This window comes from Eschscholzia californica, unplaced genomic scaffold (genome assembly GCF_041429995.1).
Source record: "Eschscholzia californica isolate CP2 unplaced genomic scaffold, dmEscCali1.0.p SCAF_2, whole genome shotgun sequence".
NCBI lineage: Eukaryota > Viridiplantae > Streptophyta > Magnoliopsida > Ranunculales > Papaveraceae > Eschscholzia > Eschscholzia californica.
The window spans coordinates 49,145,739-49,289,575 of NW_028238309.1; the positions used below are offsets into that span (position 1 = coordinate 49,145,739).

Below are 143,837 nucleotides of genomic sequence, written 5' to 3' on the forward strand. Positions count from 1 at the left end.
TTCACCCGAGTTTTTGAGCCAGATCTGATGGCCAAAAATTCACCCGAAAATCCCAGTTATATAACCAACTTTTTTCAAAGAGTTGTGTCCCTAAAAACCAAGAGTTTTGTCCCCAAAACACTAGAGATGTGTCCCAAAATAATATACCTATTCAATTCCTATATAAACCCACCAAACCCACTTCATTTTTAATCAATTCATTATCTTCTCTTCTTCTCTTCTCTCCTAACAATTAGAAGTTCTGGTTTGCCTAGAATATCTAATTAAGGGAGTAATTCTAGAAGTTCTGGTTAGACTAGAATATCTAGAAAAGGAAGAAAGAAGTTTTTCATAGGTCGTCTAGAATATCAATTCAATTCATTCTCTTCTTCTCTTCCCTTCTAACAATTAGAGGTTCTGGTTAGCCTAGAATATCTAATTAAAGAAGTATTTTCTAGAGGTTCTGGTTAGACTAGAATATCTGGAAAAAGGAAGAAAGAAGTCTCGAGTGAAATCTGAATTTCCGAATCATCTAGCAGATCATCCGCATTAGTCAAAGAGCTCATAATACTGACAAAGGTTCGTCCGCTTTCAGAATATAGAAGTACCATCTTAAAATTCTGAAAGGTTAGTCGTTGTATCCCGAAGGCATTCACCCTAACGTTTGGTACTGTTACGGGGGTGTAAAATGTCTTAAGGAAAGAGAATTTATTCTTGCCTCGACTACACTAAACACCAATCTCGGTTAGTCCGAAAGAAGGAATATTGATAAATCATTATTTCTTAATAGTTTATCTCTCTATGAGTTAGAGAAAGGAAACTCTGTCTAAATCAAGTCAAGACAGAGAGAAATCGACTTATCGATTAATAACCAGAGAACAACAATCTTAAGACATTTTATAGCGATTATTTCTCTGGTTATAAGATTTTGATCTGGTTATTTTCTGTGTGTTTCAGAAAAAATGGCAAGAACAAGAACAACCCTACGGGTTCTTCAGCCTAACACCACATGCGTGGAAAACCCAGAGATGTTCAAAGGAACTGACTTCGCTCTGAAGCAGAAGCATCCATCTCAAAACAGAGGCAAGTCGAGGAAAAGGCAAAGGCCTATCGAATGCTACAAATGTAGAAAGCGAGGCCACCTAGCCAAAGATTGTCGCTCCACATATGACAGTCAAGGGGAAAAAGCCGATAACCAAGCTTCATTAGCAAAAGACACCGAAAATCGGAATCACCGTCTAATGATTACTGAATTCGAAAAGGCGTTTGATATACTTCATAAGATGAAGTTCTGTGCAGAGGCACATGAAGATAACCTGGTTAACAACCAGAGATGGTGGGTCGATTCTAAGGCAAATCATCACGTTTGTAGTGACAAAAGCCTATTCTCTTCCTATACAGAGATAGCCGAAGGAGAGACCTTATTCAAGGAAAACGGCTCGACCTCCCAAGTCAAAAGAAGGGGAAAGATCGTGTTAAAATTCACTTCCGAAATAGAGGTGACTTTGACCGATGTACTCCATGCTCCAGACAATCAAAAGAACTTGATTTCTGGTTCCCTTTTAAGTGAGAACGGGTTCAGACTAATCTTTCTGTCAGATATCGTTATCATATTTAAGAAAATGATGTATATTGGAAAGGGCCACTTATGTGGGGGGTTATTTCAATTAAATGTTTCCCATGTAATGCTGAGGGCTCCTATTATTAATAAAATTAATAATTATGCGTATATTATTGAGTCCTCCAATATTTGTCACGAAAGATTGGGACATGTGAATAATAAGTCATTAAAAGAATTAATGAGCTTGGAGTTAAATTCCGAAACTCGAAATTTACTCAAGACGTACATGTCAAACATGTGTATAGTCAAAAATGACTAAAACGTTGTTCAAGTCTTTAGACTTAATTCACAATGAACTCTGTAACCTAAAAACGGTTCAAACATGAGGTGGAAAAAGGTAATTCATTACTTTTATCGACGACTCCACTTATTTCTGTTATATTACTTACTAAAGCGTAAGGATGAAGCAATCGAAAAGTTCGAGCTTTATAAAATCAAAGTAGAAACCCAACTTTGTAAAAAGATTGAGGCTTTGAGAAACAACTGAGATGGAGAGTATGAATCTCCTTTCGCCGAGATATACGCCAAGAATGGCATAGTTCATCAAACGGCGACTCTTCTGGTAGAATGAAAGCACAGAACATTAGAAGGGATAAAACTCGATCAGTGGAGATTAAAGTCGATGATCAATCTAATCTCGATGGATTTTGTGAAGTATTTCACTAAAATCTATTACTAGCCATGAACAGAGATAAGGTTCAACCCATGGTGACCACAAATGTTGACTTAGTTGATGACTCTTAAAATATCTTCTCGATAACAGAGACATCGAAAAACTAAGCGACACCTTGACCACCAAGTATCGACATAAATACTGGGTGTGAATTCGTATATCGAGAATACAGAGAGCGATCAATGATGAATACATGATCCTAAAGATTCAATTCGATGACAAATCGAAGATGACAACCGCATAAGTTAGCGGAGAAGTATGTCAAGACAAATGTCAAAACCTAAACGGTTAGACAAGGTCGATGACAGAATGTTCTCGTTATACAAAATAGCTACGAGACGATGAACTGTTCGAAAGAAATCATCGGTCTGAGATAATGAAAAATTCCGTGAAACACTCTCGAATACAAAGTTGACGAAGAATGCAAAATTCTGAAATTAAACTTGTTTTCGAGAAAGTAAGTTATTTCGTATAACATATTCAGGCGGTAAATAATTCTCTAGAAGGTCCTTAGGCCTGTCTAAGAATTACAAGGAATCTTCAGATATGTTAAATGGAAGGACCTTGGCTGAAAGATCTCAAAATCAGGAGTTATTATAAATAAATCCTTAAGTCTTTGTAAGGAGGTCCCTAGTTCTGTATCATTACAGAATAGTCCTTATAAATCCTCATGGCAACCTAATCTTCTTGGATAGACAAGAGAATTAAGGTTGATAAGACGTAAAGTTGAATATTACATCATTCGGTCTAGACGTGACTCGAATAATAAATTCAAGGGTCTTGGTAAGATTTTCGATTCAAGAGTATGAACGAAATCTAGAGACGATAAAAGACAAAATAGGGAATGATAACTTTGATGATCTATCAAGGGAGTATATATGATTAAGACAAATAACTTAAGAAAGAGTTAAAAGAGAAACTCACCTTGTATTATATCTCAAGGTTCTAATGATCATAAATCATCATAGAACAAAACTAAACACACTACACTAAAGAAATTGTGTACGAAAATAGTTTTGTCAAAAAGGAGAATCCAATGGTTACCCTAGAACTGTGGGGGCAGATATTATTGCATATCTGAACGGTACCCTATATGGAATAGTATAAGATTCCACCCAAGTTGACGAATAAGAGAAAATACTCTTAAAATATGGGGGGACCCGAGAAGGAACCGAAAAGCCAAGTATAAAAAAAAATAAAATGGCATATAGAACTCCAAATTCTCCTGAAAATATAACGTCATAATGACGTAAAAAGAGGGAAATTATAGAGTACCTCGGAAACCAGATTTAACCAATAAGAGTGTTTGGTCAATAAGGTTTCATTGAGTTAAGAACTATGGTTATATTCACTAAGTTGTGACAAGAGTCGGAAATCAAGTGTGTGAATATAAGTAATGACGTGAATGTCCAATTCACTCAATAAATCTGGAAAAACACAAATGGAAAGAACTTCTCCTCCTAATCCTAAACTAAGTAACGAGATTCAACCGTGAATCATCTGTTCAAAAGAACAGACAATACTAGTTAGGAATAAGAAAGTGTTTAAGAAGATATGATTCGATGCTTTTCCAGATTGAATCGTTACTCATGATTGATAATCTAAAGTGCATGGTTAGACAGAGAATGGTAGAATAACCACTCAAAAACCACGATAAGCATAAATACTTGAATTTGAACAAATTCAAGAAAGAGTTATCATAGTAACAAATAGTTCTTAGGTATCTGAGCAGACTCGTATTAATTGGTTGTACATATCATAAAAACGAAGATATGTGGACAACACTCGAATCTCAGATACAAAACAGTGGATATGACAAACCACTAAGGGCTACGATATCACAAAATCCTCAGAGGCAGACGTGCATAGCTGGATCAACAATGTAATCCTAAAGGCCTTGATGGATACATTGCTTTGGAGAAAGCAAAGGAAGTAGGTGAACTTCCTGGAGGATATTTGTTTGTGATTGAAGCCAGTGCACGCAATAAACCTGAGTAGTTGTTGCGTAGGCACTAATACGGTAAGTCTAGAGAATTCAAAATAAAATAGACTAGCATCGTAAAGCAATTGCTCTCAAGGAATGCATAAATTAAAATTATGCTCAATCCTAAGTTACCTGGCGGATCCGTAAAGAACAAGGGTGAACAAGAGAGTTGAAATTGCATCATCAAGGGGAATGTGGAAAAAACGCCTAAAGTAAATGAGTAAAGGCATGGTGAAACCCTACCTAGATGACTGGAGATCCCACGATCTAGGTTCAAAGGGCAACTGAAGCTATATCCTGACTCGACAGTAACACTGTAAGAGATTTCTATCTCTTACCCATTCCTAGGATGATAACAGTGTTGCCTGCATTGAGAGGCTAAGCATTAAGCTTTTAATGAATCCGAAAACTTAGAACTTGATTCTAACGTGAGGTATAGCAGGATACCTTATTACGGATAACCTATATGTGTGTGAATTGATGCCGGTTCCGTGGGAAGGTCGTCTAGGCCGACTTCTCTAAAGCACACATGAATTCGGGATTGTTCAGGGCCGAAATGAACACAACCGAGAACCTAAGTAGGTAAGGGATTAGCTGTGTGATAGCTATTCAGGTTTACAATTCCCAGGACTCAGTTCAAGACGATAAGTTCACTGCCGTCCTTGTAGACCTTGTAGTTATTCACTAGGAAAGGTTCAAAGTCGAAAGACTACCTTCTTCCGATGCAGCGAAGTTCCGCATATGAGCTCTTTTAGTGTCAGTATGTCAGTATAGTATGTTTGTATATAGTAAACCTCGAATTTTCATTCATGTGGGGGATTGTTGGAATCGGAGCCTATTTTGGCTCGAGCCGACTCGTCAAACTCAGAAACGGAACGCGCCATTGCGTTCGTCTCGTCGAGCTCTACAATTTAGAGCCAAGAATCACTCAAATCCGATTCCGGATGAATGAGAAATTCAAGGTTAAAGTTTGAACGAAGAACGGTTGAAATAGGTACTAAATCGTCAAAGAGGACAAGTTAAAATAGGGACCATTCAAGCAACGCACGCGCGTCCGCATCTGGACGGCTGGCGTTCTGTCCGCGGGAATCCGCGAAGATCTAACGATCCGCGTTCTCCCCGCGTCGGGACACTTGCGGGAATTCGCCAGATTCCATCAAACGGACATGTGTCGGCCATCTGGTTAGCGCGGTGGGTAAGTTTCGGTACAGATCTCGCCCATCTAGCGGCTGCTGTTTCACCCGAGTTTTTGAGCCAGATCTGATGGCCAAAAATTCACCCGAAAATCCCAGTTATATAACCAACTTTTCTCAAAGAGTTGTGTCCCTAAAAACCAAGAGTTTTGTCCCCAAAACACTAGAGATGTGTCCCAAAATAATATACCTATTCAATTCCTATATAAACCCACCAAACCCACTTCATTTTTAATCAATTCATTATCTTCTCTTCTTCTCTTCTCTCCTAACAATTAGAAGTTCTGGTTTGCCTAGAATATCTAATTAAGGGAGTAATTCTAGAAGTTCTGGTTAGACTAGAATATCTAGAAAAGGAAGAAAGAAGTTTTTCATAGGTCGTCTAGAATATCAATTCAATTCATTCTCTTCTTCTCTTCCCTTCTAACAATTAGAGGTTCTGGTTAGCCTAGAATATCTAATTAAAGAAGTATTTTCTAGAGGTTCTGGTTAGACTAGAATATCTGGAAAAAGGAAGAAAGAAGTCTCGAGTGAAATCTGAATTTCCGAATCATCTAGCAGATCATCCGCATTAGTCAAAGAGCTCATAATACTGACAAAGGTTCGTCCGCTTTCAGAATATAGAAGTACCATCTTAAAATTCTGAAAGGTTAGTCGTTGTATCCCGAAGGCATTCACCCTAACGTTTGGTACTGTTACGGGGGTGTAAAATGTCTTAAGGAAAGAGAATTTATTCTTGCCTCGACTACACTAAACACCAATCTCGGTTAGTCCGAAAGAAGGAATATTGATAAATCATTATTTCTTAATAGTTTATCTCTCTATGAGTTAGAGAAAGGAAACTCTGTCTAAATCAAGCCAAGACAGAGAGAAATCGACTTATCGATTAATAACCAGAGAACAACAACCTTCCACATCCACCTACGAGCTTTGTCAAGGACATACTTTGCCCGCTTCTCCACAACCCTTGCAGTTGTGGAGAAGCAAAATATAACATATACCATCCACTGAGTTTGCAATAAGTTCAAGAGGCCAATGAAAGATGGATTCGATCTTCTTCTCCTAAAAATCAAAGTATCACAAAGATTTAACAATGGAAAGTGATATAAACTCATCGAAAAAAGCTCCAACGAATAAAGAAGTTTACATTACAAATAACTAAGTATACTGACAAAGGACAAAATAGAAACTAGTACAAGGTTGTGTCTGCTAGGTTTCTAGCCGAATGGGTTAAGGAGCGCGAAAAGGTGTTTGAATCATATTTGTATAGGATAGAGGGTAAGGCCTCCTCATAATATTCCATGGCCCTGAATGAAAAAATCAAAACCATAGAAAAGCTTTTAAGGGTAGCCCAATCACCACTCCATTGTTTGCTTGTGGGAGCTCAGTTCCCACTCCCCCTGCACTCATGGTTAATAGCCCAACCATTCCATTGTTTACAGTAGGTCATATTTGTACTCTTACTTCACTCTGAAAACACCTTAAGAGTGGATCTTGTGTAAAGAAAAGATCCACTAGTTGTAGGAAAGATAAAGAAAAGATAGAGAAAGTAGGAAAGATCAGAAGGCAAAGGGATTATTAGGACAAATAGAAAACTTGTATAAACAACAATAGGACTTCTCACACTGTGAGTCCCATCTGACCAGATTAGTATTGCCGACGCGATTTCTGCTTTCTGTAATCCATCTCCTTCAGCATTCAATACAAAAGACTTCTTCTCACTTACAGACTCAAAAGACAGAACATTAGGCTCAACAGTCACCTTAATCCTATCATCCGAAGTGATGGTCGCCTTGTATGTCGATTTTGCATCGCCAACATTTGTTACCGTTCTTGGGAATTTGATCTTAATGGACTCTCCCTCTTTAACTTTTGCACCAAATGAAGGATAATTTAGATCTCTTGCAGTTCCGTTGGCAGTTTGATTGTCAGGACAAGTATGGTTAGTTATGAGCTTAACTTTGCTTCCACTGTAACCAATATCACAAAGCATATTGATATAATCATCACTAACCAAGTCATACACCAAACCAGGATTTATCGCTTTTACCGGGTTTATGTTACCCGCTCCAAAATCAAACACACTTGCGTTACCCTTGGTACCATTCATAGGAAAAGCTATAGATAACAGGAACAAATTAGTAAATGAACTAAGTGACGGGAGGGTACAAAAAGAAGTAAAAGCATGATAGACTTAGTTGAAATTACCAGTAGTCATAAGAGCAGATTTAATAGCAGAAGGAGACCAGTAAGGATGGAAAGATTTAACATAAGCTGCTGCTCCTGTTGCATGGGGGCATGACATCGACGTCCCTGACAATACGCTATACTTTACAGACCTTTTATCGCCGGGTACATTTGATGGGTTACCTTTAGGTGAGAATGCAGCAAGTATTTCAATTCCTGGGGCACTAATATCTGGCTGTTATATAATACATGACAAATAAGTAAGTATTAGAGAAGCTAATAAAGCTAACTCGGGTGTTATTTGTATGGTTCTCATCGTCTTATTCTTCCTATTCTGAATCTGAATCATCTGAGTCAATTAAGTAAACCTAAAATCGACCCGAATCAGACATTAGAAGTTAGACAAAAATAAACATTTTGAAATCTAGGAGTCAATTCAAACTCTTGAACCGCATATTAGATCCCGATGGAAAACAAAAACTACTTCACATAAATAAGTGATACCTTTACAATATCTGGTAAGATGCTGTTCGGTCCACGAGAAGAGAATGAAGCAACTAAGGGAGCTTTGGAATTTTTTATAGACTCCGATTTGAAAATAGTTCCCACAGGTTTTCTGTTAGTTGAAATGCATAAGTTAGAGAACTAATAGTTTGAAGCACAAACAATCATTATCTTTGGATACTTTTGTAAGCTTACTTGGTTGAGTTGAAGTACGAGAAGACACTTTTGCCGACCGTAGTATTTAAAAGAGTCGCCGGTAAGGGGTAAATGAATGAAAGATCGGAAAATCGACTTTCAGCAATCAGGATAGTTCCTAATGCATTCGCTCTTAAAGCTTCCTCCCCTCGGTCATATGATTCACATATCACAATCTTGTCCTTAACTAAATTTTCATCGAGGCAAGAGTAGTAACAAAACCTGAAATTTGAAACAAGACGAATAAATAAAACTCGAATTTCTTATCTTTATACTCTTGTAATTGTAAAAGCTAAAGTATCAAAATTTACCGAGCTTGTTTAAAGGAACAATTAGTCGAGACATTTTTCCCATACAAAATAGGAAATCTAGTTCCATTTAATAGGAAGCCATTAATAACATTACCCTGAACAAGAGCAACAAGGTCAATGAATAAGTGAATACACTAGCCAGGGGTGGCCCTGAGGCAAAGCGAACAAAGCGTCGCTTCGGGCCACCAACTTTTAGGGGCCACCAAAGACATTTATTTCTTTAAGAAATATATAAGAAGCCTAACTCTCTAAGAAAATTATAAGGGCCCCATTTAACAAATGTTAAGTAAAAAGGGCCACCAAATTTGATGACTTTTAAATGAATGGTGGGCCCAACAGTTTGTTTGACATGAAAAAAACGTTTTTTAAAATTTGAATATCTAAATCATGAAATCCTAATATCCTTTTCTTTGTTCAAGCTAAAGTGTCAAACCGGACCCGAGAACACCCTCTTCTTCTCCACTACGGGATGAGAGATCCATTGTCATCTACTCATCTCACCTAGTCACCTTCCCTTCTTAGATTCTTCAACGTCATCGAGTTATTGCGTTATTTAGGATAAAACAAATCCTATTTTCTACTCTTTATTTACTTTTTCTCTCTCCTTATTATATATGAATATATGATCTTTAGATGTTGCAGAGTTTATTAAATTCATCTAAATCTAAATTTCTATTTATTTACTCCCTCTCTTTCCTGTTATATATAATAACAAGATTGACAATATCTAGATGGTGTAGAGTTTATTAAGTTAACGAACCACTATTGATGAAAGCCTAATTTTTAATCCTAATTACTAGAAGCTTTAGAAGAATTGGTGGAGACAAGTAATGATTCAAAAACAGTTCATAATGCCAAAAATATATCAGAACAAGACTTTGAAAATTTTGAATTCCTTTTGAGCATGGCTATTTGGCATAATATATTGTTTGCGGTAAACTCTGTCAGCAAAACACTTCAAACTGAAGATATAAATACTGATGTTGCATTAGAGAAATTGAACGGACTCATTCGTTATCTTGAAGATTATAGAGAAGTGCGGTTTGAAGAAGGCATGATTGAAGCTAAAGAGATTGCCATTAAGATGGGAGTTGAAGCAACATTTCAGAAAAACGTATTATTCGAAGAAACAAACAGTTTGATGAGAATGTGTGTGAAGATCCATCAATGTCGTCTGCAGAAGCATTTAGAGTTAATTATTTCATATACATATTAGATTATGCTCTTTGTTCATTTAAGAGCAGATTCGAGCAATTTCAGAAGTACAAAGAAATATTTGGTTTTCTGTTTGAGTTAAAAAAGTTAAACTCCCAAGATGATGGTGATTTGAGAGATTCATGTGTTTGCCTTGAAACCTTTTTCAAGCATAATGAGGCATATGACATAGACGGACTAGATCTATTTTCTAAACTGAAAGTGTTGAAACGTCTTTTACCAAATGAGATCAAAAGACCAATTGAAGTGCTAGATTTTTTGAAAGATAAGAAAGGTTGTTACCCGAACACATGAGTTTCTTATAAAAATATGTTGACTATACCAGTTACCGTTGCCTCTGCAGGAAGAAGTTTTTATAAGTTGAAGTTGATTAAGTCTTATATTCGATCTACTATGTCGCAAGAAAGGTCAAACGGGTTAACTATATTATTTATTGAGAAGGATATGTCTGACATTTTTGATTATTCGACGATTATTAGTGACTTTGCATCGAAAAATTTCAGAAGAAAAAAATTTCAGTGATTGTAATCATCAAAAAAACTAATTTGTTTATAAATATGATGAAAATATTTTGCAGTACTTACGGTTTTCATGTAATACATTTTACAATTTGATAGAAAGGGCCACATTTTCAGACCTCGCTTCGGGCCACCGAAAAGTCAGGGCCGGCCCTGACACTAGCATTCCATTCAAAATTGAAACACAACGTAAAACTACAGGAATCGAGAAAGTATACCTCGAATGTCTTCCCATTTCCAAGAACAACCTTGTCGATGATCTTACGATCTGTTCCCGTCGCTCCCACAGTTAACATCCAAGGTGCATTGCTAGTCACAGATTTCTGCCAGGGACCGCTGTTACCTGCTGAATTCGATGTGAGAATTCCTTTTTGAATTGCATGAAAAGCACCGATGGCAATAGGATCTTTATCAAATTCCTGGGGATCACGTGAACCTAATGAGACTGAAAGCATGTCGACCCCATCGGCAACTGCGTCATCAAAGCCAGCCAAGATGCTGGCGCTGCTGCAACCTATGTCTGAACAGACCTTATAAACAGCAATTCTTGCCGATGGCACAGCACCTCTAGCATTTCCTTTGGCTATTTCATAGAAACTCACATCCTTCACTATGTTGCCTGCTGCAGTTGATGCAGTATGAGTACCATGTCCTTCGAAATCCCTCGCACTGTCATCATCTTGATAATACCGAGCCCCAATGATCTTGCTGAATGTACAACACAAATAGACATAAATTGTTATGTATATATCTACGTTCGGATAGAATACAAAACACATTTCTTATAATTTCCTGACAACGAAAGAAATGAGTAGGAAAATTACTTGTTGCAAGTGAAATTTTCGCCACCTTTACAAATACCCTTCCATTTTTCTGGTGGAGGCCCGAATCCAGCATCATTGAAACTTTCTGACTCTGGCCAAATTCCTGTATCTAATACTCCAACAATGATATCACTCTCAGTAGTAGAAGCCCGTTCTACAGTTTCTACGAATCCTAGAAAGTCCCACGATCTTGTTGTATGAAGTTGTAGTTTTTGATTAGGAAATATAGACACTATGTCTTTCCTTCCTGTGCACATATTGAATACATAAGTTACTTTGTATTTCACCAAAAAAAATTATTTGACTCAATAAACATATCAAATCGGGTTATTCGCTAATTACCATAAAGCTTGTGAACTTCTTGGACGGTAAGCTTCGCTGCAAATCCATTGAAACTTCTTTTGTAGCTATATACCATGACATCTTCCAACAAGCTGTACAATAACCATGAATATAATTTTAAGTAATGTAAATTAAGCTATTAAAAGAACTCATGTTCTGCATAATGTGAGACAAGCAATTTTTCTGCCTGTCTAATTTTTTAGTAAAATTATTGTTTAATCAATACTACCTTTCGCCGATAACTTCGTCTAGAATACTCTCGTGATGAGATGTTGGAGAATATTCCGTCTCAGCTGGAAGTCCACCCATGTACACGATATATATCTGCATGGGTCATCCACACCATCGTGAAGATCAAAGTTAAAGAAATATAAGGCACAAGCTTTCAACATGTGGACTAGAAATTTGAAGTTAAAAAAATTAAATTTTTAAAATTTGGTAGTGCTTGGTTGTGTTTTTTTTGTGGATACAAAAGAAATAGATGGGAATTTATGTATTAATGGTGGGAGTAGTACCATATAAGAAAATAACAATCTAATAGTCAATAATATAATTTTTCAGGTCATTTTACTCATTGTAATCGGTTTTGAGTCGTAAGACAACAAATTGAACAAAAGTATGTTATAAATGATTCGAATTCTACAAAAAAGACAGGGGAGGGAGAACCCAAATAAGAGATTTGGTAGATTTCACATCGCTAATTTGTAAATAACAATGCAATTTTGACTTGTATAAATTCTTTAAAAACGAAAAACTATAAAAATGCAAAGAAAAATCATTTGGAAATTGTAGTTGAGTAACACTTTTTATGGTAATTGAATAATTATTGTAAATGAGAGAAAATGCAACTCTAATCAAACATTAACTAGATATGAGAACATACATTTCTATCCTCGTTAACACCAGCATCGTAAGCAGCAAAAGTTAAAATCGCTAGAAAGAAAATGGAGAAAATGCTAACAAGGAAAGGAGATGAACTCAAATTGTAAAAGGCCATTTCTCGACTCTAATGAAAAACTATGATTCCCCACAGGTGTTTAAATAGGAGACTGGAGAATTAATTTAGGATGATGTTTTTAGTATATGTGGTGATTTTAAGACTCCGTTCGTATAATTTTTTGTTGATGGCTAAATATGAAAAGTTAATTGTTTTTTTTATTAATACGCGTTTTCCTAATATGTACACCACAAGCACATGTAAACTCTGTAAATTGATTGTTTCGTTTTGAAGAAGTTAAAAGCAACTCTTAGAGTAATCCAAGATTTCCTTAATGGAAAAAGATAAAAAGACAATTATGATTTATGACGCAGGACAATTGTTAGAAAAATCGTTTTTATACACCTATCCCACTATAATAATAATCTTAACAATAATACTGACCATGCTATGACTAGACTATTACATATTTTTGCAACTATTCAATTCTTAACATCAAAACAGATGATATATATGGTGCAAAAGTAAATGCAACAAGTAGTGGAGGTTTTACATCCCTATAGTTCGATCGTAACGTCCAATATTTCAAAAAATAATGCCTAACGTCATTTTCTAGTTCTTGACATCTTTTATCTTGTTTTTTTTTTTTGTTAAGAATCTTTTATCTTGTTATGTCACTCAAGGAGATAATAAGATAATTTTATGTGGTATAAATAGTTATACCTAGTTGTCTAGAAAACTTTATACTCCATTATATATTGTTAATAAAAACTCAATGGAGACACGTCGAAATTTAAATTTTGTAAGTAGATGTTGATGAAATACTCTTTAGGTGATTAGATGGGATCAACAAATGACAAGTAACTGGTTAGACAAGCCAAAAAAGGTAAACATGGTTATTATAGTAAGACTGAGGAACGAGAGACACCGCCATATTTTGGGTCTCTCAACTTATTGTATTGAGTTGGGTATGTGGTATCCGTTTCTTTTTTCCAAGTCAAATCTAAGTAGATTCAAATCAAAGAACAACATAATTTTATTCTTTGACTTGTCTAAGTGGTTGATTTGGGACGATTCTTAGTCCATCGGAATCGTACGAATCAAATTCACAGAATGAGAAGATTAAAAAAAAATCACCTAGAATGTTTCTAGGACCATAGGTGATTACGTCAAGTATCTATTTGAAAATAGAACTATGGTAGTTCTAAGTTCGAAAGACTGATCCATGCTATCAGTGTTAGAGTAGTCAAAATAGAATACGAGTACTCGGTTAACTCTAATGATCAAGAATATTACATCTCGGGCCTATCAACTTAGCTTTCATTAGTTTAGTTTTGGGTTGGGTCTTCATAAACATAGATAGTGTGTTTGTTTTTTTCCCAAGTCAAATCTGAATAGACCTAAGTCAAAGTTCAACACTTGTTTTGTGACTTTTTTTTTTGTTTTTTTTTTTTTTTGTTGAAATAAATTCATATATTAAACCACACAGTTATTACAATATTTCGAGACTAACATATAAGGAACATTTTTCCAGGTTCTATTGGTATTCTTCTTTCTTGACCATTTTGCCAGCAAGTCTGCACTTGAGTTTCCCTCTCTCTGGATGTAGTAGAATTTCACCTCATCGAATTCTTTCAGTGTGTCTTGAATTTTCTGCACATGAATAAGAGATTGCCAGTGTATAGAATGTTTTCGATTTTGGAGATGTTTTATGAGGTTGACATTATCATTTTCCACTATTATATTTTTATGATTGTTTTCTACGGCCCATTCAAGGCCAAATAGAATTGCTTGAGCTTCTCCTTCTTCGCTATTTCTAGCTCTAGTAGTTTTCACCTGTGCTTCGATAAATTTAGAATCTGTATTATGCGCAATCAGACTAATTCCCACCACAGTATTAAGATTAGTATAAGATGCATCAACATTCAACTTGATGAAGTTTTGAGTAGGCGGTTGCCAAGTCGCCCGAGGACGTTGTTTACAACTTTTGGGGTTAGTTTTGCATTTAGGGAAGTTGTCGATCATTCTGACTATAGCATTCACGTCTGTTATCTCATGTTGGAAGCAGTGGTCACATCTTACCTTCCATATTACCCACAGAATGATAGAGAAGTGGGTATTGTTGTAAGTATAACTAAGATTAATATTGTCTTCCCAGGAGCATATCCATTCAGCGACAGAAGAAATATTTTCCGAGATAATATTATAATAGAACCATATATTTTTAGCTAAAGTGCAATGAAGTAAAGCATGTTCAATGGATTCGGGGAGATTGCAATTAGTACAATAAAAATTATTACCTATATATTTTCCTATTCTATTTCTCACCGGGAGCGCATTGGAGCAAATCTTCCATATGAATAACTTGATACGAGGAATAGCCGGTAAAGACCAGATGAAGTTCCAGTTAATGGTGCTGTTATTAGGATTACTGATGTTGACACTGAGATGCTGATACATAGATGCTACCGTGAATCTGCCCGACTCTGTAAGTTTCCATATAGGTCGGTCCTTACCTCTACTATTTATCGGAATAGCTCTGATCATATTCTGGGTGTACTCGTCGAAGTTGTCTCTTAACACCTCATTATTCCACTGATCATTGGTGATGAGTTGAGCAACTTTTACCAGATTGGACCGATTATCGTTCTGGATTGGTCCGTTGATGCCGGGGATCCAGTTGTCCTTCCAGATATTAATATCAGTCCCTGATTGGACTTCCCATGTGGTTAGGTCTACGATCCGATCCATGCTTTTACGGATCGTTTTCCACATCCAAGAATGGTGAGCTTTAGCTGGGCCTGGGTAGTTAGAAAGCGGATAGTATTTTGATTTCAGCATCTTGACCCATATAGCCTCTGGATGTGAGCGAAGTCGCCAAGCCATCTTAGAGAGAAGAGCCGTGTTGTCTAAATCCGGTACGTGAAGACCTAGCCCTCCCAATTTCCTCGGGGTGCATATGGAGTCCCATGCTTTAGTACATATTCCATTAGATTTACCCCACCAGAACTTCCGCTGGACGGCCTTGATGCTTTTACAGATACCTTTAGGTATAGCAAAGCACTGCATCTGATATCGGGGTACGGCCGCTGCTATGGAAGAAATAACCACAGTACGACCTGCTTGTGACAAAAATGAGTGATTCCATTTATTAAGCTTCTTCTGAATCTGGTCTAGGAGATCTTTGAAAACTTTTGTTTTGTTGGCCCCTATGAATAATTGGGCCCCCAGATATTTCTCGGAAGACACTTAGTTTTGTAACTTGTCTAACTGGTTGATTTGTGATAATTTTTAGGTCATCTGAATAAGACGAGTCGGATTTTTTTTTCCTGTTGAAAGGACGAGTCAGATTCACATAGTGAGAAGAAGAAAGAGACATGACCTAATAAGTTTACCAGGCTCATAAGTGATTAGGCTAAGCAGCAATGTATAAAACCATGGTAGAAGTTCATCTGTTTAATGTCGTCTTTCACTTTAATTACTTCCACTAACTTAATTTTTCCCATCAATTTCTTAAACCTAAAGTTTTCCTCTTTCCCTACATGTTAATGGACAATCGTGGTGGGTTCCCCAAGGAAAACTCCAACGTGTAACCTTTAATGGTAATATGTAATTGTACATAGCAATTAAGATGAGTTGTATAATTACATAATAGGCTAAGGAAAGCAACTCCTCACATATATTGAGCTTACCTTTCATGTGAGTTGGTTTTTTAAAGATTATGATAGTTTGGAGCCTTGGACACATATATGACATATATTAATTGGAAAAGACAAATATCGGTTTATCACGAATCAAACTGTCCTTTTTCATCATTTTCATTGTCGATAATTACCCGAGTTATAATTTTGAGGTATTCAGGCAATAGGCATCAATCCATATTTGTATATATCTGAGGTATTCAGGGCATTAGTCTATATCAATCCGTCTATAATACAATGTTTATACAGATAGAATTGTTTCCTGTAGAAAAGAGAACATTATTGTCAAAGAAACATTCTTATTCAGAAATAAATCGACAAACGTTTTAGTTAGCTATATGAAATACAAGAAAGCTCAATACATATGACTAACAAAAATGATTCTCTGCCCAGTAGGTTTCCCGGCCTGTGAGATGCTCTGCCCGGGTGGCCACGCCATGTCAGCCGCCGGATTGGCCCGGGAAACCCACCGGCCAGAGCATCATTTTCTTTCAAATAGTATAGTACCGACAACGCAGTGACGGATTTTTCCAGTTTTGGGAACTTGGTTAAGATTTTCGTAAGACTATCTTGAGTTGTACTATGAGTTGGAACTTGTAGCATTGCTTCGTTCAAGTTGGTAGGATCTCGAGGTCTTGCGAAAAACATAACTTGTATCTCTAAATTTGGATTGCGGTTCTTATCATCTTCGTAATCCATGGTTGAAAGCTCTTGTCTACAAGATTAAACATTAAAGCTCAATCTGGAAAAACATTCACAAGAATCAAAGATGGATTTGATTTTCTTCTCCTCAAAATCGAAGTGTCACAAAGATTTAACAATGGAAAGTGATATAAACTCATCGACGAAAGCTCCAGCGGAAATTTACATTACAAATGGTTGAAAGCTCTTGTCTACAAGATTAAACATTAAAGCTCAAGAGCTCTGGAAAAACATTCACAAGAATCAAAGATGGATTCGATTTTCTTCTCCTCAAAATCGAAGTGTCACAAAGATTTAACAATGGAAAGTGATATAAACTCATCGACGAAAGCTCCAGCGGAAATTTACATTACAAATATGAAATACCTAAGTAAATTTACGAAGGACAACATAGAAACTAGCATAAGGTTGCATCAACTAGGTTTCCAGCCGAATGCGTCAAGTAGTGCGAAAACGTGTTTGAATCATATTTGTGTAGGGAGGGGAAGGCCTACGCATCAACTGGAGCTCAGTTCCCACTTCCCCTACACTCATGGTTAATAGCCCAACCAGGATTAGTAGAAGACAAAACACAAATCATCTTATAAATTTAAAGATCGATACCTTTGGCAATTTTAACTTTGTGGGTTTTAACATTACTGAAGGACAAGTTCTAGGTTAAATACCTATAATCACTCAATGTTACGACGAAGACCATATGACACAAGAAATTTATAACGAAAGTAAAAAACCACAAAAAGCGCAAGAGATTTGTGTGGTCTTGCCGTCTTGTTGATGAGATCTACTCTACAAAGGCACGATAATTTTCACTACGAGTGAAGAACAAGATTTCTTAAGGATTTTAATATTTGTAATTCACTAAAACCTAGGACTCAGTCGACTCTATCTCTCCCCTCAAAAACTGAAAAATGAGATTGCACACTTTACATTGATAACCCTAATTTGAAAGTGTGAGAGTTTAACAAAAGACACTACTCTGACTGTGTAGTTTGTTCTTCTCACACTCTTTGTTCCACGCGCATGATTTCTAGGGGTTTTTTGCTCGATGCATTCACTCAATACTTATATTTGTCCTTACCAAATGCGACAATATCAAAGAAATAAGAAATTTCATTGCCACACCTTGAGTATATGATTCCAATGCGTCTTGAGATCTTTTTCATTAAAAAAAATTCAGGCTAACAAACAACTAAATACGCCTCACCGAACAGGGGTAGGCCCTACACAAAATACACAACATCCGTTGTATGATCGGGTGGATAACCGAACCACGGCATATATGTTAAGACTCCCTTGCGGCACCATGGGTGACCTTTACACGAAACTAGGATAAGTGGAGTCGATTTCCATCAACCATGTTAACCATACTCATCCTGGCGAAAAGTTACTGACTGCCTCTGGGTAACACCCACAAAGTAGCGACATATTAGTCAAAATCTGAGCCATAGAATGTGAGGAACTTGCTCTAGTGATCCCGGATTGCTTCATTTCCTGCTAGAGAAAGGATTTCAATAGCTTGTAGCAGAACCTGATTCTTCGCATTAGCTTGTTTTGATAGGAAAGCCCTTCCCTAGCTTTGAGCCAGTGGTTTCAGATCCAGGGACTGTAAGCAAGTTCCCATTATCGGACATGTAGAAATAGTTGTAGTTAATTCTAGTGATCAAATCAGCCAAATGAGGAAAGTGCCCCACATTGAGCTTGAAGGATAGTACCTAAACACAGTTAAGAGAAACTGTAAGTTAGGTATGAAACTAAAGCTGCAAGGTTATATGTATCTAAGTAAAAGAATGTCTAATATCTGCATGATGAGGTTGCTTCTGTCGATGCATTTAGTTAAGTTTGCACTTTTTGTAACAAGAAAGTATATGCACAGGTCAAGATTAGACTGCACAAATATGCCCCCGTAAAAGTGCCTTAGAATTGGAACCCTCTTTTCTTCTATCTGGTTTTCCCACCTCTCCTCTCCAAAGTCCAAACCAGGTAGAGATATGGATGATATGATAAAGGTGTTAGCCTATCATATCATGTGTGCGTCCGAAAGAATGGAGTACAATTTATGTAAATAAGTCGAATGAAACACAAGGAAGTAGAAGAATACTCTGAGAAGAAAGGCAATGCAATCATCAAACTGTTTCTCAATCCGATCCACTTCCATCTCACATCTAGCTTTGATAGCGAGAGCTGCTCCACCACTACTAAGTGTCTGCTGAATGGAATAGAATTCGAGAGCCAATCTAAGGATACTTTTGACCCGACTTGCAATCAAAGCCCACTGCATTTTGTGAACACCAATAACATGTCTCAGTAAGTTACCAGTATCAAGATTGTCCTTTTTTTTTTACTTTTTAGAATACTGGAGCCAATAAACAGATCTTTTTTGAAAAATTAAAACCTTAAAATAGACTTAAGCTCTGAAAGAAAAGAAAAGAACTTCAACTTACAAACTTATCTGGAACCACAAAGCACTGACGCTGAATAGACGATAGATAGGCCTCATGAACTTCTATAACTTCATCAAGGGAACCAGCAGACGCCATACCTTCACAGAGTTCAATCCATGCACTGTGAAAAACCTGTATATTCAGTCCAAGAACGATTAGATTGAAAACTTTCCTCCTTAAGTAGAGTATTGAGACAAAATTTTTATTTTTACCCTGTCCATGACATACTGATGGAAGGCATCAACAAAATGGAGGAGCTTTTGCTCCACCAGCCAGTGGCGTTTGCGGTTGACTGCTGATCTCAAAAGGTAGCTCTTATCCCAGAACTCAGCCTGACTTATATGATTGATAGCAATTCCATTGTTGGCATAAAAGAACAGCTGCAAAGAAAATATTCAGACAATCACGAGTAGTCAACATTTCCCAATCATAAATAAATGAGTCAAACTACAGATACAGATCATGTAACGCAATTACCTCCTCAAATGGATCGTCAAGATTTCCATCATAGAGCCAAGAATCAAGTGCTTCAATATAGGGCAATATACTTCCTACAAGTAAGTATAATAGCATATGGTAGGCTTCCTCCTGAAATTAGCAAGATAACTAATTTAAAATCATATAGATGCACAATACAAAGCTTAAACTATGGAGCACAAGATGTTTCGCAACCTCGCCACCTTCCACGAGACTAACTTCATTTAACTTCATGTAGAGATGATCAAGTATATGAACAGCTATTTCGGCAGCTGGAATAGATGGTTCAAGGTTCAAATCTGAACCAGGTATTGCATCATGCACTACTTGCAGCAGAAATTCGGCTCCAGAGCACAAACTGTGAAACCATGTATACCAGTGAGGCAGTGAGAGACCACACAAATAGTGTAATTCAAAGACCAACAGTGACCCGCAAAAGGAGCCTAGATAACTGATGTGGATCAGCCGAGCTCAAGAGGGATACTTCACCCTGATCCCAGCTGAGAACAAGAGGGCAGCAACCCACTTTCTATTTTCTGTTTTGATTGCTCTTAGTTAATAATCCCTAACTGTAGGATTTCTTTTCTTGTCTACTTTTAATTCCTGGACTATTGACAAATTATGTCTACTGGTAACAGAGACTTGTTCAGCAAGTAGAAAATTAGTATTAGACCCTCATTGGACATTCTGCTGTAATATTTAAATTGATAATGCATTACGTAAAGCGCGTGAATATTTAAATTGATAATGCTGTAAAATTAGCCATGCAGAGACTGAATTTCCAAAGGCCTTCAGAGTAGGAACTGATCTCAAAGAAGACTTGTCCACCTTGTTTATGAAAGCTTCTACCAACAGTAAGCATGTTGCACTATATACAAACTGGCTGAGAATGCCATTGAGACTTGCTTGAGTAAGATGACTTAAATATATCCCACTTTTGGAACAAAATTTTTGGGTCTTTTCATCCCAGTAAAATAGAGAACTGGAAAACCCTTGTAGCATTTGTAAGATACCCCGTACCTAAAATACAACGAAGCATGATAAGGCATCACAAATTTGAAGTTCAAATTCCATTATAAAGGCTCACATATACCAGTTCAATTTCATTTGTCCTCAATGTGGAGGATGGCGCTGCAAATGTAACACCCTCTGAGAATATGCAACAAAGCCGGTTGACTAAACTTTGAGGAGCTTCATAGTTGAACTCATTCTCATTAAAACTAAATGAAAGAATTACATGAGTTTAAATAGAGAGAAAAGATGAGTAACAAACTCATAACAAATTCTCTAACAGAAAGTAACTACCAATAACAACCAAATAGTGTGTTAAATTCACGATCATATTAATAATCGGAGATATGATAAACATGAAGTAAAGACACGATATTTAACGTGGTTCGGTCGTATACTCAAGACCTACATCCACGGAGAACAACTTCTTTATTATAATTCACCACATACAATTGTATGTGGGGTTGATCGGTTACATAACTCGATGAGTTTGAATCCTAGAACCCTCTCCTATTTATAGATGACTTAGGGTTTAGGGTTTCCTAGTTTCTGATTACTAAACTAGGAAATAATACAAAATCTATCTAATATTACCATTAGATAGTTACAAGAGATATTATGAATATATTATACTAATATTACATATCTTTACATATCTTCTAATATCTTCACGTATCTTCAAATATATTCCGAATTCTTCTTGATCGTCGGATCTCGTCTTCTCGATCCGTCACGTACATACACGTGTTACACACGTATATTATTTCTGCAACTTATCTTGACCGCCGGATCTCCTATTTTCGATCCTCCTTATGTAACGTATCCTATTACCCCCCCGCAAGTTGGAGCACGTAAATTTTGAAGTGTCCGACTTGGAGAGAAAAAAGGAAATACTTCTTGATTCGTCGTATTTGTCTTCTTGCAACTCTTGGATTGTGGATGCGTTAGAAGATGATTGAACGATGATTAAGTCACAACCAAAAGGTTGGTAGTTGCGGTCAAAAAATTGAGCGAAAATCAATGACAACGAAACTACATGTGTTTTTTTCTCATGTATGTAAAGTTGGTCATTGTATGAAGAAAATGTCAACAACTAAAAGGTTGTGATGATCAATATCTTGTCGTATAAAAACGTCAAGTATGAACTTTAGGAGTGACAACAAAATAATGTTGTTTTGTTTAAAATCGACAAGAAATCATTGTCGTAATTGCCAAAAAATATTGAAGAAGAAACAACCAAAAAGATGGTCGACATTAAATTCATTGCCAAAAATATGCAAGATCGATATAATTCTGAAAAAATAGAGATATTCTATTCATTGAAGAGATATTCTATTCGGTGGAGAAATATTCCAAAATGTTATTTGGTAGAAAAGACCAAAATAGAATTGGAAATAAAGAAAATAATCATAAGAAATATATGATCATGAAAAGTTCGCGGTTGAATTCCGGAATTAAAATCCAAAATATGAATTCTTTCTCCGTTGAAAGAAAAGTCCAAAATTTTGGTAGAGAAATAAAATCGTCATAAAAAAATGACTTTGGAAATGTCACGGATATATCCGGAAAGAAAAGTCAAAATAGATAAAATTAATTTATTTTAGTGTCACAAATAGAAGAGAAATGTGACAAAAAGGTGCGTCACAACTAGAAATAGTTGGATATAGGTGACAGTAGAAATCTGTCGCAAAAGAAGTTTTCTGACAGTTATTAACTGTAGCAATTGACCGTCACAAAAAGATTTTCCAACAGTAACACAAACTGTGGCAAAACTAGTCACACAAACTGTGGCAAAAAAAGTTATGTCACAAATATATAATTTGGGGGAAATTAGAAACTTATAAATTAGGGTTTTCCAAAATTTGGAAATTTCTCAAAATTTGGATTTCCCAAATCAAAAGTTAATTGAAAATGAAACGATAGAAATCACATCTAATGTGTATGAGGCCACTAATCCATCTATGGTATAATCCATATCAACCAAACTCGGCCAAGAATCAACCGGTGGTGATCGGAAGCTAGAGAGAGAAAGAGTCGTTCGTTGGCCGAAGAACCTAGAAAAATAAGGTTGGTTCATCACCAAACCGGAAGGAAACCGGTGGTGGATAGTAGATTGATGTATAAATCGATGGGAACAGTCGATTGGGAAAGAAAATTGCGCCGGAAAATTCAAAGATCAAACCCTAGGGTTTCTTCACGGGAAAGAAGGAGAAGTGAAGGAAGTGGTAGGGTTGGTTGTCCGGGTTAGTTGCAGGTTGAAAATAACCAAGTTATAAGTTGGCCTCAAGTAAGTTCTAAAGGCACCAATTATAAGTCAAAAATAATTGACTGATCTCTTAAGTCCTAATGACTTAGGTCAAGGTGGTCATGGGTCCACGTCGTTGACTCCGTCAACAAAGTCGAGAGAAACAGAAAGTTTTTTGATCTCCTATTGGTGGTAAGCTAGGGTTCCGGTGAGATAAGATTTTCCGGTCACTCTAGGGTTTCCAAGAAACCGTGAACAAGATGTCGCACCATGAGGAGATGAGAGACCTAATAGGTGTAGGTTTCGTCGATAAGTGGTTGCGAAGAGATGAAACAGTCGATCTAAGCATACTCGTTGAAGCCGACAGAAAGATTCTAGAGAGAGAGTGATTTGAACCAAAGAAGATCGCTGGATTTGTCACAAAATGGAAAGGTAAAACAGTTTTTGAAGGTTGAGGATGGTCCAAGACGTGGGAAGTATTCGTCTGGTGAAGGAATGAAGCCGGAAAAGTAATCGGCTTAAAGCCCTAGATGCAGTCGTCGGAGAAGAAGACTCAAGTTCGGGGTAAAAGGAAGTTGCGAAAGATGACGTCAGCATGACGTCATGCTGACGTCATCGTGCGTAAAAAACACGGGTCAGAGACAGTGGACTGGTCAACATGTTTTAAGGGGTTGTTTGGTCGCGGGTTTAAAAAAAAAAAAAAAAAAAAAAACGGGTTTTTAATTTGTTCTAGAACAGGATAAATACGGGATCGGTTCTCTGAAAACAAACCAGATCTGAGATTTTGGTTCTGAAAATTCTATTCTTAATTTCAGACCTATTTTAGGTCTTAAAAAATTCGAAAAAATCAGAAAAAATTGGAAATTTTGAAATAAATATAGAACATACCTTTTTTTTTTCACATAACCAACCATGAAGACTGCACTTTCCTTTTCTTTGTAGCACCGATGAGAAATAATCACAAGATTAACTTGGGAAAAGAAATCGACGAAATAACTTATCGATTATTGAATCACAATGATATATAAAAAAAATCATTGGAATATGATATTCACAAGAAAAACTTGGGAAAAAAAATCGTCAAAGTAATTGATCGATTAATTATGTCACAACGAATAAAAGTGTTGGAAATTTTGCGGAAGCATAAAACACGAACAAATAACCTGCTCATGATACCATGTTAAATTCACGATCATATTAATAATCGGAGATATGATAAACATGAAGTAAAGACACGATATTTAACGTGGTTCGGTCGTATACTCAAGACCTACATCCACGGAGAACAACTTCTTTATTATAATTCACCACATACAATTGTATGTGGGGTTGATCGGTTACATAACTCGATGAGTTTGAATCCTAGAACCCTCTCCTATTTATAGATGACTTAGGGTTTAGGGTTTCCTAGTTTCTGATTACTAAACTAGGAAATAATACAAAATCTATCTAATATTACCATTAGATAGTTACAAGAGATATTATGAATATATTATACTAATATTACATATCTTTACATATCTTCTAATATCTTCACGTATCTTCAAATATATTCCGAATTCTTCTTGATCGTCGGATCTCGTCTTCTCGATCCGTCACGTACATACACGTGTTACACACGTATATTATTTCTGCAACTTATCTTGACCGCCGGATCTCCTATTTTCGATCCTCCTTATGTAACGTATCCTATTATAGTGATTGTTATCTAATACATCAAAGACAAACAAGTTTGGTCCGACCTCAACTAACTAAACAACCTATACTTGTGTCTGATCCAGTGTGATGATGTTGAATGAGACTTGGTGCAGCTGTCTTCTTCATGAGAACTCTAATACCCTCCCTCAAGCTAAGCCAAGACTCCATTGGATCGAAGGCCAAGCTTGGATCTGTGAAGGTTAAATTGTGGTCCAGGTAATGCTTTTGTAAAAATGTCAGCTGGTTGATCCTTGGTTGAGATATAGGACACTTTGATTCTCTTATTACCAATGAGTTCTCGAATAAAATGAAAATCCAAGGCTAAATGCTTAATTTTTGAGTGAAAGACAGGATTTGATGCTAATGCCAAAGCTGAGACATTATCACACCATAGTGAGGGTGGGGAAGGAAGAAAGACATGAAGGTCTTGTAGTAAGGAGCAAATCCAGAGAGTCTCAGCAGCAGAATGAGCAAGAGACCTATATTCAGCCTCAGTAGATGATCTTGATATAGTTGGTTGCTTCTTAGCTGACCATGAAATAGGATTATTGCCTAGATATATCACAAAACCAGAAGTAGACCTGCTGTCAGAGGAACTTCATATTCCATGAGTGATTGTGCCCTTGAGGTATCTTAATATTCTCTTAGAGAACTTGGAGATAAGTATGAGTAGGTTTACTCATGAATTGACAAACTAAATTGACTGAGAGAACTTAATTCCATGAGTAATTGTGCCCTTGAGGTATCTTAATATTCTCTTAACAGCTTGGAGATAAGTATGAGTAGGTTTACTCATGAATTGACAAACTAAATTGACTGAGTAACTCAAATCCGGCCTGGTCCATGTTAAATATTGTAGAGCTCCCACCAAACTTCTATAATAAGTAGGGTCTTCAAGTAAGTCTCCTTCATGAGGAGTTAATTTGATACCATGAGGTAATGGAGTAGCACAAGGCTTAACATCAATCATTTGAGCTTTAGTTAGGAGATCTAAAGCATATTTGGTTTGGGAGAGAAACAGACCAGTGCTATCTCGAACAGCCTCCATACCTAAGAAATAATGAAGGGAACCTAAGTCTTTCATTGCAAATTGAGAACTGAACTCAGAAATAAGAGAAGCACAAGCTGATTGAGAGTTCCCAGTTACCAAAATATCATCCACATATACCAAAACATAGAGCAAAGTACTGCCTTTTGAGTAAACAAATAATGAAGTGTCTGAGAGAGATTTTCGAAAACCAAAAGCCAAGAGGGCATCCACCAATTCCTCATACCAAGCTCTGGGAGCTTGTTTCAACCCATATAAAGATTTGTGAAGTTTGCACACAAAATTAGGTTTGGATTTGTCTTGAAATCCAGGAGGTTGCATCATATAAACCTCTTCCTTTAGCTTACCATGAAGGAAAACATTACTCACATCAAGTTGCTTAATTAACCAATCATTTTGAACTGCAAGAGTGAGAAGTACTCTAATTGTAGCAGGTTTTGCTACTGGACTAAAAGTTTCAGAATAATCAAGACCTTCTCTTTGATGAAAACCTTTAGCAACTAGTCGAGCTTTGTACCTTTCAATGCTACCATCTGACTTTTGTTTAAGCTTAAATACCCACTTGCACCCTACTAGGTTTTGAGAAGGATGTGGAGGAACTAAAAACCAGGTTTGTAGGTCCTTTAAAGCTTTAAACTCAGTTAACATAGCATCCCTCCAATTTGGGTCTTTGTTAGCTTGTGTGAAACAAGTAGGAGTATTGGGCAAGGGAATAGAAGCTATATTGGGTGAGATGGGATGTTTAGTTGCGGCTAAGAAAGTTTTTGGCTTATGAATACCAGATTTTGCTCTTGTCTGCATTGGATGAGTAGAAACTATAGAAGAGGGTGCAGTCTGAGCATATGAAATAGGTGCAGCTGGCTCAGGTAAGGTGGATGTTGAGGGCTCAGGTAAGGTGGATGTTGAGAGCTCAGGTAGGTTAGAAATGACAGGTGAGTTAGGTGGTATTGTAGGTAAAGAAGGAACTAAAGGTGCAGGTAAATTTGAGAGTGTTGGTTCAAGTGGAGATAACATTGGAGTTGTACTGATATATGGGATGGGAGGAGAGGGAATAATTGGAATGTTAGAGATGAAAGAATGAGGAGAAGTTATAGTTTTAGGAACTGAGGAAGATGATGTGGGTTGATGAGCTAGCAAAGGAAAATGAGATTCATTGAAGGTCACATGCCTAGAGACATAAACTTTGCCTGTGAGAACATCAAGACACCTATATCCCTTTTGATTCTGTGCATACCCAATGAAGATGCATTCTTTGCTCCTAGGATCAAGCTTGTTCTTGACATAAGGTCGCAACCATGGGTAGCAAGCACATCCAAAGACTTTCAAGAAGGCATAATCAGGTGGTGAATAAAAGAGTTTCTCTAATGGAGATACAGAATGTAACACTTGTAATGGTAGCCTATTAACAAGATAATTAGCAGTATGCAAAGCTTCTAGCCAGAAGGACTGAGAGAGACCTGATTGAACTAAAAGTGTTCTAGTAAGGTCCAAAAGGTGTCTATGTTTGGACTCAACAACACCATTCTGTTCAGGTGTGTGAGCACAAGTCATCTGATGGGAAATCCCCTTTTCCTGTAGAAACAACTTAAGAGAATTGGATATAAACTCTCCACCACCATCTGTCCTAATAACTTTAACTTTATTCCCTAATTGATTCTCAATACCAGTAAGAAAAGAGATAAAAGAAGAAGTAAAATTTGATTTATTATTCAATGGAAGAATCCAACAGTACTTGGTAAATTCATCTATCACATTGGCATAATAATGAAACCCACTTCTAGAAGAAACAGGAGCTGGTCCCCATAGGTCAATATGAAGTAGTTCTAAAGGAAAACTAGCTACTGTACTCGAATTTTGAAATGGTAATTTCTTACTTCTGCCAAGTTGGCAATCTGAGCAGAAGATTGGCTTAAGTGAATTATTAGGAAGTAAATGCTTCAACTTTTGTAAAGCCTGAAAAGAGGGATGGCCTAGTCTCTTATGCCAAAGAAAGGTTGAGGTAGCTTGAGCAGTTGAGGTAGCTTGAGCACTCAAAGCTTGAACTTGAGACTTTATTGGGAGAGAAGGCACAGCTTGGAGAGAAATCGGATACAAACCTCCTTTAGCTGGCCCTTGGAAAAGAGTCTGGTTCGAATATAGATCCTTCACATAGTAATGAAAGGGATCAAAAGTTAAAGAGCAGTGATCAAAAGTTAAAGAGCTTGTGGTACAACTAAAACATTTTTGAGAGAGAAAGTATTATGTTTAGTCATAAAAGATGAATTACCAGTATTGGTGATAATCATACCTTGGCCATTAGCTACTGAAACAGTTTCTTTGCCTTTATAGGAAGAAGAAGAAGAGGAAGCTATATTGGAAACATCAGGAGTCATATGATGTGAGGCTCCAGTATCAGCAAACCATGGATTTTCCCCAAATATGTTAGCTGATGCAAGCATGGCAGCAATATTATTTGGTGGATTACGACCTTGATAGGCAAAATTGATTCGATGATAACATTCCGCTGCTGTGTGACCAATCTTATGACAAATTTGACATGTAGGACGATCTCCATTATTGTTTCTTGGACCTTGATTAGGCTTATTCTGATTTTGATTTGAGGAAGATGAGAAATTTCTTCCATTTGAAGAGTTATTATTGAAATTTCTCACACCTTTATATCTATTCCCATTAGAATTCGAAGAATTAGAATTAGTTGATCTTCCTTGAGCATATCGATTATAAGGAGGAGGGTTTGTGAACAAGACTTGATTAACATTGTTGAGTGATCTCTTTTGTCTTTCAGAGATAGTAATTTCTTCACTAATCAACAAATTTTGTAATTCTGTGATTGTAACTGGTGGTTTTCTCAATCTAATAGCAGCTGAAAACGAATCATAATCAGATGGTAAGGCTCTTAGAATACTTACCACTAATTCTGCACTTGAAGCTGGACTTCCAGCAGCAGTTAAAGAATCAAAGATTCTTTTCATCACTTTAGTGAGAAAATTAGGCATCTTATCATTTTCTTTCTTCAGATCTCTTAAATTTTCTTGAAGTTGAAAGATATGAGCAGTAGATGCAGATGCAAAAGAATCCTCCAAGTTTCGCCATAATTCTAGAGATGAAGTATTGCCAATAACATATGGAATAACAGATTCAGATAAGGTTGAATTAATCCAAATCAATAACGTTTGATATTCTTCAAGCCATTCAGTATAGGCTGGATTTAATTGCCTTCTTTCACTATCAAGATATTGGTCTGGTTGAGGTCGAGAGCCATCGATCAGATCCAAAACTTTATATTTCTTGAGAATTGGAAGAAATAAAGATCTCCAGGTGAGATAATTGTCACTTTGAAGCTTGATTGGTATGATATTACTCATAGAAGTAATTGCTAAAGACGTGATTCGAGGATGATCCATAATTGAAGATTGAAGTATGAAGATTTGAAGTATGAAGATGAAGATTGAAAAATTCGCTTAGAGAGAGAAAGAGAATAAGATCAGAGGAAGAAGAAGAAGAAGATAGAAAGAAGATAGAAGAAATTTTAGAGAGAGAAATGATGGATCAAAGCTCTGATACCATAGTTGAACTCATTCTCATTAAAACTAAATGAAAGAATTACATGAGTTTAAATAGAGAGAAAAGATGAGTAACAAACTCATAACAAATTCTCTAACAGAAAGTAACTACCAATAACAACCAAATAGTGATTGTTATCTAATACATCAAAGACAAACAAGTTTGGTCCGACCTCAACTAACTAAACAACCTATACTTGTGTCTGATCCAGTGTGATGATGTTGAATGAGACTTGGTGCAGCTGTCTTCTTCATGAGAACTCTAATACTTCAACCTTTCTATCATCTGATGGAAAGAAACAGAGAGTATGTAATTTGAAATACAATGAGGTCATGATAAACTTTCTTTCTCCCACTCAGTACAATGTTATGATTTAAGAAAGAGGCTGCAATGCTTTCAATGGACCATGCAAACCCTGAGCACAGCCGGCACCCTTACAAAAAGAATCTCAAATGTGATAACCATAATACAAGTAGAAGAACTCTAATCACTCTTTATAAGCCTCCCAAAAATGCCGTTGCATGAGGAGACGCTTATAATGGTCACCGGGGAAATCTGAAAGCTAGGAGGGTTAGGAATTCAGTGGCCTACGTCATATTATGATCTACTTGAGCTGGTCAATCTAGTGATTTGGGGTCTAGCAGTTAGATAAAAGTATCAAATTGACTTGAGTTGCTGGGCTTTCATAAGATAAAATTCATTAACCTTAACTAGATTTATATTTTAGCCAATCCATATGGATAAATTACGATCTACAAATAAAAGCATAATTTGAAACTTTATTGATGTAGACGCAGCGGAATTAAAATAAGAACAATAAAATAAACGAAGAACTGTAAAGAAAACGATAAATAAACTAAAACTTAATTAACTTCAATGGTTTTTCTCTTCAATATGAATATCAAAATAGACTAGACCTCCTTTTATAGGATAATAGACTTTCCTAGATAGACTCAAACTAGGATTCCTAAATATTAAAGATACTTAAAACATTGAAACTCCAAAATAATAGAAATACCAACATAAGGTAATTTCCTAATCCTAAACTAACTAGGACCACTATTGTGGCCGACCGGGACGTGGGCACGCGTGGACATGGGCCCACGTGTTATGCGCCTGCATCAGCACCCCGTTCCCCAGAAGGTTCGTCCCGAACCGTTTCGATGAAGGAAACAATGTGAGCCACCCGTATACTCTGAATTCCGCCATGGCGATCTGTAATTCCCACTTCGAACGAATATTGCAGACAATCGGTAGAAGACAATGATGGACTGACGAACCCAATATAGTCTGGACTCCTTGACACGACGAGATTCGTAAAATCCACAGTAGTGAAGAAACATCCAACAAATTGTGACATCGGTCGTCATCTTTTAGTGGGATGAAGAAGATTGCACATACCAAAATATCCTCTTTGAAAAATCGGACCTCCAAAATCATCTTCCAATATATCACGATTTCGTGTTCACCGGAAGCTAAAAAGTGAACTGGTGGTGAGATACTTTTCTTTTTCTTCACATTACTCTTTTCTGTTAATGTAGCAAGTATCCCATTGATTTTTCTAAGGAGCATTTTCTCGAACACGTTAGAGACACCAATTAATATTCCCATGTTTGGCCTCCCGTGTGGTAAGGTGAAGCTCCATCCACCTCCTTTCATTAATTCCCTGTTTCTCAAGTAAAGACTTTCATGTGATGAAGCCATTGAAGAAGATGATGATTCCCTGCCAATTAATTTGTATGTAGGCATCTTTGTAATAGTTTCAGTTGATTTTTCCCTCCTCTCCACTGAATTTACAATTGACTTCTTAGTAATATACTGTGATGAAGAAATTGTTGATGGAGAAGATAACAAAACATAACTATCATCGGCATCAGTGTTAGTGATCAGATCTTTGAGCAGGAAACGTTTCGTCTTCATCCAGTAATCTTCAGACGACGATGATGTTGATAGATTGCTTTCATGATGAATTTGATTGAATTTAAACTGTCTACCGGAGAAGATTTCAGTAGGGTAAATATGAAATACAAAAGCTAATTCAAAGTCAACATCGCAAGTGGGATGATCTCCAATCTTTGTGTTATGATCACTCGATGAAGGATCATAGCGAAATTCTTCATTATCTGCTAACGTCTCAAGCCAAATTAGTTGATTATCTGCATATAGTTGAGCTCCCCAATACCTGTTATCTTGTGAAATTTTGCCTTTAAACCTCGTAAAAGTGGTAGCATTATCAAGTTGTGATCGTTTATTGGAAGACCATAGGGTACTACTATAATTTGAATACGAAATAGGTGTCTCCCATGATAATGAATGAAGGTTTGTTTGATCATGGGGAGTCGAAACTGTCAAAGCTCCTGGATTCCAAATAAAATCAAAATTATCTTCTTCTATTGTTGGGGAATATTCATCTTCATCCTCTTCAGTTTCAACTTCGTTGTGATCTTCATGTTTAATATCAATGGAATCATCCTCTGTTAGTACTTCTTTATAGTTAGAATCATCTTTTTCAACTTCTTGTTCTTCTTCTTCTTTAACTACAACTTCTTTGTAATCAATTTCGTCAACTTGTTCAAACTCTTCTTTTTCTTCTTTTATTACTTCTTCATGGTTAATGGAAATAAGAGGCTGTGAATAATAATAGTACGGTGGTGGTGTATAATAAGAAGATGGAGGTGATGGTGAATATGGTGGTGAGTACGGTGGTGGTGTATAAGAGTACGGAGGTGATGTGAGACATAATTGATGCGGTAAAATTTTATGATTCGAAACAAAGATGTCGTCTCCCAGAATGTCATATGAATCATAAAATTTGGTCAGACATTGATGTTTCATATCTCGACTAGGATTTAGATTTGATGAAGGAAAATTACTTCCTTCTTCCTCCTCCGCCATTGACTGAATTTTGTTCCTTTTTCCCTGAACTTCTCCTTCAATATCATCGATCTTAGTGATAGAAGTAACTTCGGAGAACTGTCTTCTCAATTCAATTTTTGTTTCTAAAGATGACAAACATTCATCGAGAGGAAGAAAACCATACCTGAAAATACTTTTCAATGTGTCCCAATCATCAATGATCGATTTTCCTTGATCAATAAGTCTCCATTGTAGGGCATTATATTGTTCATAGATTCTTTCGGACATATGTTGCTCAACCAAAAAAACCTTATCTTCGTCGGGAACGTCTTGATTTCTGAACCAATCTTCCATGTGTTGAATCCAGAAATTTATATGAAATTGACCTTCGAATAGTGGAATTTTAGAAATTTGATGAATTTTTCTTTCATCTTCTCGATCAATATAAAATTGAGTTGTATCTCGAATAGGATCCCAAGATAAACGTGGAAAAAATTTCCAACATTCAAGAGGAGATGTATCCATAGATATTTTTTTTTCGTAAAAAATATCTAGAATTTTGATGGCTCTGAATACCACTTGATGTAGACGCAGCGGAATTAAAATAAGAACAATAAAATAAACGAAGAACTGTAAAGAAAACGATAAATAAACTAAAACTTAATTAACTTCAATGGTTTTTCTCTTCAATGTGAATATCAAAATAGACTAGACCTCCTTTTATAGGATAATAGACTTTCCTAGATAGACTCAAACTAGGATTCCTAAATATTAAAGATACTTAAAACATTGAAACTCCTAAATAATAGAAATACCAACATAAGGTAATTTCCTAATCCTAAACTAACTAGGACCACTATTGTGGCCGACTGGGACGTGGGCACGCGTGGACGTGGGCCCACGTGTTATGCGCCTGCATCATTTATTATTAGAAAATATTAGCTAAAGAAGAACATAGAAAACTGAAGTCCATATTCTTTGTTTTCAAACGTTAGACGCCATATCCAATTTTGCGTCTTCTGTTTACAATTGCACAACAGACTGAGCAAGCTGCAAAATGAGCTCGAGACTGCAACTAGGGGAAAGGAAAATTTGAGGGGAAACAGTCTCAAATAAGCATTTTATATTGAAAGATTAAACGTTTCCTTTATCTTGTTCGTCTTAAGGAAAAATAGCTGTTAAAATGTTTTCTAGCAATTTACTTGCAATATTGTAGGAAAGAAAATCGGGATGGATTTAAGATTGAGAATTCTTAAAAAGAAATAATAAAATTTAATGGAAAAACGAATGGGAAGAGAGATTTTCTTAGTGAAGCAGATTCCGACTGGAGATATGACAGTTTTATCAATTTTGGAGGGAAATATTGAACAGAAAAGTTCTTTCCTTACCCTAAAGACCTAACAAACACATGGAAAATACTAATTCTAGGTGGGGAATCTACCCTTTTTTGCTATCAAAATCGCTAACCAAACACAACATTTCACAGGCAGCTACTCAGCTCAGACTTTTATCTAAATCTTCAAACTGATAAATGAGAAGCAAATCAATGAAACACTGGAATTATGGTTCTGGAACAAACAACTTTAAGACCTAGCGCATTAATGAAACTACAGTTTTAGATAATAAGTGATGATCATGCAAACCCCGAGCACAGCCGCCATAATATAAGTAGAAGAACTCTAATCCTCTTTATAAGGCTCCCAAAAATGCCGTTGCACGAGGAGACACTTATATTGGTCACCATGGAAATCTGAAAGCTAGGAAAGTTAGGAATTCACTGGCCTACATCATATTGTGATCTACTTGAGCTGGTCAATCTAGTCATTTGGGGTCTAGCAGTCCAGATAAAATTACGATCTACAATTGGAAAATGTTATCTAAAGAAGAACATAGATAACTGAAGTTCATATTCTTTGTTTTCTAATGTAATGCGCCATATCCAACTAAGACAAGTTCCCATTTGCATCTTCTGTTAACACAATAGCACAACAGACTGAGCAAGCTGCAAAATGAGCTCGAGACTGCAACTAGTGGAAAGGAAAATTTGAGGGAAATAGTCTCAAATAAGCATGGAATTAAGATTGAGAATTCTTAAAAAGAAATATAAAATTGAATGGAAAAACGAACGGGAAGAGCGATTTTCTTAATGAAGCAGATTCCGACTGGAGATATCACAGTTTTATCAATTTTGGGGGGAAATACTGAACAGAAAGATCTTTCCTGCAATATTGTAGGAGATATCAAAGGTTTTCCATACCCTAAAGACCTATCAAACACATGAAATATATGATCAGAAGTACATAGCTAGTTGAAAGGTAACAAATTAGTAAATGAACTAAGTAATGGGAAGGTACAAAAAGAAAATAAAAGCATGATAGACTTAGTTGAAATTACCAGTAGTCATAAGAGCAGATTTAATAGCAGAAGGAGACCAGTAAGGATGGAAAGATTTAACATAAGCTGCTGCTCCGGTTGCATGGGGGGCATGACATGGACGTCCCCGACACTACACTATACTTTATAGACCTTTTAACGCTCGGTATATCTGATGGGCTAGCTTTTGGTGAGAATGCAGCAAGTATTTCGATTCCTGGGGCACTGATATCTGGCTGTTATATAGTACATGACAAATAAGTAAGTGTTAGAGAAGTTAATAAAGCTAACTCGGTTGTTATTTGTTTCGTTCTTATCGTCTTATTCTTACTATGCTGAATCTGAATCGTCTGAATCAATTAAGTAAAACTAGAACTCAGGCGAGTTAGACAAATATAAACATTTTGAAATCTGATAGTCAATTCAAACTCTCTAACCACATATCAGATCCTGATGGAAAAAAAAACTACCTCACATAATTAAGTGATACCTTTACAATATCTGGTAATTAAGATGCTGGTTGGTCCACGAGAAGAGAATGAAGCAACTAATGGAGCTTTGGAATTTTTTATAGACTCCGATTTGAGAATAGTTCCCACAGGTTCTTTGTTAGTTGAAATGCATAAATTAGAGAACTAATAGTTTTATTAAATTGATAGAGACACAAGAAATATAACTAGCAAAGGTGCTTTCATTGATTGAATGTGATACATATTTATAGAGTATACATTAGGGTTTGTAGAGAAATAATGAATAAGGAAACATTACAAAGAGGAAATAACTATAATTACAGTTGCTATAATATTAATCTCTTTCTATCTTGGGAGATATCTTCTGGATATCTTTCTTCTCTTCAATATACTTCAATACCCCCCCGCAAGTTGGAGCAGGGGAAGGAATCTGAATCAAGCCCAACTTGGAGAGTAATCGATGAAACGGATCAGAACCAAGTGGTTTCGTAAAGATGTCAGCGAGCTGGTCGGCGGAGCGAAGGTGAGTCGTCTTAATAAGACCAGATTCAATTTTCTCCCGAACGAAATGGCAATCGATTTCGATATGCTTAGTGCGTTCGTGGAAGACGGGATTGGCAGCAATGTGCATAGCCGCCATATTGTCACAGAAGACCTGAAAGGGTTCTGGTATCGAGACACGAAGGTCTTGAAACAAATATTTCAGCCACTGCAGTTCCGCAGTGAGTGTAGCGAGAGCCCGATATTCTGCCTCAGCCGAAGATCGGGAAACAGTCGGTTGTTTCTTGGACTTCCAAGACAACGGACTTGAACCAAGCATAGTGAAGTAGCCGGTGGTCGAGCGACGGGTGATAGGACAACTGGCCCAATCAGAGTCGGTAAAACCGGAAATTGTCAGAGTGCTGGACGAAGAGAAAAGGAGGCCATGATTCATGGTGCCTTTCAAATAACGAAGAACTCGAGTGGCCGCATCCATGTGATTGGAGTGGGGATTTTGCATGAATTGACTAAGGTAATTCACAGAAAATGAAATGTCAAGGCGAGTCACCGTAGCATAGAGAAGCCGACCAATAAGACGTCGAAACGAAGTCGGATCGTCTAATGGCGTACCGTCAGTAGGTAATAACTTTAAGTGTTGTTCCATTGGAAACGGACTTGGTTTAGCTCCTAGGAGACCCGAGTCGCGAAGAATGTCCAACGTATATTTGCGTTGACAAAAGAAAATGCCTTTTGGAGAACGAGATACTTCAATTCCAAGGAAGTATTGAAGTCGTCCAAGGTTTTTAAGAGAGAAACGTTTCTCAAGACGTAGTTGAAGAGATGAAATTTCCGAGGCATTATTGCCGGTTATGATGATGTCATCCACGTAGACTAAGACGTAAATGGCAGTCGGACCCTCAAAGAAACAAAACAAGGAGTGATCAGAAGATCATTGTTTGAAACCTTCAGCCTGTAAGCCAGTAGAAAATTTGGCAAACCACTGTCGAGAGGCTTGTTTTAAACCGTAAAGGGATTTGTGCAAACGACATACCTTGTGGTCACCAGTCCTGGAAAATCCAGGCGGAATAGTCATGTATACTTCCTCATGCAAATCTCCTTGGAGAAAAGCATTATTCCCATCCAATTGTTGGAGGGGCCAATTTTTAATGGCAGCAACAGAAAGAAGTGCACGAACAGTGACCAATTTGGCGACTTGGGCGAAGGTATCATGATAGTCGATGCCTTCAACTTGGGTATAACCCTTAGCAACGAGTCGTGCTTTATGACGTTCAATTGATCCGTCAGAACGGTATTTAATTTTGTATACCCATTTACAACCAATTGGTTTCTTACCCGGGGGTAAGGGGGTTAATGACCAAGTACGATTTTGTTTAAGAGCCTGAATTTCTTTATCCATTGCAACACGCCATTCAGGAAAATTTTTGGCGGCGGAATAGGATGTGGACTCTTCGGTGTTGACAATGGAAGTAAGAAATGCCCGATGAGAGGGGTGAATTTGTCAAAACTGACATAGTCAGTTAATGGATATTTGGTGGAAGTCGTGGGTCCAGCAGTATAAGAACAAAGATAGTCAGCCAAATGGGCAGGACGTCTCGTTGTACGAACTGGTCGAGAAGAAGGTAAAGATTCTTCGGGAGGAGCAACTGAAATCGGGGTGGTGTCAGAATTCAAAGGTGAAGAATCTTGTGAAGGAGAGTCATCTTGCAGAGGGGAAATACCCTGCGAGAGAATAACAGAGTCAGAAGGAAGCTCGTGAGATTCCTCTGATGGAGAAGCAGCGGAAGATGAAGTTTCTACCATAATAGGTGGGGTGGTTGTCGCGTCAGTGGAAGAGTGTGAATGTTCATCGACCAAAGACGGGAGATTATACAAGTCCGGATGAGGCGAGTGGGTATCGTCGATTGGACTGAAGTAATAGGCATCCGATGTAAGCGGAGTGAATGAGGTAGGTTCAGGGAGTGTCGATTGACGGTCAGCGAAAGGAAACTTATCCTCAAAAAAACGCACGTTCCGGGAATCATAGAGACTGTGCGTCTCTAAGTCGTAGATGGTGTATCCTTTCTTCCCAGGTGGATAACCAACAAAGATTCCAGGTTTAGCTCGATGATCAAACTTATGTTGGATGTTGGTATTGGTTGCAAAATATAGACAACCGAAAACTCGGAGAGCTAAATAGTCCGGTGGAGAATCGTACAGAATTTCATAAGGAGATTTGTATGAAAGTACTGGGGTTGGCATCCTATTGATTAAATAGGTTGCCGTTTTTAAACATTCTCCCCAAAATTGTAAAGGGGGATGTGCTTGAAAACGCAAGGCGCGAGCAACATCGAGTAAATGACGATGTTTGCGTTCGACGACACCATTTTGTTCGGGTGTGGAGACGCAACTTCGTTGATGAAGAATTCCATGAGAATGGAACCAAGTTTGGAGATCATTGGATAAGAACTCGACTTCATTATCAGAACGAAAAGTCTCAATCGGGTTTGAAAAAGTATTTTCAGGACTCGATGATACAGAATTAATCTTCTTATGATATTGTTTAGAAACAAACTGAAAAAAGAAGTTTAAATGTGTCTTAGTCTGAGACTTGGTTTGCATAAGGAATGTCCAAGTAAATCTGGAGAAGTCATCAACAAGTGTGAGGAAATAACGCTTGTTGGTTAAAGATGAAACCGGAAAGTGGTCCCCAAATATCAGCATGAATAAGTTGAAAAGCAAAAGTACTAAAACTACTACTTTTATTAAAAACCAACTTAGATTGTTTTGTCATAGGGCATACAACGCACTCATGCGACTTATTAAAGGAAATAAACGGGAAACGTTCTGATAAATAACGTAAACGGCCTAAATTAGGATGTCGAAGTCGACGGTGCCAGACGTCGAGTGACTTATTCAAAGCAAGTGCAGTAAAAGTCCTACGGAGAATGTAGAGTTCATCAATAGCATCAGCCCGACCAATCTCCTGATGATTTGAGATCGTCTGAAAAAGACAATGAGTTGAATCAAAATAAACACCAGATTTCAAAGATTTACAAGTCTAATTTACAGACATCAAATTAAATTTGAAATTAGGAATGTAATAAACTTGGTCAATAGAGAGAGAGTCAGAAAAAATGACTCTGCCAATATATTTGACTAAGTCGCTCGATCGGGAATTTGAACATAATAAGATGGTGGTGCTAAAGCATAAGAGCTAAAAGCATCTAATGAAAAACAAACATGGTTTGAAGCACCACTATCAACAATCCAAACAGAAGGATGAGATAGGGAAGTACCTGACATCATAGCAGAACTGGAAGGAGTCTGTGCATTGACAACTGCCATAATACGGTCATAGTCTTCTCTGGTAAAAGTTGGAGCTGGAGAAGAGCTGGAACCCTGAGAAGTGCTACTTTCTTTCAGCTTGTTGGCGGCCGTGATCTTGGCGTTGAAAGCGTGAAAGTCAAAAGGAGCATTGATCTTGTTTCTGCTCTTCTTGAATGATCAAATTATATACCTTAGCCAGAGAAGGTAACGGTTCCATTAGAAGGATGTTATTGCAAGTTGCAGAATAACGTTCATGAAGACCCGTGAGAAACTCAATTGTACGCGAGGTAAGATGATATTCAATGGTTGTTTTACCAACAGGGCAAGCACATGAAGTGGGTGGAATGATAGCATCCAATTCGTCCCAATAAGACTTCAACTGAGAGTAATAAGCTGAAATAGTCTGGTGCTCCTAAGTAAGGGCAGAAATCTTTTTCTTCAGTTGATAAATGTAGGTAGCGTTAGACGTAGCAAAACGCTCCTTCAAATTCTTCCAAAGATCAAAAGCAGAAGCCGAACGTCTCGTGCTACGTCGGATTTCCTCGCTGACAAAATTGGATATCCAAGCAGCCACCATGGTGTCACAACGAGTCCATGCATGAAGTTGCACAGGGTCTGTCGGTTTAGGGAGCGAACCATCGATAAAACCTTGCTTATTTTTGATGATAAGGGCGTCATACATACTGTGGGCCCATTCAGCATAGTCTGGCCAGGTAAGAACGGGGTTAACACCAACAGAAGTAGCATTGTCCGAAGGATGCACATAATAAGCCTCGCATATTTGTTGAATAGGAGGAGTAGTGTCTGTCATCGGTGGAGTGTCATCGGAATTTGAGTTCAGATCACTGATGTTGATAGATTGTCCAGAAGTCATGATTCTGTAGAAAAATAGAAGAAATTATGTCACAATATAAGCGACGGTGCAGAAAGTCACACTTAATATAAAAGTGGGAAAGATAAACTGTCCCAAATTTGGGAAGTAAAAGGTACAGTAGATGTTGTCACAGATAAAATTTCCAAACAGGTACTAACTGTGGTAAAAGAAAACCGTCACAAAAGATCAAGTGAGGTGCTGTCACAAATGAGAAATTAGTCAGTCAAAGTCAGAAGACTGTTTCGGTCAAAGTGGGTAGACTTTGTCGTTCACGGGTTAAGGCTTCCGGGTAGACTCACGGGTCAAGACAACCGGGTAGGGTCAACGATTTTTCCGACCAAAATTAGGGTTTCTGTTTGAAGCGCCGACGCCGACCAAAATTATGGTTCAGGCAGAGGGGTTTATCAAATTAGGGTTTCTTAAAAAACGATTGGTTTGATGTAATTAACTAAGGGAAACCATCAATCGAAGAGAGAGTAGTTGAAATAGAGTAATTTCGTCCACCAACAGTAAGCAAATATGGAGAATTTGTAGAGAGAGAATGCTCTCTGGAACAGTCGCTTGCGGCCAAAATTACAATGGATTTGGTGGACGGCCCTAGGTGGTCATGGTTATATTCCGACGAGAAGATGGTCCAGGTGTGTTGGTGTTTCCGACACGGTCAGATTTCCGACAAGAGACTCAAACTCCAGAGATTGATCGCCGGAGAAGATGGAAGATGTAGTCGGGAACCAAAAATAAGTTTTGGTTCCGATCTGGAACAGAATTGATTTTGTTCTGAGTTTAAGATATACTCTGGTATTGTAAAAACCAGGTTAATTTGTTTCTGGTATCCTAATATACCAGGTTTTCTCTATTCTGGATTTATATTGAATCGGATTAGGACTGTTCTGGTTTTGGGGAGGAAACCCAGAACAAAACAGAACTAATTTTAATCTAAAATCGGAACAGAACTAATTCTAACCTAGAATTGGAACATAATTAATTCTAACCTAGAAAATATCAAAAAAAATTCGAAAAAAATTGAATTTTTTTTAATGAAAACTGACCTTTGAAGATGGAGTTGGGATGATCACAGTATAACGATAATAAGAATCTGTAGAGCTCCTTGGAAAGAATAAAACCGAAGTAACGAAATAATTATTACCAACCAAAAAATCCCGGAAATATCAATTTGGCTCTAATACCATATCAAATTGATAGAGACACAAGAAATATAACTAGCAAAGGTGCTTTCATTGATTGAATGTGATACATATTTATAGAGTATACATTAGGGTTTGTAGAGAAATAATGAATAAGGAAACATTACAAAGAGGAAATAACTATAATTACAGTTGCTATAATATTAATCTCTTTCTATCTTGGGAGGTATCTTCTGGATATCTTTCTTCTCTTCAATATACTTCAATAAGTTTGAAGCACTAAACAACTATTATCTTTGGATACTTTTGTAAGCTTACTTGGTGAAGTTGAAGTACGAGAAGACATGTTTGCCCACCGTAGTGTTTAAAAGAGTTGCCGGTAAGGGGTAAATGGATGAAACATCGGAAAACCAACTATCAGCAATCAGGATAGTACCTAATGCATTCGCTCTTAAAGCACCTAATGCATTCGCTCTTAAAGCTTCTTCCCCTTCGTCATTTGATTAAAATATCAAAATCTTGTCCTTCACCAAATCTTTATCGAGGCAAGAGTAGTAACAAAACCTGAAATTTGAAATTGGACGAATAAATAAAACTTGAATTTCTTATCTTTATACTCCATTAATTGTAAAAGCTAAAGTACCAAAATTTATCGAGCTTCTTCAAATGCACAGTTAGTCGAGACATTTTTCCCATACAAAATAAGAAATGTAGTTCCATTCAATTGAAAGCCATTAATAACACTACCCTGAACAAGAGCAACAAGGTCGATGAATAAGTGTATGCACTAGCATTCCATTCAAAATTGAAACACAACGTAAAACTACAGGAATCGAGAAAGTATACCTCGAATGTCTTCCCATTTCCAAGAACTACCTTATTGATGATCTTACGATCTGTTCCCGTCGCTCCCACAGTTAACAACCAAGGTGCATTGCTAGTCACAGATTGCCGCCAGGGGCCGTTGTTACCTGCTGAATTAGATGTGAGAATTCCTTTCCAAAGCGCGTGAAAAGCACCGATGGTAATAGGATCTTCATCAAATTCATGGGACTGAAGTAAACCTAATGAGACTGAAAGTAAGTCGACCCCATCGGCGACTGCATCATCAAAGCCAGCCAAAATGTTGGCGCTGGTACAACCTAAGTTTGAACAGACCTTATAAATAGCAATTCTTGCAGATGGCACAACACCTCTAGCATTTCCTTTGGCTATATCATAGAAACTCACATCCTGCACTCTGTTGCCTGCTGCAGTTGATGCAGTATGAGTACCATGTCCCATGAAATCCCTCACACTGTCGTCATCTGGATAATACCGAGCCCCGATGACCTTGCTGAATATACAACACAAATAGATATAAAAAATTTATATATATATATATCTACGTTCAGAAAGAATAAAAAGCGCGTTTCTTATAATTTGCTGATAACGAAAGAAATGAGTAGGAAAATTACTTGTTGCAAGTGAAATTTCCGTTAGGCAGATAAAGATAATGGAGAATAGAAATCCCAAAATTTGGGAATGATCAACGTGAGAAATGGCTGCCAAGAGCTGGGAGGATGCTATGTATCGAAGAGTAGTTTAAGAAGCTGCGACTTGCTTCAGATGATGCTATTCTGTTCGGCTATTCTATCTACCGTTGGATCTTGATCCGCGTATAAGGGAGTACCCTAGTACGATGCTTCTCGTCCCACTGAACCAGTTGTCCAATATGATCCCAAATATCACCCGCCTGTGACAGAAGATAGCCCACAAGCGACCTGCTTATACCACGTGTCCCAGGATGCTCTTAAGTCAACCGACTTGGACCAAAATTTTGACCATCTCTAGTTTTCGCATCCAGACTCCGATTTGACTTCCACTTTCGCCGTCAGGTTCGTCTTCGACTCCATTTCATCCGAGTATCAACATTGGTGAGAATTACCAGAATCTTCAAATGACAAAAATGCCCTTAGTATGTCATTAACTCGATTTTATCCGGATTTCACGCGCAATTCCATAAAAGACACCTCGGCAAGAGAAACACATAATTTATCAAAGTAACTGCTCGAACTGGACTAACTAGTTCAAGTTAAGAGATCCAGATGGGACATTTTCATGGCTCATCAGTCTATAAAATTTGACGGTCCATAACCTCTGAAATGAGAACGAGTTTATTCAGTCACTAGTTGTAACGCCCCAAATCTAGATTTCCACGTCGGCCGCCATGAAAACCTAAACTTAAAGCATTTCTCCGCAGAACAGTAAACATAGTTGATATACCCATCAAAAGAGACAAATAATATCAAATGTGAAGCTCATAAGAATCAATAAATCATCTAAAAGAAATCCATTAAACTTTCTTAACTCAAACAATGTTTCTGAATCATCGACACGTAGGTCGAACAATAATGAATGAAAGAAATAACTATCTAGAAAGTGAAACTCCAAATAACTACCTAATCTCGAAAGCAAAAACTAAGAAAGAAGCTCTGAACTGACGAACTGGGATCAAGCTGGTGGCGCTCCCCGATCTCTATCACCTGAAAAATAGTAGGCTGGGTCAGAACCCAGCTAGTAGATTTCTAATTACCTAAGGTCTAAATAGACCAATTCAACACAAAACCAAATATCGAACAACAGAACAATAATAACAGTCCATTATGTTACACCTTTCGTACCAACACAATTGAAGTCAACCTGTTACACGGTTGAAGAGATTCATACAATACAACTTCCCTTTTTGGAGGGGCATAACCAATTTTGAGGTCCACAAGATAGCGTCACTTGCCATTCGTGTTTGCATCGACTTAAACCTCTCAATAGACAAAGGATACCACCCAAAAAGGGGATCCGTGCAACACGAGCACAGTGCAACACGAGCACTTTACATATGAGCAGGAGGCGAGCCAACCTCTAGTTGGTAATTACTTCTCAAACTAGAAGTATGTGGTCCACAAGAATGATCTTGTGTTTGCATCGACTTAGACCTCTTCATAAACTATGGATACCTCCCAAAAAGGGGATCCGTGCAACACGAGCACATATGAGCAGGAAGCGAGCCAACCACCGATTACTTATGGATTACAATCGTCAATCCATATTTGAACTCAAACCCTTGGTCCACTGGGTTGTCCAATATCACATTGACAAACCCGTGTTTGCAATCGATCCACATGTCGAGCCAACCAGTCTTAGTTCATTCCATTAACGGAACTCAAGATCATGGTCCACCAATTTATCTAATATCACATAAATAACTAGTGTTTGCAATCGACTCACATGTCGAGCCAACCAGTTTTGGTTCCGACTAGCCTATGCTTTCTAGGTTAACAACCTAAAGCAATATATCACACACAACTATTGGTAGCACTCATGCTCCAATATCACACAAATAATCTCATACAATCAATTATCAATAACAATAACATAAACACGAATAATCATTAGCGTCTAGGTTGCTGCCCGGATGCATTTTCTACTAAGTTTATATAATCCTAATAGTCTAGGTTGCTGTCCGGGTATATACATACCCCATTAATATAACTATAATCGTCTAGGGTTACTATGTTGTTGTTGTAAATAGTTTCTAATCATAATGGATATCTATTGTATTACTAATTGGTTCTAAGTTGATGATAACCTAGTAAACAACAATGGTTCAAAGCTATTATAGTCCTACTATCCAAAACTAGGTTAAAAATTAAAGAGGGCTATGTAAACCCTAGGGAAGAAGAAACCTGATAATGGAACACCAAGAAGAAGAAACCAAACCCATTAGTAACCCTTTGAAGCTTCCTCACTTTCCCACACTTCTTCTCTCTAGAAATCACTTTCTCTCTCTAGGTTGTATTACCTTCTTTCAATTCACAGCTGATGAGAGGAAAAGAAATAGAAAGGGTGAAAGGAATTAAAGGGTCGGGAAGGGTTAAAGGGTTTTCAAGCTTTATAGGGGTGTTGCTATTTGCACCCTCGTTTTTTGCTAATAGCACCCCTATAAAGTGAGGGTGTTACAATCTCCCCTCCTAAAAGGAAATTTCGTCCTGGAAATTGAACGTACCTGATGAGAGGAAAAGATGAGGATATCGAAGTTGCATATCATCCTCACGCTCCCAAGTAACTTCCTTGTCATTGTGGTGATGCCACTGAACCTTGACCATGGGAATCGTCTTTCGGCGAAGAACATGCTCTCTACGATCAATGATACGAACTGGTTCCTCTTCATATGACACATTTGGTTGGAGCTCCAAATCATGGTAATCTATCACTGAATGTTGATCTCCATCTCTCACATATTTTCGAAGCATCGAAATATGAAAGACATTGTGGACTCCTGTGAAGCTTGCAGGCAAGTCAAGACGATAGGCTACTTTTCCCACCTTCTCAACTATTCTGAAAGGTCCAATATATGTAGGAACCAACTTTCCTTTCTTACCAAATCGCAAAATACCTTTCATAGGTGACACCTTCAACAAAACCTCATCTCCAACAATAAACTCCAAATCCCTTCGTCGGTTGTCGGCATAACTCTTTTGACGACTTTGAGCTGCTTGGAGCCTACTTCGAATCAAAGCAATTTTCTCAGAAGTGTCCCGGATCACCTCTGGTCCTTCTAGTTTAGCGTCACCTGCCTCTGTCCAACACAATGGTGACCGACAAGGTCTCCCGTATAATGCCTCGAAAGGTGCCGTGCCAATACTAGATTGGTAACTATTATTATATGCGAATTCTACCAAAGGCAAATGATCTTGCCAACTCCCTCCAAGATCTAGTATTGAGCATCTCAACATATCTTCAAGTACTCTGTTAACTCGCTCTGTCTGCCCATCAGTCTGAGGATGAAAAGCTGTACTGAAATGTAAAGATGTCCTCATAGAAGTTTGGAAACTCTTCCAAAACCGTGAAGTAAAGGACGAATCTCTGTCTGAAATAATAGACACAGGAACTCCGTGTAACCTGACAATCTCCTTAATGTAAAACTGTGTCAGTCGGTCCCCACTATCTGTCGTCTTCACTGGTAGGAAGTGAGCCGACTTCGTCAACCTATCAACTATCACCCAAATAGCGTCAAAGCCTCTACTAGATCGCGGTAAACCCGTGATGAAGTCCATCGATATATTCTCCCATTTCCACTCCGGAATGGGCAATGGTTCCAAGAGTCCGGATGGATGTCGATTTTCCGCTTTGACAATCTGACACACATTACACTTCCTCACATACTCCGCAACATCTTTCTTCATCCTTGACCACCAGTACTGCCTCTTCAAGTCTTTGTACATCTTGTTACCCCCGGGGTGAACTGTGTACTTACTTCGGTGTGCTTCATCTAATATATCCCGTCTCAAGACCGGATCTGCCGGTACATATAATCTCCCTCGAAATCTAAATCCGCCGTCCTGCCCGGTACTGAACTCAGTCTCTTGCATTAACGAAACCTGTTTCTGGCACCACTCATCATCAATTTGGGCATCCACAATACGATTCAACAAAGATGGTCTAACAACCATACTACCCAGAAATAACGAGTCAATTCCTGACCCAACCATGTCAATGTCGTATGTTGCTACATCCTCCAACATCTTCCATTGGTTCATCATCAATGTTGCCACGAAACCCTTCGGTTGTCGGCTTAGTGCATCGGCTACCACATTTGCCTTACCCGGGTGGTATTGCAACGTGAAGTTATAATCCTTCATCAACTCCAACCACCTGCGCTGACGCATGTTCAACTCGTTTTGTGAGAAGAGATACTTGAGGCTCTTATGATCGGTAAAGAGATCGAACTTCTCACCATACAGATAGTGCCTCCAAATCTTCAAAGCAAACATTATAGCTGCCAACTCTAAGTCATGAGTTGGATAGTTTTGCTTGTGTGGCCTCAACTGCCTAGAAGCATAAGCAACCACTTTATCTTTTTGCATCAATACACACCCTAAACCCTGAATAGAAGCATCTGTATAAATCACAAATCTGGTGCCACTCTCTGGAATGACCAACACTGGTGCCGTAGTCAACTTCGTTTTAAGTTCTTTGAAAGCCTCATCACACTTCATATCCCATGAGAATGTCACTCCCTTCTTTGTAAGATTCGTCAAAGGTCCTGCAATACTTGAGAACCCCTTGATGAACCGTCGATAATACCCAGCCAATCCCAGAAAACTGCGAATCTTAGTAACTGAGGTAGGCTGCTTCCAATTAAGCACAGCTTCAACCTTAGAAGGGTCAACCAATACTCCGTCCTTCGAAATGACATGGCCTAGGAATTTTACTTCCTCTTGCCAAAAATCACATTTCTCGAACTTTGCATATAACTGATGTTCCATCAGTCTCTCTAACACCAATCTCAAGTGATCTTCATGATCCTCCTTAGTCTTGGAGTAGATAAGAATGTCATCAATAAAGACAATGACAAATTTATCCAAGAAGTCCCTGAACACCCGATTCATGAGGTCCATAAGCACTGCAAGAGCGTTAGTCAAACCGAAAGACATAACAAGAAACTCATACGAACCATAACGTGTCACAAATGCCGTCTTAGGAATGTCCTCCTCTCGGACTCGTAACTGATGGTACCCTGACCTCAAGTCAATCTTAGAGAACCACTTGGTCCCTCTCAGTTGATCGAACAGATCGTCAATCCTTGGTAAAGGATATTTATTCTTCACAGTAACCTTGTTGAGCTCTCTATAATCAATACACAACCGCATCGTCCCATCTTTCTTTTTAACAAAAAGAACAGGTGCACCCCAAGGAGAACTACTCTGACGTATGAACCCCTGATCTAGTAATTTCTGAATCTGGTCCTTAAGCTCTCGCAGTTCTATCGGAGCCATTCGATAAGGAGTTCGGGCTATAAGTTTAGTACCCGGTTCCAACTGAATGCAGAAGTCAACCTCTCTGCGTGGTGGCAACCCTGGTACATCTCTGAACACATCGTGGTACTCACTAACCACATCAATACTATCAAGCCCCTCACTCATTACCGGATGCTCTCCTAGTTCTACGTTACTCAAGTGAACCTCTCTCATCGGACGAGTCAATGCTGACACTGTAAACACTTCTTCCCCTGGAAGAGAAAATGTGACTGTTTTGGCATAACAGTCCACAAGTGCATGGTATGAGGCAAGCCAATCCATGCCTAAAATCACATCATATTGCACCAACTCAAGCACAAAAAGGTCTGCAGCGAAGTCTCGCTCACCTAATCTAATAATACACTCCTTACAGATGTGGTCTATCACGATCAAACCACCCCAAGCAGAAGACACCGAAAAAGATCTCCCACATCGATCTAACTCTATGGGTAACTTACGAACAAAAGAAACAGAGATAAATGTGCCCATGGCACCAGGATCAAATAAAATTTTACCCATTTTAGTATGAATAAGGAATGTACCTTCCACCACATCAGTAGGTGCGCGGTCATCTCTAGGAACGATAGCGTTCAACTGTGGCTGCTGCCCACGTCCCTGTGGTCTGCCCTGTGGATTACGCTCATGATGACGCCCCTGATTTCCTGTCTGAGCTCTAGTCCTCCTCGGACAATCGAAAGACCTGTGTCCTACTTCCTGACAATTAAAACAAACCCCTCTAAAGGGTCTCTGTCCCACACCATCAACATTAGCCACTGGCGGTTGCCTATCTGTAGTCATCACTGCCATATCCCGGTTGCCTCCCTCGACCCGAGGCCTCTTACCGTCCCGCTGACCATTATAGTCGTTGCGCTGATTCCAACCAACCTTCCCATAATTTCTACTGTTCCCCTTCTGTTCACCCTTGCTTGTACTTTGATTCCTCTCTGCTTCTTTGCCTCATGTATCCGAGCATCGTGAACCTTAGCACAAGAAACCACTGATGGGCCTAGAAGGTTACCCTAAATAGGTCACCACCCGCAAGTGCACGGGCGTCAAGTGATAATTCCGGTAAGTCCGGTTCGTTCCTCAGAGACTAAGTCAATCTATTCTGACTCCTATAACTAATTTGGATTTACTTTGGAAATTGATTTTTGTGATGAGACGATAAAAATAACGAACTTGATTAAAACAACGGAAATATAATTAATGGAGAAACTTATGAGGAGGAAACCTAGGGTTTCAGAATCCACCTTATCATGTATGTAAAATGACCTAGTTTTTCACAATCAAATATTTTTCTTATAACTCAAGGGAAGGCAACTATTCGTACCAAACCTCGGAAAATTATAATCTTTCAAAACGACATAAACATCTAATATCTTAATTTCAAGACAAATATTCAAGAGATGCTCCAACTATTACATATCAAACCCTAAGCATGATACATTAAAGACTCTAAGTCTAAACATGTAACATCAAATTGTAAGCATAAATAATGAAGGAGATACTATAAAATAAGTGCAAAGAAATTAAATTTATCTATCAAATCACATCGAATATATTTATCGTGAGAAAAATGTCATCCTATCATACAAGATTAAGGCTTCATCCTAACCCTAGATTAGAGAAATTAGCTACTCATCACTAAAGAGATCATGATCATGGTGGGAGAGATAAAAATTAATAACATTAAAGAAAAGATAAGGAATCGGCAAAGAAACAACCTTTTCCTCGCGATTTTCCCTCTGCGCAGCCAAACAGACCCTTAAGGAAGGGATTTTTCTTCTGTTTTTCCTGTTTTCTGCCAAACAGACCTTTAAGGAAAATAATTTTCTCGTCTTCCTGGAAACGATTTCCAGGTGAGAAAATAATTTTCCTTCCCTGGTTCTTCCTCTTCCTTCTCTGTTTTCTCTTATTTTTCTTTCCAAACTTCTTTCTTTCTCTCTCTAATGAAGTTATGAACACTCTCTAACAGTTATAACCGAGTATGATGAAGAAAGAAGAAGAAGAAGATGATAATGGGGATTTATAATTTTTATTCAATCTTTCTCTCTCTACAATATCTCTCTCTCTCTCTCAATTCTCTTAATCCAATTCTCTCTATTTCTCACTAAGATAGGAATCAGAAGAATTAAAATGCGAAAAAGAAACAAAGACAGAAGAAAATTCAAACTCTCCTTCTCTCTCTCTAGCTCTCGGCTCTAACAATGGAGGTTGGTCTTCTTCTCTTTCTAAAACTCTCTGTTCTGTTTTTTTGCCGTCCCGAGATCTTAAATCCGAGTAGTGATTCTCTTTTCTTCTCTCTGTCTCCACTATCTATTCTGTTTCTCTCTTTTTTTTCAGCTGTGTGGAGATCTCCTCAAAGTATCCCCTTTCCTGTTTTCTTATAGCCGAGAGGATGCAAGTTTCCTTCTCGGTTAAACCACAAAATCCCTTAAGATGGCAACTTCGATTCCTCTCTATCTCACTTTCCTTCTTCAGCCTCTTATCTTCTTTCCATTTCTGTTTCTTATCTTCTTTCCATTTCTGTTTCTTATCTTCTTTCCAAGAAATTAACAGCTCTCGGTTATAAATGGAAGAAGAAGATGATGACGTCAGCTGACGTCATCGAGTCGGGTTGGGCCGGGTCACGCGTACAGCTTGGTGTACCCCTAGACGTGACAGAAAGTAGCCCGCGTATTCCCTGGTTCATTCGATTCCTTCCCGGATGCATGCCACGTGTCCCTCTTGACTTTTAGTATACCAAATTTGACCCGAACTTTGACTTGCTCTAATTTATTCATCCGGACTCCGATTTGACTTCCGTTTTCGCCTACGGGTTCGTCTTGGACTCTACTTTCCATCCGAGCACTGATACTGATCCTGAGATCAGAATCACAAAATGACCAAAATACCCCTAGTCTGCATTTCTCCGACTTTTATCCGTTTTGCACACATAACTCTGTAAAAGACACCTGAGAAAGAAAATCAAGCAAATCATCAGAGTAACAGCTCGAACTGGACTAACTAACCGGAGTTAAGAGATTCAAATGAGACATTTTCATGACTCATCAACCACCTTCTGATAGGTGTCGAAACTAGGTTGCCCTGCAATGTACCTAGCAGTGTTGTCACGTAACCCATTTACAAACCTCTCGATCTTTTCCTCCTCTGTGGGAATCAGTTGAGTAGCGAAGAGGGAGAGTCTGTGAAACTCATTCTCATATTCCAAAAATGATTGATTCTCCCCTTGCTTCAATTCCTGAAATTCCCTCTTAAGTGTTTGTTGTGCCGAGAAAGGAATAAAGTTTTCCATGAAGACCTTCTTAAATTCTTCCCAGGTGAACCTCAACGGATCCACTAGCCTAGACTGAGTGTCCCACCAAGTAGCTGCATTCTTCTTCAACTGGAACACTGCCATCCGTTGCTTATATTCCTCGGAGCAATCAAATGCCACGAACATCCTCTCTATCTCCTTACACCATTCATATGCCTCTACCGGTCCTCCAGTCCCATCAAATATTGGCGGTTTCATTTCATAAACTCATGGTAGTACTTCAACCAGGTCATCTTAGTCGGTGGCCTCAGATTCACAGCAGGACCTCCCGTCTCTAGTGCCGGATTCTGTAGGGATTTACACCCTTCTACTAGTGTTTATAGCGGAAATATGACATCTAATGTCTACACTAGTATTCCCAGGATCACATGCAAAACTAGTAATTAATCTAATGGAGATAGTAGATTACCTTAATCGCTTTTCCCTCGAACTAGTTGAATTGATTGAAGAAGACCAAGAGCTTCAAGTGTAGCTCCTCTACTTGGGACACGAGCAATCAATTTGATCTCCCACCTTGTTGTATAGCTAGCACACCAATGGTGGTTGGATAATAAGAAGACCTCCTTCTTGCTTGACTAGAAGATAGCTTGGGAATTAGCTCACTTTCTCCTCTCTACTTGATGTGGTAGAGTAAGAAAGCTTAGAGAGAAATTCCACACCTTATTCTCTGCCCTAAGAGTGTTTATATAGAACCCTAATAAGAATCCACCTCCTTTTAGGTTTCCTAAAACACCCTTTAGAATAAGATTTAGGGAAATAGTCGAAAATAGCAACTATTGGTATTTTCTCAATTCCCTAATGAGGAGGTGCCCAAACACCACGAAAATTGGCAGATATAATGTTTATTATATCAGCAACTAACCCTCCAAAATTCAGCCCAATCCGAGTCCTAGAAGTACCCGAACCGGTCTAGGCCCAAAAACCCTGTTTTTGGCCTTTTTGTACTATCTTTGCCTAATTCCTTTTTAGGCCTATGAGATATGTTTATGGGACACTCCCATGATTATATCTCACTCCCACTTGTCATATCCTAGATCAATTTGTCACTCTTATGTGTAACCCGTTGTAGGATCCGATCGAAGTTAGCCGCGAATTACTTCGTAATTCGACGATCGTAGTTGGTCTCTAGCTACAACTCTACGATCCCTAAATCAATCGGACTTGATGATCTTCCACATCAATTGTCCTATCCGACAATTTGTTCGCATTGTCACCTTGGTCGAAGGACATCTCCTTCAACTCCTTCAGACTCCCACTTGGACTTAGAACAAGTGCAATGCCTCGATTCCCGTGTCAATTTAGTATCCCATCTGATACGTCACGTCATTCAGACTTTCTTGATATCCGAGTACAACTGTAAAAGACAAACGATTAACTTTAATCCGTTTGAGCGCGGCCACGCATTTTCAGTTGCTACTCATCAAGTGGCCTTGAGACACTTTGTACCTAATGTGATTAGGGTGACACAATCCATTTTTGCGCTCCCACTTAACTTCATGTCTATCCTGTCCTTCCCAGTATCCATCTTTATAACCTCCTTTTACGGCGCGGCGTTTAACGGAACCAAAGTCGGGCATTCCTTACATAAGATGAGTGGAGCACTCATGTTTTGAGGAATCTCTCCAATTGTCTTTATGAGAAGTATTGACGTTCATCACGAGTGATGTACTTCTCATTTGAGGGTTATCCAGTGTATAAACCTTTTACACACCCACGTAGTCGAATAGAAGATACTATTCATATTCATATAGCCCATGAAACTGCGCTATCCCATCGACTCCCATGCTAGTCTTCGTGAGTCATTGTTGTCCATGCAATGACCTGGACCAGGGATTTTTGATAATAATTATTCCAAGTTCACTTAATAGGGTTTCATTCATCAGATCACGTATCTGACAAACCTATTCGGAACGTTATTATCGATGGACTGTCGTTTAAACACTAAACCAAGTTTAGACGACTGGTGAAATAATTCTTATTATTTCTGATAACGAGAGTTGTAAATCTGAGCCTCTTCCGTAAAACTCCTTTTACCCACTCAGTTTTACTTGTCGAGGTTTAAAATTATACCTCATGCCTTAGACTGTGTATGAATCTCATACTATGTCTAAGGTGACAGTTTAGTTTGACTACCGTGGTAGTCGGTTTTAAACTTTGCTTATTATCAATTAATTTGAAGATTACTATCTTCAACCTTGATAATATCTAGTAATCTTTACTAGAGTTAAGGCCTTTAATTCTTTGTGTAGTATTTGCAACAGTTCCCGGCTTAAAACACTTTTAGCCTACTTTCCTTCCATGTCTGGAAGTTTGCTACGATGACATGTTCAACTTTGTACTACTTCATCCTTTAGCCTTCTAGGATGTACTAAGTAGTGTTTCGGTTTTCCAATCCGAATTCGGATGTTTAAATGCTAATCATGTCCAATATGATTGACTTTATGTTTTCGAACATAAATGTCTCTCTCATGCGTGCTAGCTCATCGGTGTCTTTTAGACTCCGAGTTTTGCAACGCCCTCTGTCATGAGTTTTTGGGTCGAAATTCTTTTAGACTTTCCGAGTCTTAGATTTTCTGTTTCGGATCTCAAGCATCTCAGCGTACTGAGTCTCTCTAATCCTATCATCCTTTTGATCTATGCTTATAGATCTTCAGATGCCCAAAATGGCATTTTATCCTTTTGTGTGTGGTCCTTTATTGAGTCAGTTCGTTACTGTTATACAACACCTTATGTCGTACTCAATCTTTTGTATGTACTCTGCATACGGACCCGGAAGGTTTGTTTACTCCCACTTACCTTCCTGAAACTCGTGATTCAAGATTTTCTTCATTCTTCAGGAATCAAATTTCTCTGATTGCCTTTTGAATCGAAGATTCTAACTCTTGCGTGCTTTTAATCCATCGATAGATTTCTGAAGCATGCTTGTGGACATAACTTGATTGGAAGAATCTTTATTCTTCTTGTCTCGTTTCGGGAAACACGAATGTTTCCATCCTTCTCAGTTTTCTATTTTGGAAAACCAATTTAGGTCTTTTGTTGACTTAAATTATCAAGCTTCATGTCTTGACGAGATATGGATTCCACGATGATTTTGGCTTCTAGCCAAAATCTAGAGTCAGTTTCCGTTTCTGCGCAGGTCTTTTATCTCTTCAGAAATAACCTTTATTTTCTGTGTCTTTGAGATTTGACCTTTTAGGGCTTTTGAACAACAATTTGGAATTTTCTCAACTACTTTGAGATGTTCCTTTAGAGACACTTTCACTTGTTTTGAGAGTTCTCCGGCGAATGACATTCGCTTTTGTGCGGTGGGTTTATAAGATCATATCTTTAACCTTTCCTTTTCCAAGGAGTCGCAGTTTGTTGCTCTTGGTCGAATTTAATCGACTTGTACAAGTTTCATGATTGTTCTTCATGACCCTCCATGATTTTTCTCATGATCGAATTAAAGCGACTTGTACTTTTCTCCCACTTATTCTTTTAATAATTAGTGTTTTCTCCCAGACTACTAGGTGTACTAATTATTAGAAGAATACTATCACGAGCAACAAACACTTTGTTCTCTTGATTAGTTATGGAAGAAGCCCAAATTTCTTTCAAAAGAAATTGCGTTAGATATTAGCTAGTTTTGTAATGCTTTTACAAGCTTAGCTGTTAGATGGAATTTTGGTAGTTTTGTGAGAAGCTATGTCTAGACTAAATGGATTTTGGAGGATAGAGTTTGATTCGTGTTCTTCATCTTAATCCTTTTGGACACTCCAAATATGGATAGGTTAGAAGTACGTTTGAAGATCAATCTCTGTTTTTGACTCAAGGCTTTCTTTCTTGTCAGTTTGATTCATGTTTTGGTTATAGTGGACTTGTTGTCCTCATCCCTTTCGATTGGGATGAACCTATCTTATAGGTTTTTGACCAAGTTTAGAATCTTTTGGTATAGTTTGTTAAACTTAGCACTTATTAACATCTCAATTTAGAAATAAAATTCTTTATTGATTCTCCATAATACTTAGTACAGAGATGATGTTAAAAAACTAGAAAAACGATTAATCTAGAATAGTGCCTAAAGTAGACTTCGATCCCTTTCAGCATCCTTAGCAGTCGAGGCTTCTGCTCCCTCTTGGATCTTGTCTTCCTTAGCCAAATACTCATTTCCCAGCTGCGCCTGTACATTCACAATGAAAGGGCAATTTTAGGTATTACATACCATAATTTGGGAATTTTACAGTATTTGATAAGTTAACTGTTTATACCTGAATTGGAAGCTACTGTTCCATTCTTTTTGTCCTCCAAGAACTTAGGGCAGTTTCTTTTCCAGTGGCCTATGCTACTGCAGTAGAAACATCTTGACGTAGATTGAATACCTTTGTTTTGAGGTTTAGCAATACGTTTGCCTTTTCCTTTTAACGCGGGTTTCTTCTTCTGCCTCTTGTTCTCTTGAGCCACAAGAATCTTATTCTTTGGCTCCAAGTCCATTGTTAGTCGTTCTGCTGCCTGAAGCATTGCATCAAGTTCCTCTAAAGGCTTGTTCCATCCATTCATCGCATATTCCATCTTAAATAGATTGAACCCTTCATGAAGTGAATAGAGGATCATGTCATTAGCCGCCGATTGGCTAACAGGAGAACCCAGCTCTTCTAGTTTAGCAAAGAGTTCTATCATTTGCCGAACATGAGGACCTACTGGTTTTCCTTTCTCGAGGCGCAGACGCAATAATTTACTGGTTGCATCAAACCTCTCCACTCTCGCTTTGCTTCGGATTGAATCCTCAGTTTTCGGAGTGATGGAGGGGACTTCCATGTTCAGAGATTTCTCGTTAAGAGTAGCCTCCATGGCTGATAACAACCGAGAAGTCATTGATTCTGGTTCTGCCCTCTTTTGATCATCCTCTTGATGCTCTGTTTCTTTAGCAGTCAGAAAATCCAATTTTGAAAATGGATAGTCTGAGACATTTAGCTTATTTTTAAACTCTCCATCCAATATTTGAAGTATCTCCCGATTCCTTCCTTCATGGATGTTTTCGTTTAACACCTTCCTTAGGTGCGTTCCAAGGTCGAACATGTTTCCTTGTGTCATCTTTAAAACTACATAAAGTAATGGCAAAGTTTTAAAACTCGTTATCGTTTTTGAAAAACATTAGTTTTCCCACATTATTCAATAAAAATCGTCCCCGATTGAATAAGTGATTCCAAGACCCCAGTTCTTCGAAGTAAAGCGGACGAAGGCCCTACCCTTTGACTCCGTCATTCCGGGTGAGTGAACTACTTCACTGATCATACCTTATGACTCTTGGTTGATAGATTTCATTAATGAATGACTAATCTATCCTTTTGCCTCGAGTATCCAAGACTCTCTTGCTGATCTCGTTGAGTAGAACCATTTAGACGTGTAGGCCTGTTCTATAGGCCTACCCGCATTGTCCCAAGGTAGAGGAGGTACTCTGCGAAGGCCGACCCACCTTCCTCGAACAAGGGCGCAACGAGTGTCTTAATCTAGATAGGCGATTACTCAAGATTACTTTTGGGGACTTTTACGCTAGTCTGGCGTTTGTTATAGTGAACTATTTAGCCTAACTAACATCCACGACATAAAGCGTAAATAAGTAAGTAAATGCGCGCGAGAAAGTAAATCAAGCAGACATGGATCCTAGTATGGCCCCTAACCTAGAATATCTAATCTCCCTTGGTTTTCTTCTTGTTTCGCCTTTTGGTTCGTCTTGGATCGCCATCTTTGAACCTCCATTGATTTCTCCCACTCGCCTTTGGATTTCATCCTCGAGTTTCTTCAATGGACTCATAGACCCTAAACTCTAATTACAAGACTCTAACGATTCGCAGATCGTATAAACTTGAAATTAAAATTAATTACAAAGCATGCACCCATCCGTGCTTAAAACAAGAATAAGGAAATAAATCTATGGCCATACTAGTTTCCCGCATTCACATCACATGCAATCATATAATATATCAAGGCTAAGAATTATATATGCATGATTATCTTGGGAGATACTTTTGTTGACATCACATGTCACATTGCGGACCTTAAGTCTAAATTCGAAGAATTCAACTAATGGTGCTTTCCGGTTTTATGTTTTATGATTAAAATCATCTTTTAGAAAAACTCCGTTTTGGGCTCGAGAAAGCCCGGGTCAATATCGGAAAAAATATTGGTTCGATTCTTAATGATTTCATAAATCAATTTAAAGAGAAATCCGTTTTGGGCTCTTAAATGGCCCGGATTGATTTTGGAATTATTTGGTTGGAATCGGAAAAAATTTTTGGCAAAAACTCCCACTCGAATGATGGTCCCTTTTCGTGGTCCGAAAAGCCTCGAAAAAGTCCGGGACAAGTCCTAGACAAGTCCCGGCCCAAGCCCAAAAAGGGCTCGGACAAGGTCCGGACATAGCACGGCCCATAGGGCCGGCATGTCCTGGCCGAGGCCTATCAAGGCCTGGTCTCGTCCTGGCCGGAGCCAGGACGCTAGTCCATGTACCAGACGCGTTCTAGACGTGTCTGGTACTGGACCGGACCAGCACTAGGTGTCTCGGACTAGTCCGAGACACCCAGAACCTCCCAGACGTGTCTCCAAGACGCGTCTGGTCGAGTGCTCTGGACGCGTCCTAGACGCGTCCAGGAAGCTCCTTCGCAGCTGCTGGCGCGTCTTAGACGCGTCCTTAGTAGCTGCTCTGGACGCGTCCTCAAGACGCGTCCTCAAGACGCGTCCAGAAGCTTCTGTCGCAGCTGCTGGTCGCGTCTTCAAGACGCGTCTCAGCAGCTGCTCTGGACGCGTCCAAAGGACGCATTCAGGAGCTTCTGGTCCGGCCAGGAAGCTTCCTGGCCGGACACTAGGGTTTTTCAAAACCCTAGTTTCCAAGAAGAAAAAAAAAAATTTTCTTATGCAACTTTAAGTTGCTATTTTCCAATTTTAAAACTTTTCTTAAATTTTTGAAATTCCTTTTAGAACACTTCTAAAATTTTTCAAAACTTTTAGAAACTTTTTAAATTTTTCCAAATTTGTTTTGAGAGTTTCCCAAACTCAAAACTACTCTTTTTAGAACACTTCTAAAATTCCAAATCTTTGTTTTTCAAAAGTTTCCAAAATTTAAAAAACAACTCTTAATCAAACCAATTTTGGATCAAAATCTAGGTTTTTGAAATTTTTCAAAGAACAATTTTGAAATCAATTTTGAAAAATCTTTGAATCCAATTCAAAATTAATCAAATTTTATGTTTAAAACCTTTTAAATATAACTATCAACATAATCAAGCATGGATTAGTTTGAAATTAAATGAAATTGAGTCTTTTAAAAACACTTTTAATCATCAATTTGATTCTCAATTTGAAAATTTATTGAATCCCATCAAATTATGAGTTTAAAATACTTTTAAAACCATCTTTTAAAATACTTTTATAAACTCAATTTTCAAACTATTAAGCATATTAATTAGTTCGATTCTTAGCAAAAACTAGTTAATGGCAAGAGGCTCTGACGCCACTGTAGGGATTTACACCCTTCTACTAGTGTTTATAGCGGAAATATGACATCTAATGTCTACACTAGTATTCCCAGGATCACATGCAAAACTAGTAATTAATCTAATGGAGATAGTAGATTACCTTAATCGCTTTTCCCTCGAACTAGTTGAATTGATTGAAGAAGACCAAGAGCTTCAAGTGTAGCTCCTCTACTTGGGACACGAGCAATCAATTTGATCTCCCACCTTGTTGTATAGCTAGCACACCAATGGTGGTTGGATAATAAGAAGACCTCCTTCTTGCTTGACTAGAAGATAGCTTGGGAATTAGCTCACTTTCTCCTCTCTACTTGATGTGGTAGAGTAAGAAAGCTTAGAGAGAAATTCCACACCTTATTCTCTGCCCTAAGAGTGTTTATATAGAACCCTAATAAGAATCCACCTCCTTTTAGGTTTCCTAAAACACCCTTTAGAATAAGATTTAGGGAAATAGTCGAAAATAGCAACTATTGGTATTTTCTCAATTCCCTAAGGAGGAGGTGCCCAAACACCACGAAAATTGGCAGATATAATGTTTATTATATCAGCAACTAACCCTCCAAAATTCAGCCCAATCCGAGTCCTAGAAGTACCCGAACCGGTCTAGGCCCAAAAACCCTGTTTTTGGCCTTTTTGTACTATCTTTGCCTAATTCCTTTTTAGGCCTATGAGATATGTTTATGGGACACTCCCATGATTATATCTCACTCCCACTTGTCATATCCTAGATCAATTTGTCACTCTTATGTGTAACCCGTTGTAGGATCCGATCGAAGTTAGCCGCGAATTACTTCGTAATTCGACGATCGTAGTTGGTCTCTAGCTACAACTCTACGATCCCTAAATCAATCGGACTTGATGATCTTCCACATCAATTGTCCTATCCGACAATTTGTTCGCATTGTCACCTTGGTCGAAGGACATCTCCTTCAACTCCTTCAGATTCTGCGTCCGATCTTGTTCCCTTGTTTGAGCCTCTACTGCAATGTTAATCAAATTTTGCAATGCGGCTGCATCAATTGTCAATGTCTCTGCTCTGTTCAGATTAGGATTTGTGGTCTCATGACCCCCTGACTGTTCATGTGTACCCTCTGGTGCTGTAGAACCCCTTTCCTCAGGTAGGACACCTCAACCTCGACCTCTACCACCCCCTCGGGTGCGAGCACTGCGACGACCTCTGCCACGACCAGTAGCCCCTTCGCTAACCATAACTCTATTCAAATCCAAAAGAGAAACCAAGTCAAAACTTAGACAGTCAAGAGCTCCGTACAAAAATTAACTACGTACTATGTGCTTAGAGGGGTTGAACCCTACACACTGATCCTAGGATTTATTAACCTAGAGCTCTGATACCACTTTGTAACGCCCCAAATCTAGATTTCCACGTCGGCCGCCATGAAAACCTAAACTTAAAGCATTTCTCCGCAGAACAGTAAACATAGTTGATATACCCATCAAAAGAGACAAATAATATCAAATGTGAAGGTCATAAGAATCAATAAATCATCTAAAAGAAATCCATTAAACTTTCTTAACTCAAACAATGGTTCTGAATCATCGACACGTAGGTCGAACAATAACGAATGAAAGAAATAACTATCTAGAAAGTGAAACAACAAATAACTACCTAATCTCGAAAGCGAAAACTAAGAAAGAAGCTCTGAACTGACGAACTGGGATCAAGCTGTTGGCGCTCCCCGATGTCTATCACCTGAAAAATAGTAGGCTGGGTCAGAACCCAGCTAGTAGATTTCTAATTACCTAAGGTCTAAATAGACCAATTCAACACAAAACCAAGTATCGAACAACAGAACAATAATAACAGTCCATTATGTTACACCTTTCGTACCAACACAATTGAAGTCAACCTGTTACACGGTTGAAGAGATTCATACATAGAACTTCCCTTTTTGGAGGGGCATAACCAATTTTGAGGTCCACAAGATAGCGTCACTTGCCATTCGTGTTTGCATCGACTTAAACCTCTCAATAGACAAAAGATACCACCCAAAAAGGGGATCCGTGCAACACGAGCACAGTGCAACACGAGCACTTTACATATGAGCACGAGGCGAGCCAACCTCTAGTTGGTAATTACTTCTCAAACTAGAAGTATGTGGTCCACAAGAATGATCTTGCGTTTGCATCGACTTAGACCTCTTCATAAACTATGGATACCTCCCAAAAAGGGGATCCGTGCAACACGAGCACATATGAGCAGGAAGCGAGCCAACCACCGATTACTTATGGATTACAATCGTCAATCCATATTTGAACTCAAACCCCTGGTCCACTGGGTTGTCCAATATCACATTGACAAACCCGTGTTTGCAATCGATCCACATGTCGACCCAACCAGTCTTAGTTCATTCCATTAACGGAACTCAAGATCATGGTCCACCAATTTATCTAATATCACATAAGTAACTAGTGTTTGCAATCGACTCACATGTCGAGCCAACCAGTCTTGGTTCCGACTAGCCTATGCTTTCTAGGTTAACAACCTAAAGCAATATATCACACACAACTATTGGTAGCACTTGTAACATCCCACGTTTTCAAGGTTAATTGAAGGACTATTTGACATTTAGGTCAAGTCAAAAAAGGGGCTAAATCTGCAAATGATGCAAATTAGGGGTATTTTATGATCTGGTCAAAACTCAAGGACTTAAAAGGAACTTAATAATTTGGCATTCCCTTTGATTCAAAAACAATTCCAACTCACTTTGTGGACGTGTTGGGCACTTTGAGTGGGGAGATAATTAAATTTGAAATAGGTTACATGTGGTCCCCACTTGTGTATATAAAATCCAATTTACTTATCAATTCACACTGTAACTCATGCATGACCTCCACGTTGCATTACCCAACTGACCCCTTTGCTTTCGTTTTGAGGAGGAAAGAAATTGTAAAATACATTTAGTTGTGTAACAGTGAGTTGAAGTGAGTCGAAGTGAGTCGAAGTGGTTAATTTGGTTCGCTAAAATTCTTCGTGCTCCGTTGTTGAAAATCAATGAAACTTGTTTCAGGTAATCCCATTCGACTTGTTTTACATATCTATCCGTTTAGAATTTTGAATTTCGTCCGAATTTGGTGGTTTTGTGATAGCTATTTCGTATACTGTATAGTTGTACTAATTTCATTTGGGATCGAAATTTGGAGTTATTTAGACGATTATTATTCGATTTCTTCTAATGGTTTATGTTCAGGATCATGTTTAGATTGTTATAGACTATTTTGGGGTGACCATATATAGACGGTGTGCTGCCGAATTATTTTGCGACTCGAATTTCATGTTTGGAATAGTTTGGAAATAAATTGGAATAGAGATAGTTACCCGAATTTTATCATATTTCATATAAATGGACAGTTTTAGCTATAGATTTATAGTATGGAATTCAACATATGATTTGTCAGCTTATGAAGACTCTAAAATGAAAAATAGAGTTTTTGGGAAATTGGTTAGTTGGTTTCTATGCTTTTCAAGTATTCAATGAACTTGGTTATGAAAGTTAGAGATCGATTCGACAGATACTTGAAGTCTTCCGAATTTAACGAATTTGCTTTTAAGTTTTCATGGTTTTGTTTTAATGATTCTTTTTATTTACGAAGGTTCTTAGTATAAGAACCTAATGTTTCTTTTCGGTTTTGGTTATTCTTCCTTATCCCAGAGTATGTGAATGAGGAGGAATTTGGTCGTCTGGTAGGCGGGAGGTCTTTGGTGATGCAAGGACTGAGGTAGGGGTTCTGAATCTTTTATCCAACATAGTTTTATAGATAATGAATATGCTAGATTATACAGTTATATATGCGCCATTATAACTAGAGTTTAGGTAGCATGAAACTCGATTTATGTGATGAACTGAAATATGGTTGAATGGTTTTACTGCGATATGAGAAATGTTTTCGAACTGTTTTACGATGATTGCGAACTACTTGGGATTTTGTTGTATGTACCCGACTGCGGATTATGTCAACCTACGGGCACGTAGCCATTGAGGGTAGGTGACATGTGGACACGGGTGTGACCCGTGTGAGACCGGTGAGGTGGGCGACACTAGTCATGAGACCTGTGGGAGTAGAGTGCTTCACTTGCTGGCCATTGGTGCTCGTGCCTCCAGTTCGAGGCTCAGGGACGTACTCCTGACCGCTCGTCTGGGAGGTGACATTGATTGGGAATCCCTCTGCTTTGTGGCGATATGACTCTTGGTTGTTCCACTTCCGTGTTTGATAAGATAATGAATTGAATATGAATATTGGTTTTGATATACGAATGAAACTGATTTTAAAAGATCGCATTAGATGCATGACAGGGTACCGAAGAGAATGAGGTTCAGGTCCTTCCATGGGTATTGGGGGACGGCTCTCTTATTCGAACTCGGTGATCAAAAATTTATTTAGATACTTAAGGTATATATGTATCATGAGGTAAACTCTTCAATGATTGCGGAGTCCCTTAGTGGGAGAGGGGCTTACCGGCTAGGGGTAAGTCTCTTTCTTGAGGAGACGTAGTGCATTAGCTAGTGCCATAAATGGGCTGGTACTATCTAACGCACTCTAGATTCTCCTGAGGAACTCTCCTCTTATTGGGAGCGCACCATGGGTGGGCAGCTAATCACTGCTATTGCTTGCTAGATTAAGGAAAATGGTTTTGTATATAGTATATACAGTAACTGGTTTGATAACTCGTTTTGTCATGATGTTTACAACTTATTAAATGAACTTTTGAAAACGTGATGGCTTTTGGATTGGTCTTCTACCAGAATAACTCGTGTCGGTGAGTATTCTGACCCCCTACCAGTTGTCAGTGTGCAGGTGCTTTATTGTAGCCTCGAGGCGGAGTGTGTATTCCAGCCGGTGATCTTGTCTGACGAGGCTAGTGGAGTTTTGTCGTTTTATATGGTTTTTCGTTATTTCCAAGTTATGTATTTATTGCAGAAACCAAACTCTAATATGTATATACGTAAAACTTAGAGTTGTTTATAAGTTGTATCGGCGTTTTATGAGGCGTTTGTACGTTTGTGGTTCGGGTTTCGACCCGAAACTGAGTTGAGTTTGTTTAGCTTCCGCTTAATAGTTTATTCTTGTTTATGCGAATGTATGGTTTGCATGACAGGTTTTGCAGGTGCGACCGGTTCGATTTACAGAGGAGACTCTGCCGGATTTTTGTCTCGTCTGTGAATTGCCGGGGCGTGGTCGTGTCTATTTTGGGACACGGGGCGTCACAGCACTCATGCTCCAATATCACACAAATAATCTCATACAATCAATTATCAATAACAATAACATAAACACGAATAATCATTAGCGTCTAGGCTGCTGCCCGGATGTATTTTCTACTAAGTTTATATAATCCTAATAGTCTAGGTTGCTGTCTGGGTATATACATACCCCATTAATATAACTATAATCGTCTAGGGTTACTATGTTGTTGTTGTAAATAGTTTCTAATCATAATGGATATCTATTGTATTACTAATTGGTTCTAAGTTGATGATAACCTAGTAAACAACAATGGTTCAAAGCTATTATAGTCCTACTATCCAAAACTAGGTTAAAAATTAAAGAGGGCTATGTAAACCCTAGGGAAGAAGAAACCTACCTGATAATGGAACACCAAGAAGAAGAAACCAAACCCATTAGTAACCCTTTGAAGCTCCCTCACTTTCCCACACTTCTTCTCTCTAGAAATCACTTTCTCTCTCTAGGTTGTATTACCTTCTTTCAATTCACAGCTGATGAGAGGAAAAGAAATAAAAAGGGTGAAAGGAATTAAAGGGTCGGGAAGGGTTAAAGGGTTTTCAAGCTTTATAGGGGTGTTGCTATTTGCACCCTCGTTTTTTGCTAATAGCACCCCTATAAAGTGAGGGTGTTACACTAGTACCGGTCGGGTATTTGGACGGACGATATTGGCCCGTCGGTTAGCGGGCGGTTAGACGACATAGAATTTGAATGTGACCGTCCGCCAATTCTTTCGGGCCGATCGCACACTGATCGTTTATGACCATCGGGTGCCCATATGCACTTTTTGTCTCGGTCGAACTGATCGGGTAGCGATCATCCAGATTCTTTTCCCACCACTAGTGATGAGACTGTCTGGTCATTATTACTTAACGAGGGAGTAGACAAATTGACTGTTGGGTCATTATTTAGGGGCCACATGGTAGCTTGGTTAGTCTCAATCAATGGAGACAATTGGGCATGGGTTGGAACATCAGCAATTTTTGGATTTGGCAGAGGGAAAGATATCAAATCTATAGGAGATGTTGAACTTTGAGAAGAATCCGTTGCATATCTTGGATAGGAGAGAGGAAATAAAGGATTTTGAGCCAGATGAAGAAGAAGAAATCAAAGAAGAGAAGAGAAAGGAAAGTCATCTTCATTAAACACTACATGGCCTGAGATGTAAACACGCCCACTTTGAGAATGAAAGCAATGAAATCCCTTATGAGAACTACTACGTCCCAAGAACACACATTCAAGTCCGCGAGGAGAGAGTTTAGAGGCGGTGTATGGACGAAGCCAAGGAAAGCAAGAACAACCAAATGTTTTTAGGGAAGTATAGTCTGGTTTAAGAGAGCTTCCTAAGGGCTTAAAAAATTTATGGAACGAGTTGGAAGTAGGTCAATGATGTGATTAGCAGTAAGAAGAGCTTCTAACCAATATTCTGAAGGAAGTTGAACTTGAATCAGAAAAGTGCGAGTTATGTCAATAAGATGATGGTGCTTTGATTCAACCGCCCCATTTTGTACTAGGGTACGTGGGCGGGTAAAATGGTGAGTAATTCCTGAGTCAGACAATAGTTTAATTAGCAAACTCCTCGTGCAAAAATTCCCCCTCCATCTGTATGAGCAATTTTGATAAGATGACCTAACAAATTTTCCAATTTTGTTTTTGAAATTTGAGAAAATATGTCGAAAATTAGATATAAGAGACATAGGTAAAACCCGACAAAATTTTGAATAATCATCAATAATATTTACATAGTATTTGTAACCCCTATTTTATGGTACAATTGTAGGTCCCCACAGATCAATATGCAAAATTTCTAAGGGTACAAAGGTACAATTATTTGTAGGATAAAAAAGAAGTTTCTTGCTACGTCCAAGATAACATTCTTTGCAAAAAAATGGTATGAAAAGAAGAAGCTTGAGGGAAAAATGCTTGAGTTTCTGTAGTGTCTGGAACGAAGGATGACCAAGCCGTCTGTGCCAAGTAAGTGTAGTAGGAGAAGACACTGAAAATGCTGAAAAGGTAGGCTGAATTGATGAAGAAGAACTAAAATATCAAGGATAGACACCACCCTCAGAGTGCCCGCGGAAGAGCATCTGGTCCGAGAACAGACCCTTCACCACAAAACCAAAAGGATTAAAAATCAAGGAACAACAATTATCAACCTTAAATTTTTGAACTGATAATAGATTATGAGAGGACTTAGGAACATGTAAAGTATGTTGAAGAAGGAAGTTTTGATTAGTCTGGATAAAGGAAGTATTACTAATATGATGTATGGACACACCTTCACCATTGGTTGCTGATATTTTTTCAGAACCATCGTAATTAGAATTTCTGCAATATTGGAGAGATTTGACGTAACATGATTTGAAGCTCATGTTTCGGCAAACCAAGGATTACATCCAAGAACATTGCCTGAAGCTAACATGGCAGCCAAATTATTTGGTAGAGCACGCCCCTGATAAGAAAAATTCATATGGTGATACCGTTTGGTAGCCATATGTCCCACTCGATGATAGATCTGACAAACAGGTTTATTGGAATTAAATTGGAAATTTCCATTTGATTTTTAAGATAGAGGATTGTTGTTGCTGAAATTAGGTTTGGCGTACCCCTTCCTTTGTGATGATAATTACAATTCTTATTTTGATAGTTGGACTGTTGTTGAAACTGAGTTGTGTATCTATTATTAAAATTAGAAGCTAAAAATGCTAGAGGATGAATAGAGGTATTAACTGTTCCTTTAAATTTTTTCAGAATCAGTGGTCTCCTCACTAACAAGGAGATTATGTAGTTCGGCAACAGAGACATGCAAACTTCGAATTCTAATGGAAGTCCTGAATGAACCAAACTCAGATGAAAGTTCCCTTAGAATATTAAAGATCACCTCTTTTTGAATGTCGGACGACCACCTGGTGCAAGACTATCTATGATTTTATTTTTGATATTGGATAAAAATTCTACCATTATAGATGATCCTTTTTTTGAATTCTCTTAATCTATCTTGTAATTGAAGAACATGAGCAGTAGATACTGCTGCAAAATTTTCTTCCAGATTTAACCAAAGTTCTCGAGAAGATGATCTTCCAACGACATACGAAACCACCGAATCAGAGAGGGTAAAATTCAACCATATGAGTAGGGTTTGATCCTCCTCAACCCATTTAATATACTCTTGATTGATAATATTGGTTTGTCTATTTTCCTCATTAATAAATTGAGGTGGACATAACCTAGATCCATTAATAAGATCATGTACTCCGAATTTCTTAAGCCTGATAAGAATAGACTCTTCCATGCTAGATAATTGTCAGATTGTAGCTTAATGGGGTATAACATTACCCATTGTAATGATTGACAATGATGTTATCTTAGAAGCCTCCATTAAAAATTAAAGAACTTAGAAAAAAAGAAAAGAAAATTTTATATTCTGAGTGGCTCTGATGCAATAGTAAGATAATTCTTGTTATATTATTGGATGAGAACAATGCCTTTATATAGACAATATGATTAGGATTTACATATGGAAAGATTGTGTAAAGATTAGGATATACATAGATAATATTGATACAATATAGATAAATGTAATGTATTGTATTAACCTACTCCTATGCTATTATTAGGTCATGTTTAGCGCGCGAAAATCGCGTGGGAATAGAATGTGATTCTTGGAAATCACAATCATGATATTGTTTGGCTCGCGGGAATGCAGGGGGAATCATATTAGGGAGGGGGGAGGGGTGGGTTTGTGATTCCCATTCTCGGGAATGCTTTATTTTGGGAATGCTTTATTTTAGTATTTATAGACCAAATTATCCTTAATAAAATTAGAATGACTATTATTAAAATCTTCCACCACATAATATCATAACTAAAAAAATTAAAAACGTATGGTTAGGCCTCGAACCCTTGACCTCCGAAGTGGAAGATTATACCTCTTACCACTCCAACCAAAGGTTGTTGGCATTTTAAATAAATTTTTAAATCCTACTTAATTGGTGTGTCATGTTACTATTTCATATCTACAATTTTGAATAAATAATACTGATTAAGTTATATCATAAAATTGACGTTTTATTTATGTAGTTTAAGGATATAATAGGACTTTTACAAAAAATTATATTCCGATTCCTACACGAACCAGACACCAAGTTAGGAATCTATCGGGAATCGAATTCCTATTCCTTGTCAAACCAAACATCAAACTGAATGATCTGATTTCCAGGAATCGCGTTATGGGAATGTGATTCTCGGGAATCACATTCCATTCCCGTCCGCCAAACATGGCTTAGGGTTTATGTTGTTGGGCTTTAAGCCTCTTTAATTATTGGTTTAACTTAGGCATCTATCGTGCTTATTACATATTGATGATGTATCAATACCTTGTAATGAGTAATGGAGATTGTAGTTGATTTCTCCAAAAAAAAAACGCTACTTGGAAACACTAAACAAAAAAGTTAAAATTGGAGAGTAATTTTTCTCGGTTTTATGAGCACACATTGCTTTTTTTTTTTTTTTTTTTTACGGGCGAGCATACATTACTTGAATGGCAGACAAATGAATTCATGACATATCATGCAACTTATGGGGTGAGTAGAACAACTTTACATTCGAGTGATAAAGCTAGAAATATAATGTCCTTCAAATGGATTACAGGTGGAAGTGGAAATAAACTAGACCCCCTATCAAATTGGAATGTTATCACGAGTTTTACAGTCAAGAAGAAAAGATATGCAACAAAAACACTCTTATAAAAAAACTTCTTATTATAGATATTAAGTGAACTATAGCTGATTTGGGGGTTAAAGGATGAACAAAATGGTTTGGAAGTGTAACAAGGGAAGAAATTGGTTTTGGAATAGTAATGGGTAGGTCTTTACTCTTAAGGTTGGCTCAAATGAGTGTTGGGTTTAATATGAACTAGTCATGAAGGCACTCTTATATTAAAGTTCACATCCTATGTTGGGTTTAAATTAATAGCTGAAAATTGAACATGTTACATGTATGCATTCTTATATCGAAGTCACATCCTATGAAGGCTTGCCCTTGTCAAAAAGGAAACTGATCGCAAAGTAGAGAAAGTACCATTTTTCTTGTCTTACCACTTGTTGGAGGACCCATGGTTGTTCAAGACGCATGATGCACGCGTAGTGTCCCTTCAAATACGCCCTTCTTCACTTGTATTATGTACTATGTTGTTTCTACTCTATTAAGATAACGCAAGAAAGAAAAACAAAACACAAAAAGACACACAAACTCTAAGCAAATTAACTGGTTGTGCAGAAAGTTGATCGGTTATTGAAAGGACTCATTCAGACTAAGTCAATTTGCATCCAATATAATTTGATCTATTTGGAGTCATTCATAACTTCACAACAATTATCAGTAGAAGTCTTGGTGACTAGCTAGCCTTGAAATTTCTACATAAAGAAGAAGACACATCACACAAGATACAAATTTTTGGTGAGTAGTTTGTAAGACTTCAAAACAACTAAAAGAATTAAATATTATGAGTTCAACATAACCCATTGAAAGGACAAAATTTAACAGGCCAGAAAATTCTACATCTTTTAAAGCCTCCAATAAATTATACTTTCCACAATATTTGCAAGTCTAAATCAAATACTTGGATTACTGAAATATCTTGAAAAGTTTTGTATTTGGAAAAATTCGTTCTTTCAAAAGAATTAGAATCTAGCTCAAGTGTACATCTAGAAATAATGTTTCCAACAAAAAAAACTAAAAGATGGAGACCATGACTGAATACCGATTCCGAAATTCATAAGGGTAACAACTTACGCTACATAATGTTTACTATTTTATTAGTAGTTTCGGGGAATAATGATTCTAACATGAATAAAGGAATTGGAGACAAAGGGATGAACTTGCAAGCAATATGCTTATTGATGCTTGCTGACATGCTACATCATGCTTTTTTCATACAAAGGTAACTCTTTGAAGTTGTTCCAGGGGCAACCACACAGGTAAAGCCGGCCCTTTGCACACGGGTGGCCTATTGGTGTTCTAATGTGCCTCTATTAAGATAAACGCAAACGAAAGACAAATCAAATCATTGAGAGGGCAGACGAATAATCAAACTCAAGAAGGTAGAAAAGTCTAAATACTAAAGAAAAGTCTCCAACTAATTTTATTGTCACAATCTTTGCAAGTTTCAATGGATACATACTTATTTATTACTCTCTTTGTAGCCGTAACATCTTAAGATATTACACCCCACGAAGAATTGAGTGGTTGTACAGAAAGTGGAGTCTTGAGACCAATTACCGATTGAAGGTCTTGTTGACTCGAAAATTGACAATTCAGCTGAAAATTAGAATACAGTATGAGAGGTCCTACCACGCGGAAAAGCTTTAGATTTGTGTGTTTGTATATATATTGCAGATTGAGTTTGAAAAACACAGTTAATTTCTGGTTTTGATTTCAGTACTTAATAATGGAGTCGAGATCTATTTCTCTAATGTTCTTTCTTGCCGTATTTTTGTTGTTCAAACCAGATTACAACAACTTCAGTTTTGGTTTTGTTTGCAAGGAAAGGGAGAGAAAAGCTCTGTTGTCCTTCAGAGAAGATTTAAAATATCAAAATACTTCTTATTTGGATGAGAAGAATATATGATCTACTTGGGATGGTAAAGAATGTTGCAATTGGACAAGAGTGGTTTGCAATCCGAAAACGGGAAATGTTGTTGAACTTCACCTTCAACACTTATCACTACGTGGTAAGTTAAATCCTTCTCTGCTTGAATTAAAACATTTAAATCATTTGAACTTAAGTTTCAATTATTTTGAGGGTATTCAGATACGTTCTTTCTTGGGCTCCCTCCATAATTTGAGATATCTCGATCTTAACAGCGCATATTTTGGTGGAATAATTTCCAGGGAACTTGGAAACTTATCCAATCTTCATTTTCTTGATATTAGTAACAACTTTGGGCTAGATGTTAGTGATCTTCAATGGCTCTCTCATCTTTCTTCTCTCCAACATCTTGACATGAGTCGTTTGAACCTGAACAGGGTAAGTCATAAGTGGATAAATGTGATTAACATGCTTCCATCTTTAGTCGAGTTACGTCTTTCTGGTTGTGGTCTAGATTCATCCATAGTACCAACTCTTCCTCACATAAACTTTACATCTCTTTTAATTCTCGATCTTTCTTTTAACTATATGAGTTCTTCATTATTACCTGCATGGTTATATAATCTTACTAGACTTGAAGAACTTGATCTAACTTTCAATAATTTCCACGGAACGATTTCAAAAGATATTGGTTATTTGACTTCAATCAAGAGCCTTGATTTGAGCTTTAATTATGATCTTGAAGGGGAGATACCAAATACCTTGGGATATCTATGCAACTTGCAGAAATTAAACTTGAGAATGAACAAACTTCGTGGAGATATATATGGATTTTTAATAAATTCATCTGGATGTATCACCAGTAGTTTGAAGTCGTTGGATTTATCAGATAACAAACTTTCTGGCCCTTTGCCTGAGCAATTGGGGAAATTACAGAATCTCGAATACCTCTCTCTCTATAATAACTATTTTTCTGGTTCAATTCCCTCCTCTTTAGGAAGATTATCATTATTAAGGGTTTTATTCCTTGATGGAAATGAATTGAATGGATCATTGCCGGAAAAAATATGGCATCTCTCAAATTTAGAAAAATTAGTAGTCTGTCAAATTCAGGGTGTTGTAAGTGAAGCTAACTTCGCCAATCTCCGGAGATTAAAACAGTTACAAATTAGTTCAGTTGATTTGAAGTTGAGCTCTGCTTGGGAACCTCCTTTTCAACTCAATGCGTTATCATTCAGAAATTGTCACATAGGATCTGGATTTCCCCAATGGTTAAAAACACAAACAAAATTGGTGTATATTGATTTATCCAACACAAAAATTTCAGGTACAGTCCCCACTTGGTTTTGGAACATGTCTTCTCGAATGTTTGATTTAAATCTAGGCCACAATAGTCTCACTGGAGAATTACCAAAGTTATTGAAATCAAATGCTCGGGTTAATTTGAGTTCCAACCATTTTAATGGTCCACTACCTCGTGTATGTGGTGTTTCACTACTAGATCTTTCTCACAACTCCTTTTGGGGTCCTATTTCCTTGGTCCGATGTCCTCCAGATATAGGCGAAATGGATACATTTAAACTTCTTGATCTCTCAAACAATGCTCTTTTTGGAGAGATTCCAGAATGGTTGTTTAACTCGTCGTATTTAATATTGTTAAAGTTGGAAAATAATAAGTTAACTGGAAAAATTCCAAGCTCTATTGGTTCTTCAATTGGATTACAATCCTTGCATTTGGGTAATAATTCTCTATCGGGTGAACTCCCTAAGTCATTGCAAAACTGTACCAGCTTACAAATGATTGATCTTGGTGACAATACATTCAGTGGGAGCATACCAACATGGTTGGGAGCCAACTTTTCAAACCTTAAAGTTCTTAGGTTGCGCCAAAATAAGTTCAATGGTCGTATTCCAGAGGCACTTTGTAACCTCACTTCACTACAAATACTGGATATCGCTTATAACAACTTATCAGGATCAATTCCAAGATGTTTCAGCAATTTAAGTGCCATGGCTTTGAAGCAAAAAGAACAGATAAACTATATTCGTATCGACATTGGGTACAATGAAGAAACTGTTTCACTTGTGACAAATGGAAAGGAATATGCGTATGGAAACACTCTTGGGCTTGTTACAGCCATGGATCTATCTGGAAACAACTTATCCGGGGAGATTCCTCAAGATCTAACAACACTTCATCAGTTACGATTTTTGAATTTATCTTAAAATCATTTTACAGGAAAGATTCCAGACAAAATAGGCAAGATGAGCACATTGGAATCTCTTGATTTTTCAAGCAACAAACTTTCGGGTGTAATTCCTCAAAGCATTACAGATTTGCATTCTCTGAATCACTTGAACTTGTCATATAATAACTTGTCAGGGAAGATTCCTTCAGGTACCCAATTACAAAGCTTTACTGAACTGAGTTACCTTGGCAACCCTGAACTTTGTGGTATTCCACTCAATTACTGCGATGATGATGGACAAGATCAACCACCCGAATATGGTAGAGGAAAACAAGGTGATGGTGGTGACGATGTGGATGATGATTGGCTTGAGATGAAGTGGTTTTATATTAGTGCAGGAGTGGGATTTGTAACAGGGTTTTGGGGTTTATGTGGGGTGTTATTATGGAGGCAATCTTGGAGACATGCTTATTTTGGGTTCATTACTTCTATGACACAAAAACTCTTCAAGTTATGTGTGCGGTAGTTTGGAAATATGTATTGATGTGGTTATAATATTTTAAATAACAGACCAATGTCAATTATAATGAGACTAGGTAGTGATGGTTTCTTTTTTCTTTTTATTCAATCTCGCTAGTCTAATTTGTATGTAACCGACTCATCTGGAACGTACAAGTTGAAATGTTATAAGTTAGCATCTTTGCTATCAATCAAAAGTTGTCTCTGAATCTTTTTGTCTTCGTTCTTATGCTCTTAAATTTAGGCGTAAGGAAGTGTATCATATCCTCTCAGTCTTAAAGAATTTACTTAGATCCTCTTAAAGGTATGACCCCATCTCCAAATGATAATGTTTTTGAGTTATTTTGGGTGTACTTGTAAGAACATTGCAAAGTATATATAATTTAGAGAAGAGAATTGCCTATAGTTTCGTGGGAAACCCCAGAAAATAGAGTAAAAGCTCGAATGTTTGCCAAAAAATATTATGTTATCTTTCAACCAGTGTTAGAAGTAATATATACGTAGTGATTATTGATGCGCGGTTAATGTTCCATCTACCATTTGTCCTAGAGGTATGGACGCGGACATATCTGGATGACAGGGTGATAAACTAGCATCTTTGAATTATCTCCATGTGGGTTGTACATAAGCCTTGCCAGGAACAAGTCTACTAAGTATATCTTATGATCATACTTCATTCTGTGAAAGTTTCAACTACTATTTTCAATATATTATTATAAAGTGAATCAATTTATAAGTTTTATCATATACATAGAGAATCGAAACAGATATTCGAGGGTATATTGTCTATATTTTATTTTGCTAGTGAAGGCATTAAACGTATTTCTGATTCTTCGTTTCATGCAGTTTCGATCTCCCCACAGAGTCCCATGAAGATGATGGAGGGGTTGATTTTTTCGGCGGTAGATAACAACATGTGATGCCCAGGGTCCAGCGTAAAAAGAGTAAACGGAAACTTTCGTGTTAATTAAGAATAAATGATCAGGGTCCGTACCCGTAACCAGTGGAGGTAAGCATTATTACCTACTTTAGTATCATGGGTTGGAATAGATATCATGAACAGGAGTTTAAAACAAATGAAAACTTTGTCAAGATTTTTTCCAGCTTGAAACTATCTGTTCAAACACTACAATGTCTACTATAACAATAAAATGCACGCTTTCAATATGTTAATTAAGACGAAGGAAAAGTAATAAAGTTTTCAGAAAAAAACGAATTAAGCTCAAGATTGGTGCCGAAGAGAAAGGTAAGCTAAGAGTCTGAACCCAAAAACCATGGCAAACATGACACCAATCTCCAAAAAGCCACTGTCTGGTTCGGGGTGAATGGCGTTCAGAGCTGGAGGGATGTGATCATATTGAACCTTGAGAAGAAGCCTATACGTGTGATAGTTGAAAGAAAAATATCGGATCCATGATATGAACACTGGAACTCTCTGCAAAGTTGTAGAATTAATTTAGTAATTAATCTATAGGAAGTCAGATAAAGCTTACGAATACTCGTAATCTTACCTTTATAAAGAACCCACCAGCTAGCATGAAGGTCATAGCAGTTACTGACGCCAAGGTAGTTGCCTTCTTAACATCCATTAGTATAGCACCAATAGCCAATCCAAGTCCCTGATATTGTGGCAACCGTTCTTAGCTACTTACTAGAAAATATGATCATTCTCGTTTTTTTTCCTCGGCTGATTGCCAATAGACATACCTGGGCTGCTACAATGCTGAGAAACACGGTAAGCAAGGTTAAGAAAAACGGAGCAGCACCCAATCTTAGGCCAGCCATGAAATAGACAATGAGAAGGAATAGCAACGGTAGCAAGAGGTCAAGTGGTAGATCACTGGTTATTCTTGCAACAAAATATGCACTTAGTCTATACATATCGACAGCCCGTTCCTTGTTTAGCATAGCTCTCTCTTGAGGGAATGTAAAGACAGCTGTGAAAACTGGAAAGAACCCCCAGAAGACAGCAATAAAGAACAACAGTCCTGCCTGCAAAAATAGTCATTTGACTCAAAAGTTACAAAATCAACTCAGGCAAGCTAGACATCACGAGTCAGACAAAAGAAACTGAAAATTTGACTCGAGCCAGTTCTACCTTAGAGAACCACAAAAGACAACCTAAGAGTGTTCGTGTCATGTAGTTTAGTACCTGATCATGTAGGCCACTAGGTGTAGGGCTGTCTGAGTTCCACCATAGCATGCCCAAGATAGTAGCAGTGGCGAGGACTTGAGTGATTCTTAACCAGCTTAAGTAATCATGTTGCCTTTCTTTGAGGCCTCTCCAAAATAGGATAGAAAACTGCTGAAACCAGCTTGCACCCCATTCTCTATTTGGCGTAGATACCATTGCTTTTAATTCTTCATTGATTGGTATTGGTGCCATTGAAAATGCTGAAAAGGTAGGTTGAATTAATGAAGAAGAACTAAAATGCAGAGGATAGACACCAACCTCAGAGTTCCCGCTGAAGAGCATCAAGTCCGAAAACAGGTCCTTCAAAACAAAACCAAAATGATTAAAAGTCGAGGAACAATAATTGTCAGAGGCAACTTTTTTGAACCGATAATAGATTATGAGAGGCCTTAGGAACATGTAAAATATTTTTAAGAATGAATTTTTGGTTATTCTAGAAACAGGAAGTATTACCAATATGATGTATGAACATACCTTCGCCATTGACTCCTAATATTAGATCCACGAACATTGGCCAAAGCCAAATTATTTGGGGGAGCACGTCCCTGATAAGAAAAATTCATTCGATGAGAGCATTCGGTAGTCAAATGTCCCACTAGATGACAGATCTGACAAACAGGTTTATCAAAATTAAATTAGAAATTCCCATTTGATTGAGATAAAGGATTGTTGTTGCTGAAATTAGGTTTGGCATAACCCCTTCCTTTATGATTATAATTACGGTTCTTATTTTGACTGTTGGGTTGTTGTTGAAACTGAGATCTGTATCTATTATTAAAATTAGAAGCTAAAAAAGCTTGAGATTAATGAATAGAGGTGTTAACTGTTGCTTTAATTTTTTTTCCAGAAACCGTGATCTCCTCACTAATAAGGAGATTATGTAGTTCGGCAACAGAGACATGCGAACTTCGAATTCTAATGGAAGTCCTGAACGAATCGAACTCATATGGCAGTCATCTTCGACTACTAACGATCACCTCATATTTGGACTACCGGTTGCTGGAAGACCATTTGTGATCATTTTGATATTAGATAAAAATTCTACCATTGTAGATGATCTCTTTTACATTCTCTTAATCTATCTTGTAATTGAAGAACATGGGCAGTAGATGCTGCTACAAAATTTTCTTCCAGATTTAACTATAGTTCTCAAGAAGATGATGTTCAAACGACATATGGAATCACCGAATCCGAAAGGGTAGAATTCAAGCATATGAGTACGGTCTGATCATCCTCAACCCATTTAATATACTCTTGATTGATAATAATAGTTTGTCTATTTTCCTCATTAATAAATTGATGTGGACATAACTTGGATCCATTAATTAGGTCATGTACAATGAATTTCTTAAGCATTGGTAAGAATACTCTTCCATGCTAGATAATTGTCAGATTGTAGCTTAATAGGTATAACATTACCCATTGTATTAATTGACAATAATTTAATCCTAGAAGCCTCCATTAAAAATTAAAGAACTTGAAGAAAAAAAGAAATTGCAAAGAGGATTGTGAAAAAGAAAATTCTATATTGTGAGTGGTTCGAATACAATAGTGGGATAATTCTTGTTAATTATTGAATGGGAACAATGCCTTTGACAATATGATTAGGATTTACATATGGAAAAATTGTATAAAGATTAGGATTTACATATGGAAAGATTGTGTAAAAGTTAGGATATACATAGAAAATATTGATACAATATAGATAAATGTATTGTATTTTATGAGCATACATTACTGGAATGACGGACAAATGATTTCATGACATATCATGCAACTTATGGGGCGAGAGAACAACTTTACATTCGAATGATAAAGCTAGAAATATAAGGCCGCGGCTTTGGGGAATAAAGAAAATTATCCGGAGAATAAATTTTTATGGGGAATACAGAATACATTTTTTTGAAAGTTCTCCTCCATCTCATCTGTCTCTCTGCCACTTCATCTTCTTGCCACCTCATCATCTTCTCCGGCGAAGGGATCTGGTCTGTTCATGGACAGACCAGACCTCTGGCGAAGGTCTCCTTTCGCCGGAGTGTTAGAGAGAGAGAGAGGAAGAGAGAAAAAAAATTATGTTTGAAGGTCGATGGTCGGAAAATCGGCCGGCAGGCGACCTTCGCCGGAGAAGATGATGAGGTGGCGAGAAGATGAGGTGATGAGATGAAGGAGCTTTTTTTATAGCATCTTCTAAATTTAGAAGCCCCTTAGCAATAAAAAAAGAAATATAAAAGTCAATCTTATTCGACTAGTTTTAAGAAAAGCCTTTATTCCCCGGAGAATTTTCTTTATTCCCTAAAGCCGCGGCCAAATATAATGCCCTTCAAATGGATTATAGTTGGAAGAGGAAATAAACTAGACCCCCTATCAAATTGGATTGTTATTACGAATTTTACAGTCAAGAAAAAAAAAATATGCAACAGAAAAACTCTTATAGAAAAACTTTGTATCTAAGTCGGATGATTTTGCATTTTAAGTTTTTGTGTTTGTATTATGGATATTAAGTAAATTATAGCTGATATGGCATATGGGGGTTAAATGATGAAGAAAATGGTTTGGACGAGTAACAAGTGAGAAATTGGTTTTGGAATAATAATGGGTAGGTCTTTACTCTTAAGATCGGCTCAAATGAATGTTGGGTTTAATATGTACTAGTCATGAAGGCACTCTTATATTGAAGTTCACATCCTATGTTGGGTTTAAAGCAATAGCTGAAAATTGAACATGTATGCATTCTTATATTGAAGTCACATCCTATGAAGGCTTGCCCTTGTCAAAAAGGAAACTGATCGCGAAGTAGAGAAAGTACCATTTTTTATTTCTCACCACTTGTTGGAGGACCCATGATTTTTCAAGGCGCATGATGCACGTGTAGTGTCCCTTCAAACACTCTCTTCTTCACACAAGAAAGAATAACAAACCACAAAAAGACACACAAACTCTAAGCAAATTAATTGGTTGTGCAGAAAGTTCATCGGTCATTGAAAGGACTCATTCAAACTAAGTCAATTTGCATCCAATATAATTTGATCTATTTGGCGCCATTCATAACTCCACAAGGTAGAAGTCTTGGTGACTAGCTAGCCTTGAAATTTCTACATAAAGAAGAAGACACAAGATACAAATTTTTGGTGAATAGTTTGTAAGTCTAAATCAAATACTTGGATTACTGAAATATCTTGAAAAGTTTTGTATTTGGGAAGACTCGTTCACTCAAAAGAATTAGAATCTAGCTCAAGTGTACATCTAGAAATAATGTCTCCAACAAAAATAACTAAAAGATGGAGACCATGACAGTGTACTGATTCCAAAATTCATAAGGGTAACAACTAAGCTACATAATTGATTGATCATACATTAATGTTTACTGATGCTTGCAAACGGAATTGGAGACAAAGGGATGAACTTGCAAGGATATGCTTATTGATGCTTGCTGACATGCTACATCATACTTTTTTCATAAAAAGATAACTCTTTGAAGTTGTTCCAGGGGGAAGCAACCATCAATAAGCATGATGTAGCAACATCATACTTATTGATGCTTGCTGACATGCTACATCATACTTAAGAGTTACATATTAATTCAGTCGATTTGAAGTTGAGCTCTGCTTGGGAACCTCCTTTCCAACTCAAACGATTATCATTCAGAAATTGTCACATAGGATCTGGATTTCCCCAATGGTTAAAAACACAAAAAAGTTTAACATATATTGATTTATCCAACACAAGAATATCAGGCACAGTTCCCACTTGGTTCTGGGACATGTCTTCTCGAATGGTTGATTTAAATCTAGGCCGTAATAGACTCACGGGAGAATTACCAAAGTTATACTTTCCACAATATTTGCAAGTCTAAATCAAATACTTGGATTACTGAAATATCTTGAAAAGTTTTGTATTTGGAAAAACTCGTTCACTCAAAAGAATTAGAATCTAGCTCAAGTGTACATCTAGAAATAATGTTTCCAACAAAAATAACTAAAAGATGGAGACGATGACTGAGTACTGATTCTGAACTTCCAGGGGCAAGTACACAGGTAAAGCCCCTTCAAACACGCGTGGTCTATTGGTGTACAAGTGAGCTCTCTTTAGATAATCCAAAGAAAAGAAAACACAACAAATATTGGTGAGTAGATTCGGTCACAAACTGCGCTAGCAGTTGTTGGCAAATCAAACCCATTGAGAGGGTCGATGAATAATCAAACTTAACAAGGTAGAACAGTCTAAATACTAAAGAAAAGTCTCCAACTAATTTTATTGTAACAATCTTTGCAAGATTCAACGGGCCTATACTTATTCATCACTCTCTTTGTGGCCATAACATCTTAAGATATTACACCCCACAAAGAATTGAGTGGTTGTAAAGAAAGTGGAGTGTTGAGACCGACTACTGATTGAAGGTCTTGTTGACTCGAAAATTGACACTTCAGCTGAAAAATTGAATACAGTACGAGAGGTCCTATCACGCGGAAAAGCTTTAGATTTTGTGTGTTTGTATATATATGTTGGCGTTTCAACTTGAAAACACAGTTGATTTCTGGTTTTGATTTAAGTACGTAATAATGGAGTCGAGGTCTATTTCTCTAATGCTCTTTCTTGCTGCATTCTTCTTGTTCAGACCAGATTACAACAAATTCAGCTTTGCTGCATTCTTCTCTAATGGGTAGGCGTTTACTCTGAAGTCTTTACTCTTTAAGTCTTTACTCTTGAAGTTCACATCCTATGTTGGGTTTAAATTAATATCTGAAAATTTAACATGTACTAATTTTAAATGCATTTTTATATTGAAGTTCACATCCTATGAAGGCTCGCCCTTGTTAAAAAGGAAACTGATCACAAAGTAGGGAGAAAAACATTTTTCTTATCTCACCACTTGTTGGAGGACCCATGGCTGTTCAAGGTGCATAATGCACGCGTAGTGTCCCTTCAAACACGCTCTTCTTCATTTGTGTTCTGTACTATGCTGTCTCTACTCTATTAAGATAACACAAGAAAGAAAAACAAACCACAACAAGACACAAACTCTAAGCAAATTAACTGGTTGTGCAGAAAGTTGATCGGTCATTGAAAGAGCTCATTCAAACTAAATCAATTTGAATCCAATATAATTTGATTTATTTGGCGTCACTCATAACTTCACAACTGTTATAACTAATGGTCGCGGAAGCTATCGAACCTAACCTAGAAATTGATCCGATTATGAAGATTAATCGAAAAGCTAAGTCAAAATCAAATATGCGAACAGAATTTAACGAGGTTCGGCTTAAAGCCTACGTCCTCGGGCGAACAAGAAATCTTTATTGAAGGATAGATGAAGACGACTAACACAACCCGCAAGTTCGTCCCAAGATGGTACCGTATAGAATTTTACCTTCTATACTAGATCTTTGACGACCGAGAAATTTAACACCGCTCAAAAACTATGAAAAATTTCTCTCACTCTTGCTCTCTCTCTAGCTCTCTAAAGAAGAGTTGTTGTTTGTGTTGGTGTGTTTTACAAAGACTCAAGACCCCTATTTATATAGATATCAAGCCCCATAAAAAGGAACTTTGGTTTCTAAATTACTTTGGTGCCAAAATTTAGAAACCACCTATATGGTGCCAATAAACCGCCTCTTCAAGAGTTTTAGAAACTGCCTCTTAAATCCAATTTGGAAACCGCCTCTTACAATTCTCCACCTCGTACACAATTTGATACCCTTCAAATTTTGGACGAACACCAGGATACTCCTTGTAAGATATATCTGCTTCTTGTAACTTCATCCGACTGCACCATATGACCATGGTTGCCTACGTACCCTTTTACAGGATCAAGCCTACCGTAGTTCTACCAACCCTTCACATAAAGATTACCTTGTCGCCATTACGCCCTTTCGGGCAACTTAACATGAGCCGATTTGTAGCAATTCCAGGCAATGCTGAAACTTGCTACATGTCACCACTTTAGTCAACATGTCCGCGGGATTCTCATCTGTGTGTACCTTCATGAGAGAAACATCACCTTCCTCTATGACATCTCGTACAAAGTGATACCTGACATCGATATGCTTAGTACGAGCATGATGGACCTGATTCTTCGCCAAGTGGATCGCACTTTGACTATCACACCATACATCCACGCACTCCTGCTTAATCCCTAGATCATCCAGAAGACCCCACAACCACAATGCTTCCTTCACACCCTCGGTCATAGCCATATACTCGGCCTCCGTAGTAGATAACGCAACTGTAGATTGTAACATCGATCGCCAACTAACTGGAGCACCATGTACCCTAAATACATAACCAGTAGTAGATCGTCTTCTATCTAGATCGCCAGCATAATCCGAGTCCACATAACCGCTTACCTGACATGTGTCTCCACCAAAGCACAAACCCGTATCAACGGTACCCTTCAAGTACCTCAAGACCCACTTCACAGCTTCCCAATGTGTCTTCCCCGGATTTGCCATAAACCTACTAACCACACTGACCGCTTGTGAAATATCAGGACGAGTACACACCATAGCGTACATCAAACTGCCAACTGCACTAGCATACGGTACACGATCCATATGATCCTTCTCCACCGTAGTAGTGGGAGATTGTTTTCCCGAGAGCCTGAAGTGTGGTGCCAAAGGTGTTGACACCGCCTTCGCATCCTGCATCCCGAACCGAGAAACTACTCGTTCGATGTAACCTTTCTGACTCAAGTACAGTTTCTTACTTGACCGCTCTCTTTTAATCTCCATTCCCAGTATCTTCTTTGCAGCGCCCATGTCTTTCATCTCAAACTCTTGACTGAGTTGAGATTTCAACTTATCTATCTCCACCATGCTTCTAGAAGCAATAAGCATGTCATCCACATACAAAAGGAGATAAATAAAGTCACCTTCGCGAAGCTTCTTGATGTATACACAACAATCATAGTCACTTCTGCGAAAACCATGCTTTAGCATGAAAAAATCAAATCGTTTGTACCATTGGCGAGGGGATTGTTTCAATCCGTAAAGAGATTTCCTCAAACGACATACTTGATTTTCTTTGCCCTCAACCTTGTATCCCTCAGGTTGAGCCATATAAATTTCTTCTTCCAAATCTCCGTGCAAGAAGGCGGTTTTAACATCGAGTTGTTCCAGCTCAAGATCCCTGTGAGCAACAATACTCAATAGCACCCGAATAGAAGTATGTTTCACGACCGGTGAGAAAATCTCATTGTAGTCGACCCCTTCTTTCTGTGCATAACCCTTGGCCACTAGTCTTGCCTTATACCTTGTACCCTTGATTTCGGAAGAATCCTCTTTCTTCTTGTACACCCATTTACAACCAATAACAGACTTACCTTCGGGCAATGGGACAACCTCCCATGTCTGGTTCTTGTGAAGAGACTCCATCTCTTCTTGCATAGCAACCAACCAACTCTCTCTTTCCGCCGCGGTAATAGCTTGTTTGAAGGTGACCGGCTCGTCGTCTTCCACCGAGAGTGCATATTCAACCACATTTGCCTGCCCGTAATGCCTAAGAGGTTTGTCTGACCCTAACCTCTGTACCGGCTTATATAACTGTTTCGGCCTAGTGTGTACCGAAACATCCTGCTGTTGTTGTTGTAAAACTTGTGTACCTTCCCCTTGAACCTCCTCATGATCGGGTTCATCAATTTCCTCATCTTGAGTTTTATCCTGATGCTCCACCTGATCATGATTCCTAGAAACCCGTTGGTCTTCGGCTTCTACTTCCACTACTTGAGCTTTAGTAGACCCAACATCACCACAACTAGGCGCCGTAGCTTTCGCCATAGCTACCATAGATGACTCATCAAACACCACATCTCTGCTGATTACAAACTTCTTGTCTTCCGTACACCATAGCCGATAACCCTTGACTCCTGTAGCATATCCTAAGAAAATTGCCTTCTTTGCTCTATTGTCAAGTTTGTTACCTTTAACATGGTAATAGGCCGTACAACCGAAAACCTTAAGTCTCCCGTAATCTGCATGTTCACCTGACCACACCTCGTAAGGTATGCCGCCATCTAAAGAAGAATGTGGAGACCTGTTCACAATATAACAAGCTGTAGCAACAGATTCTGCCCACCATTCTACGCCTAGTCCCGAATTGGAGCGCATACATCTAGCCTTCTCAAGTAGTGTACGGTTCAATCTCTCTGCGACTCCATTCTGCTGAGGTGTGTTTACTACTGTCCAGTGCCTCACAATGCCTTCCTGATTACAAAACTCCTTGAATGCCCCATCCGTGTACTCGGTCCCATTATCCGACCTTAACGTCTTCAGCTTTCGACCAGTTTTGTTCTCAACCATTGCTTTCCACACCAGGAATGTGTTGAATACCTCATTCTTATGCTTCAGAAAATAAAGCCAGACAAATCTCGAATGATCATCAACGAATGTAACAAAATACCTGGAACCACCTTTGGAAGGTAACTTTGCCGGTCCCCAGACATCGGTGTGTACGTAGTCTAACACCTCTTTGCTCCTGTGCTTGCTCGTAGAGAACGTCACCCTGTGTGCCTTCCCGAACACACAATGCTCACAAAACTCCATGCAAGGCTTCTTCATGTCCTTCAACAAGCCTTTCCCGCACATCAAAGATAGACCCTTTTCTGACATATGCCCAAGGCGCATATGCCAAAGCCTCGTACTAGCCGTTGGATCCCTTCCACTGATTCCTACTGCTACATCTCCCGTAATTGTTGTCCCCAAAAGTTTGTATAAATTACCGTAACGAGTACCTCTCATTACCACCAAAGAACCCTTAACGACTCTTATGGAGCCATTCTCTATAATTATCTTACAGCCGTTCCGCTCCAACACACCAAGGGAAATTAGATTTTTCCGCAAATCGGGTATGTGTCTTACGTCCGTCAATGTTCTCACCACTCCATCGTGCATCTTGATCCGTATTGTTCCGAGTCCCACAGTTTTACATATACTATCATCACCCAGTATAACTGTACCACCATCTATACTCCTATAGGTAGTAAACAACTCCCTATTTGGGCACATATGGTGTGACGCCCCTGAATCAAGCATCCACTTATCGAAGATCTTCTCAGACTCCTCTGTCACCGAGAAACATTCGTCCGCCTCTTCTGACACATATCCCGCCTCTTGCATCTCTTGTTTCTCCTTGTAGCCTTCGTTCTTTTGCTTCAACTTTCTCTTTGGACAAGCCGCTTTAAAGTGGCCAAGCTCACCACAACTAAAGCACGTTTTCTTGAAAGAGCCTCTAGATTTGGATCTAGATTTCCCGCCCTTTCCCTTTCCCCTTTCATTACTCCTCCCCCTCGTTACAAACAACCCTTGTGCTTGTTCTTTGTCTACTCCACCCGACGCCATACTGCTAGTAGCAACCTTACGAAGGTCATCCGCTAATAGCGAATTTCTCGTCTCTTCCATGCTTAGACTATCACCAACAAGCATCAAAGTTTGAACAAGGTTCTCATAGGATTTAGGCAATGAAAGTAACAATATGAGGGCTTGGTCCTCATCCTCAACCTTAACATCAATATCCTTCAAATCTGAGATAATCCTGTCAAACCTATTCACATATTCCTGAATAGAAGAACCCTCTTCCATTCTACATGTGAATAATTTGGATTTTAAGTAGACCCGATTCGTTAAAGTTTTCGTCATGAAACTGCTTTCTAGTTTTAACCACACACCCGCCGCCGTTGTTTCTTCGTCTACTAGGAACGCCACGTCCCTCTCAAGACACAACATAATGGTAGCCCGTGCTTCGAGATCTAACTCTTCCCAATCCTCATCTGACATATCTCCTGGTTTCTTTCCCGTCAACGTCTTGTGTAATTTCTGCGAGATTAGCAGATTCTTCATCTGCATCCGCCAATAAGAAAAATCGTTTTTCCCATTGAACTTCTCTATCTCATATTTCCCTGATTTGACCGTACCACTTCTCGATCCCATCTTCTCTTCGTTCAATCTCAACAAGGCTCTGGTACCAATTGTTAATGCGAGCAGAATTTAACGAGGTTCGGCTTTAAAGCCTACGTCCTCGGGCGAACAAGAAATCTTTATTGAAGGATAGATGAAGACGACTAACACAACCCGCAAGTTCGTCCCAAGATGGTACCGCATAGAAATTAACCTTCTATACTAGATCTTCGACGACCGAGAATTTTAACACCGCTCAAAACTATGAACAAAAAATTTCTCTCTAACTTGCTCACTCTCTAGCTCTCTAAAGAAGAGTTGTTGTTTGTGTTGGTGTGTTTTACAAAGACTCAAGACCCCTATTTATATAGATATCAAGCCCCATAAAAAGGAACTTTGGTTTCTAAATTACTTTGGTGCCAAAATTTAGAAACCACCTATATGGTGCCAATAAACCGCCTCTTCAAGAGTTTTAGAAACTGCCTCTTAAATCCAATTTGGAAACCGCCTCTTACAACAACAATTATCAGTAAAAGTCTTGGTGATTAGCTAGCCTTGAAATTTCTACATAAAGAAGAAGGCACAAGATATGATCTTAAAACGAATTTTTGTGAATATTTCAGCTCTATTGTGAATCGAGTTTGGAATCTCCCGGATTCTAGAGTAGATGCAATACAAACTAAGCTAGCAGTTGTTGAAAAATCAAACCATTTAGAGGGCCGATAAATAATCAAACTTAACAAGGTAGAACAGTCTAAATACTAAACAAAAGTCTCCAACTAATTTTATTGTCAACATCTTTGCAAGATTCAATGGACCTATACTTATTCGTTACTCTCTTTGTGGCCATAACATCTTAAGATTTTGTTGAGTGTTCAGACCAACTACAGATTGAAGGTCTTGTTGACTCGAAAATTGACAGTTCAGCTGAAAATTAGAATATAGTATGCGAGGTCCTACCACGCGGAAAAGCTTTAGATTTGTGTGTTTGTATATATATTGCCGATTAAGTTTGAAAAACACAGTTAATTTCTTGTTTTGATTTCAGTACTTAATAATGGAGTCGAGATCTATTTCTCTAATGTTCTTTCTTGCTGTATTTTTGTTGTTCAGATCAGATTACAACAAGTTCAGTTTTGGTTTTGCTTGCAAGGAAAGGGAGAGACAAGCTCTGTTGTCCTTCAGAGAAGATTTAAAATATCAAAATACTTCATATATTGATGAAAACGGAAATATTTATTATGAGAAGAATATATTATCTACTTGGGATGGTAAAGAATGTTGTAAATGGACAAGAGTGGTTTGCAATCCGAAAACGGGAAATGTTGTTGAACTTCATCTTCAACACTTATCAGTAGATGGTAAGTTAAATCCTTCTCTGCTTGAATTAAAACATTTAAATTATTTGAACTTAAGTTGGAATGATTTTAGGGGTAATGAGATACCTTCTTTCTTGGGCTCCCTCCATAATTTGAGGTATCTCGATCTTAACAGCGCATATTTTGGTGGAATAATTCCCAGGGAACTTGGAAACTTATCCAATCTTCATTTTCTTGATATTAGTTACAACCCCAAGCTAGATGTTAGTGATCTTCAATGGCTCTCTCATCTTTCTTCTCTCCAACATCTTGACATGAGTCTTGTGAACCTGAGTAGGGTAAGTCATAAGTGGCTACATGTGATTAACATGCTCCCATCTTTAGTCGAGTTACGTCTTGCTTTATGTAATCTAGATTCATCCGTAGTACCAACTCTTCCTCACATAAACTTTACTTCTCTAGTAATTCTCGATCTTTCTATTAATTTCATGAATTCTTCATTACCTCCATGGCTATATAATCTTACTAGACTTGAAGCACTTGATCTAAGTGTCAATAATTTCTATGGAACGATTTCGAAAGATATTGGTTATTTGACTTCAATCAAGATCCTTGACTTAAGCGTTAATTTTGATCTTGAAGGGGAGATACCAAATACCTTAGGAAATCTATGCCACTTGCAGGAATTAAACTTGGGAAGGAACAAACTTGGTGGAGATATATCTGGATTTTTGGTAAATTCATCTGGATGTATCACCAGTAGTTTGAAGTCGTTGGATTTATCAACTAACAAACTTTCTGGCCATTTTCCTGAGCAATTGGGGAAATTAAAGAATCTCGAATACCTTTCTCTCCATGGTAACTCATTTTCTGGTTCAATTCCCTCGTCGTTAGGAAGATTATCATTATTAAGGGTTTTATTCCTTGATGAAAATGAATTGAATGGATCATTGCCAGAAACAATATGGCATCTCTCAAATTTAGAAAGATTAATGGTCTCTGATAATGAATTACAAGGCGTTGTAACTGAAGCTAACTTCGCCAATCTCCGGAGATTAAAACTGTTGTTTATTGATTCAGTTGATTTGAAGTTCAGATCTGCTTGGAAACCTCCTTTTCAACTCGAACAATTATCATTTAAAAATTGTCACATAGGATCTGGATTTCCCCAATGGTTAAAAACACAAACAAAATTGGTGTATATTGATTTATCCAACACAAAAATTTCAGGTACAGTCCCCACTTGGTTCTGGGGCATTTCTTCTCGAATGGAAATCTTAAATCTAGGCCACAATAGTCTCACTGGAGAATTACCAAAGTTATTGAAATTTAGTTCTACTTTTACAGAAGTTAACTTGACTTCCAACTATTTTAACGGCCCACTACCTAGTGTATCTAATGTTTCAGTACTAGATCTTTCTCACAACTTCTTATCCGGTCCTATTTCCTCTTTCCGATGTCATCCAGAGTTTGGTGAAATGTGTACATTAGAATATCTTGATCTCTCAAACAATGCCCTGTTTGGAGAGATTCCAGAACGTTGGTTTCACTCATTATCTTTGTCATTGCTAAACTTGGAAAGTAATAAGTTAACAGGAAAAATTCCAAGCTCTATCGGTTCTTTAGTTGAATTAGAATCCTTGCATTTGGGTAATAACTCTTTCTCCGGTGAACTACCTCAGTTATTGCGAAACTGTACCAAGTTAATTACGATTGATCTTGGTGAAAATAAATTCAGTGGAAGCATATCAACATGGCTGGGAGCTGACTTTGCAGGGCTTATACTTCTTAGGTTGCGTCTAAATAAGTTCAGTGGTGGTATTCCAGAAGCACTTTGTGACCTTACTTCACTACGAATACTGGATATCGCTCATAACAACTTATCCGGATCAATTCCAAGATGTTTCAGCAATTTAAGTGCCATGGCTTTGAAGCAAAAAAAACAGATAGACTATTTTAGCATCAGCATTGGGGGAAATGAAGAAACTGCTTCACTGGTGACAAACGGAAGACAATATGGGTATAGTAACACTCTTGGACTTGTTACAACCATGGATCTTTCTACAAACCACTTATCCGGAGAGATTCCTCAAGATCTAACAACACTTCACGAATTACGATTTTTAAACTTATCTGAGAATCAGTTTACAGGAAAGATACCAGACAAAATAGGGAAGATGAGCACATTGGAATCTCTTGATTTCTCAAGCAACAATCTTTCGGGTGTAATTCCTCAAAGCATTACAGATTTGCATTTTCTAAATCACTTGAACTTGTCATATAATAACTTGTCAGGCGAAATTCCTTCTGGTAACCAATTGCAAAGCTCTACGGAATTGAGTTATCTTGGCAACCCTAAACTCTGTGGTTTTCCACTCAAGAATTGCAATGGCGATGTACAAGTTCAACCACCCAGAATTAGTGGAGCAAAAGAAGATGACGGTGGTGATGATGCGGAGGATGATTGGCTCGAGATGAAGTGGTTTTATATTAGTGCAGGATTGGGATTTGTAATAGGTTTTTGGGGTTTCTGTGGGGTGTTATTATGGAAGCAATCTTGGAGACATGCTTATTTTGGGTTCATTACTTCTATGACACTGTTATAACTAAAAGTCGCGGAAGCTATCGAACCTATCTTAGAAATTGATCCGATTATAAAGATTAATCGAAAAGCTAAGTCAAAATCAAATATGCGAACAGAAATTAACGAGGTTCGGCTTAAAGCCTACGTCCTCGGGCGAACAAGAAATCTTTATTGATGGATAGATGAAGACGACTCACACAACCCGCAAGTTCGTCCCAAGATGGTACCGTATAGAAATTAACCTCTATACTAAATCTTCGACGACCGAGAAATTTAACACCGCTCAAAACTATGAACAAAAAATTTCTCTCTCACTTGCTCTCTCTCTTTAGCTCTCTCTAAAGAAGAGTTGTTGTTGCTTGTGTTAGTGTGTTGATTACAAAGCACTCAACCCCTATTTATATATATTATAAGCCAAAAAATTGGAAACTGCCTATTGAGCCAAAAAATTGGAAACCATCCCAATTTGGAAACTGCCTATTGCTGCCTCTTAAACCTCCTCTTCAATTTTTAGAAACTGCCTCTTACAGACACAAAAGCTCTTTAAGTTTTGTCCATGGTAGTCTTCTATGACCAATCTCAATTAGAATGAGACTTTGGTTCGGTTGTGGTGTTTTTTTTCTTCTTCTTGTGTAATCTCGCTAGTCCCAGTCTGATAATTTGTTTGTAACCGACTAATCTGAAATGTACAAGTTGAGATGTTATAAGTTAGCATCTTTGCTATCAATCAAAAGTTGTCTCTGAATCTTTTTGTCTTCGTACTTATGCTCTTAAATTTAGGCGTAAGGAAGGGTATGATATTCTCTCAGTCTTAAAGAATTTACTTAGGTCAGAAAACTTATGTTACCTTTCAACCATTGTGTTAGAAGTAATATATAAAGTGAGTCAATTTAAAATATAGTCGAGGGTATATTCTCTATATTTTATTTTGTTAGTGAAGGCATTAAACGTATTTCTGATTCTTTGTTTCATGCAGTTTTGACCTCCCCACAGAGTCCCATGAAGATGATCGAGGGGTTGATTTTTTCGGCGGTAGATAACATGTGATGCCCAGGTCCAGCGTAAAAAGAGTAAACGGAAACGTTAGTGTTAATTAAGAATAAATGATCAGGGTCCGTACCCGTAACCAGTGGAGGTAAGCATTATTACCTACTTAGTAAAAGTAATAAAGTTTAAAACAAATGAAAACTTTGTCAAGATTTTTTCCAGCTTGAAACTATCTGTTCAAAATACTATAATGTCTACCACAACAATAAAATGCACGCTTTCAATATGTTAATTAATACGAAGGAAAAGTAATAAAGTTTTCAGAAAAACGAATTAAGCTCAAGATTGGAGCTTTATCTGCCGAAGAGAAAGGTAAGCTAAGAGTCTGAACCCAAAAACCATGGCAAACATGACACCAATCTCCACAAAGCCACTGTCTGGTTCGGGGTGAATGGCATTAAGAGCTGGAGGTATGTGATCATATTGAACCTTGAGAAGAAGCCTATACGTGTGATAGTTGAAAGAAAAATATCGAATCCATGATATGAACACTGGAACTCTCTGCAAAGTCATTGAATTAAGTTTTATTATTAATTCAGTAATTGATCAATAGGAAGTCAGATAAGGCTTATGAATACTCGTAATCTTACCTTTATAAAGAACCCACCAGCTAGCATGAAGGTCATAGCAGTTACTGACGCCAAGGTAGTTGCCTTCTTAACATCCATTAGTATAGCACCAATAGCCAATCCAAGTCCCTGATATTGTGGCAACCGTTCTTAGCTACTTACTAGAAAATATGATCATTCTCGTTTTTTTTTCCTCGGATGATTGCCAATAGACATACCTGGGCTGCTACAATGCTGAGAAACACGGTCAGCAAGGTTAAGAAAAACGGAGCAGCACCCAATCTTAGGCCAGCCATGAAGTAGACAATGAGAAGGAATAGCAATGGTAGCAAGAGGTCAAGTGGTAGATCACTGGTTATTCTTGCAACAAAATATGCACTTAGTCTATACATATCGACTGCCCGTTCCTTGTTTAGCATAGCTCTCTCTTGAGGGAATGTAAAGATTGCCGTGAAAACTGGAAAGAACCCCCAGAAGACAGCAATAAAGAACAACAGTCCTGCCTGCAGAAATAGTCATTTGACTCTAAAGATACAAAATCAACTCAGGCAAGCCAGACATCACGAGTCAGACAAAAGAAACTGAAAATTTGACTCGAGTCAGTTCTACCTTAGAAAACCACAAAAGACAACCTAAGAATGTTTGTGTCATGTAGTAAGTTTAGTACCTGATCATGTAGGCCACTAGGTGTAGTGCTGTCTGAGTTCCACCACAGCATACCCAAGATAGTAGCAGTGGCGAGGACTTGAGTGATTCTTAACCAGCTTAAGTAATCATGTCGCCTTTCTTTTAGGCCTCTCCAAAATAGGATAGCAAACTGCTGAAACCAGCTTGCACCCCATTCTCTATTTGGCGTAGATACCATTGCTTTTACTTCTTCATTGATGGGTATTGGTGCCATAATTCTTTTCTTCTCTTTCTCCGCCACTCTTGTCTCATAAGCCTCCACTAGATACTTAAATAGAACACAAGATATGGCTTATTACACTAGGTACTGTATACAAGTAAATTAAGAACATTGAGTCTTACCTCATGAACTACTGTCGATGAAGGTTTCCCTTTCTCCATTTCGGTCTTTAAACTCCCCATTTGAACTTTGTCTAGTAATTCTGATGGTACAGATACATCATTTACATTTCCATTTGCAAGGTCTACCAAGAATTCAGCAGGGTTCATTGCAATTAAAGGAGAGCATCCTATGGATGCAAAATAAACCATCGCTTCAGACGCATTTCCGAAGTATAACAGGCTCCCTGTAACACCCCAAATCCAGATTTCCACGTCGGCCGCCATGAAAACCTAAACTTAAAGCATTTCTCCGCAGAACAGTAAACATATACGATATACTCATCAAGGAGAGGGTATAGTATCGAACATGAAGCTCAAAAAGTAACAATAAATCAACTACTGAAACTTTACCAAGTTTCTCAAAACTCACAGGATGTCTCTAAATCATCGACACAAATGTCGGACAAGATAAAACATAAATAACACCAAGTGTTTAGGAGATACAACTCCAAATAACTACCTAAAGAAAGAAAGAAAATCACTAAAGAAACTCCTCCAAGGCTAACTATGACTCAAGCAGGTGGCACTTCCCGATTTCCTTGTCCTGAAAAATAAAAGGTTGGGTCAGACCCCAACAAGTAGATTTCGAAACCTCTAAAGCCTCAATAGACAGTTTCAAGAGCTACCAAAACAAATAGACAACCAGTTATCATGAGAAGATGTCCAAGTATAGTATCCGATTTGTGACAATTAGAAATAAAATGTACCACATATGTAACAAACAACAAAAAGCGACATGACGAGTTGGTGTCCACCTTATGTAAGAGTGTGGCCCACAAGGTCATCCATTGTGTTAGCGCCGACCCCATACGCTCCATACCTATATCACATCCGGTAGAGAGGGTCGAACCAACCACAATACTCTTACAACCCTTCACCAACTCCATCACGTCACACATACATAATATCACACCATTTGTAATAGACAACCAAAAGCAATATGACAAGTTGGTATCCACGTTGTATGAGAGTGTGGCCCACAAGGTCATCCATTGTGTTAGCGCCGACCCCATACGCTCCATACCAATATCACATCCGGTAGAGAGGGTCGAACCAACCACAAAACTCTCACAACTCTCCACCAACTCCATCACATCACACACATATAATAGCATCACACCACAACATACATAAATCAAAATCATATTCGATAGCATATTACGACATACGAGTTCCATATTTGTAATTTTGCAAGTAATGTATCAATGATGATAATAGCCTAAAATCCTCATATCATGTTGAGTTCTAGGGCATGTTCATGTATCTATATAAAGAGTGTTGTCCAATAGTGAGAGACATATAATTATAAGAGCTATATACTAAAATCATGGCAAATAGAGAGGTTTAGCCCTAAATATCATTGTAATACATGAATCTAGCATGGAAATGTAAATGAAGGTTGTATGGTTCATCAAGTATGTCATTATAGCAAATATCCTCAAAATCTAACACATACATGAGATTCCAAGTGACCAAAAATATGAGTTTGTACAAATATAGATCTACTACTTATAGCATATATATTCATGTCAAGAACCCTAATCTATGTTCAAGTAATACTAAAATCTAGGGTTTATGGTGTTATCTAATTTGTCTAGGTTTTCTATAAAAATGGCTATTCAAGCCCTAGAGGAGTAGAAATCTACCTTAGATCCAAAGCAAGCCAAAGAAGAAAACTCCCACACACCAAGAACAATAATCAAAAGATAAAGAAACTCCAAGCTCCAAGCCCCAAACCCTTCTTCTTTCTCCCCTTCCTCCACACTTTCTCTCACTAAAAGCATAACCCCATCTCTTTCTCAACTCACGGCTGGATTGGAAAGAAAAGAAAATGGCCAAAAGTGTTTGTAGTAGGGTTCTTATTAGGGGGGTATAAAGGGTTGATGCTAAAGGCACCCTAAAATAAAATGATAGGGACACTACACTCCCCTTTCCCAAAAGTATCAACTTGTCAAACTTGTGAAAAAGTCTGCTTGATGGCTGGTGGATTGTCGTTACCACCGTTTTTCCAGCCTGGCGTATAAGATTACAATGTCACAGCTCACAGGTATATTCGTTATACTGTTGTATAAAAACACACACACATATTCATAGATTGTCACCCCTTGCCCGCGGCAATTAATGGGTCGTTGCTCAATCTAGTATTTCAATTTATAGTGATATAGATGAATCTCCTGGTTTTAGATGACATTTGTAAGTAAGAAAATTCCATACCTTAGCTATCTCATGTAACATTTGAACCATCCTCAGGGCTGTTGTTGAATCCAAGCCAGAGGTTGGCTCATCAAGGAACAAAAGAGAAGGGTTGATTATTATCTCACTGCCAATACACACTCTCTTCCTCTCGCCACCTGAAATTCCTCGCACGAAGGTGCCTCCGATCATAGTGTCTTGACACCTATGTGCACCAATATGTCCCCACATCAGCATTTATCTTGACAACTATGAAAATTTATTTTTCTCATCTTCATATAAGTATTACCTCTCTAAGCCGAGCTCGTAGATTATATCTGTTGCTCGTTCTTCCTTTTGTTGTTTCGTTAATGTCTTTGGCAGTCGTAAGAGTGCAACATATGTTAATGTTTCTTTCACAGTGAGATGTGGAAATAGAATGTCATCTTGAGTCACAAACCCTATCCTGTCATGTATTCATGTTATTCTTTGGAATTTCCTTGCTTATTTTTAACCTCAATCTGATGTTCACATCAGAATAATAGAATATTACTGAAAACTCCTTTAGAAGTATCAATTCCTAGAAAAGAAGAAACCTAAACAAGCCTTTCAATGTTCGTAAATTTAATAACGACAGAAAGCACTTGTTAGCCGAGGTGAGTTGGGTTGAGGCGAGCTCGCCTTGTGCCTCAAATTAAATAACATAGTCTATAGAGTCATAATATAGTTACCTGCTTTTCAAAAACTTAGAATATGGTTGATCATTATAAGTAACAGAACCTCCTGGAACTGATTCATTTAACCTCCCACTTAGTAGATTAAGAAGGGTTGTCTTCCCACTCCCTGAAGGTCCCATTAGTGCTAAAACTTCTCCCGGACTCGCTGAACCTGTAATTCCGTTTAAAATTTCTTTCTCGACCGTTGTCGTTACCCCTTTCATAACTATTTTGTATTTCACATCTGTAAACTGAATCATTTTTATTGCTTATTATGCAACATAAATTAATGTCATTTAACTCTTGTAATCTCAGTTGTGATTTTGATTAGGAGTATATAAGTAACTTATTATTACCTTGAGATAAATGGGTAAGGTTGGATCAGTATGTATCTTCTTTCTTGTACTTGCTTCAATATCTTCTGTTGCTGCAAATACATAAATAATTAGAGATTGCCCCTTAATCTGAGTGTTCTTGTCATTTGATCATTTGGGTGAGGCCCCGTAAGGCGGTAAGGGTAGTTATACATGATTACTCAGTAAGATTATCCGCCCAGACCTTTGTCTAATGGGCCATGAAATAAATACAATTTTGTATTTGGGTTACTTCATGAATAAATAATGTACGTGTGCTTACAGATTTCATCGTCGCTTATTCCTCGGAGATTAGCTATTGGCTCAGGCGGAACGGTAAAACCAGCGAAAGAGAAAGATAAGCCGCCAAGACTAGCACTAGAAGCTCGGCTCAGCGCACCACTACTCATCTCATCTCCACTTCTTGACTGCTTCCTGGTATGGGTCTTAGCTCCAGGTGAAGTCATTATTTTGCTGAAACCTGATTTTCTAGATGGGCTTGGGCCAGAATCAGTGTCACCAAAAGGCCACGAACTTGGCGACTTCCTCAGCATTACTTCTAGTTGATCTGATTTCGACCTTGGTAGTGCTGACGATGACGATGAAGCGGCCTCCATCTTCATTGAGTGCCCACAAAGGTATTAACCAAATATTATCAAGAAAAGTGTAAGTGGTGTTGGTTAAAACACTAATAATTTTTATAGGGAAAAGAGAGTGGAGAAAACCAAGAAGCATGTGAATTTGTAGAAGAAAACATCAACCAGGAAAAAAATTGGGGCAGGAAAACATTTTCCGACAATGACTTGACAAATTTGATGGCATTTTCATTTCACGGGTTTGTGAGATTATATATAACGAGTTGGATGTCGGTTGGGGAACTTCCCTCTCCAATTTCTTAGATAAATGCTCAACTACTTCAAAAATTAGTTGGTTCTTTTATGTTTTCTTTAAGAACTTGGGAGCCGATTTTACTTTTCATGTTCTAATGTCTGTTCTACTCTAAGGTTTATATGGGTGAGAAGCCGTTGGACACGTCGTGTTATTGCTACTGAAGAGTTGTTAATTGTCTTCTTAACTGCATTCGTTGATTCGAAGTAATTCGAGAATCAACTCGTTTTTTTCTTTCTTTACATGAGTCAATCCATTCCAAAAGTTCATATATGCTTGATTTAAAAAGGACGAGCCCTTTTTTTTTCTTGAACTAAAAAGAAACCCTTAAAGAATTAAAATCACAACTATATTTTCATGAAATTAGATTTTTGTTATCTAGACTTGGACTTGAATTCTAGTAACCTAATGTTAAATTTAAAAAAGTTGTTTTTTTTTCAAATGAATACAAAAATTGGTGAGTACTATTTGCAACTAATAGAAAGGAAAAGCCATAAATATTGATATCTAAATGGGGTGATGTTGCTTAAAAATTTGAATGCTCCATCATGAAAATAGAAAACTAACCATAAATGTTTTGTTAACTCCAAACAATATTATAAAAGTTTATGTTATTAACAATCACCTTCACTTTGTTAGAACCATAATTTCCAAGTTCCAACCACTAAAAAAAGTTTAAGAGGGTTGTTAGGTATAGAGAAATTATATCATTAGTACAAACATATATTGTTTGTACAAGACAAACTACTGTAAGCGCAACCCTAAATTCAATATTTTAGCTACTGTTACGTAAAAGACTTCAGTTCTCATATTTCACTTGGTACAAAAGCGAACGACACTTTTCTCCGGTTTAGTTTAGTGAACTAGCAAAATGAGAAACTATAGATAAAAGACCCTAATTTGATATACTAATTGAAGAGAAAGAGTGAAAATGTTTAGTACCTTCATGGTCCAATGGAGGGGAAGAAGAATTTAAAACTCTTGTTGAAGGAAGGCCACTGCTACAGAAAAACAAAATGCATTATAAATTTCAAGTTTTCAACTACTTCTCTCTTCTCCTATATAAAGGGCCAAAAAGGTCACATTCTTAATGATTTTTGCAATATTACAAAATGCCCATATATTTGTTGATTGAGCAATTAAAATTGTTGATAACCTTACAAAAAAAATTAAAATGTTGATAAGGACAAACTCGTCATTTGAGTCAGATCCCTACCATCCACGTGTAACTTTGTGTTTATTGTTCTGTTTCCATCAATGACTTGTCACCGTACATGTGTATCTAGTGGCTCCACCATAATTAATTATGGTCCTAGATGTTGGGACTTGATTTGTGAAGTTTTAGGGGGACGACTTATGACTCCTCAACTGCCCTATGATACAATGCCACGTATTGTGAGTAGCTATTATTTGGGATCATGTTTGAAATTGGATCTTTTTGACACAATTTCTCCTCTCTAATCTCTAGGGACAAAGTTTGTAAATACAACATTGGGGATGGGTGGCCTGTTAGATTATACTCTAATATTCATTTTGTTTGATCTTTGTGGAACTCAATTGATAACTGAATTACTTTTTTAACTAATTAGTTTTTATAATGTGTAAGAGCTTATCATTCACGAAAAGAAAATTGTTGCTTCTAAACTTCAAACTGTTTCGTATGATTCCGGGACAAAACCTACAAAGAACTTGAAAATCTCTCTGATGTTGAAGTAAGTAAAGGATTCTTGTAATTACAGAATTAAACGCCTCAAACTTGAGTTTGAACCTTTGATTGATTGCTTACTTGCCCGTTTAGAGTGAAACTGTTGTTTTTTATAGGCTCGTTTAACGACTGTAGATGTGTGATAGTGATGAGGCGCTGAAGAAAGATCCACCGACTTACGATAAAACTACTATTTCGTAGTCGCTAGGAGGTCCTCGTTTGAATATATTTGGAATTTAGATAGATTATGATGTCGATCCTGAAAATTCCATAAGAAAAGTTTCTTCTGCGGGACTCTTGTGTCCCGAGTAACTTAGATATTGTTAATATTTTTTGTCTCGTATCTTGGATCTGATTCGGACTCAGCTTGGGAAAGTATCAAATACACATCTATCACCTTATATTTCGGGATTAAAGTGTTCGACCCCACTTTCTCAAACCTCCCCCACATCTTTAAAATTTTAGGCAAACTTGAATATATTTAAACTCAAGGCAGGTTGTGGCGTCTTGGATACTCGTACACACCCCCAGGGAAGGAATTGAGTAGTAGAGCTCGATTCACCTCCCTGATTGACTATCACAGGTTGACTCGTTTTGGTCTTTTCTTGATTTAGTCAACTAATAACCAATAATTGGATCATCAATTTCTTATTTAAAATATTTCATTGGATAGGACATGAGCAAAAGTGTAGAACCGATTGGATTTGTTGCTATTGAAATTGAATCGTTGTTTTAGAGATCTAATCAAAATTAGCAATTAACTAAACATGATATTGGGTGGGCCGAAGGTCTAATTTTAAATTTTTAAGTTAAAAAAAAAAATAAGTTATATTATGTTTGGTTACAACTCAACATTTGTATTTGTAACAATTACAATATTTGTATTTTATTTAGTTGAAAACCTAACATTTTTTTCAATAAGCAGTTGCAAATAACAAAAGTATTTAAGAAAAAAGTTGATTGATCTTTTTTCACCGACACAAAAACACTAAGGAATTTTAACCAAATTTTCCTTAAATAAATGTTTGTAAAGAAAGTGAACTTTTGGAGAGTCACCAAGTACTTATACATTATATGTTGGCATCTTCGTCAAGATTATCTCATTTTTTTTTTAATTTCGTCAAGGTTACCTCATTAAGTGAATCTCCCCAACTTGAACTTTTGTTTCCACTTCTGTATGTAAGATTGTTTTGCACTTTAAATTTGTAAGAAGATTTTGTTTTTTTAATATTTCTACACGAATTAAAATTTTAGAATTGCTATATTTCGAACATTTGTTTAAAGAACAAAAATATTCTATATCTAATTGGATATCATACATAGAACAAAAAAAAAAAGACAATCCAAAACCACCATATTTTAATACACTATAACCGCCTAAAATACAAAAAATAGAAAAGAAAATAAAAAATATTCATTATCATATTTCTGGTATTGTGATTATCCTCAATTTAAAATCACAACCTAAACCATTAGATTTCTCAAATTCGTAGTCTCTAATTGTGTTCCCTTAACAAAACACAACATTTGTAAATCTCTTTCTATTTTGTTTTGTTTGTTTCAAAAAATAAATTTCACACGTTCTGGACTGAAAAATAATATTCATCATCTTACAGACTCAAGTCAAGATATAAAAAAATATGTGGATCATCAACCAAGTATTGAAAAGGTGAGGAAGAAATACTGGAATTAATACACAACATGACATAAATATGGCGTGCTTTTTAATCCAATTTGGTGAGAGAGCCACCAAATTTAGCTCGCTTTGCTCACCAAAAATTCAGGACTGATGTTAAAAGAGGAAGTCTTTCGTTTTCTGTAGGCTATAGAGTGGTTGAACTTCGCAATGTTTGTGGTTCCGGTAGGTATTTTATATGCCTAACGCAAGACTAACTACTAATGCAATCCTAATTATCTCGAAAAAAGAATGTAATTCTAATTCATATCAAGGAAATATGCATAAATTGATCATTTTTGGATTTAAAAGAAATCATGGATGGAAGTATGTAACTTGTGCAAACTGCATCAAAAGTATAAACTTCCAGAGTAGGGTATTTTGTGGGCAATACCCAATATTGTTAAAAACAATCCCTATTACAATTTTTTACTACGTAATTGGGTTGTGTTACCATTATTGTGGGTCAACTAGTTTACTTCATGGATCTCTATAAGAACAAATACATTTGTGGTGTACATGTGTTTGGTTGCAGGATTCCTAAGTATGGTTCGTATTAAAAGTGATATTTGTTAGGAATCAAGAATTCTTGATTTATTTGGCTACAAAGAATTTGAGGACTCTTGAATCCTAAAGATTCCTAATTCCAAAAAATTGTATTGGATCAAAATCTCCCCCTACCCCCCAATATTTGCTAGGATATTGGATTAATAAACTTATATTTCAAACTTAAAATCAACAAAAAATATTTCTTTTTACAAAATAATTATTTTAAAAATATTTGTTTTTCCAAAAGAATTATTTTAAAAATATTTGTTTTTCCAAAAATCCTTTTTTCCATAAAATGTTTTCCCCCTCCCCCCCCCCCCCCCCAAAATCATTTTTTTCCCAACGCCCGATTTTTCTGACAACCGTTTTTTCCCCCGAAAATCGATTCTTCCCCAAGTAACTTTTTTTCCCGAAAACAATTTTTTTCTCCAAACCCTTGTTTTTTTACCGGAAATCGTTTTTTTTTCGATAAGTGAAATTTCCTGAAAACTTTTTTATTTCATGAAGACCGTTTTTCCCCAATTGTTTTTTTTTTCAGGAAAAAAGAGATTTTCGTGAAAAAATTTCATTAAATCTCGGTTACTGAAAAAATGTTTTTCAAGAAAAAAATGTTTTTTTTTTTCGAGAAAAAGGTTTTCGAGGAAAAAACAACTTTTGGGAAAAACTATTTCCTAAAAAAATTTGTGTACTAAAAAAATTGGAAAAATGATTCTCGAAAAAAATAATTATGAAGAAACCGGAGGGTTCTCGAATGAAACGATAGTTGAAAAAACGAGTTTCGAGAACAAGGTTTCTTTAATATTTTTTAAATAAGCGTTTAAAAATACTCAAATAAAAATAAAACATTGGATTCTTATTAGTTGCCAAACAAACCAAAAAATACTACTTGAATTCATGAATTCGTGGAATCATGAATCCGAATGACTCATGAATCCGCGGATTCATGATTCCTTCATCCCAACACACCATTATTACATTTATGGGATGACCGTTTTAGGTTTGGATCTTGATCATACTGTCTGAAGGGTTCTTAAGATCTGAATTATGAGTTTTTCGCTTCATTAAATCTAATTTTGCTAATTGTCAATGCCGAATCCTGGATCCGCTATATATTATGTATAGGGTGGTGTTAAATCTATGTCGGATCTCTTTGTTTCTGAGGTGAGGTTTGGATCAAATCTCAGAATTCTTCGCGAGATATTATTGCCAAGGCTTACACATTTGACACTTAACTTCCTATAGATAATTCCTATCGAGCTCGATAATCATATTGCTTAGAAATTAGGTTTCCAGATCAGAAATCCTCCTTCAAGAGTTCCGATTTGGAAACCCTTGTTGTGCTCCCCCTTCGCCAGGGTTCCTGTTTACGAAGGGGATTTTAGAGAGAGAGAGAGAGAGAGAAGAGAAGGAGGAAGAGAAAAAAATGTAAGTCGCTAGTTGGATATTGTCGGCCGGTTACATTTGATTGGAATGCAAAAAAAAAAAAAAGTGGGTGATAAACACCTTCAAATTTGGGGATTGCCTTTAACCGTACTCAGTCAACCTATTTTGACTAAGTCTCGAGTGAAAAACACATTGCCTTTAACATGTTTGGACATTCTCTATAAAATTTCCTCAGAGAGTATTATGCTTGAGTAAGAGTAATGTTGCTTATTAACAAAAGCATTACCAACGACAATGAATTGTGTATAGGTGCATTGAGTCTAAAACATTCAACAACATATTTTAAGAATTGACAAAGTAATAGTAGATTGTCCACAAGTATTTTTGTCCTGAGTTACAAAATATTTTGAAAATAAATACATGAAAATATCTATGAAAAACTCTCATTATCAGTAAATATCGATAAAGATTTGAAGACTTCAAATGTCCGTCAATATCTCAATCCTTTATGCTCACAAGTGAAGTTAGTTCGAAGTCTAGGTCGAACTCCAGCTAATTGTTATTTGGATTGATAACAACAAATGTTTAGTGAGAAGAGAAATTCCAGCTCAAATATATGTAGGTCCTTTCTAGTTCTTGACATCTTTTATCTTGTTATGTCATTCAATGAGATAATAAGAAAACTTTATGTGGTATAAATAGTTCTACGTAGCTGTCAAGAAAACTTTATACTCCATTAAATATTGTTGATAGAAACTCAATAGAGACACGTAATTGATTAGATGAGGAAAGACAATTAAGAGGTTATAATGATAAATTTAGTTAGAACAGAGGAATGAGAGACACCACCATACGAAACGACCCAATTATTCTTCAGCGTGTGAGGGTAGTCGTGAGTACGCTGTTTATACTAATGATCGGAATTATTGTGACTCGGGCTTATGACTTATCAACTTATAGTTAATTAGTTTTCAGTGGATCTTCACAAACATATGAAATGTTTGTCTTTTTTTCCAAGTCAAGACTCGTATCAGAGATCAATATCATTTCTTTTGTCTGACTTGTCTCAGTGGCTGGTTTTGGATGATTTTTAGTCTATCTAAATAGCGCGAGTCAGATGCACAGAGCGACGAGATAAAAAACCCACCAAAATTTGCATTGTTTTACTTCTAAACTTTTTTTATTGGAATGACTTTTAATCAAACTAATTTTTAAGTCACTCATACTAACATATGTGTTATTTCTTTTTCTTTCTAGGGATTGAAATTTCGGACGAAAAAAATAAAATTTTTAAAGAATGGAGATCTATGAAATGCAAATGATTTTGATGTTGCTAGTTATATTTAGTTTATGAAAATGTAGAATTTTATAAATTTATCTTTGGAGTTATGTGTTATAAATCTATTCTGAAATTCATATTTACGATAAAATAGCAGGTTATTATTCACTATGTTGCTGCAGTTTATGGATCACCACATGCAACAATGGATATAGATTTGTGTTTATTTAAATTAACAAAAATTATATCGTCAGCAAAAGTTATAGCGACGCATTATGACCGTCGACAAAACAAAGAAGTTGTCGAAAAAGCAGGAGAAACTTGGTGCCAATAGCCGTCGGTAAGAGAAATCACAAAACCGACGGAAATAGACCTGCCGACGGCTGGGTTTCCGTCGCCACTCTCGTCGGCAATAGTTTGCCAACGCACTTTTGGCCGACTATTTCTCTCCGTCGGCTGTTACCGACGATAACTTTTGCATTGCCAACGGTGTAATGCCGTCGGTAATAACATTCATTTTTGTAGTGTGTCCTAAGTTCAAAAGACTTAACCATGCTATCAGTGTCAGAGTAGTCCAAATAGACAATGAGTACTCTGCTAACTCTAATGATCAAGAATATTATATCTTGGGCCTATCAACTTATGGTTAATTAATTTTGAGTTGGGGCTTCATAAACATAGGTAGTGTTTCTTTTTTTTCTAGACAAATGACTAGACTCAAGTCAGACTAACATTTGTCTTCTCATCTTTCATTTGTCTAACGTTGGTTGTCGGCTTTCACTTTCTATGTCTCTTGGAAAAGAGTCGTAAATATGAAGAGAGAAAAACTGGAAAGTAAAAGGTTAAGTTCATTAAGTTTCATGTGAGTTGGATCTTTTAAGATAATGATAGCTTGGAGCCCTGGACACACACACACATATATTATTTGAAAGAGACAAATATCGGTTTATCACGGATCAAATTTTCCTTTTTCATCATTTTCATTGTGGATGATTACCCAAGTTACAATTTTATGAGGTATTCAGGCATCAATCTATTTTTGTATATGTCTGAGGTATTCAGGGGTATAGTCTAATCAATCCACCTATAGTACAAAGTTTATACAAATAGATTTGGTTTCTCCTATAATATAACTCTAAGTTAGTAGTTCTATACCCAAACTCACAACATCTCCTAAAGAAAAGAGAACATCTTATAATATATGCTAAGATTGTCAAAGAAACATTCTTACTCGAAATAAATCGAGACAAATGTTTTAGTTAGTTATATGAAATACAAGAAAGCTCAATACATATGACTAATATGCAGATATAGATGAACTAAAAAAGACAAGTTTCTTAACCAACATATATAGATAAGAACGAATTCGCTTAGATAGTAAACGTACCGACAACGTAGTAACGGATTATTCCCAGTTTTGGGAACTCGGTTAAGTTTTTTCTATGACTATCAAGTTGTACTACGAGATGGAACTTGTAGCATCGTTTCTTTCAAGTTGGTAAGATCTCGAGCTCTTGCGAAGAACATAACTTTTATCCTTTAATTTTAATTGTTGTTCTTATCATCTTTCTAATCCATGGCGCGCTAAAAGCTCAAGAGCTCTGGCAAAGCATTCACAAAAAGTGAAAGATGGATTCGATCTTCTTCTCCTCAAAATCGAAGTATCACGAAGATTTAACAATGGAAAGTGATATAAACTCATCGAAAAAAGCTCAAACAGATCAATAAAGAAGTTTACATTATTGGGTTACTAACTAAATTTACAGAAGGACAAAATAGAAACTAGTACACGGTTGCGGACGCTAGGTTTCCAGACGAATGGGTTAATGAGCGCGAAAAGGTGTTTGAATTATATTTGTATATAGGATAGAGGGTAAGGCCTCCTCATAATATTCCATGGCCCTAATTGAAAAAATCAAAACCATAGAAAAGCTTTCAAGTGTAGCCCAATCACCACTCCATTGTTTGCTTGTGGGAGCTCAGTTCCCACTCCCCCTGCACTCATGTTTAATAGCCCAACCATTCCATTGTTTACAGTAGGTCATATTTGTATTCTTACTTCACTCTGAAAACACCTTAAGAGTGGATCTGGTGTATGGATTGAAGTCAATGATTAAAAAACAATAAAGTGGAACAAGATAGAAGACAAAAAAAGAAATAGGAAATATCAGAAGGCAGAAGGATTATTAAGACAAATAGAAAACTTGTATTATTATTATCTGATCATAAGTAGATAACTAGTTGGATGTATAAACAACAATAGGACTTCTCACAATATGAACCCCATCTGACCAGAGAAGTATTGCTGTCGCGATTTCTTCTTTCTGTAATCCATCTCCTTCAACATTCAATACAAAAGACTTCTTCTCACTTACAGACTCAAAAGACAGAACACTAGGCTCAACAGTCACCATAATCCTATCATCCGAAGTGATGGTCCCCTTGTATGTCGATTTTGCATCGCCAACATTTGTTACCGTTCTTGGGAATTTGATCTTAATGGACTCTCCCTCTTTAACTTTTGCACCAAATGAAGGATAATTTAGATCTCTTGCAGTTCCGTTGGCAGTTTGATTTTCAGGACAAGTATGGTTAGTTATGAGCTTAACTTTGCTTCCACTGTAACCAATATCACAAAGCATATTGATATAATACCAAGTCATACACCAAACCAGGATTTATCGCTTTTACCGGGTTTATGTTACCCGCTCCAAAATCAAACACACTTGCATTACCCTTGGTACCATTCATAGGAAAAGCTATAGATAACAGGAACAAATTAGTAAATGAACTAAGTGATGGGAGGGTACAAAAAGAAGTAAAAGCATGATAGACTTAGTTGAAATTACCAGTAGTCATAAGAGCAGATTTAATAGCAGAAGGAGACCAGTAAGGATGGAAAGATTTAACATAAGCTGCTGCTCCTGTTGCATGGGGGCATGACATCGACGTCCCTGACAATACGCTATACTTTACAGACCTTTTATCGCCGGGTACATTTGATGGGTTACCTTTAGGTGAGAATGCAGCAAGTATTTCAATTCCTGGGGCACTGATATCTGGCTGTTATATAATACATGACAAATAAGTAAGTATTAGAGAAGCTAATAAAGCTAACTCGGGTGTTATTTGTATGGTTCTCATCGTCTTATTCTTCCTATTCTGAATCTTAATCATCTGAGTCAACTAAGTAAACCTAGAATCGACCCGAATCAGACATTAGAAGTTAGACAAAAATAAACATTTTGAAATCTAGGAGTCAATTCAAACTCTTGAACCGCATATTAGATCCCGATGGAAAACAAAAACTACTTCACATAAAATAAGTGATACCTTTACAATATCTGGTAAGATGCTGTTCGGTCCACGAGAAGAGAATGAAGCAACTAATGGAGCTTTGGAATTTTTTATTGACTCCGATTTGAGAATAGTTCCCACAGGTTTTCTGTTAGTTGAAATGCATGAGTTAGAGAACTAATAGTTTGAAGCACAAACAATCATTATCTTTGGATACTTTTGTAAGCTTACTTGGTTGAGTTGAAGTACGAGAAGACACTTTTGCCGACCGTAGTATTTAAAAGAGTCGCCGGTAAGGGGTAAATGAATGAAAGATCGGAAAATCGACTTTCAGCAATCAGGATAGTTCCTAATGCATTCGCTCTTAAAGCTTCCTCCCCTCGGTCATATGATTCACATATCACAATCTTGTCCTTAACTAAATTTTCATCGAGGCAAGAGTAGTAACAAAACCTGAAATTTGAAACAAGACGAATAAATAAAACTCGAATTTCTTATCTTTATACTCTAGTAATTGTAAAAGCTAAAGTATCAAAATTTACCGAGCTTGTTCAAAGGAACAATTAGTCGAGACATTTTTCCCATACAAAATAGGAAATCTAGTTCCATTTAATAGGAAGCCATTAATAACATTACCCTGAACAAGAGCAACAAGGTCAATGAATAAGTGAATACACTAACATTCCATTCAAAATTGAAACACAACGTAAAACTACAGGAATCGAGAAAGTATACCACGAATGTCTTCCCATTTCCAAGAACAACCTTGTCGATGATCTTACGATCTGTTCCCGTCGCTCCCACAGTTAACATCCAAGGTGCATTGCTAGTCACAGATTTCTGCCAGGGGCCGCTGTTACCTGCTGAATTCGATGTGAGAATTCCTTTTTGAATTGCATGAAAAGCACCGATGGCAATAGGATCTTTATCAAATTCCTGGGGATCACGTGAACCTAACGAGACTGAAAGCATGTCGACCCCATCGGCAACTGCGTCATCAAAGCCAGCCAAGATGCTGGCGCTGTTGCAACCTAAGTCTGAACAGACCTTATAAACAGCAATTCTTGCAGATGGCACAGCACCTCTAGCATTTCCTTTGGCTATTTCATAGAAACTCACATCCTTCACTATGTTGCCTGCTGCAGTTGATGCAGTATGAGTACCATGTCCTTCGAAATCCCTCGCACTGTCGTCATCTTGATAATACCGAGCCCCGATGATCTTGCTGAATGTACAACACAAATAGACATAAATTGTTATGTATATATCTACGTTCGGATAGAATACAAAACACATTTCTTATAATTTCCTGACAACGAAAGAAATGAGTAGGAAAATTACTTGTTGCAAGTGAAATTTTCGCCACCTTTACAAATACCCTTCCATTTTTCTGGTGGAGGCCCGAATCCAGCATCATTGAAACTTTCTGACTCTGGCCAAATTCCTGTATCTAATACTCCAACAATGATATCACTCTCAGTAGTAGAAGCCCGTTCTACAGTTTCTACGAATCCTAGAAAGTCCCACGATCTTGTTGTATGAAGTTGTAGTTTTCGATTAGGAAATATAGACACTATGTCTTTCCTTCCTGTGCACATATTGAATACATAAGTTATTTTGTATTTCACCAAAAAAAATTATTTGACTCAATAAACATATCAAATCGGGTTATTCGCTAATTACCATAAAGCTTGCGAACTTCTTGTTCAGTAAGCTTCGCTGCAAATCCATTGAAACTTCTTTTGTAGCTATATACCATGACATCTTCCAACAAGCTGTACAATAACCATGAATATAATTTTAAGTAATGTAAATTAAGCTATTAAAAGAACTCATGTTCTGCATAATGTGAGACAAGCAATTTTTGCCTGTCTAATTTTTGAGGAAAATTATTGTTTAATCAATACTACCTTTCGCCGATAACTTCTTCTAGAATACTCTCGTGATGAGATGTTGGAGAATATTCCGTCTCAGCTGGAAGTCCACCCATGTACACGATATATATCTGCATGGGTCATCCACACCATCGTGAAAATCGAAGTTAAAGAAATATAAGACACAAGCTTTCAACATGTGGACTAGAAATTCAAAGTTAAAAAAAATTAAAATTTTAAAATATGGTAGTGCTTGGTTGTGTTTTTTTTGTGGATACAAAAGAAATAGATGTGAATTTATGTATTAATGGTGGGACTATTACCACATAAGAAAATAACAATCTAATAGTCATAATATAATTTTTCAGGTCATTTTACTCATTGTAATAGGTTTTGAGTCGTAAGACAACAAATTGAACAAAAGTATGTTATAAATGATTCGAATTCTACAAAAAAAGACAGGGGAGGGAGAACCCAAATAAGAGATTTGGTAGATTTCACATCGCTAATTTGAAAATAACAATGCTATTTTGACTTGTATAAATTCTTTAAAAACGAAAAACTATAAAAATTCAAAGAAAAATCATTTGGAAATTGTAGTTGAGTAACACTTTTTATGGTAATTGAATAATTTTTGTAAATGAGAGAAAATGCAACCCTAATCAAACATTAACTAGATATGAGAACATACATTTCTATCCTCGTTAACACCAGCATCGGAAGCAGCAAAAGTTAAAATCGCCAGAAAGAAAATGGAGAAAATGCTAACACGGAAAGGAGATGAACTCAAATTGTAAAAGGCCATTTCTCGACTCTAATGAAAAACTATGATTCCCCACAGGTGTTTAAATAGGAGATTGGAGAATTAATTTAGGATGATGTTTTTAGTATATGTGGTGATTTTAAGACTCCGTTCGTATAATTTTTTGTTGATGGCTAAATATGAAAAGTTAATTGTTTTTTATTAATACGCGTTTTCCTAATATGTACACCACAAGCACATGTAAACTCTGTAAATTGATTGTTTCGTTTTGAAGAAGTTAAAAGCAATTCTTAGAGTAATCCAAGATTTCCTTAATGGAAAAAGATAAAAAAACAATTGTGATTTATGACGCAGGACACTTGTTAGAAAAATCGTTTTTATACACCTATCCCACTATAATAATAATCTTAGCAATAATACTAACCATGCTATGACTAGACTATTACATATTTTTGCAACTATTCAATTCTTAACATCAAAACAGATGATATAAATGGTGCAAAAGTAAATGCAACAAGTAGTGGAGGTTTTACATCCCTATAGTTCGATCGTAACGTCCAAAAAATAATGCCTAACGTCATTTTCTATTTCTTGACATCTTTTATCTTGTTTTTTTTTGTTAAGAATCTTTTATCTTGTCATGTCATTCAAGGAGATAATAAGAAAATTTTATGTGGTATAAATAGTTCTACCTAGTTGTCTAGAAAACTTTATATTCCATTATATATTGTTAATAAAAACTCAATGAAGACACGTCAAGAAATTTAAATTTTGTAAGTAGATGTTGATGAAATACTCTTTAGGTGATTAGATGGGATCAACAAATGACAAGTAACTGGTTAGACAAGCCAAAAAAGGTAAACATGGTTATTATAGTAAGACTGAGGAACGAGAGACACCGCCATACTACGCGATCTTATGAGGGTGAGGATAGTCCATAGTAGACAATGAGTATGTCGATTGATCTAGTTACCAACATTATTATATTTTGGGTCTCTCAACTTATTGTATTGAGTTGGATATGTAGTGTCCGTTTCTTTTTTCCAAGTCAAATCTGAGTAGATTCAAATAACAACATAATTTTATTCTTTGACTTGTCTCCGTGGTTGATTTGGGATGATTCTTAGTCCATCGGAATCGTACGAATCAAATTCACAGAGTGAGAAGATACAAAAAATAACCTAGAATGTTTGTAGGACCATAGGTGATTACGTCAAGTAGTGATTGAAAAATAGAACTATTGGTAGTTCTAAGTTCGAAAGACGGATCCATGCTATCAGTGTTAGAGTAGTCAAAATAGAATACGAGTACTCGGTTAACTCTAATGATCAAGAAAATTACATCTCGGGCCTATCAACTTAGCTTTCATTAGTTTAGTTTTGGGTTGGGTCTTCATAAACATAGATAGTGTGTTTCTTTTTTTCCCCAAGTCAAATCTGAATAGACCTAAATCAAAGTTCAACACTTGTTTTCTGATTGTCTAACTGGTTGATTTGTGATAATTTTTAGGTCATCTGAATCAGACGAGTCGGATTTTTTTTTTTCTGTTGAACGGACGAGTCAGATTCACATAGTGAGAAGAAGAAAGAAACATGACCTAATAATTTTACCAGGATCATACGTGATTAGGCTAAGCAGCAATGTATAAACCATGGTAGAAGTTCAAAGTACCTAACCATGCTATCCCTCAAAGAAAACCAACACATGATAACACCCAACTTCGATATCTCAACAAAATTACTTCATTATTGTCATTTTTCATCTGTTTGATGTCGTCTTTCACTTTAATTACTTCCACTAACTTAAGTTTTCCCATCAATTTCTTAAACTTAAAATTTTCCTCTTTCTCTACATGTTAATGGACAATCGTGGTGGGTTCCCCGTGGAAAACTCGAGCGTGTAACCTTTAATGGTAATATGTAATTGTACATAGCAATTAAGATGAGTTGTATAACTACATAATAGGCCAAGGAAAGCAACTCCTCACATATATTGAGCTTACCTTTCATGTGAGTTGGTTCTTTAAAGATTATGATAGCGTGGAGCCTTGGACACACATATGACATATATTAATTGGAAAAGACAAATATCGGTTTATCACGAATCAATCTGTCATTTTCATCGTTTTCATTGTCGATAATTACCCGAGTTATAATTTTGAGGTATTCAGGCAATAGGCATCAATCCATATTTGTATATATCTGAGGTATTCAGGGCATTTGTCTATATCAATCCGTCTATAATACAATGTTTATACAGATAGAATTGTTTCCTGTAGAAAAGAGAACATCTTCTAATATTAGTTATGCTAAGTTAAGATTGTCAAAGAACATTCTTACTCAGAAATAAATCAACAAACGTTTTAGGTAGCTATATGAAATACGATAAAGCTCAATACATATGACTAACAAAAATGATGCTCTGCCCAGTAGGTTTCCCGGCCCGTGAGATGCTCTGCCCGAGGGTGGCCGCGCCACGTCAGCCGCCGGATTGGCTCGGGAAACCCACTGGCCAGAGCATCATTTTTGAAGAAATAGTTCGTTTAGATAGTAAACGTACCGACAATGCAGTGAAGGATTCTTTCCAGTTCTGGAACTTGGTTAATAGTTTCGTAAGACTATCTTGACCTGTACTATGACTCTATGAGATGGAACTTGTAGCATTGTTTAGTTCAAGTTGGTAGGATCTCGGGATCTTGCGAAAAACATAACTTGTGAAATTTGAATTGTGGTTCTTATCATCTTCGTAATCCATGGATGGAAGCTCTTGTCTACAAGATTAAACATTAAAGCTCAAGAGCTCTGGCAAAGCATTCACAAAAATCAAAGATGGAATCGGTTTTCTTCTCCTCAAAATCGAAGTGTCACAAAGATTTAACAATGGAAAGTGATATAAACTCATCGACGAAAGCTCCTGCAGAAATTTACGTTACAAATACCCAAGTAAATTTACAAAGGACAAAATAGAAACTAGTACAAGGTTGCACCAGCTAGGTTTCCAGCCGAATGCTTCAAGGACTGCGAAAACGTGTTTGAATCATATTTGTATAGGATAGAAGGTAAGGCCTACTCATAATATTGTTTGCTTGTGGGAGCTTAGTTCCCACTTCCCCTATACTCATGGTTAATAGCCCAACCAGGATTAGTAGAAGATAAAACACAAATCATCTTAGAAATTTAAAGATTGAGACCTTTGCCAATTTTAACTTTGTGTGTTTTAACATTACTAAAGGACAAGTTCTAGGTTAAATACCTACAATCACTCCATGTTATGACCAAGACCAGGCGACGCAAGAAATTAATAACGAAAGTAAACAACCACAAAAAACGCAAGAAATTTACGTGGTCTTGTTGGTGAGATCTACTCTATGGAGGCACGATAATTTTCACTACTGAGTGAAGAACAAGATACAAATATTTCTCAAGAGTTTTAATATTACTCACTAAAATCCTAGCACTCAGCCGCCTCTAACTCTCCCTTCAAAACTGAAAAATGGGATACACACTTTACATTGATAAGAAGCCTTTGTAAGACTACGGCAACCATATTCAAGACACTTTCAACGCTCACTTCTTTAGAACAAGATCACTACTTGACTCGATATGAATATCAAATAAAAATTAGTGTTAATTTTTCCAAATTTAAGATGTATTGCTTTTAATGCTGAATCTAATTAAATTATGCATCAACAATTCCAAGCAACCCAAGTTCGAACCAACTTTTTCTTTTTAAAATGGAAAGGTTCCGACTATGGTCTCTCAATAGAAGAGATATACATGTCACCGCTCAAGCAAAGTGAGATTCGCCACCCAACTAGTAATAAATTCAATCAAGTTATTCAAAAAAAATGAAGCTGAAATTTGTGAACTTTAAGAGCATATAAGAAGCAAAGCTTACAACTGATTCCATAACTGACAGATCGCGAACGGAAGGAAAAAGGAAATCGCGAGATAAAATATCATGGAAGGAAAACAGAGGAAAGGGTGTTAGTAATTGGTACAGAAAGAGTGGTAGCCTTTGAACTTGGAAGAGCTTCTTCTGTTAAAGCTATTCTTCTCTATTACTCCTTCAGATAAAAGGACTATAATCTGTATAGAGTCCTGAGGAAGAAAGACAGGGCTAACCCTATCTGGGTGTTCCACAGGAAAAGGTCCAAGTGAGAGACTCCAACAACCCTAATCTGAAAGTGTGAGAGTTGAACAAGGGACATATTACTCTGAATCTGTAGTTTTTTCTTCTCAAACTCTTCGTTCCACGTGCATGATTCTAAGGGTTTTTGCTTGATGCATTCATTCAATACTTACATTTGTCCTTATCAAATGTGACAATATCAAAGAAATAAGAAATTTCATTGTTACAGCTTGAGAGTATATGATTTCAATGAGTCTTCAGATCTTTCTCATAAAACAAAAACTCAGGATAACAAACAACTAAATAGGCCTCACTGAACAGGGATAGGTCCAACATAAAGTACACAACATCCGTTATATAATGGTGTCGACAAACAACCAAACCACGGCACATATGTAAGACTCCCTCGCGACACCATGGTTGACCTGACCTTCACAAGAAACGGCGATAAGTGGAGTCAGATTTCTGTCAACCATGTTAACCATACTCATTCCTGGCAAAAAGTTACTGACTACCTTCGCGTAACGCCCACAAAGTAGCGACGTATTCGTCAAATCTGAGCCATAGAATGTGAGGAACTTGCTCTAGTGATCCCGGATTGCTTCATTTCCTGCTAGAGCAAGGATTTCAATAGCTTGTAGCAGAACCTGATTCTTCGCATTAGCTTGTTTTGATAGGAAAGCCCTTCCCTAGCTTTGAGCCAGTGGTTTCAGATCCAGGGACTGTAAGCAAGTTCCCATTATCGGACATGTAGAAATAGTTGTAGTTAATTCTAGTGATCAAATCAGCCAAATGAGGAAAGTGCCCCACATTGAGCTTGAAGGATAGTACCTAAACACAGTCAACAGAAAAATGTAAGTTATGCATGAAAATGAAACTAAAAGCTGCAAAGTGATCAAGTTCCTATTATCGGACATGTAGAAATAGTTGTGAAAGAATGTCTAACGATGTGTGCATGACGAAGTTGCTTCTGTCGATGCACTTAGTTAAGTTTGCACTTTTTGTAACAACAAAGTATATGCACGAGTCAAGATTAAACTGCAAACATATTCCCCACAAAAGTGCCTTAGAATTGGAACCCCCTTAACCCTTTTCTTCTATCTGATTCTCCCATCTCTCCTCTCCAAACCAGGAAGAAGTATGGATATTATGATAAAGGTTTTAGCCGATCATATCATGCGTTCGTTCGAAAGAATGAAGATACGTTTTACGTAAATAAGCCGAACAAAAACAAGGAAGTAGAAGAATACTCTGAGAAGAAGGCAATGCAATCATCAAACTGTTTCTCAATTCGATCCACTTCTATTTCACATCTAGCTTTGATAGCAAGAGCTGCTCCACCACTACTAAGTGTCTGCTGTATGGAATAGAATTCGAGAGCCAATCTAAGGATACTCTTGACCCGACTTGCAATCAACGCCCACTGCATTTCGAGACACACCAGTAACATGTTTCAGTGAGTTTTTTTTTAGGAATGTTGCAGTGAGTTTTTTTTAGGAATGTTTCAGTGAGTTACCACTATCAAGACTGTTTTCTTTTTATCAATGCTTGAGTCGATAAACAGATGGTCTCTGCAAAAGGTCAAACCTTAGAATAGACTTGAAGCTCTGAAAGAAAAGAAAAAAAGCTTCAACTTACAAACTTATCGGGAACCACAAAGCACTGATGCTGAATAGACGATAGGTAGGCCTCATGAACTTCTATAACTTCATCAAGCGAACCAGCAGATGCCATACCTTCACAGAGTTCAATCCATGCACTGTGAAAAACCTGTATATCCAGTCCGAGAAAGATTAGATTGAAAAATTTTCTTGTCAAGTAGAGTATAGAGACGATTTTTTATTTTATTTTTACCCTGTCCATGACATACTGATGAAAGGCATCAACAAAATGGAGGAGCTCCACCAGCCAGTGGCATTTGCGGTTGATGCTGAACTGCCTCTACCCTGCATAATAAACTCCCAAAATAAAGCACATGATCAGAAAAATGATTGTGAAATCACCACTTCCAGCCAGTTCAAAATTTTGAAGTCTAGCAAAGCATAGGGAAAGTCCAAGTATGTCAAACCTTCCACATCCACCTACGAGCTTTGTCAAGGACATACTTCGCCCGCTTCACCTTCAACAAGAAACCCATCACCTAAATCCAACACAAATATCAAATGATCTGGACTATACTTGAGGACAACCCTTGTAGTTGTAGAGAAGCAAAACAAAATATTTGGGAATGACAAATTTATACTTCTTAACGGCCTCTGAGTTTGCAATAAGTTCAAGAGGCCAAGAAACCTGTCATAACATATACCATCCTCCACTTAAAAGGATGAGCTTTGAGAGATATGATGATTCCAACCTATAAATAATCAAGATTTTGAAAGATACTCACCTTGTAAGTAAAATTCAGCAAATCAAGGGCATCAATACCAAAATTATTGTTGCGGCTTTTAAGGTTATTGGAGACAAAGCTTGATGCAGGATTTCTTTGAAAAAATTATTTATCTTCTCATCTTTCATTTGAAAGTAAAAGGTTAAGTTTCATGTGAGTTGGATCTTTTAAGATTATGCTAGCTTGGCGCCTTGGACACACACACACACACACACATATATTATTTGAAAGAGACAAATATCGGTTTATCACGAATCAAACTTTCCTTTTTCATCAATTTCATTGTCGATAATTGCCCAAGTTACAATTGTATGAGGTATTCAGGCATCAATATATTTTTGTATATCTCTGAGGTAGTGAGGTATTCAGGGGTATTAGTCTTATATCAATCCACCTATAATACAAAGTTCAATACCCAAACTCACAACCTCTCCTAAAGAAAAGAGAACATCTTATTATATATGCTAAGATTGTCAAAGAAACATTCTTACTCGAAATAAATCGACAAATGTTTTAGTTAGTTAATATGAAATACAAGGAAGCTCAATACATATGACTAATATGTAGATATAGATGAACAAAAAAGACAAGTTTCTTAACCAACATATAGATAAGAAAGAATTCGGGTTAGATAGTAAACGTACTGACAATGTAGTGACAGATTCTTTCCAGTTTTGGGAACTCCGTTAAGTTTTTCGTAAGACTATCTTATGCTGTACTACGAGATGGAACTTGTAGCATTGTTTCTTTCAAGTTGGTAAGATCTCGAGCTCTTGCGAAGAACATAACTTTTATCTCTAAATTTTAATTGCTCTTCTTATCATCTTTGTAATCCATGGCGCGCTAAAAGCTCAAGAGCTCTGGCAAAGCATTCACAAAAAATGAAAGATGGATTCGATCTTCTTCTCCTAAAAATCGAAGTATCACAAAAATTTAACAATGGAAAGTGATATAAACTCATCGAAAAAAGCTCCAACGAATAAAGAAGTTTACATTACAAATAACTAAGTATACTGACAAAGGACAAAATAGAAACTAGTACAAGGTTGTGTCTGCTAGGTTTCCAGCCGAATGGGTTAAGGAGCGCGAAAAGGTGTTTGAATCATATTTGTATAGGATAGAGGGTAAGGCCTCCTCATAATATTCCATGGCCCTGAATGAAAAAATCAAAACCATAGAAAAGCTTTGAAGGGTAGCCCAATCACCACTCCATTGTTTGCTTGTGGGAGCTCAGTTCCCACTCCCCCTGCACTCATGGTTAATAGCCCAACATGGTTAATAGTCGGAACCGAACTAGTCAGCTACATCCAATCGACTTTCCAAACAGGTTCAATCGATCCTTCTCTCAATCTCACTACACTTGCCTTAATTCCTAAGTGCAGAAACCCGAGTTTGGCCTCTGATTACAGACCGATTTCTCTTTGCAACTAATTTATAAATTCATCACTAAAATAATCGCAAATAGACTTCGGCCTTGTCTTGAGGAGTCCATCATGTGGACACAAAATGCGTTTGTCCCAAATAGACAGATAATGGACAATATTATAGTTACTCAGGAATTGTTGCACTCTATGAGGAACTCCAAAGCAAAGAAAGGGGCTTTTGCCCTTAAAATGGACATGGCTAAGGCATACGATAGAGTCAATTGGGACTTCCTTCGTAGTGTCCTGCATCACATAGGTCTAAGTGGTAATATTCTTGAATTAATAATGTCTTGTGTGACTACCTCGAGATTTAAGATCAAGCTAAATGGTCATTTAGTGGGGGATTTTCAGGCCTCGAGAGGCCTGAGGCAGGGATGTCCCCTCTCCCCCTACCTTTTCATCCTAACCTCCCAATCACTCTCTCTCCTCATTTCTCATTATGAAATACAGAATAGGTTTACAAGTTATAAGATCAATCAGTCCAGCCCTAGCATTTCACACTTGCTATTTGCTGATGACTTGATCATCTTTGGTAATGCTACTAACCAGAATTTACAAGCTATATTACAAATGATGAATGAATATGCAGCTTTTTCAGGTCAAAAAGTAAACTTCGATAAATCTTCTCTGTATTTTAGTAGTGGGGTGCCCCAATCCACAAAGATAGCATTTATCTCCCAACTCCATGCTCCTATCATGACAGACGAATCGAAGTACTTGGGAGCATTGATTCTCAAACCAGGAAACAGGATACAAAGCTACCAATGGTTAGTGGACAAATTCAACAAGAACCTCTCAGGTTGGAAACAGAAACTCATTTCACAAACAGGTAGAACTGTTTTAATAAAATCTATCTTGTCTTCCTTTTGTACGTATCCCTTTAGTTTCCAAATGATCCCTCATGATACAATTAAGAAACTTGAAAGAGCAGAAAAGAGTTTCTGGTGGGATCATTCTAATGAAGCCAAGAAGATGCACTTTATTAAATGGGAAATCATTTGCTCTCCAAAAAGTAAGGGGGGTTTAGGCATCAGAAATCTACAACTAGTGAATGAGTCTTTAATTGCCAAAATGACATGGAGACTGTTAACAAATTCAAATGCAATTTGGGTTCGACTCTTAAAGTCGAAATATGTGAAGAATGATGACTTTTGGTCATCTTACAGACCCAATTCAATATCCCCTTTTTGGCAATCCATTCTGAAAACAAAACCAATCATGTTTACTAATTTACTTTGGCTTATAGGAGATGGGTCGAATGTTAAAATTAGGTCGGACCCTTGGGTCCCTAATCTTCCTGACAAAACCCCTACTTGTATAGCTAGGCTGCCTGATAACATTTTTTGGGTGTCTGATCTTATATCAAATGACACTAACAATTGGGATTTAGATCTTTTAAACATATACTTTGATCAATCAAGTGTACAGGCTATCATGGAGATAAACATCTCTGGGACTATTCGGAATGACAAACTGGTTTGGTGTCCTACTGATAATGGCAAGTTTAATACAAAATCATATTACTCTGAAAATATGATAAACCCTAGTCTAAATCATGAGGCTCATTCTTTTCCTTGGAAAAGATTCTGGAAAATCAAAGGAGTTCAGCCTAAGATACAACAATTTATTTGGAAGCTCGTCCATAATGGTATAGCAACATTAGGGGAAATAGGTAAAAGGGTACAGGGTATACCTCTTATTTGCTCATTATGTAACTTGGAAGAAGTGGAGACAAGGGATCATCTATTTGGATCTTGTCCAAAATTCAGAGACTTACTCCAAATCACAGGCAACATCGACCTCCAATAGTTGGGAAATGAGTTAGTTACGAATCTAAAGATTTTATTGGAACGGAAGCAAAAAGAGGACGTATGGATATTATTTACCTCATTGATCTGGGAGTGGTGGAAGATGAGGAATGAAAAGCATTTTCACAACAGAGATCCAGATCTATTTCGTTGTTGGTGGAATACAAAAGAGTTACTAAGGTATGCACCCCCATCTCTTACTACTAATCGTTCGATTAATATGTCTGATGTAGATAACTGGATACCTCCTCAACAAAATCGAATAAAAATCAACTGTGATGGAGCGTATACCGAAGACCAAGCTTCGGCGGCAGCTGTAGCTCGTGATTTTAAGGGAGAGATCATCGGAACTAAGAGGGTCTGCTTCCGACCAATTTCTTCTCTTCACAGCGAAACTCTAGGGTTTCGGGTGGGATGCGAGCTGGCGGAGGAATTAGGGATTTGGGACTTTATACTCGAAAGCGATTGTAAGGTGTTAGTTGAGATCATCAACACCGTCGATTCAGAAGCCCCATGGAAATTAAGGGATGAGATCGAGTGGATTCGAAGTCAGACGCATGAAAGACACGTTGAAGTCATCTTTACTCCTAGAAATTGCAATCAAGTGGCCCATAATTTGGCCAAGGGCAACTTAGTCCCCTAACTTTGATACTTTACGTGTTTAGTCCTTTCTCGGTTAACTTTCATAGGTTTTATACTTGTTGTAAACTTATGATTCATTTATGAGATTTATTTTACCCCCAAAAAAAAAAATAGCCCAACCATTCCATTGTTTACAGTAGGTCATATTTGTACTCTTACTTCACTCTGAAAACACCTTAAGAGTGGATCTGGTGTAAAGAAAAGGTCCACTAGTTGTAGGAAAGATAAAGAAAAGATAGAGAAAGTAGGAAAGATCAGAAGGCAGAGGGATTATTAGGACAAATAGAAAACTTGTATTATTATCTGATCAGAAGTACATAACTAGTTGGATGTATAAACAACAATAGGACTTCTCACACTGTGAACCCCATCTGACCAGATTAGTATTGCCGACGCGATTTCTGCTTTCTGTAATCCATCTCCTTCAGCATTCAATACAAAAGACTTCTTCTCACTTACAGACGCAAAAGACAGAACATTAGGCTCAACAGTCACCTTAATCCTATCATCCGAAGTGATGGTCGCCTTGTATGTCGATTTTGCATCGCCAACATTTGTTACCGTTCTTGGGAACTTGATCTTAATGGACTCTCCCTCTTTAACTTTTGCACCAAATGAAGGATAATTTAGATCTCTTGCAGTTCTGTTGGCAGTTTGATTTTCAGGACAAGTATGGCTAGTTATGAGCTTAACTTTGCTTCCACTGTAACCAATATCACAAAGCATATTGATATAATCATCACTAACCAAGTCATACACCAAACCAGGATTTATCGCTTTTACCGGGTTTATGTTACCCGCTCCAAAATCAAACACACTTACGTTACCCTTGGTACCATTCATAGGAAAAGCTATAGATAACAGGAACAAATTAGTAAATGAACTAAGTGATGGGAGGGTACAAAAAGAAGTAAAAGCATGATAGACTTAGTTGAAATTACCAGTAGTCATAAGAGCAGATTTAATAGCAGAAGGAGACCAGTAAGGATGGAAAGATTTAACATAAGCTGCTGCTCCTGTTGCATGGGGGCATGACATCGACGTCCCTGACAATACGCTATACTTTACAGACCTTTTATCGCCGGGTACATTCGATGGGTTACCTTTAGGTGAGAATGCAGCAAGTATTTCAATTCCTGGGGCACTGATATCTGGCTGTTATATAATACATGACAAATAAGTAAGTATTAGAGAAGCTAATAAAGCTAACTCGGGTGTTATTTGTATGGTTCTCATCGTCTTATTCTTCCTATTCTGAATCTGAATCATATGAGTCAATTAAGTGAACCTAGAATCGACCCGAATCAGACATTAGAAGTTAGACAAAAATAAACATTTTGAAATCTAGGAGTCAATTCAAACTCTTGAACCGCATATTAGATCCCGATGGAAAACAAAAACTACTTCACATAAATAAGTGATACCTTTACAATATCTGGTAAGATGCTGTTCGGTCCACGAGAAGAGAATGAAGCAACTAATGGAGCTTTGGAATTTTTTATAGACTCCGATTTGAGAATAGTTCCCACAGGTTTTCTGTTAGTTGAAATGCATAAGTTAGAGAACTAATAGTTTGAAGCACAAACAATCGTTATCTTTGGATACTTTTGTAAGCTTACTTGGTTGAGTTGAAGTACGAGAAGACACTTTTGCCGACCGTAGTATTTAAAAGAGTTGCCGGTAAGGGGTAAATGAATGAAAGATCGGAAAATCGACTTTCAGCAATCATGATAGTTCCTAATGCATTCGCTCTTAAAGCTTCTTCCCCTCGGTCATATGATTCACATATTACAATCTTGTCCTTAACTAAATTTTCATCGAGGCAAGAGTAGTAACAAAACCTGAAATTTGAAACAAGATGAATAAATAAAACTCGAATTTCTTATCTTTATATTCCAGTAATTGTAAATGCTAAAGTATCAAAATTTACCGAGCTTGTTCAAAGGAACAATTAGTCGAGACATTTTTCCCATACAAAATAGGAAATCTAGTTCCATTTAATTGAAAGCCATTAATAACATTACCCTGAACAAGAGCAACAAGGTCAATGAATAAGTGAATACACTAACATTCCATTGAAAATTGAAACACAACGTAAAACTACAGGAATCGAGAAAGTATACCTCGAATGTCTTCCCATTTCCAAGAACAACCTTGTCGATGATCTTACGATCTGTTCCCGTCGCTCCCACTGTTAACATCCAAGGTGCATTGCTAGTCACAGATTTCTGCCAGGGGCCGCTGTTACCTGCTGAATTCGATGTGAGAATTCCTTTTTGAATTGCATGAAATGCACCGATGGCAATAGGATCTTTATCAAATTCCTGGGGATCACGTGAACCTAATGAGACTGAAAGCATGTCGACCCCATCGGCAACTGCGTCATCAAAGCCAGCCAAGATGCTGGCGCTGCTGCAACCTAAGTTTGAACAGACCTTATAAACAGCAATTCTTGCAGATGGCACAGCACCTCTAGCATTTCCTTTGGCTATTTCATAGAAACTCACATCCTTCACTATGTTTCCTGCTGCAGTTGATGCAGTATGAGTACCATGTCCTTCGAAATCCCTCGCACTGTCGTCATCTTGATAATACCGAGCCCCGATGATCTTGCTGAACGTACAACACAAATAGACATAAATTGTTATGTATATATCTACGTTCAGATAGAATAAAAAACACGTTTTTTATAATTTGCTGATAACGAAATAAATGAGTAGGAAAATTACTTGTTGCAAGTGAAATTTTCGCCACCTTTACAAATACCCTTCCATTTCTCTGGTGGAGGCCCGAATCCAGCATCATTGAAACTTTCTGACTCTGGCCAAATTCCTGTATCTAATACTCCAACAATGATATCACTCTCAGTAGTAGAAGCCCTTTCTACAGTTTCTACGAATCCTAGAAAGTCCCACGATCTTGTTGTATGAAGTTGTAGTTTTTGGTCAGGAAATATAGACACTATGTCTTTCCTTCCTGTGCACATTTTGAATATATACATAAGTTATTTTGTATTTCAACAAAAAAAATTTTTGACACAATAAACGTATCAAAATCGGGTTATTCGCTAATTACCATAAAGCTTGCGAACTTCTTGTTCAGTAAGCTTCGCTGCAAATCCATTGAAACTTCTTTTATAACTATATACCATGACATCTTCCACCAAGCTGTAGAATAACCATGAATATAATTTTAAGTAATGTAAATTAAGCTATTAAAAGAACTCATGTTCGGCATAATGTGAGACAAACAACTTTTCTGCCTGTCTAAAATTTTCAGGAAAACTATTGTTTAATCAATACTACCTTTCCCCGATAACTTCTTTTAGAATACTCTCGTGATGAGATGTTGGAGAATATTCCGTCTCAGCTGGAAGTCCGCCTATGTACACGATATATATCTGCATGGGTCATCCACACCATCGTGAAGATCGAAGTTAAAGAAATATAAGGCACAAGCTTTCAACATATAGACTAGAAATTCGAAGTTAAAAAAATTAAATTTTTAAAATTTGGTAGTGCTTGGTTGTGTTTTTTTTTTTTGCGGATACAAAAGAAATAGATGTGAGTTTATGTATTAATGGTGGGAGTAGTACCACATAAGAAAATAACAATCTAATAGTCAATAGTATACTTTTCGGGTCATTTTACTCATTGTAATCGGTTTTGAGTCGTAAGACAACAAATTTAACAAAGTATGTTATAAATTATTCGAATTCTACAAAAAAGACAGGGGAGGGAGAACCCAAATAAGAGATTTGGTAGATTACACATCGCGAATTTGAAAATAACAATGCTATCTTGAATTGTATAAGTTCTTCAAAAATGAAAAACTATAAAAGTTCAAAGAAAAATCATTTGAAAATCGTAGTTGAGTAACACTTTTTATGGTAATTGAATAATTATTGTAAATGAGAGAAAATGCAATTCTAATCAAACATTAACTAGATATGAGAACAAACATTTCTATCCTCGTTAACACCAGCATCAGAAGCAGCAAAAGTTAAAATCGCCAGAAAGAAAATGGAGAAAATGCTAACAAGGAAAGGAGATGAACTCAAATTGTAAAAGGCCATTTCTCGACTCTAATGAAAAACTATGATTCCCCACAGGTGTTTAAATAGGCGAATGGAGAATTAATTTAGCATGTTGTTTTTAGCATATGTGGTGATTTTAAGACTCCGTTCGTATAATTTTTTGTTGATGGCTAAATATGAAAAGTTAATTGTTTTTTATTATCACGCGTTTTCCTAATATGTACACCACAAGCACATGTAAACTCTGTAAATTGATTGTTTCGTTTTGAAGAAGTTAAAAGCAACTCTTAGAGTAATCCAACATTTCCTTAATGGAGAAAGATAAAAAAAAAACAATTATTATTTATGACGCAGGACACCTTTTATACACCTATCCCACTATAATAATTATCTTAGCAATAATATTGACCTTTCTATGACTAGACTATTACATATTTTGCAACTATTCAATTCTTAACATCAAAACAGATGATATAAATGGTGCAAAAGTAAATGCAACAAGTAGTGGAGGTTTTACATCCCCATAGTTCGATTGTGACGTCCAATATTTCAAAAAATAGTGCCTAACGTTATTTTCTAGTTCTTGACATCTTTTATCTTGTTATGTCATTCAAGGAGATAATAAGAAAATTTTATGTGGTATAAATAGTTCTACCTAGTTGTCTAGAAAACTTTATACTCCATTATATATTGTTAATAAAAACTCAATGGAGACACGTCAAGAAATTTAAATTTTGTAAGTATATGTTGATGAAATACTCTTTAGGTGATTAGATGGGATCGACAACTGACAAGTAACTGGTTAGACAAGCCAAAAAAGGTAAACATGATTATTATAGTAAGACTGAGGAACGAGAGTCGAGAGACACTCCCATACTACGCGATCTTATGAGTGTTAGGATAGTCCATAGTAAACAATGAGTATGTCCATTGATCTAGTTACCAACATTATATTTTGGGTCTCTCAACTTATTGTATTGAGTTGGGTATGTGGTGTTCTTTTATTTTTTCCAAGTCAAATCTGAGTAGATTCAAATCGAAGAACAACATAAGTTTATTCTTCGACTTGTCTGAGTGGTTGATTTGGGATGATTCTTAGTCCGTCTGAATCATATGAATCAAATTCACAGAGTGAGAAGATAAAAAAAAACATCTAGAATGTTTCAAGGACCATAGGTGATTACGTCAAGTAGCGATTGAAAAATAGAACTATGGTAGTTCTAAGTTCGAAAGACTGATCCATGCTATCAGTGTTAGAGTAGTCAAAATAGAATACGAGTACTCGGTTAACTCTAATGATCAAGAATATTATATCTCGGGCCTATCAACTTAGCTTTCATTAGTTTAGTTTTGGGTTGGGTCTTCATAAACATCGATAGTGTGTTTGTTTTTTCCAAGTCAAATCTGAATAGACCTAACTCAAAGTTCAACACTTGTTTTGTTACTTGTCTAACTGGTTGATTTGTGATAATTTTTAGGTCATCTGAATCAGACGAGTCGGATTTATTTTTTCCTGTTGAAAGGACGAGTCAAATTCACATAGTGAGAAGAAGAAAGAAACATGACCTAATAATTTTACCAGGATCATACGTGATTAGGCTAAGCAGCAATGTATAAAACCGTGGTAGAAGTTCGAAGGACCTAACCATGCTATCCGTCAAAGAAAACCAACACATGATAACACCCAACTTCGATATCTCAACAAAATTACTTCATTATTGTCATTTTTAATCTGTTTGATGTCGTCTTTCACTTTAATTACTTCCACTAACTTAAGTTTTCCCATCAATTTCTTAAACCTAAAATTTTCCTCTTTCTCTACATGTTAATGGACAATCGTGGTGGGTTCCCCGTGGAAAACTCGAACGTGTAACCTTTAATGGTAATATGTAATTGTACATAGCAATTAAGTTGAGTTGTATAATTACATAATAGGCTAAGGAAAGCAACTCCTCACATATATTGAGCTTACCTTTCATGTGAGTTGGTTCTTTAAAGATTATGATAGCGTGGAGCCTTGGACACACATATGACATATATTAATTGGAAAGACAAATATCGGTTTATCACGAATCAAACTGTCCTTTTCATCGTTTTCATTGTCGATAATTACCCGAGTTATAATTTTGAGGTATTCAGGCAATAGGCATCAATCCATATTTGTATATATCTGAGGTATTCAGGGCATTAGTCTATATCAATCCGGCCGTCTATAATACAATGTTTATACAGATAGAATTGTTTCCTGTAGAAAAGAGAACATCTTCTAATATTAGCTATGCTAGTTAAGATTGTCAAAGTAACATTCTTACTCAGAAACAAATCGACAAACGTTTTAGTTAGCTATATGAAATACAAGAAAGCTCAATACATATGACTAACAAAATTGATGCTCTGCCCAGTAGGTTTCCCGGCCTGTGAGATGCTTTGCCCGGGTGGCCACGCCACGTCAGCCGCCGGATTGGTCCGGGAAACCCACCGACCATAGCATCATTTTCGAAGAAAGAATTCGTTCAAATAGTAAACGTACCGACAACACAGTGACGGATTATTTTTTTCAGTTTTGGGAACTTGGTTAAGATTTTCGTAAGACTATCTTGAGTTGTACTATGAGATGGAACTTGTAGCATTGTTTCGTTCAAGTTGGTAGGATCTCGAGGTCTTGCGAAAAACATAACTTGTATCTCTAAATTTGGATTGTGATTCTTATCATCTTCGTAATCCATGGTTGAAAGCTCTTGTCTACAAGATTAAACATTAAAGCTCAAGAGCTCTGGAAAAACATTCACAAGAATCAAAGATGGATTCGATTTTCTTCTCCTCAAAATCGAAGTGTCACAAAGCTTTAACAATGGAAAGTGATATAAACTCATCGACGAAAGCTCCAGCGGAAATTTACATTACAAATATGAAATACCTAAGTAAATTTACGAAGGACAACATAGAAACTAGCATAAGGTTGCATCAACTAGGTTTCCAGCCGAATGCGTCAAGTAGTGCGAAAACGTATTTGAATCATATTTGTGTAGGGAGGGGAAGGCCTACGCATCAACTGGAGCTCAGTTCCCACTTCCCCTACACTCATGGTTAATAGCCCAACCAGGATTAGTAGAAGATAAAATATAAATCATCTTATAAGTTTAAAGATTGAGACCTTTGGCAATTTTAACTTTGTGGGTTTTAACATTACTGAAGGACAAGTTCTAGGTTAAATACCTATAATCACTCAATGTTACGATGAAGACCATACGACACAGGAAATTTATAACAAAAGTAAACAACCACAAAAAGCGCAAGAGATTTGTGTGGTCTTGCCGTCTTGTTCATGAGATCTACTCTACAAAGGCACGATAATTTTCACTACGAGTGAAGAACAAGATTTCTTAAGGATTTTAATATTTGTAATTCACTAACACCCTGAGAGTATATGATTCCAATGCGTCTTGAGATCTTTTTCATTGCAAAAATTCAGGCTAACAAACAACTAAATACGCCTCACCGAACAGGGATAGGCCCTACACAAAATACACAACATACGTTGTATGATCGGAAAAAATACACAACATCCGTTGTATGATCGGGCGGATAACCGAACCACGGCATATATGTTAAGACTCCCTTGCGGCACCATGGGTGCCCTTTACACGAAACTAGGATAAGTGGAGTCGATTTCCATCAACCATGTTAACCATACTCATTCCTGGCGAAAAGTTACTGACTGCCTCTGGGTAACACCCACAAAGTAGCGACATATTAGTCAAAATCTGAGCCATAGAATGTGAGGAACTTGCTCTAGTGATCCCGGATTGCTTCATTTCCTGCTAGAGAAAGGATTTCAATAGCTTGTAGCAGAACCTGATTCTTCGCATTAGCTTGTTTTGATAGGAAAGCCCTTCCCTAGCTTTGAGCCAGTGGTTTCAGATCCAGGGACTGTAAGCAAGTTCCCATTGTCGGACATGTAGAAATAGTTGTAGTTAATTCTAGTGATCAAATCAGCCAAATGAGGAAAGTGCCCCACATTGAGCTTGAAGGATAGTACCTAAACACAGTTAAGAGAAACTGTAAGTTAGGTATGAAACTAAAAGCTGCAAGGTTATATGTATCTAAGTAAAAGAATGTCTATTATCTGCATGATGAGGTTGCTTCTGCCGATGCATTTAGTTAAGTTTGCACTTTTTGTAACAAGAAAGTAGTATGCACAAGTCAAGATTAGACTGCACAAAGCCCCCTTAAAAGTGCCTTAGAATTGGAACCCTCTTTTCATATCATGTGTGCGTCCGAAAGAATGGAGTACAATTTATGTAAATATAAGCCGAATGAAACACAAGGAAGTAGAAGAATACTCTGAGAAGGTTATATGTATCTGGTTTTCTCACCTCTCCTCCCCAAACCAGATAGAGATATGGATGATATGATAAAGGTGTTAGCCTATCATATCATGTGTGCGTCCGAAAGAATGGAGTACAATTTATGTAAATATAAGCCGAATGAAACACAAGGAAGTAGAAGAATACTCTGAGAAGAAAGGCAATGCAATCATCAAACTGTTTCTCAATTCGATCCACTTCCATCTCACATCTAGCTTTGATAGCGAGAGCTGCTCCACCACTACTAAGTGTCTGCTGAATGGAATAGAATTCGAGAGCCAATCTAAGGATACTTTTGACCCGACTTGCAATCAAAGCCCACTGCATTTTGCGAACACCAATAACATGTCTCAGTAAGTTACCAGTATCATGATTGTATTTTTTTTTTACTTTTTAGAATACTGAAGCCCATAAACAGATCTTTTTTGAAAAGTTAAAACCTTAAAATAGACTTAAGCTCTGAAAGAAAAGAAAAAAGAAATTCAACTTACAAACTTATCTGGAACCACAAAGCACTGACGCTGAATAGACGATAGATAGGCCTCATGAACTTCTATAACTTCATCAAGGGAACCAGCAGACGCCATACCTTCACAGAGTTCAATCCATGCACTGTGAAAAACCTGTATATTCAGTCCAAGAACGATTAGATTGAAAACTTTCCTCCTTGAGTAGAGTATTGAGACAAATTTTTTATTTTTACCCTGTCCATGACATACTGATGAAAGGCATCAACAAAATGGAGGAGCTTCTGCTCCACCAGCCAGTGGCGTTTGCGGTTGACTGCTGAACTGCCTCTACCCTGCATAATAAACTCCCAATATAAAGCACATGCTCTGAAAAATTTTCAAAGCAAAGCATGGGGAAAGTCCAAGTATGTCGAACCTTCCACATCCACCTACGAGCTTTGTCAAGGACATACTTTGCCCGCTTCACCTTCAACAAGAAACCCATCACCTAAATCCAACACAACTATCAAATGATCTGGACTATACTTGAGGACAACCCTTGTAGTTGTAGAGAAGCAAAATAAAATATTTATACCTGATTATACTTCTTAATTGCCTCTGTGTTTGCAATAAGTTCAAGAGGCCAAGAAACCTGTCATAACATATACCCTCCTCCACTTAAAAGGATGAGCTTTGAGAGATAGATGATTCCAACCTATAAATAATCAAGGTTTCGAAAGATACTCACCTTGTAAGTAAAATTCAGCAAATCAAGGGCATCAATACCAAAGTTATTGTTGCGGCTTTTAAGGTTATTGGAGACAAAGCTTGATGCAGTATTTTGCTCATTGATATCAGAACCTTCTTGCTTTGTGATTGAAACGACCAAAGAATCCGGACCACTTAAAAGCATTCCATCAGAGGAGTTTCTGATGGACTCCTGTATTAATCAAATATACTGTGATTACTGCCAGGTTAATAGATATGCACCTTTAACTACCAGCGAGCTCAAGTTCTCAACTATGGCGACATACAATCACAAACCTGTAATACGCCATTCAGCTCAAACTCGTCATCCCAGGATTCCCCCTTGTCCAGTTTATCAAAAAGAACCGTCAGAAACTGTTGCAGCAGATCACCTAACATCGTAAATATCAGTGATATGTTAGAATAAAATATCCTTTAGAAATAAGCAACCAAACCTTAGAAGTTGAAAAACTAGAAATTACCGGATCCTAGTAAGTAAATAGCACGTAAAACTCCAAGCTCATCCATCAACATCCAACCATTCATCAAATTCAATAAAATACCCTTTCCCACATAATCCACCTGCAATATAACATCATAACAAGTTAAACAGACAGGCACACTGATTTGTGGGAATTCTGGAGTTTTATAGACATTTACCTGTTTCTTTACGTAAACAATGAGGGACTCCTGCATAATAACAACAGGAAGTGGGGTGCCCTTTGGTTTGTTGTCTTGAATCCACTTAAGAATTTTTGATGTGAGGGTGCTATTTCTCTGAAAAGGCAAAAGCTCTGAAATAGAGAGATCTTCCTGTAAAAAAATGGTAAGGGCGTGTTAGAAGCACCATTGAAATTACACTAGATGAGAAACTATTTAAGAGCTACAACTAAAGCACCTGGAAAGGAGGAAGAAGATTTGGAAAGGGGCACAAGACTTCTAAGGTTTTTATGTCATTTTCTGAACGATTAAACTCGGATTCACCAAAAGGAAAACCAAACATATAGTCTGTCTCCTTGAGTGCATGGGGTACTCCATCAATTCCACCAAATATTGCATCTCGTAAGCTCTCATCATTTAAGGATGGAAGGTGATAACTTCTATGTATTTCTAGTTCGTCCACAAAGTTTTTGTTGCTACTAAGAAAGGTGCGGCAAACTGTAATCATCGGATTTTCGGGACAGAATAATTGTGTAAGGGGCTGACTTTCTGCAGATTCCAAAGTTATGTTCTCTTCATTGACTTCTGCTAAGCAGTCAAAATCTTTCATGGAAGATTCTGGGCGAATCATTCCTTGCTGTAGCATTGCATCCTGCAGGAACTTAAACCAGATCTTCTCTGAACATACTGAAGGTGGGGTGTCATTAGTGTCTTGATAACTCTTCTTTTTACCCATGGATGACTCAAATAATAGCTCGAGATTTGGTTCCCTTCGCTCATCCTGCACAAAGTACATAGAGACATGGCTACCGTCACCTATAAGACCAGCCAGTGATACACAAAAAACCTCTGATAGAGTTAGCCCCCCAATGCTTGTCCTTGGATTCTTCTCACTTGATTTCTGACGAACTCCAGACCTTTCAAAAACATCACTATCAGGATCTTCAGAACTGCGCAGTGAAGAATATTCTCTAGGGTTGTGCCGGATCAGTTGCAATGATTTACCAGCAGAGACAATGGCCTTGGCAATATCCTTCAGAAAAACAGGACAAACTTCAAGGCCTGACAAGCTTCGGTCTTTTCCTCTTGCCGAACTAGATGAAAGGATGGGTTCTTTATCAGTCATTTCCTTACTGTCATTTCTCATGGATCTACCATCATTGCCTCTTCCTATGGTAGAGGTCCCAGGAGCAACATTTCTGAACTGTGATCTCAAAAGGTAGCTCTTATCCCAGAACTCAGCCTGACTGATATGATTGATAGCAATTCCATTGTTGGCATAAAAGAACAGCTGCAAAGAAAATATTCAGACAATCACGAGTACTCAACATTTCCCAATCATAAATAAATGAGTCAAACTACAGATACAGATCATGTAACGCAATTACCTCCTCAAATGGATCGTCAAGATTTCCATCATAGAGCCAAGAATCAAGTGCTTCAATATAGGGCAATATACTTCCTACAAGTAAATATAATAGCATATGGTAGGCTTCCTCCTGAAATTAGCAAGATAACTAATTTAAAAAACCATATAGATGCACAATACAAAGCTTAAACTATGGAGCACAAGATGTTTCGCAACCTCGCCACCTTCCACGAGACTAACTTCATTTAACTTCATGTAGAGATGATCAAGGATATGAGCAGCTATTTCGGCAGCTGGAATAGATGGTTCAAGGTTCAAATCTGAACCAGGTATTGCATCATGCACTACTTGCAGCAGAAATTCGGCTCCAGAGCACAAACTGTGAAACCATGTATACCAGTGAGGCAGTGAGAGACCAAACAAATAGTGTAATTCAAAGACCAACAGTGACCCGCAAAAGGAGCCTAGATAACTGATGTGGATCAGCCGAGCTCAAGAGGGATACTTCACCCTGATCCCAGCTGAGAACAAGAGGGCAGCAACCCACTTTCTATTTTCTGTTTTGATTGCTCTTAGTTAATAATCCCTAACTGTAGGATTTCTTTTCTTGTCTATTTTTAATTCCTAGACTATTTACAAATTATGTCTACTGGTAACAGAGACTTGTTCAGCAAGTAGAAAATTAGTATTAGACCCTCATTGGACATTCTGCTGTCATATTTAAAATTGATAATGCATTACGTAAAGCGCGTCAATTATTTTCAGGATTTTGAAATAAATCTATGTGAATATAGTGAAGGGGATCACCTTGACATAGCATTCGCCAGACTTAGAAGTGTGCTTGTGGTCCCAATAGTAGAACTCACCACCTTCTTTTCCTCCTCTAGAGCAAGTGTACGGAACCTCTTCTCACAGAATGAAGTCAGTTATTTTTCTCTAGACAGTACATTTTTAAGACAAAAATTACATCATACATTATGTAGCGCGCATATATACCTTGAGCCATGCAGAGACTGAATTTGCAAAGGCCTTCAGAGTAGGAACTGATCTCAAAGAAGACTTGTCCACCTTGTTTATGAAAGCTTCTACCAACTGTAAGCATGTTGCAATATATACAAACTGGCTGAGAATGCCATTGAGACTTGCTTGAGTAAGATGACTTAAATATATCCCACTTTTGGAACGAAATTTTTGGGTCTTTTCATCCCAGTAAAATAGAGAACTGGAAAACCCTTGTAGCATTTGTAAGATACCCCGTACCTAAAATACAACAAAGCATGATAAGGCATCACAAATTTGAAGTTCAAATTCCATTATAAAGGCTCACATATACCAGTTCAATTTCATTTGTCCTCAATGTGGAGGATGGCGCAGCAAATGTAACACCCTCTGAGAATTTGCAACAAAGCCGGTCGACTAAACTTTGAGGAACTTCAACCTTTCTATCATCTGATGGAAAGAAACAGAGAGTATGTAATTTGAAATACAATGAGGTCATGATAAACTTTCTTTCTCCCACTCAGTACAATGTTATGATTTAAGAAAGAGGCTGCAATGCTTTCAATGGACCATGCAAACCCTGAGCACAGCGGCACCCTTACAAAAAGAACCTCGAATGTGATAACCATAATCCAAGTAGAAGAACTCTAATCACTCTTTATAAGCCTCCCAAAAATGCCGTTGCATGAGGAGACGCTTATAATGGTCACCGGGGAAATCTGAAAGCTAGGAGGGTTAGGAATTCAGTGGTCTGCGTCATATTATGATCTACTTGAGCTGGTCAATCTAGTGATTTGGGGTCTAGCAGTCTAGATAAAAGTATCAAATTGACTTGAGTTGCTGGGCTTTGATAAGATAAAATTCATTAACCTTAACTAGATTTATATTTTAGCCAATCCATATGGATAAATTACGATCTACAAATAAAAGCATAATTTGAAACTTTATTGATGTAGACGCAACGGAATTAAAATAAGAACAATAAAATAAACGAAGAACTGTAAAGAAAACGATAAATAAACTAAAACTTAATTAACTTCAATGGTTTTTCTCTTCAATATGAATATCAAAATAGACTAGACCTCCTTTTATAGGATAATAGACTTTCCTATATAGACTCAAACTAGGATTCCTAAATATTAAAGATACTTAAAACATTGAAACTCCTAAATAATAGAAATACCAACATAAGGTAATTTCCTAATCCTAAACTAACTAGGACCACTATTGTGGCCGACCGGGACGTGGGCACGCGTGGACGTGGGCCCACGTGTTATGCGCCTGCATCAGCACCCCGTTCCCCAGAAGGTTCGTCCCGAACCGTTTCGATGAAGGAAACAATGTGAGCCACCCGTATACTCTGAATTCCCCATGGCGATCCGTAATTCCCACTTCGAACGAATATTGCAGACAATCGGTAGAAGACAATGATGGACTGACGAACCCAATATAATCTGGACTCCTTGACACGATGAGATTCGTAAAATCCACAGTAGTGAAGAAACATCCAACAAATTGTGACATCGGCCGTCATCTTTTAGTGGGATGAAGAAGATTGCACATACCAAAATATCCTCTTTGAAAAATCGGACCTCCAAAATCATCTTCCAATATATCACGATTTCGTGTTCACCGGAAGCTAAAAAGTGAACTGGTGGTGAGATACTTTTCTTTTTCTTCACATTACTCTTTTCTGTTAATGTAGCAAGTATCCCATTGATTTTTCTAAGGAGCATTTTCTCGAACACGTTAGAGACACCAATTAATATTCCCATGTTTGGCCTCCCGTGTGGTAAGGTGAAGCTCCATCCACCTCCTTTCATTAATTCCCTGTTTCTCAAGTAAAGACTTTCAGGTGATGAAGCCATTGAAGAAGATGATGATTCTCTGCCAATTAATTTGTATGTAGGCATCTTTGTAATAGTTTCAGTTGATTTTTCCCTCCTCTCCACTGAATTTACAATTGACTTCTTAGTAATATACTGTGATGAAGAAATTGTTGATGGAGAAGATAACAAAACATAACTATCATCGGCATCAGTGTTAGTAATCAGATCTTTGAGCAGGAAACGTTTCGTCTTCATCCAGTAATCTTCAGACGACGATAATGTTGATAGATTGCTTTCATGATGAATTTGATTGAATTTAAACTGTCTACCGGAGAAGATTTCAGTAGGGTAAATATGAAATAAAAAGCTAATTCAAAGTCAACATCGCAAGTGGGATGATCTCCAATCTTTGTGTTATGATCACTCGATGAAGTATCATAGCGAAATTCTTCATTATCTGCTAACGTCTCAAGCCAAATTAGTTGATTATCTGTATATAGTTGAGCTCCCCAATACCTGTTATCTTGTGAAATTTTGCCTTTAAACCTCGTAAAAGTGGTAGCATTATCAAGTTGTGATCGTTTCTTGGAAGACTATAGGGTACATTTATAATTTGAATACGAAATAGGTGTCTCGCATGATAATGAATGAAGGTTTGTTTGATCATGGGGAGTCGAAACTGTCAAAGCTCCTGGATCCCAAATAAAATCAAAATTATCTTCTTCTATTGTTGGGGAATATTCATCTTCATCTTCTTCAGTTTCAACTTCGTTGTGATCTTCATGTTTAATATCAATGGAATCATCCTCTGTTAGTACTTCTTTATAGTTGGAATCATCTTTTTCAACTTCTTGTTCTTCTTCTTCTTTAACTACAACTTCTTTGTAATCAATTTCGTCAACTTGTTCAAACTCTTCTTTTTCTTCTTTTATTACTTCTTCATGGTTAATGGAAATAAGAGGTTGTGAATAATAATAGTACGGTGGTGGTGTATAATAAGAAGATGGAGGTGATGGTGAATACGGTGGTGGTGTATAAGAGTACGGAGGTTATGTGAGACATAATTGATGCGGTAAATTTTATGATTCGAAACAAAGATGTCGTCTCCCGGAATGTCATATGAATCATAAAATTTGGTCAGACATTGATGTTTCATATCTCGACTAGGATTTAGATTTGATGAAGGAAAATTACTTCCTTCTTCCTCCTCCGCCATTGACTGAATTTTGTTCCTTTTTTCCTGAACTTCTCCTTCAATATCATCGATCTTAGTGATAGAAGTAACTTCGGAGAACTGTCTTCTCAATTCAATTTTTGTTTCTAAACATGACAAACATTCATCGAGAGGAAGAAAACCATACCTGAAAATATTTTTCAATGTGTCCCAATCATCAATGATCGATTTTCCTTGATCAATAAGTCTCCATTGTAGGGCATTATATTGTTCATAGATTCTTTCGGATATATGTTGCTCAACCAAAAAAACCTTATCTTCGTCGGGAACGTCTTGATTTCTGAAACAATCTTCCATGTGTTGAATCCAGAAATTTATATGAAATTGACCTTCGAAGAGTGGAATTTTAGAAATTTGATGAATTTTTCTTTCATCTTCTCGATCAATATAAAATTGAGTTGTATCTCGAATAGGATCCCAAGATAAACGTGGAAAAAATTTCCAACATTCAAGAGGAGATGTATCCATAGATATTTTTTTTTTCGTAAAAAAAATTCAGAATTTTGATGGCTCTGAATACCACTTGATGTAGACGCAGCGGAATTAAAATAAGAACAATAAAATAAACGAAGAACTGTAAAGAAAACGATAAATAAACTAAAACTTAATTAACTTCAATGGTTTTTCTCTTCAATATGAATATCAAAATAGACTAGACCTCCTTTTATAGGATAATAGACTTTCCTAGATAGACTCAAACTAGGATTCCTAAATATTAAAGATACTTAAAACATTGAAACTCCTAAATAATAGAAATACCAACATAAGGTAATTTCCTAATCCTAAACTAACTAGGACCACTATTGTGGCCGACCGGGACGTGGGCAGGCGTGGACGCGGGCCAACGTGTTATGCGCCTGCATCATTTATTATTAGAAAATATTAGCTAAAGAAGAACATAGAAAACTGAAGTCCATATTCTTTGTTTTCAAACGTAACACGCCATATCCAATTTTGCGTCTTCTGTTTACAATTGCACAACAGACTGAGCAAGCTGCAAAATGAGCTCGAGACTGCAACTAGGGGAAAGGAAAATTTGAGGGGAAACAGTCTCAAATAAGCATTTTATATTGAAAGATTAAACGTTTTCCTTTATCTTGTTCGTCTTAAGGAAAAATAGCTGGTAAAATGTTTTCTACCAATTTACTTGCAATATTGTAGGAAAGAAAATCGGGATGGATTTAAGATTGAGAATTCTTAAAAAGAAATAATAAAATTTAATGGAAAAACGAAAGGGAAGAGAGATTTTCTTAGTGAAGCAGATTCCGACTGGAGATATGAAAGTTTTATCAATTTTGGAGGGAAATATTGAACAGAAAAGTTCTTTCCTTACCCTAAAGACCTAACAAACACATGGAAAATACTAATTCTAGGTGGGGAATCTACCCTTTTTTGCTATCAAAATCGCTAACCAAACACAACATTTCACAGGCAGCTACTCAGCTCAGACTTTTATCTAAATCTTCAAACTGATAAATGAGAAGCAAATCAATGGAACACTGGAATTATGGTTCTGGAACAAACAACTTTAAGACCTAGCGCATTAATGAAACTACAGTTTTAGATAATAAGTGATGATCATGCAAACCCCGAGCACAGCCGCCATAATATAAGTAGAAGAACTCTAATCCTCTTTATAAGGCTCCCAAAAATGCCGTTGCACGAGGAGACACTTATATTGGTCACCATGGAAATCTGAAAGCTAGGAAGGTTAGGAATTCACTGGCCTACATCATATTGTGATCTACTTGAGCTGGTCAATCTAGTCATTTGGGGTCTAGCAGTCCAGATAAAATTACGATCTACAATTGGAAAATGTTATCTAAAGAAGAACATAGATAACTGAAGTCCATATTCTTTGTTTTCTAATGTAACGCGCCATATCCAACTAAGACAAGTTCCCATTTGCATCTTCTGTTAACACAATAGCACAACAGACTGAGCAAGCTGCAAAATGAGCTCGAGACTGCAACTAGTGGAAAGGAAAATTTGAGGGAAATAGTCTCAAATAAGCATGGAATTAAGATTGAGAATTCTTAAAAAGAAATATAAAATTGAATGGAAAAACGAACGGAAGAGCGATTTTCTTAATGAAGCAGATTCCGACTGGAGATATCACAGTTTTATCAATTTTGGGGGGAAATACTGTGTTGAAATAATGAAAGAATATGGATCACCAAGATTGTCTCTTATCCTCATCATATTTAAGGAATCAAATATATGGTTTCCTTTACCAAATATATGGTTTCCTTTCATCCAAGAATTACAACCAGTGACAACTTGCCTTCTTTATATAGATCCATTGTACAATAGCATAAATAGAGGTTATTATTCTCTTGTAAAATAAATGAAATCAATACAATTTCCTTTCAATACAATTTTCTTTTCTTAATTCTCTCTTGATAACATGGTATCCGAGCATGGTTTTTAATCTGCTTATCATCTACCCAAACCACAACCAGTCATTACCGAGTCACCATGTCAAATGAAGATAACTCGGGTAATGACCTCACCTTACAACTTGCCAATCTTCTCAAAAATTCCCAACCAAAAGTCCAAAACTATCCGATAGTTTACAAATCAATCTGAAACTTACCAGTCAAAACTATGCGCTCTGGACCCGGATGATTCGGGTTGCCATAAGCGGAAGGTCAAAAAACTTGCTGAAACATTTAACGTCAAACCCACCAGATCGAAATCATGAAGCTTACGAACAATGGGAACAAGACGACTTAGTCGTTTTTTCATGGTTGATACAGAATATTGAACCAGTACTTGCGGGCAATCTAACCGAGTTTCCCACAGCAAAATCGTTGTGGGATGCTCTGTTTGTCACATATAGCAGTGGTAGAGACAAGTTGCAGACGTTCAACCTTCACGTTAAAGCAAATGACATCAAACAGAATGAAAGTTCCCTTGAAGATTTCTGGATTACACTACAAGGTATTTGGGGTGAGATTGACCGAATCGATCTGAATCCCATGAAGTGTCCAGAAGACATCCAAACCTACTCAAAAATCAGGTCAGAACATAAACTTTTTCAATTTCTAAATGCCCTAAATCGAAAATATGACCCCATTAAAAGGGAAATTCTTCGGTTAGAACCTCTCCCAACTGCAGAAGCAGCCTATGCGGCTGTTCGTAAAGAGGCTGCTCACCAGACCATTCTAGGAGCAACGTCTATTGATGCAGGTAACATAGCAGCTGGTTTGAGTGCCTCCGAAACAGGAATAGGGCTCATAACAAAGGGTCACCGTCGATCCGAGGGAAAAAAACCCGGACCATCAACCAAAGAGGACAAGTCTCACCTTAAGTGTACTCACTGTGGTATGACAAAACATACCAAAGAGCAATGTTTTAAGCTTGTCGGATATCCTGAGTGGTGGTCTGACGGTCACAAAAAAGGAATAAAAAATAATGGTCAAGAAACAGGGAAAGCTTCTTCTGCAATGGGCAACAATGAAGCCGCCAACACCTATAACAGTGATCGAAGCAGTAGTGGATTTGGGGGAATGGCTATGGTGCATGATGAAGAAGAGCATGGGGGGTTCTCAATGTCTACAGGTATTGGGTTTGAGAGAGACATCTCAAAAACCCATTCTCACTCTCTATTTAATTGCAATTTACCTCCTAAAAGTTTTATTAGAAGAAGACAAGAATAATCATGGATATTTGATTGCGGAGCCACTGACACCATGAGTTACGAGTTATCAGATTTTGTCACATCAACCAAGCCTACAAAATCATATATACAAGCAGCGAATGGAGAAACAATGAATGTGAAAAATGGGGGAACAATTGAAATTTCTCCAACGCTTAAACTTTCTAACTGTCTCTATGTTCCCTCCTTGTCACATAAACTCTTATCAATAAGTCATGTGACAAAAGAGTTAAATTGCTCAGTCCTCATGCAACCTACCTTTTGTATTTTACAGGATATCAGGACGGGAGCGATTATTGGGCGTGGCACTGAAAGACAAGGGTTGTATTACGTGGATGAGGTGACTAAAAGTGGTACTGCAATGCTTTCTCATGGGACAGCAGAACGTGAAGCCTGGTTATGGCATAGAAGATTGGGGCATCCATCCACGGGTTATTTGCATATTTTATTTCCTAATTTATTTCCTTCCAGTTATAAGACACATTGTGAGACTTGTGTTTTAGCTAAAAGTCATCGAAAAACCTTTAAACCAAGTAACACAAGGGTTGATATACCTTTTTCATTAATCCACTCGGACGTATGGGGTCCAGCTCCAGTTATTGGGGGACAAAATCTTCGTTTTTTTGTGATATTTGTGGATGATTGTACACGAATGACCTGGGTGTATCTATTAAAAAATAAGTCTGAAGTTCTTGAGAAATTCAAGATTTTTTACACCATGATCCAAACTCAATTTCAAAAAAACATTCAAATTTTCCGATCAGATAATGGAGGGGAATTTGTTAACACCAGTATGAAACAATTTTTCCAAACCAAAGGCGTAATTCATCAAACCACCTGCACCCATACTCCGAACAAAATGGTGTCGCGGAACGAAAAAATCGCATACTGTTAGAAATAACCAGGGCCCTTCTAATTGAATCACAGGTTCCCAAACTTTACTGGCCAGAAGCCCTTGCTACGGCCACTTATCTTATTAATCGGCTGCCCACTCAAATTCTAAAAACAAAAACCCCATTACAAGTTCTTTCAGAAACCACAAAACTGCCCCCCATTCTTACTCTTGAACCCCGAATTTTTGGATGCACTGTTTCCGTCCATATACCTAAGGCAAACAGAACTAAACTCGATCCATGTGCTGAAAAATGTGTCTTTGTTGGATATGGAGTAGATCAAAAGGGATATCGATGCTACAACCCAAAAACCAGACATATGTTTACCACTATGAACTGTGATTTTCTTGAAACCGAGTATTATTTTGCCTCCCAACACAGTAGCCAAGGGGAGAGTGAATCTTTTGGCACACTGAGTTGGTTGAGATATGCGACATGTGAAGAAGGGAGAAGCCACAGTATCCAAAATGAGTCTCCTCCTTCCACACATACAGAAGTTCCGAATGTCAGTGTCACCCAAAAAATTGCTTCCAACCTGATACCTGAGGTAAGTAATACTACTCCACCTGATCCTAATATTCTACCTGATCCTGTTGAAACTGCTGAGAATATTACTAATGAAACTACAGAAGAAGATGACAATATACAGGAACAGGAAAATTCTCCAACACAAGATACAAAGGGAAGATATGAGTTGCCTCCTAGGTCAAATCGGGGAGTCCACCTAAAAGATATTCTCCAGAAAAGGAGGCTCGGGGATGTAGATACCCTATTGCTAACATAGCCAAAGGAAATCTTTCCAGGGAAGCCAAGGCGTTCTCCTCATCTCTGTATGCTGAAGAAATTCCTCATAACACTGAACAAGCCTTAAAATCAAAGCACTGGAAAGATGCAATGGAAGAAGAGATGAGAGCCTTGAGAAAAAACAACACGTGGGAAAAATGTGTCTTGCCATCAGGGAAGAAAACAGTTGGATGTCGTTGGGTCTATACAATTAAGTACAAACCCGACGGTACAATCGAAAGATATAAAGCTAGGTTGGTAGCTAAAGGCTACACTCAAACGTACGGGATTGATTACTCGGAAACTTTCTCTCCAGTCGCAAAGATCAATACAATCAGAGTTCTCTTTTCCATAGCAGCAAATAAAGATTGGCCACTTCACCAATTGGATGTAAAAAATGCTTTCCTTCATGGAGAGCTTAAAGAAGAAGTTTATATGGAAGCTCCACATGGGTTCACAAATAACTTTGGTGAAAGGGAAGTATGCCTTCTAAAAAAATCTCTGTACGGTTTGAAGCAGTCTCCCAGAGCATGGTTTGGCAGATTCACCTTAGCCATGAAGAACTATGGGTTTAAGCAAAGTAACTCTGATCATACATTGTTCTTGAAACAGAGAAACAACCTCATAACCTGTCTAATAATCTATGTTGATGACATGATTATTACAGGTAATGATCATGAAGAAATAGCCAGATTAAAGAAAAACTTGTTTACAGAGTTTGAAATGAAAGACCTAGGGAGACTTAAATACTTTCTTGGAATTGAAGTTCTAAGATCGAAACAGGGAATTTTCATATGTCAAAAGAAGTATGTTCTTGATTTACTAGCAGAAGTTGGAATGGTCGATTGCAAACCAATAGATACTCCTATGATTGTGAACCAAAAGCTCTATATGGAGGAAAAAGCAGAGCTAGCTGACAAAGAAAGATACCAACGAATGGTAGGAAAACTGATATACCTCTCACACACTCGACCTGATATAGCATATGTTGTAGGAGTGGTAAGTCAATTTATGCATCAGCCCAGAGTGCTCATATGGATGCAGTCTTAAGAATTCTAAGATATCTCAAAGGAACAGCTGGTCATGGAGTCTTGTTCAGACCTAATGGGCATCTAGAAACTCAATTATACACTGATGCAGATTGGGCAGGAGATAAAGGCAATCGAAGGTCAACGTCAGGATACTTTACCCTGGTTGGTGGAAATCTCGTGACTTGGAGAAGCAAAAAACAAAAGGTAGTAGCTCTTTCAAGTGCTGAAGCTGAATTCAGAGGAATAGCAAGGGGGTTAACTGAAGTACTATGGGTGCGAAATCTCTTAACTGAGATAGGATATCCACCACAAGAAACTAGCAAGATTATAAGTGATAATGAAGCAGCCATCCAAATTTCAGAGAACCCAGTACAACATGATCGAACGAAGCACATAGAGGTAGATCGACACTTCATCAAAGAGAAGCTGGAAGCAAAGATCATTACCCTACCCTTTGTGCGATCAGAAAACCAACTTGCTGATATTTTAACAAAATCAGTTAATGAAAGAATCCTTCACAATTGTCTGGACAAGTTGAATTTTGGAAATCCCACAATTCAACTTGAGGGGGAGTGTTGAAATAAAGAAAGAATATGGATCACCAAGATTGTCTCTTATCCTCATCATATTTAAGGAATCAAATATATGGTTTCCTTTACCAAATATATATGGTTTCCTTTACCAAATATATGGTTTCCTTTCATCCAAGAATTACAACCAGTGACAACTTGCCTTCTTTATATAGATCCATTGTACAATAGCATAAATAGAGGTTATTATTCCCTTGTAAAATAAATCAAATCAATACAATTTCCTTTCAATACAATTTTCTTTTCTTAATTCTCTCTTGATAACATACTGAACAGAAAGATCTTTCCTGCAATATTGTAGGAGATATCAAAGGTTTTCCATACCCTAAAGACCTATCAAACACATGAAATATATGATCAGAAGTACATAGGTAGTTGAAAGGTAACAAATTAGTAAATGGACTAAGTGTAAGTGAAGCTTATGAATTATTATTACTTCAACACTTATTACAAAGTACAATCTTGTTTATATAGAGTTTAGAAAGAGAAGATAACAGACTAAGAGAGTTCGGTTTAGAGAGAGAGAGAGTTAAGTATAACTAACTACTTAATCTAAACTAATTAAGGAAGGCACGAGTGACTCAAGCATGTGAATGAGAGTGCCTCTAGAAACAGATTACTTTGACTTCAGTCCTTTCTTCTAAACCACTACTCTACACTTCAGTCCTCTTTATCCATTGTCTTCTAACATTCAGTCCTTCTCTCTCTTACTGTACACCCCCCCTCAAATAGATGTTCCATGGAAGGAAGGAACATAAGTTTGCTACGAAGAAAATCAAATGAAGCAAAGAGAACCCCTTTTGTACAAATATCAGCCAAATTGTCAGCAGAAGAAACAAATTGCACATCCAACTGATGTTGTTGAACCAAGTCCCTAATAAAATGGATATCAATCTCAACATGCTTTGTCCTTGCATGAAAAACAGGATTAGAAGCTAAGTACTTTGCTCCCATATTGTCACAGTAAAGAACCATTGGAGCAGTCACCTTGATTTTAAGTTCTTTCAAAAGATAAAAGACCCACAATAATTCAGAAGTTGCCAAGGACAGAGCTCTGTATTCAGCCTCTGTTGAGGATCGAGACACAGTATTTTGTTTCTTGGAAGACCATGAAACTAAGGAAGAACCTAAAAATATGCAATAGCCACTAGTTGACCTTCTTGAATCTGGACAACTCCCCCAATCAGAATCAGAATACCCAGACAGAGAAGACACATTTCCAGAAGCTATAGTAATGCCAGCTCCAATTGTGCCCTTTAAGTACCTGAGGACTTTCTTAAGGAGCACCAAATGAACTGTTCTAGGTTGATGCATAAATTGAAATAAGTAATTAACAGCATAAGTCACATCTGGCCTAGTCATTGTGACATATTGAAGACCACCAACAAGACTCCTATAGAAAATTGGATCATCAAGTAGAATACCATCCATCTTAGTGAAGGAGTTGAAGGAGATGTCCTTCGACCAAGATGGCAATGCGAACAATTTGTCGGATAGGACAATTGATGTGGAAGATCATCAAGTCCGATTGATTTAGGGATCGTAGAGTTGTAGCTAGAGACTAACTACGATCGTCGAATTACGAAGTAATTCGCGGCTAACTTCGATCGGATCCTACAACGGGTTACACATAAGAGTGACAAATTGATCTAGGATATGACTAGTGGGAGTGAGATATAATCATGGGAGTGTCCCATAAACATATCTCATAGGCCTAAAAAGGAATTAGGCAAATATAGTACAAAAAGGCCAAAAACAGGGTTTTTGGGCCTAGGCCGATTCGGGCACTTTTAGGCCTCGGATTGGGCTGATTTTTGGAGGGACGTTTCCTTATGTTATGAAAATTAAATCTGCCAATTTTGGCTGGGTTTGGACGTCATCTCCTTAGGGAATTGAGAAAATACCAATAGTTGCTATTTTCGACTATTTCCCTTAATCTTATTCTAAAGGGTGTTTTAGGAAACCTAAAAGGAGGTGGATTCTTATTAGGGTTCTATATAAACACTCTTAGGGCAGAGAATAAGGTGTGGAATTTCTCTCTAAGCTTTCTTACTCTACCACATCAAGTAGAGAGGAGAAAGTGAGCTAATTCCCAAGCTATCTTCTAGTCAAGCAAGAAGAAGGTCTTCTTATTATCCAACCACCATTGGTGTGCTAGCTATACAACAAGGTGGGAGATCAAATTGATTGCTCGTGTCCCAAGTAGAGGAGCTACACTTGAAGCTCTTGGTCTTCTTCAATCAATTCAACTAGTTCGAGGGAAAAGCGATTAAGGTAATCTACTATCTCCATTAGATTAATTACTAGTTTTGCATGTGATCCTGGGGATACTAGTGTAGACATTAGATGTCTTATTTCCGCTATAAACACTAGTATAAGGGTG

General features: G+C 37.4%; 11 protein-coding genes, 2 long non-coding RNA genes and 1 pseudogene across 16 annotated transcripts; 4 read left to right on the plus strand and 10 right to left on the minus strand.

Annotated features, from left to right (window-relative positions):
• Window positions 1–6,915: 6,915 nt before the first annotated feature.
• LOC147558649 (subtilisin-like protease SBT4.3) lies at window positions 6,916–11,864 on the minus strand. The gene is made up of 9 exons (XM_086659045.1): window positions 11,776–11,864; window positions 11,547–11,638; window positions 11,205–11,451; window positions 10,599–11,088; window positions 8,648–8,742; window positions 8,337–8,558; window positions 8,142–8,253; window positions 7,659–7,872; window positions 6,916–7,568 (listed from the first exon to the last, which is right to left on the minus strand). The coding sequence occupies exons 1-9, from the start codon at window positions 11,853–11,855 to the stop codon at window positions 6,916–6,918; spliced, it is 2,205 nt and encodes a 734-aa protein (XP_086515171.1). The 5' UTR covers window positions 11,856–11,864.
• Window positions 11,865–17,978: 6,114 nt separating this feature from the next.
• Window positions 17,979–19,623, minus strand: LOC147558650 (uncharacterized). The gene is made up of 4 exons (XM_086660393.1): window positions 19,540–19,623; window positions 19,328–19,459; window positions 18,985–19,158; window positions 17,979–18,598 (listed from the first exon to the last, which is right to left on the minus strand). Exons 1-4 carry the CDS (start codon window positions 19,546–19,548, stop codon window positions 18,428–18,430), a joined length of 486 nt encoding a protein of 161 aa, XP_086516519.1. The 5' UTR covers window positions 19,549–19,623; the 3' UTR covers window positions 17,979–18,427.
• A 43-nt stretch (window positions 19,624–19,666) lies between these two features.
• On the minus strand, window positions 19,667–20,159 carry LOC147558651 (uncharacterized). Its single transcript, XR_015234421.1, has 3 exons — window positions 20,000–20,159; window positions 19,805–19,915; window positions 19,667–19,707 (listed from the first exon to the last, which is right to left on the minus strand). It is a non-coding gene; the product is annotated as an uncharacterized LOC147558651 (long non-coding RNA).
• A 34,854-nt stretch (window positions 20,160–55,013) lies between these two features.
• Window positions 55,014–58,906, minus strand: LOC147558652 (uncharacterized). The gene is made up of 3 exons (XM_086659489.1): window positions 58,659–58,906; window positions 55,295–56,125; window positions 55,014–55,206 (listed from the first exon to the last, which is right to left on the minus strand). The coding sequence occupies exons 2-3, from the start codon at window positions 56,115–56,117 to the stop codon at window positions 55,190–55,192; spliced, it is 840 nt and encodes a 279-aa protein (XP_086515615.1). The 5' UTR covers window positions 56,118–56,125; window positions 58,659–58,906; the 3' UTR covers window positions 55,014–55,189.
• Window positions 58,907–61,096: 2,190 nt separating this feature from the next.
• Window positions 61,097–63,617, plus strand: LOC147558653 (uncharacterized). Its single transcript, XR_015234422.1, has 2 exons — window positions 61,097–62,293; window positions 63,357–63,617. It is a non-coding gene; the product is annotated as an uncharacterized LOC147558653 (long non-coding RNA).
• A 7,182-nt stretch (window positions 63,618–70,799) lies between these two features.
• Window positions 70,800–72,611, plus strand: LOC147558654 (uncharacterized). The gene is made up of 2 exons (XM_086659054.1): window positions 70,800–70,994; window positions 71,259–72,611. Exons 1-2 carry the CDS (start codon window positions 70,800–70,802, stop codon window positions 72,609–72,611), a joined length of 1,548 nt encoding a protein of 515 aa, XP_086515180.1.
• Window positions 72,612–74,159: 1,548 nt separating this feature from the next.
• On the minus strand, window positions 74,160–75,770 carry LOC147558655 (ABC transporter G family member 22-like). The gene is made up of 5 exons (XM_086659055.1): window positions 75,762–75,770; window positions 75,246–75,587; window positions 74,801–75,085; window positions 74,605–74,712; window positions 74,160–74,528 (listed from the first exon to the last, which is right to left on the minus strand). Exons 1-5 carry the CDS (start codon window positions 75,768–75,770, stop codon window positions 74,316–74,318), a joined length of 957 nt encoding a protein of 318 aa, XP_086515181.1. The 3' UTR covers window positions 74,160–74,315.
• Window positions 74,160–96,952, minus strand: LOC147558656 (ABC transporter G family member 22-like). 3 transcript variants are annotated; one of them, XR_015234423.1, is made up of 13 exons: window positions 96,833–96,952; window positions 95,286–95,619; window positions 95,006–95,076; window positions 94,665–94,900; window positions 94,244–94,399; window positions 93,976–94,159; window positions 93,687–93,774; window positions 91,723–91,946; window positions 91,361–91,648; window positions 90,912–91,196; window positions 90,715–90,822; window positions 90,341–90,625; window positions 74,160–74,251 (listed from the first exon to the last, which is right to left on the minus strand). XR_015234423.1 is itself a non-coding variant. In XM_086660394.1 (12 exons), the coding sequence occupies exons 1-12, from the start codon at window positions 96,836–96,838 to the stop codon at window positions 90,404–90,406; spliced, it is 2,202 nt and encodes a 733-aa protein (XP_086516520.1). In that variant the 5' UTR covers window positions 96,839–96,922; the 3' UTR covers window positions 90,336–90,403. The 3 variants fall into 3 exon arrangements, 1 of the variants encoding a protein (XP_086516520.1); XR_015234424.1 differs by having other exon boundaries at window positions 94,665–94,893; window positions 96,833–96,922; XM_086660394.1 differs by lacking the exon at window positions 74,160–74,251 and having other exon boundaries at window positions 90,336–90,625; window positions 96,833–96,922.
• Window positions 86,232–89,099, plus strand: LOC147558657 (receptor-like protein EIX1). Its single transcript, XM_086659056.1, has 2 exons — window positions 86,232–87,351; window positions 87,451–89,099. The coding sequence occupies exons 1-2, from the start codon at window positions 86,232–86,234 to the stop codon at window positions 89,097–89,099; spliced, it is 2,769 nt and encodes a 922-aa protein (XP_086515182.1).
• Window positions 96,953–104,664: 7,712 nt separating the features above from the next.
• LOC147558658 (subtilisin-like protease SBT4.4) lies at window positions 104,665–108,562 on the minus strand (annotated as a pseudogene). Its single transcript, XR_015233510.1, has 10 exons — window positions 108,344–108,562; window positions 107,689–107,783; window positions 107,462–107,553; window positions 107,120–107,366; window positions 106,514–107,003; window positions 106,321–106,415; window positions 106,010–106,231; window positions 105,815–105,926; window positions 105,331–105,544; window positions 104,665–105,240 (listed from the first exon to the last, which is right to left on the minus strand). The product of XR_015233510.1 is annotated as a subtilisin-like protease SBT4.4 (transcript).
• A 5,191-nt stretch (window positions 108,563–113,753) lies between these two features.
• Window positions 113,754–114,441, minus strand: LOC147558659 (uncharacterized). Its single transcript, XM_086659058.1, has 3 exons — window positions 114,401–114,441; window positions 114,185–114,316; window positions 113,754–113,969 (listed from the first exon to the last, which is right to left on the minus strand). Exons 1-3 carry the CDS (start codon window positions 114,407–114,409, stop codon window positions 113,754–113,756), a joined length of 357 nt encoding a protein of 118 aa, XP_086515184.1. The 5' UTR covers window positions 114,410–114,441.
• Window positions 114,442–119,079: 4,638 nt separating this feature from the next.
• LOC147558660 (subtilisin-like protease SBT4.3) lies at window positions 119,080–123,010 on the minus strand. The gene is made up of 10 exons (XM_086657577.1): window positions 122,768–123,010; window positions 122,112–122,206; window positions 121,882–121,973; window positions 121,536–121,782; window positions 120,930–121,419; window positions 120,737–120,831; window positions 120,426–120,647; window positions 120,231–120,342; window positions 119,748–119,961; window positions 119,080–119,657 (listed from the first exon to the last, which is right to left on the minus strand). The coding sequence occupies exons 1-10, from the start codon at window positions 122,879–122,881 to the stop codon at window positions 119,128–119,130; spliced, it is 2,211 nt and encodes a 736-aa protein (XP_086513703.1). The 5' UTR covers window positions 122,882–123,010; the 3' UTR covers window positions 119,080–119,127.
• Window positions 123,011–126,263: 3,253 nt separating this feature from the next.
• On the minus strand, window positions 126,264–131,965 carry LOC147558661 (uncharacterized). The gene is made up of 16 exons (XM_086660395.1): window positions 131,768–131,965; window positions 131,431–131,694; window positions 131,242–131,339; window positions 130,651–130,813; window positions 130,454–130,564; window positions 129,304–130,356; window positions 129,066–129,218; window positions 128,888–128,987; window positions 128,703–128,797; window positions 128,407–128,598; window positions 128,254–128,310; window positions 128,095–128,166; window positions 127,913–128,011; window positions 127,701–127,832; window positions 127,357–127,530; window positions 126,264–126,881 (listed from the first exon to the last, which is right to left on the minus strand). Exons 1-16 carry the CDS (start codon window positions 131,930–131,932, stop codon window positions 126,711–126,713), a joined length of 3,099 nt encoding a protein of 1,032 aa, XP_086516521.1. The 5' UTR covers window positions 131,933–131,965; the 3' UTR covers window positions 126,264–126,710.
• A 5,155-nt stretch (window positions 131,966–137,120) lies between these two features.
• On the plus strand, window positions 137,121–141,443 carry LOC147558662 (uncharacterized). Its single transcript, XM_086659059.1, has 5 exons — window positions 137,121–138,060; window positions 139,329–139,755; window positions 139,854–140,500; window positions 140,600–140,772; window positions 140,859–141,443. The coding sequence occupies exons 1-5, from the start codon at window positions 137,121–137,123 to the stop codon at window positions 141,441–141,443; spliced, it is 2,772 nt and encodes a 923-aa protein (XP_086515185.1).
• Window positions 141,444–143,837: the final 2,394 nt, after the last annotated feature.

Bases quoted from the DNA above. Each gene is read 5' to 3' on its own strand.
- LOC147558656 (XM_086660394.1), bottom strand. The intron at 94,400-94,664 runs GTAACTATATTA...AATACATGACAG, and splicing joins TCTAAGTTTTTGAAAAGCAG to GATAGGGTTTGTGACTCAAG. The intron at 90,626-90,714 runs GTAAGATTACGA...ATGACTTTGCAG, and splicing joins CTGGTGGGTTCTTTATAAAG to AGAGTTCCAGTGTTCATATC.
- LOC147558660 (XM_086657577.1), bottom strand. From the start codon at position 122,881: ATGGCCTTTTACAATTTGAGTTCATCTCCTTTCCTTGTTAGCATTTTC. The intron at 121,783-121,881 runs GTAATTAGCGAA...AAATGTGCACAG, and splicing joins AGAAGTTCGCAAGCTTTATG to GAAGGAAAGACATAGTGTCT. The intron at 120,832-120,929 runs GTATACTTTCTC...GCTCTTGTTCAG, and splicing joins GAAATGGGAAGACATTCGAG to GGTAATGTTATTAATGGCTT.
- LOC147558654 (XM_086659054.1), top strand. From the start codon at position 70,800: ATGAGTCGTTTGAACCTGAACAGGGTAAGTCATAAGTGGATAAATGTG. The intron at 70,995-71,258 runs GCATGGTTATAT...AGTAGTTTGAAG, and splicing joins TGAGTTCTTCATTATTACCT to TCGTTGGATTTATCAGATAA.
- LOC147558649 (XM_086659045.1), bottom strand. From the start codon at position 11,855: ATGGGTGGACTTCCAGCTGAGACGGAATATTCTCCAACATCTCATCAC. The intron at 11,089-11,204 runs GTAATTTTCCTA...TTGTACATTCAG, and splicing joins GAAAATTTCACTTGCAACAA to CAAGATCATTGGGGCTCGGT. The intron at 8,743-10,598 runs GTATACTTTCTC...GCTCTTGTTCAG, and splicing joins GAAATGGGAAGACATTCGAG to GGTAATGTTATTAATGGCTT.
- LOC147558662 (XM_086659059.1), top strand. From the start codon at position 137,121: ATGATTCGGGTTGCCATAAGCGGAAGGTCAAAAAACTTGCTGAAACAT. The intron at 140,501-140,599 runs GTAATGATCATG...TTGGAATTGAAG, and splicing joins TGATGACATGATTATTACAG to TTCTAAGATCGAAACAGGGA. The intron at 140,773-140,858 runs GTAGGAAAACTG...GCATCAGCCCAG, and splicing joins AAGAAAGATACCAACGAATG to AGTGCTCATATGGATGCAGT.
- LOC147558652 (XM_086659489.1), bottom strand. From the start codon at position 56,117: ATGACACAAGGAAACATGTTCGACCTTGGAACGCACCTAAGGAAGGTG.
- LOC147558659 (XM_086659058.1), bottom strand. The intron at 113,970-114,184 runs GTAAGTTGAAGC...CTCGAAATGCAG, and splicing joins TTGTGGTTCCCGATAAGTTT to TGGGCGTTGATTGCAAGTCG.
- LOC147558661 (XM_086660395.1), bottom strand. From the start codon at position 131,932: ATGACCTCATTGTATTTCAAATTACATACTCTCTGTTTCTTTCCATCA. The intron at 128,988-129,065 runs GTAAATGTCTAT...GTTATATTGCAG, and splicing joins TTGTTTACGTAAAGAAACAG to GTGGATTATGTGGGAAAGGG. The intron at 128,012-128,094 runs GTTCGACATACT...TTTATTATGCAG, and splicing joins CTCGTAGGTGGATGTGGAAG to GGTAGAGGCAGTTCAGCAGT.
- LOC147558657 (XM_086659056.1), top strand. From the start codon at position 86,232: ATGGAGTCGAGATCTATTTCTCTAATGTTCTTTCTTGCTGTATTTTTG. The intron at 87,352-87,450 runs GTAACTCATTTT...GATCATTGCCAG, and splicing joins CGAATACCTTTCTCTCCATG to AAACAATATGGCATCTCTCA.
- LOC147558650 (XM_086660393.1), bottom strand. The intron at 19,159-19,327 runs GTAAGTTGAAGT...CACAAAATGCAG, and splicing joins TTGTGGTTCCAGATAAGTTT to TGGGCTTTGATTGCAAGTCG. The intron at 18,599-18,984 runs GTATTCTTCTAC...AACTGTGTTTAG, and splicing joins GCATTGCCTTTCTTCTCAGA to GTACTATCCTTCAAGCTCAA.
- LOC147558655 (XM_086659055.1), bottom strand. The intron at 74,713-74,800 runs GTATGTCTATTG...CCACAATATCAG, and splicing joins TCAGCATTGTAGCAGCCCAG to GGACTTGGATTGGCTATTGG. The intron at 74,529-74,604 runs GTAAGATTACGA...ACAACTTTGCAG, and splicing joins CTGGTGGGTTCTTTATAAAG to AGAGTTCCAGTGTTCATATC.